At 40.1% G+C, this 115178-nt stretch overlaps 6 protein-coding genes across 10 annotated transcripts; 1 reads left to right on the top strand and 5 right to left on the bottom strand.

Annotated features, from left to right (window-relative positions):
- Positions 1-14849: 14849 nt before the first annotated feature.
- On the bottom strand, positions 14850-44742 carry nck2a (NCK adaptor protein 2a). Of its 2 annotated transcripts, XM_076106771.1 has the most exons (5): positions 44528-44742; positions 37923-38063; positions 22421-22662; positions 16415-17184; positions 14850-15434 (listed from the first exon to the last, which is right to left on the bottom strand). In XM_076106771.1, exons 3-5 carry the CDS (start codon positions 22644-22646, stop codon positions 15240-15242), a joined length of 1191 nt encoding a protein of 396 aa, XP_075962886.1. In that variant the 5' UTR covers positions 22647-22662; positions 37923-38063; positions 44528-44742; the 3' UTR covers positions 14850-15239. The 2 variants fall into 2 exon arrangements, with proteins under 2 accessions (XP_075962886.1, XP_075962878.1); XM_076106763.1 differs by lacking the exon at positions 37923-38063.
- Positions 44743-56776: 12034 nt separating this feature from the next.
- Positions 56777-59096, top strand: fhl2a (four and a half LIM domains 2a). Its single transcript, XM_076103147.1, has 5 exons — positions 56777-56953; positions 57081-57255; positions 58295-58464; positions 58587-58773; positions 58945-59096. The coding sequence occupies exons 1-5, from the start codon at positions 56798-56800 to the stop codon at positions 59094-59096; spliced, it is 840 nt and encodes a 279-aa protein (XP_075959262.1). The 5' UTR covers positions 56777-56797.
- Positions 59097-61082: 1986 nt separating this feature from the next.
- On the bottom strand, positions 61083-64343 carry cunh2orf49 (chromosome unknown C2orf49 homolog). Of its 2 annotated transcripts, none has more exons than XM_076106742.1 (4): positions 64210-64343; positions 63938-64101; positions 62542-62794; positions 61083-62164 (listed from the first exon to the last, which is right to left on the bottom strand). In XM_076106742.1, exons 1-4 carry the CDS (start codon positions 64318-64320, stop codon positions 62108-62110), a joined length of 585 nt encoding a protein of 194 aa, XP_075962857.1. In that variant the 5' UTR covers positions 64321-64343; the 3' UTR covers positions 61083-62107. The 2 variants fall into 2 exon arrangements, with proteins under 2 accessions (XP_075962857.1, XP_075962867.1); XM_076106752.1 differs by having other exon boundaries at positions 63947-64101.
- Positions 64344-67693: 3350 nt separating this feature from the next.
- Positions 67694-68857, bottom strand: gpr45 (G protein-coupled receptor 45). The gene has a single exon (XM_076103137.1). The coding sequence runs from the start codon at positions 68855-68857 to the stop codon at positions 67694-67696; it is 1164 nt and encodes a 387-aa protein (XP_075959252.1).
- An 8043-nt stretch (positions 68858-76900) lies between these two features.
- On the bottom strand, positions 76901-78178 carry pou3f3a (POU class 3 homeobox 3a). Its single transcript, XM_076103125.1, has one exon. It carries the CDS (start codon positions 78176-78178, stop codon positions 76901-76903), a length of 1278 nt encoding a protein of 425 aa, XP_075959240.1.
- A 30976-nt stretch (positions 78179-109154) lies between these two features.
- Positions 109155-113210, bottom strand: tmem182a (transmembrane protein 182a). 3 transcript variants are annotated; one of them, XM_076103095.1, is made up of 5 exons: positions 112944-113210; positions 111429-111552; positions 110315-110413; positions 110083-110220; positions 109155-109381 (listed from the first exon to the last, which is right to left on the bottom strand). In XM_076103095.1, exons 1-5 carry the CDS (start codon positions 113100-113102, stop codon positions 109155-109157), a joined length of 747 nt encoding a protein of 248 aa, XP_075959210.1. In that variant the 5' UTR covers positions 113103-113210. The 3 variants fall into 3 exon arrangements, with proteins under 3 accessions (XP_075959210.1, XP_075959218.1, XP_075959227.1); XM_076103103.1 differs by having other exon boundaries at positions 111429-111531; XM_076103112.1 differs by having other exon boundaries at positions 111429-111545; positions 112958-113210.
- Positions 113211-115178: the final 1968 nt, after the last annotated feature.

Genomic DNA, 115178 nt, shown 5'->3' with positions numbered 1-115178 from the left:
GTGGTTTGTTGTCGTGCACTTTGCTCTGGGAAAAGAGTCAGGATTGCAATTAATCAGTCTCAGGGGGAGTCTAAATACCAGCCAAGAATATTAAACAGGTTTTTTAGTTTTTATCTTCAGGTACCGAGTATAGGGTTAGGGTTTAAAAAGTGACGCTGCAGATGAAGCTGAATGCAGAGCGACTTTAAACATATTTCAGTCTAATTGTTTTCACAATTTAATGCTCCAGCTAATCCTCCCCTTGGGTTATGAATTACTAACCTTTAGCCCAGGCAGATACCACTGTTATCCACTTCCTCCATTTCAGCTGACGAAGTGCACATCGCCATTCGAACTGGGCTGTTGTAACCGTAAGCTACTGGTCATACCACACCAAGAAAGGCTGTAGTTGCAAACTGCTGAGTGCATTCAATTGAGCAAGAGAGTGTTTTTATTTCTTATAAATTCAACTTTTCATTTTAAAAGGGAAGACTGTGTACATTGTTCATCACGTTATGGCCTCACTTTAATGACTGGATCACAACCTTTCTGATACTACACTGATTGATAAACTGTCACTTTATAGAGGTTTCATTCAGAAAGTCTCACTCGACGGGGCTTGAACTTGTAATATGTTTTGAATGTGTCTGTGTGTCACAGAGGGAAAGCGTTTGGTTTGGAACTACAAACAGTCTCTCTGTCTCTCACTGGCCGAGCTGGAATGCAGGAAACCCAGAAGCTGGCAGACGATTGCTCTATACTTTCATGAAGGATTTGGAAAGAAGGTGAAGTGAGCCACATGACAAAAGACAGAAAGAGGTGGAAGGCCTAAGAATGCAGACAAAGGATGATTACGTTTGTCAAACTCTTGCTATTCTCATTTCATCAATGAGGCTCTGACAAAAGTGGCTACATCCTCTTTTCAGAGGCTCTTTACAGCCTCTTTTTTCCTCTCCAGCTCTCACACACCGGGCACTGAAGAGAACAGAGGTCAACTCATTTTGAAGTGGAATGAACTGGATTGATTATTCAAGTGCTCTTGTGGCATGGCTGGTGTGCTGCAAAGCTCAGTAAAAGGCACAAATCGTCGCTTTTGATTGCCAATTGATTGCTGTGAAAAGGAAGGCTCGCTGCCATTCAGATAGCTGTGCTTGGTCACCTAAAAAATCGAATGCATCATCTGGCCTTCAGTTTGTTGTTCCCTGTCCAGATGTACTGTGCCACACACTGCGCCGGAAAGAAGAGACTCTGATTCAGGCACAAAGCTTTTTCTGTTGGCTCTCAAAAACATGAAATTCTCTCCGCGTCAGAGCCTTCTTGGACAAAGATATTTTGTCATTGCAACATGTTTGTTTGTTCCCCAGGGAATGTGTGAATTGAGACACCGTCAGATCAGAGATACACATTTGTTTCTCTAAAACTTAGCTCCAATTTCCTCTTTTTGTTCCTTCACACCAGTCTGTTTGTCTCAGCTTCCATCTTTCTCCTCATACTTGACTTGACTTGACAGTCTGAGTGTTCTGATCAGAGTCTGATTTATTTTAGTGTGTTGCACACAGCTTCCCAGATGCCCCTCAAAGTCCCCACAAACACTCCTCACTCGAAACACAAATCCCAAAGTCAAAATCAGACTAGAACGAAAGCCTTTTATTTCCTTAAAGATGTGCGAATGTAAACATTTTCAATTTAGATTTTCCATTGAACCCTAATGTTCTGTTTGAGACCCCCCACCCTCTTCAACCACTCAATAAAAGACACTTCTATTAAGTCTACAAACTGCTATTGATCGTCTTGACTGTAAACATCTAAACAGGTGTTAAAGGGGACTTCTACTCCGTCTCTCCTCTGCCTCACTCCTCAGCTTGGGAGTCAGACTCTGGACGATCGTAGCCCAGCTCGCTGCCGACGGGAAAGTGAGCCCAGAAGGTACGAGCCAGGTCCTGCATCCCGTCGTGAGCTGCCCGGGCTCGCAGCTCCTCCAGCCACCCGAAGAAAAGTCTGACGCCCACAGGCCCCAGTAGGGCAGGCTTCGTCTCTCCCCCTCGCCTCTTCTGCCGCCTGCATCGCTGTCCTCTGCTCCTGTCAAAGCATGAAAAGGCAGAAAGAGGCGAGAACATTATTTCACACCTTCTCCATCATTTCAGAACAAATGTATATTACAATGTCACGGCCATTCATGTGTAATGGCGTGTATGAGCTGCTGACATACCTGTCGGAGACGAGATGAAAATAGAGTAGCACAGACATGTAGAGAGCACGCATGCTTTCAGGAACTAATAGACAGAACACAAAAGGCTTGACCTGAAAAATGTAATTTGTCCTGCAAGAGATATGTGTATGTGTGTATGTGTGTGAATTCAGGTGCATAAAGAACATCTGAGCATCATCAGAATGTGTAAAACATGATGTACTGTAATGCTGGAATGTAATATTCTCAGGAGGAAAACTGCTCTGTAAAAAAAAAAATAATAATAATAATAATAGAAAGAATAAAATTCATGTGTGAAGAACATCTTTGTTTCATCAAATATCATCTTCTCTCTCGTCTTACCGGATCAGTGGAAGATTAGGCTTGTGGTCCTGTCCCCCCCTGCTGTCTCAGACTGATCTCAGGATGACGACTGCATCTGGATTAGAAGAAGACAGATGTTTGTTTTTCACATATTGCTTCTTTACACCTGCCTCTCTCCAAAGTACTTCAGGGAGCCCTTTTCACTTCTGTCATGTCCATTTGCTTTGTACAGAGGGATATAACATCATATTTTCCAGCCACAACGTGTAAGAAATATCCTTTAAGTGTTAATATGTTGTGTTTTCCGGCAAGGTAATTTGAATTGAAAGGACACATCTGCATACAGACACAGGCCCTCGAGCTCCTTAATTACTTTTGCTACGATATATTTTTAGGCTGTTGTTAGGAGCTCAGTGGGAGCACTTTTGTCCTCGAGCTGCTTAGATTGTTTTTGTTCAAGGTGTTAAAGGAGAGAAAAGCAGACGGGAGAGTGAAAGCGTGGATGAAAGCGGATGAAAAGAAGTTTGTACCAGGCAGGTTTCACATTGTCTATGCAGACAGACTGTGTCAACATCCAGTGACAAGGTGCAAAGTTATCAGGTTCACTATGCTGTGGATGTCTGCTTCTCTCCAAGTACATCGGCAGAGAGGGGAGGGAGTAATGGTTGAATCCATGCTGTTGTGGGTCAGAGGAAGCGTTAAAAACATCACAGACTGTCAGCTTCCTCACAAAGTGCAGATGATCTTTGCCAGTGACAGTGTAATGGACAAAGTTGGTGTTTTTCTCTATTTTTTCTATCGGCAACTTACTGAAGAAATAAATGTTTCAAATTGCAAAAAATACTTATTAATTAAAAGCCTCACTTAAAGATATCTCTTCTTTTTTATTTGTCTTTGCCAAGATGAGCACTATTCACAGAACGTTAGCACACTAACTTGAGGGATTGAGGGAAGATGCAAAAAAAGGATTTCATAAAGGACTTGCAAATATTTCTTATGCAATCAGAATTTTTTTTATTTCATCCTAAAAACAACCTAAATGGCTTCCTGAAAGATCAAAGAGGTGTGTTTAACCCCCCAAAAATAAACACACTCTTGGGAATTACTTCTTCCCCTGTTTCTGATTGTATATTCAGCTGAAGGCAAGTTGTTGGTCAGGGATACACTAGCTATTGGAGTGGTACTGTAGGCGGCCCGGTCACAACTCCGGGCACATCAGTTCTTCAGTGAGCTGACCGACTTCAAGGCCGTGGATTGAGAGCTAGTCGCAGTGGCGTCGTCAGCATCGGGCTTCCTGGGTTTTAAAGATGTTTTTTTGTCTTTCTTAAAGAGGAACAAATCCAATCCTCATAAAATGTCATTCCCGACCACACCAACCATTGCTGCTGCCTGTGAGTGGATGTACACAAGAAGAGAGACTGATGAACTTTCTCTTGAAGACAAACTCAGTCAGTCCATCTGTGCACCGCTGCTTCTGCTTGGCTGTGCAGAAGTCCTGCTTTTTGGAAACCTTTTGTGTCAGAAAGCGCTGACAGCTACAGGTCTCCTCAGGATACATGTCTGTGCTTTTGTGAGGTTTGCTAGTAACAGGAAACATGGCTATTGGCTATTGAGGGAAGAAAAGACAAGATAATAGCCACTTATTTCCATTAGGGTGAAGTGTGCGTGGGAGCTAATCATGTGGACGCGTGATGCTCTGAATGTCAAATGGAGAACGTTTAAGCTTGTAGCAGTCAGCTAGTCTCCCTCTCTCCCTCCTGGCCTCTCTCCCCTTTCAGTTTGGCTGCTTTGTTGAGTTTTCCATTCATTTTCCTTTTAATAACACAAAACAAGCCAGTTAGGTTACGACTCAAGCTACAGTTTTGTCTTACTCAGACCCCATTTAAACTAAATTTGCAAAGGAGAAACAACGGACTTGATTCACTCTTTTATGAAGTAATTAAGTGTTTGTTTCTAAACTGAGCTCATTGGAAATAGTTCTGCTCAAACAGGAAGTCATACAGGCCACTGGATGACAGTGATGTGGATATTGAAAATGTGGACAGCTGTCGGGTGAAAATGCAAGAAGCTCAATACTGCCATCGTGTGGGGTTTTAAGGTACTGCAGCCAACATTTAAGCGATAGGTTTGCAAGGTAAAAATATTCTCTCCTCCGTTGTTAAATACATCGTTTTAATCGCCCAAATGTATAATAGTAAAATAACATATAATGTTATCCTGTGTTATTGTTCCCGTGGCAGATGCAAATGTCGTTCCCAAACACTGAATAGTAATTGAATATCTTCCAAAATATACCTTTTCTCAAATATAGTACATAAACCACAGTAAGGTGTGACATACTATAATATGACTTTTTATTACTTTTTTATGACATGCTATACTATGACTTTTATGACTTGCTATACTATAACGTTTTTATGACATACTATACTTTGACTTTTTCATGACATGCTATACTATGACTTTTTATGACATGCTATACTATGACGTTTTTATGACATATTATACTATGACGTTTTTATGACATGCTATACTATGACTTTTTTATAACATGCTATACTATGACTTTTTTACAACATGCTATACTATGACTTTTTTATGACATGCTATACTATGACTTTTTTATAACATGCTATACTATGACCTTTTTATGACATGCTATACTATGACCTTTTTATAACATGCTATACTATGACCTTTTTATGACATGCTATACTATGACGTTTTTATGACATATTATACTATGACGTTTTTATGACATGCTATACTATGACTTTTTATGACATGCTATACTATGACTTTTTTATAACATGCTATACTATGACTTTTTATGACATGCTATACTATGACTTTTTTATAACATGCTATACTATGACTTTTTTATGACATGCTATACTATGACGTTTTTATGACATATTATACTAGGACGTTTTTATGACATGCTATACTATGACTTTTTTATGACATATTATACTATGACGTTTTTATGACATGCTATACTATGACTTTTTTATGACATGCTATACTATGACTTTTTTATGACATACTATACTATGACGTTTTATGACATATTATACTATGACGTTTTTATGACATGCTATACTATGACTTTTTTATGACATACTATACTATGACGTTTTTATGACATGCTATACTATGACTTTTTTTATAACATGCTATACTATGACTTTTTTATGACATGCTATACTATGACTTTTATGACTTGCTATACTATAACGTTTTTATGACATACTATACTTTGACTTTTTCATGACATGCTATACTATGACTTTTTATGACATGCTATACTATGACGTTTTTATGACATATTATACTATGACGTTTTTATGACATGCTATACTATGACTTTTTTATAACATGCTATACTATGACTTTTTTACAACATGCTATACTATGACTTTTTTATGACATGCTATACTATGACTTTTTTATAACATGCTATACTATGACCTTTTTATGACATGCTATACTATGACGTTTTTATGACATATTATACTATGACGTTTTTATGACATGCTATACTATGACTTTTTATGACATGCTATACTATGACTTTTTTATAACATGCTATACTATGACTTTTTATGACATGCTATACTATGACTTTTTATGACATGCTATACTATGACTTTTTTATAACATGCTATACTATGACCTTTTTATGACATGCTATACTATGACGTTTTTATGACATATTATACTATGACGTTTTTATGACATGCTATACTATGACTTTTTATGACATGCTATACTATGACTTTTTTATAACATGCTATACTATGACTTTTTATGACATGCTATACTATGACTTTTTTATAACATGCTATACTATGACTTTTTTATGACATGCTATACTATGACGTTTTTATGACATATTATACTAGGACGTTTTTATGACATGCTATACTATGACTTTTTTATGACATATTATACTATGACGTTTTTATGACATGCTATACTATGACTTTTTTATGACATGCTATACTATGACTTTTTTATGACATACTATACTATGACGTTTTATGACATATTATACTATGACGTTTTTATGACATGCTATACTATGACTTTTTTATGACATACTATACTATGACGTTTTTATGACATGCTATACTATGACTTTTTTATAACATGCTATACTATGACTTTTTATGACATGCTATACTATGACTTTTTTATGACATGCTATACTATGACTTTTATGACTTGCTATACTATAACGTTTTTATGACATACTATACTTTGACTTTTTCATGACATGCTATACTATGACTTTTTATGACATGCTATACTATGACGTTTTTATGACATATTATACTATGACGTTTTTATGACATGCTATACTATGACTTTTTTATAACATGCTATACTATGACTTTTTTACAACATGCTATACTATGACTTTTTTATGACATGCTATACTATGACTTTTTTATAACATGCTATACTATGACCTTTTTATGACATGCTATACTATGACGTTTTTATGACATATTATACTATGACGTTTTTATGACATGCTATACTATGACTTTTTATGACATGCTATACTATGACTTTTTTATAACATGCTATACTATGACTTTTTATGACATGCTATACTATGACTTTTTATGACATGCTATACTATGACTTTTTTATAACATGCTATACTATGACCTTTTTATGACATGCTATACTATGACGTTTTTATGACATATTATACTATGACGTTTTTATGACATGCTATACTATGACTTTTTATGACATGCTATACTATGACTTTTTTATAACATGCTATACTATGACTTTTTATGACATGCTATACTATGACTTTTTTATAACATGCTATACTATGACTTTTTTATGACATGCTATACTATGACGTTTTTATGACATATTATACTAGGACGTTTTTATGACATGCTATACTATGACTTTTTTATGACATATTATACTATGACGTTTTTATGACATGCTATACTATGACTTTTTTATGACATGCTATACTATGACTTTTTTATGACATACTATACTATGACGTTTTATGACATATTATACTATGACGTTTTTATGACATGCTATACTATGACTTTTTTATGACATACTATACTATGACGTTTTTATGACATGCTATACTATGACTTTTTTTATAACATGCTATACTATGACTTTTTTATGACATGCTATACTATGACTTTTATGACTTGCTATACTATAATGTTTTTATGACATACTATACTATGACTTTTTCATGACATGCTATACTATGACTTTTTATGACATGCTATACTATGACTTTTTTATGACATGCTATACTATGACGTTTTTATGACATATTATACTAGGACGTTTTTATGACATGCTATACTATGACTTTTTTATGACATATTATACTATGACGTTTTTATGACATGCTATACTATGACTTTTTTATGACATGCTATACTATGACTTTTTTATGACATACTATACTATGACGTTTTATGACATATTATACTATGACGTTTTTATGACATGCTATACTATGACTTTTTTATGACATACTATACTATGACGTTTTTATGACATGCTATACTATGACTTTTTTTATAACATGCTATACTATGACTTTTTTATGACATGCTATACTATGACTTTTATGACTTGCTATACTATGTTTTTATGACATACTATACTATGACTTTTTCATGACATGCTATACTATGACTTTTTATGACATGCTATACTATGACTTTTTTATGACATGCTATACTATGACGTTTTCATGACATGCTATACTATGACTTTTTATGACATGCTATAGTATGACTTTTTTATGACATATTATACTATGACGTTTTTATGACATGCTATACTATGACTTTTTATGACATGCTATACTATGACGTTTTTATGACATATTATACTATGACGTTTTTATGACATGCTATACTATGACTTTTTTATAACATGCTATACTATGACTTTTTTACAACATGCTATACTATGACTTTTTTATGACATGCTATACTATGACTTTTTTATAACATGCTATACTATGACCTTTTTATGACATGCTATACTATGACGTTTTTATGACATATTATACTATGACGTTTTTATGACATGCTATACTATGACTTTTTATGACATGCTATACTATGACTTTTTTATAACATGCTATACTATGACTTTTTATGACATGCTATACTATGACTTTTTATGACATGCTATACTATGACTTTTTTATAACATGCTATACTATGACCTTTTTATGACATGCTATACTATGACGTTTTTATGACATATTATACTATGACGTTTTTATGACATGCTATACTATGACTTTTTATGACATGCTATACTATGACTTTTTTATAACATGCTATACTATGACTTTTTATGACATGCTATACTATGACTTTTTTATGACATGCTATACTATGACTTTTATGACTTGCTATACTATAACGTTTTTATGACATACTATACTTTGACTTTTTCATGACATGCTATACTATGACTTTTTATGACATGCTATACTATGACGTTTTTATGACATATTATACTATGACGTTTTTATGACATGCTATACTATGACTTTTTTATAACATGCTATACTATGACTTTTTTACAACATGCTATACTATGACTTTTTTATGACATGCTATACTATGACTTTTTTATAACATGCTATACTATGACCTTTTTATGACATGCTATACTATGACGTTTTTATGACATATTATACTATGACGTTTTTATGACATGCTATACTATGACTTTTTATGACATGCTATACTATGACTTTTTTATAACATGCTATACTATGACTTTTTATGACATGCTATACTATGACTTTTTATGACATGCTATACTATGACTTTTTTATAACATGCTATACTATGACCTTTTTATGACATGCTATACTATGACGTTTTTATGACATATTATACTATGACGTTTTTATGACATGCTATACTATGACTTTTTATGACATGCTATACTATGACTTTTTTATAACATGCTATACTATGACTTTTTATGACATGCTATACTATGACTTTTTTATAACATGCTATACTATGACTTTTTTATGACATGCTATACTATGACGTTTTTATGACATATTATACTAGGACGTTTTTATGACATGCTATACTAGGACTTTTTTATGACATATTATACTATGACGTTTTTATGACATGCTATACTATGACTTTTTTATGACATGCTATACTATGACTTTTTTATGACATACTATACTATGACGTTTTATGACATATTATACTATGACGTTTTTATGACATGCTATACTATGACTTTTTTATGACATACTATACTATGACGTTTTTATGACATGCTATACTATGACTTTTTTTATAACATGCTATACTATGACTTTTTTATGACATGCTATACTATGACTTTTATGACTTGCTATACTATAATGTTTTTATGACATACTATACTATGACTTTTTCATGACATGCTATACTATGACTTTTTATGACATGCTATACTATGACTTTTTTATGACATGCTATACTATGACGTTTTTATGACATATTATACTAGGACGTTTTTATGACATGCTATACTATGACTTTTTTATGACATATTATACTATGACGTTTTTATGACATGCTATACTATGACTTTTTTATGACATGCTATACTATGACTTTTTTATGACATACTATACTATGACGTTTTATGACATATTATACTATGACGTTTTTATGACATGCTATACTATGACTTTTTTATGACATACTATACTATGACGTTTTTATGACATGCTATACTATGACTTTTTTTATAACATGCTATACTATGACTTTTTTATGACATGCTATACTATGACTTTTATGACTTGCTATACTATGTTTTTATGACATACTATACTATGACTTTTTCATGACATGCTATACTATGACTTTTTATGACATGCTATACTATGACTTTTTTATGACATGCTATACTATGACGTTTTCATGACATGCTATACTATGACTTTTTATGACATGCTATAGTATGACTTTTTTATGACATATTATACTATGACGTTTTTATGACATGCTATACTATGACTTTTTATGACATGCTATACTATGACGTTTTTATGACATATTATACTATGACGTTTTTATGACATGCTATACTATGACTTTTTTATAACATGCTATACTATGACTTTTTTACAACATGCTATACTATGACTTTTTTATGATATGCTATACTCTGACTTTTTTATAACATGCTATACTATGACCTTTTTATGACATGCTATACTATGACGTTTTTATGACATATTATACTATGACGTTTTTATGACATGCTATACTATGACTTTTTATGACATGCTATACTATGACTTTTTATGACATGCTATACTATGACTTTTTTATAACATGCTATACTATGACCTTTTTATGACATGCTATACTATGACTTTTTATGACATGCTATACTATGACTTTTTTATAACATGCTATACTATGACCTTTTTATGACATGCTATACTATGACGTTTTTATGACATATTATACTATGACGTTTTTATGACATGCTATACTATGACTTTTTATGACATGCTATACTATGACTTTTTTATAACATGCTATACTATGACTTTTTATGACATGCTATACTATGACTTTTTTATAACATGCTATACTATGACTTTTTTATGACATGCTATACTATGACGTTTTTATGACATATTATACTAGGACGTTTTTATGACATGCTATACTATGACTTTTTTATGACATATTATACTATGACGTTTTTATGACATGCTATACTATGACTTTTTTATGACATGCTATACTATGACTTTTTTATGACATACTATACTATGACGTTTTATGACATATTATACTATGACGTTTTTATGACATGCTATACTATGACTTTTTTATGACATACTATACTATGACGTTTTTATGACATGCTATACTATGACTTTTTTTATAACATGCTATACTATGACTTTTTTATGACATGCTATACTATGACTTTTATGACTTGCTATACTATAATGTTTTTATGACATACTATACTATGACTTTTTCATGACATGCTATACTATGACTTTTTATGACATGCTATACTATGACTTTTTTATGACATGCTATACTATGACGTTTTTATGACATATTATACTAGGACGTTTTTATGACATGCTATACTATGACTTTTTTATGACATATTATACTATGACGTTTTTATGACATGCTATACTATGACTTTTTTATGACATGCTATACTATGACTTTTTTATGACATACTATACTATGACGTTTTATGACATATTATACTATGACGTTTTTATGACATGCTATACTATGACTTTTTCATGACATGCTATACTATGACTTTTTATGACATGCTATACTATGTTTTTATGACATACTATACTATGACTTTTTCATGACATGCTATACTATGACTTTTTATGACATGCTATACTATGACTTTTTTATGACATGCTATACTATGACGTTTTCATGACATGCTATACTATGACTTTTTATGACATGCTATAGTATGACTTTTTTATGACATATTATACTATGACGTTTTTATGACATGCTATACTATGACTTTTTATGACATGCTATACTATGACTTTTTATGACATGCTATACTATGACTTTTTATAACATGCTATACTATGACTTTTTTATAACATGCTATACTATGACTTTTTTATGGCATGCTATACTATGACTTTTTTATGACATATTATACTATGACGTTTTTATGACATGCTATACTATGACGTTTTTATGACATGCTATACTATGACTTTTTATGACATGCTATACTATGACTTTTTATAACATGCTATACTATGACTTTTTTATAACATGCTATACTATGACTTTTTTATGACATGCTATACTATGACGTTTTTATGACATATTATACTATGACGTTTTTATGACATGCTATATTATGACTTTTTTATGACATATTATACTATGACGTTTTTATGACATGCTATACTATGACGTTTTTATGACATATTATACTATGACGTTTTTATGACATGCTATACTATGACGTTTTTATGACATATTATACTATGACGTTTTTATGACATGCTATATTATGACTTTTTTATGACATATTATACTATGACTTTTTCATGGCATGCTATACTATGACTTTTTTATGACACTAGTGCAGTTCTGTTTGTAGCGGGATGATTGCTGGACCCCCAGAAGTGCTGCTCGCAGCATTGTTGAGAACCACTTATCACTTGTTGACTCCAGGGAAGTGAGGAAGAGGTTTTTTTTTGTTACAGCATCCATTGAACTGCAGTCAATGAGCCGCATTCTGTAAATGCCTGCTGACATGCCCGACTCTTTCTCTGATGACATATTTGGCAGATGTAGCTCAGGTCGTGGAGCGTGTCAGCCATTAAATGTAGGGTTGATCATTCAACCTGTGGCTCATTCTGTCCACCTCTGGAGTCCTTGAGTGAGACACTGATATGCTTGTTTATCCGGATAAAATTGTAACATAGGAAAAAGTATCTTCCAAATGAGAGCCAGTGCAGGTAGGAGGGAGGCACAACAACCAGCAGGATCGTAAAGAGGACAACCAATCACACATTTCAACACGTCATTTTAGTATTTTTCAAAAAGATTTATTGAACAAAAGTATTTAAATTCTTATCACGTTGTCAGTGATACAGTACCATAGTTTGATCTCAGCGATTCATATATGCACCTCATCTTATTTTTTTATATATATACATACAGTGGAGACAAGAATTAAATAACAATGCTCAATAACATTCAGATATATCATATAAAAGCCGAGGACCCCATGATCAACAACACTTCCATTGGTAAACAAATGCACAAAAGAAAAGAAAATAGACGAGTAAAATGTTTGGTAGGACTAGAATATTCTTTTCATTATCGACCAGATTTGTATATTTGGTTTCTTGCAGTAAAGGATTACTCCAATTATAAATTGACTGTTTAGCCCAGCTCCCTTAGCTACTGTTGCTCCGCTTGTTCAAAGTCATGCGCAACACATGCATTTTAAAATGCTATCGACAGCAGTTTACCAGTCGAAACTGGTAGTTATTTCTGAAACAGCCTGTCTTTGATTTTAGCCAGAGGCACACATCCTGTCCAACATTCAATATCTTAAATGACAACTGTCGCGGGCAGATTGTATTAGCTAACTATCCAAGCTAATGAATGGTGGGCTCCTTGGCCTTGGAGGAAGAAGGGTCTCTCTGCATTCTTGCAGGCTACACGTCACACCTGACTTGTAGACAGACCTGCCATGTCGAGTTTACAGTTGCTAAGCTATGATTGGACAATTGCTGTGTTCTGGGGAGGGGCTTAGAGGACTGCTTTCACAAATGAGTAGTATCATGAAGTATTTCCAAACTATTTGTTGACCTGTGAATGACAATGTGAGAAGTTTCAGTGTAGAGCTCAGGGCCATCCCTTCTGAGCTCATTAATTATTTAGGTCTCAGTCGATCACTTGATGGTGTAGAAATAATTGTGTATTTGTGTGTAAAATGACATTTCTCAGAATTCTCTGAAATGACAAGATTCACAAAGTTTAATTTCATAACTGCATTCATTTTGCAGGAGCAAATTAAGTGGAGTTACTCAAACTTGTTAACAAAAAGTTTTTGTTTTTTTATTATTCTTCAGTCAGTATCTTCACGCAGCCACAGACACATACTGGAGAACAGAAACGTGTCTAACGTGACAGAATATAAAGCATGTGCACAGAGCTACAAATGAATGACAAGTATGGTGAGTGCAGTGCAGACCTGAAGCCAGTAGTATGGGTACAGGGTGGCACATTTGGTTACATTGATAAACATTCATCTCTACAGAAAATCAGAGGTCTCCCCTATTGCATTGATGCCCCCCCCCCGCCTTTTACACATAGTACAGGAAGTATTGTATGCTCATTTCCAATCACTACTAAAGACTGTGGAGACAGAAACTATTTGTAAAGGTGACAGAAGACACAAATTCAAAATGAGGAGAAAATGATGGAAAGGAATGATGAAAATTAGGAGAAAAAGGCAAGAGAGTGATTCTGGTCACTTTGTGAAGTCATTGTACGAGAGAACAGTGATTCAAACCTCCGGAGAGGAATTTAAATTATCTTAAAAAAAAAAAAGAAAAGAGAAGTGAACTAATGAACAAGGATTTATTTTTCAAATGAATGAACAAAATTAAACAACGGCCAGCAATTTGACAGGTACGGTCCCTCAGAGGTCTTTCTTCCTGTGTGGATTAAGAGCAATGGTGTAACCTACAATGTGCGTGGTAGTAAACGGATAATATGTATGACATCAGAAGGAGAGCTCAACCCCCCCCCCCCCCCCCCCCAACAAGGCCTCAGGCGTTCTGTTAGCAGCAGATGTGGTCACTGCACATGTTTAGCACATCCAGCGGACAGAGAGAGGAATACTATGCACTGTGCCGTACATGAAGGACATGCATGGAGCTGGGTAGTTCCTGACACGGTGCTCGCCATCTTGGTGTTAACTGCTCGGCTGGAGAGCTAGAAAGACTTTCACCTGATCACCACTGGAAGGCGACAGAGAAGAACTGGATGTAGTACGTACGGCCACAGCGAGAGGCTCTAGAGCTAAGGCTTGAGTTAAGACAGTTAAGGGGGTGGCATTAGAATTATATGTGTATAGTGTGTGTGTGTGTGTGTGTGTGTGTGTGAGATCCAGTGTAGATGTGAGGATGTGTGAATCACAACAGCGCTTTGACCAGGTACAGCTTCTCTCCATGTTCGCTGGTGAAGATGGGGGCCTTCTTGTAGTGCTCCACTAGTTCATCGATGGAGCCGAACTTGCGCTGGCCGATACAGTACACTCCCTCCGAGTGCTGCACTTTAAAGTGCTTATTCTTACCGGCCGCCTTCAGAGACACAGAGAAATCATTGGGCTGAAAGTAAAGAGGGAGACAGTTGTTGATGCGGTTAGATATATGACAGAGTGACAGAAAAAACAACAACACACGCAATGACATTTTAAGACAGACTGCTTTACTCCAGCAGGTGGCAGTGTAGCCTCACATTTAAAGATCTGGACCAGCATTTCTCAAACAGCAACATGTGACATGTGACATGGACCGAAAAAGTAATAACAGTCACTACTACACTTTAAAATATCAGCTACTTAAAAAGATAATTTATAAGTTAAAAATAGTATCAGGAATCTCTTCAAGGTTCACTGTTGAGTTTTGGGCCAGAAAGCCATTTCTATGCATCTTCATAAAGCTATTTTCTGAGTAAACATAACTTTTGTTTGTCTCCAAAGGGACTCTTTAAGACAGTACACTGTGGATGGCTGAAGCACATAGTGTCACATGATTTTTGAATGACTTTTCCATTTCATTTAATATGTATACTTCAGAAAAAGGGTAGTCTTGCATATTACTGGAAGCTGCTGCTTTTTTTCTTATAAACCTATAGCTCCGAACGCACATATGATCGGATATTAAACTACTTTTATAATTTTGGATTGATTTTGTTTCAATGCAACCTCGTTGTGTCATTGTGATACAACATGTTAAACCTCTTCTTTCTAAACTTCTCTGATATTCTTCATCTACTGAACCAGCAGCAGATTGTCTTCCCTGGTTTCTTTTTGTCATTTTATCACAATTTTCATCACAAGTGGCCCCTTCATGCCCAAACCAGAACTCAACCTTCATTCTGATCTCAACTACACAAATGTAAAGTTGACTGCATCTAGCAAAGTTGCATTGCTGTCGCGGTAACAAAAACTGTCCAGACCTGACCTACATTTCCCAACACAGCTCTTCCTCCTACTAAACTCTATTAAATGTCCTCTTCTACCTCTTTTGAGCTTCTCCCAGCCTTCGTAATGCAACCCAGCCATGACTTCACCCCACAGACTCACCGATGACTCGCTGTCTCGCACGAGGAAGTCGCCCTCCTCTCCTCTCTCGTTGAGTGTGCACTCCGCCTGGTGTCTGGTGATGTTGCCGTAGTACCAGTCCCTCCCAGCGAACTTCCCCGAGCGCGCTGGAGCCACGGAGCGGTTCTGCGGGAGGCTCGGCGCAGAGGAGGGCGGGCCGGGCCGCTCGTCCAGCACCACCACATAGTTTTTAGGCACCAGGCCCACCATGCCACGCGAGTTCTTACACCTCCACCACTCCGGGTCGTTCTCTGGCTTCTCCACCACCTCCATGACCTCGCCCTTCTCAAAGTTCAGCTCCTCCTCTGTCACAGAGCTGAAGGGGTAGAGTGTTTGCACCAAGTGGAGCACTGCACCGCGGCCACCGGCACGCCCGTTGGCCAACAGAGTCCCTTGAGAGCCTCCCTGGTAGCCCTGCGAGGAATCTCCTTCCTCTCGGTCGTCAGCCCCACCGAGCTCCTCCAGCACATAATTGGAGGGAAACCAGCCCACGCGGCCCGTCTGACTGCCCCGCCACCAGCCGTCACTGCACTTCTCCATCACGATGACCCTGGAGCCCTTGACGAGGGTCAGCTCGTCTTCTCTCTCTCCCGAGTAGGCAAACTTGACTACGGCGGGGATGTTGAGGTCATAGATCCTCTCAGCAGCGCCTCCTCCTCCTCCTCCGCTGCCATTGGAGGGGTACTCCGTGTCCGAGCTGGGCGTTGGGGAAGCATCACGGGCGCTCGTCTTCCTCTTAGTTTTTCCCAAACCTGCAGCATGAACAGAAACAAAAGAGAATGTGACACAAATAGAGAACCAGATCTTCTCCTCTCATTTGCTTCGAATACATGTTGAACCTGCATTTATTGACTCTTCGGCCACACAACATTGACATATTATCACCGTATGAAGTTGATTTGACACACGTGTTAGCAAACAGCTAGTTTACACGTCCAGCAGACGTGATGCAACATGAGCATTCATTTGGAGTCATGTTTGCGGATGCAAGTCTAATATTCGGCTTTGTTTTGCTCTCCTAAATGTTCCACTGTGTTCACCAGCTAGATGCTAACTTTGTCTATCTGTCGTTTGTTGCTGGGCAGAAAGCTTTCAGTAAGTTTTTCACAGCTGCCTGATGAAGACAGTGAGAGTGAACCTCACGGTTCACTCTCACTGTCTGCCGAGTCAGGCGATAGTTCTCTTGGTTTGTCAATGCAGGAAACCCCTTTTGGAAATGCGCATTTAATCCACTGTTAATATAAACTACTCTGGTAACCTGCTTTTAGCTGTGAGGACAAAGCAGGTTTTAGAAAGCAGGAAAAGGCCCGAGCTCCACGGGGAGAAGAGAGTTCAGGTCAGCAGGAAACTCATTGAGGCTGCAAGTTGCACTCACAAAAACTACCGTAGAAATAGAGGATACAGAGAAACTTCAGCGGTGAAGGACAGATCGATACTCTTGACAACAGAATTAACACAGAGGCGCACACATCCACTTGCCCTGAGCACCCCGTGTATTTTTACTCAAAACACAATGAAATGAAAGCATGCCATCTAGTTGGTATTCCGTCGACACTATCTACACACCGTCTACACATCTGTGCTCATCAAAAGGCTGAAAATAGGTGGTGAAGACGGGGGGAATGAAAAGTGGAGCACGCACCATGGGCTTGATAATGACAAGCGCATCCCGGATCAAAGTCTGCTCCTGCCTTACCTGTCTGTCTTTTCCATCCGTGTGCTTTCAAAGACGTCTTTAAACATGCGTTTGCACACTTAAATGAGGCCGTAAGTTTCTAAAGTCTCTCAGCTGAACACAACCAAGGAGGTGCCCTCTTCAAAATGAATGTTGAAAGAAGAATGATACTCTGTGTGGCTGACACTATTAAATCGTTCACAATCGAGGCTCATGTGCCTAATAACAGACTTCTTGACAGCTAATCACCAGCTTTTCCCACAGAGCCTGCTGAAATGCCACAGAAATGTCACTGCAGAGTACAACATTCTACGTTGGTTTGGAAAACGGCTGGGTTCACACAGAGTGGCATGAAAGTTGTTGGCAGGGAAGAGGAGGAGGAGGAAGAGGAGGAGGGCTGTGAAGAAAGACGAGGAGTCCCTTGGCAGCTGTTTCTCACACAAACATTAGACCGAGCACATCAGAGGCCACAGCTGACAAAAAAAACGCAAAGAAAAAAGGGGCGAGACAGGAATACCAAGCAGATCATGTTTATGGATAGCAGAGTGCATCCAACATATCTGATAGCTGTGTGCGGGATTAGTTTTCTCCCGACTGGGAGACAAAGGCCGAGTCTTGAGCCTACTTCAGGTGATCCCTTAGGAAAAATAAAATAGACCCGTCGCTGCCACGAGGCAACGAAGTGACACGAGGCAGCGAACACACACGCACGCACACTCGTTGGCGCAAAAGCGAAAACACTTTAACGCACACACACCTTTTCCTCTTCACTCATTTCCACTTCAAGGCACTGGCCTGCTGGTTAGAGCAGCGGCAGGCTATTCCCTCCTCCCACACATTCACTCACAACCTTCACCTGCCTCTTCATCTTGAGGAAGGAGACTAGATTTTCCAGCCCAGAGGACTTGCAGTGAGAGGGAAGTGAGTTGATAAAAGCCTCGCCTCGGCTGCATGTTGCAGCATATTGCTTCACTATATAGCTTAGAGTTGTGGAAGTTACTGTAATAAAGAGTCCCCCCCACCAGACATATTTAAGAACGCAGTAATGAAAAAAAGCACAGCCTGGCCCTAGATGAAGAATCAGCACCGTGTCAGCGAGTGCTGTGATTTCTAAAGAGTACTTTGAGTGAATCAGAGATGAGCTATTTGGCCCTTTCAAATAGCACTGTTGCTCTCTTCTCACTGTTCCACAAGTGTCACTTGGTCTATACTTAGCGTATTACTCTGTGTGTAAAACCAGTAAAACCTGCCAAAAGGCTCGAGGAGATCAAATGGAATGCCTAAAGCAGCAGCCTCTCAAGCGTGCACGCGCAGAATTTAGGGTGGAAAAATGATGTGTAAGAATTATGAAAATGAATGCTTCAAACATCTTAAACCCCAACTAATCACGTCCTTTTCCGCCTCCTTCCAAAACACACTATATAAAAGACACAACAATTACTATAAGCGTGTGAATAAAACTTCTGATTTGCGCGCCACTGCACTGACCGTCATGCTGAGAGCTTAAGAGTCTACAGCCATGCAGGTTCCGTGATGCTGTAGATAATATATATATATATATATATATATATATATAGACCATGTATAGTCAGAGGATTTTTGGGGCTCTAGCAGAAATCTAAGCTCTGATCAGGAGCTTTCTGAGAATTACTTTAGGCCACATATTCTGCTTTACACAGCTGCACATTTTTGCCTCCTTTCGCAGCTCGTTTGAGCAGGAAATGGGGCTTTTTTTCGGACGACACTTACAACAACTATTTTCATTTGAAAGAACGTAAAATGGACCGTCGGGGATATAATGCTTTTTGACCCGTCGCCTCACATCCACCCACGCACGCCACTTGGTTGTACTGGCCCAGTTTCAGCAAATGAGCAGAACTGTTGCTGAATCATTTCATCCATTCCTGTCTTTATTTCCTGTGAGAGGAAACTGGGACACGAAACAGCGTGGAGCCATTTACAATTCAATTCTGCCTGGATGAATGTCGACGATACAATATGCTGAAGCACAGTTAAATAAGGAGGAACACTGGAGATACCGGGAATCACAAGACTGTCTGCGAGCTCCATAATCACAACGTGGACTTACCGAAGAGCCGGGAAAGGAGAGAAAAGAGACCACAGACGGGATGAAGTCATCACGCTCCCAGCCAATCAGATTCTCTATTCAGCTGTGTGAGTAAGTTCCATCAGCCCCTGACCTCACCTACTGCTCATCACCTCATCAGGAAAATGTTCTTGCCTATTGGATTTGATCGGGCTTTTAACACTAAAGAGCTACTGGCTGGAAGAAAACTACTTAGACTGAAATGGAATTAGGCCGTAATGTTGTAGTCGATACGTAACAAAGTCAGGCACAGAGGGGTGATCCATCACTCCAACACGACCATTGGGCTGCTGATTTCTCCACTAATCAATCTCCTGATCATAAAAAAAGCAGAGAATGGGGTTGATGGGGATGAGTGTGGAAGTGTGTGTGTGTGTAGATGGGGGGGGGGGGCATGTTTTCTCTGCACACTATGAACTCTGGTGAGGGTGACAGTGGCAGGCTGTACCACGCTGGCCCTTATAAAGCTACAGAGTTTCCCCGAGGGCTGGTATCCACGCAGCCCCCCCCCCCCCCTACATCCCCCTTTACTCTCTCCTCCTCCTCAACTCGAAATATGTCTGCCTTTCAGGGCCACAAAGTTACTATTTATTACTAATGAACTTCTTGATCATTCTCTCCCTCTACCGACCGTACAAAAAGTGGTAACTAATGCTGGAAAATGTCAAAAACGGATGAGATTTCTGTGCCATGCTCCAGACTGAAGAAAGTGGAGTAAGCTGCTCATTTTTAACTTGATTCTTTCATTCTTGACTTGACCTATATACCAAAACTCCCCAGTTTAGCAGACATCTACAACTGATGCCATCTCATTGTGTCAGGGCTGCTTTTTGTCCGTCAGCGCCTGTGGCAGGCATCTGTGCTCTAATGGTGATTAAGGGATTCAGTGAGTCACCTCTGACGATGTTGTGCCTCCACCTCCAAATTCAAAATGAAATGATTTTATATGCCTTATGAGATCATTTGTCTCACTATCATTCCTGATGAATTAAACCAATTTCATGATCCCTGAGTGACATAAACAGATGTTTTAAGGCCGCGGCTGACGGCTTAGAGGTGACGGTTTATTCCAGACAGCTGCACCGAAGAGCTCATCGGGAAACACCAAAATAGCAACGCACAAGATAATTGTGTTGGGAAATGGTTAAAGCCACTGCTTGCGGACATGTGGAGGAGCTATGTGCGTCACACACGCGCACGCACACACACACACACACACACACACACACACACACACACACACACACACACACACACACACACACACACACACACACAGGTGTGTATAAACTACGCAATAATACTACATGTCCATATCACTCTTGTACTAAAGAAACATGTGCATTGATTTAAGGATCATATTAGTATTGTTTGAACTACAGAACAACACATTTATGTATTTTCTTTCCCACCAATTTATCATTAAAACAAGAAACCTATTTTTAAACTTACATGAAATGTCCCTCATGTGTTGCTCTGAGATTACACGCTGGTCTTGTTTTACTAGTCGAGAGGAAAAAGAAGCTTTCAAACAAAGACGGGTTTGTTCATGAGGAACGGACCTTTATAAAGGTCACTCGTGGCATTATGAAAGCCATTCTTCTATGTAACTATTTCACTTTCTTAGATACTGATTATGTATTATAGCTGGCTACACAATAAATGAAACCCCTCTTCATTTTTTTTAAGTCGCTTGAGTACCCGTTTAGCTTTTTGTTTGCAGTTTGCTCAATTCCATAACAGTAGAAATAACCCTCGGGCTATACCCACTGATACTGTATGCACAGACAGTCCCTCTCATAGGTTGGCAGCTGAGGCTACATACACAGTAATGTATTCAAGTCATGACTGGGGACTGAGACAATGCGCCGACAGCTGAGAGCACCGGCCGACTCAACGGGATCTCCGGAGTGCACAGTGACAGCTCCCAGCGGAGACACAGTGAGGGAATCATTCGACTTCTGAGACGATTCAGGCTCAACACACACACACACATATATATATCTATATACAGTATATAGATATATAGATATATGCATGCACACAACACTTTTTATGACCACATTGTATCTCCTTTACCTGGGAGCAGAAAGTATTGAAAAGGAAGTGCATAGATGTTCCACTTCTCCTGAAAAGAATCTACTGACATTAAACCTAAACACACAGGCGACCTGTTCATTTCAGAGGGAAACTGAATTCTTCTTACCCAGTGTGTCTTTGATGTTCTTCACCAACGAGCCTTTCTTCAGGCTGTTCTTGCGCTCCACGTAGTTTGATGGCACATACCCCGTTTGGTTGCCGGCGTTGCGGACACGCCACCAGGTCTTTGAGTCGTCCAGGAGGTGGAGACGCTCATTTTTACGGATGTCAAGTTCCTGGTCCTGCTGGGCCGTGTAGTCCCACTTGGCTACAACAATCACCTCCTCTGTCATCTTTCATGGAGTCCTCCTGTAGGAGAAGACGGGCACAGGGGTGAGCCAAGGAGCACCACACTTTACACACACACACCGCCACACACACACACACACACACACCGGCAGCTTTAGAGTGAAAATAAGCATCGCAACAATTTAAAAAACTAAAACAAGTGACACATCCTGGTCCGAATAGCCACTTGTTCAGACAACTACTAGGGGGGCAGAAAGGTTGATCATGGGTACGAGAATTAATTATTAATAAAGAAATATTGCAAGTGAATGAGTTACTGACTAGATTCATTTTAAAAAGGCTTCTTTTGTTTATTATTAGATGATTTTTGATTAACGGTCGGCATCAACATTGAAACAAGACTGCATAAAATACCTTTTATACAATATTCATTTGTCTGTAAAGTATTATTTCTAGTTTAAAGGGTGATTTTAAGGTGTGTGTGTGTGTGTGTGTGTGTGTGTGAGAGAGAGAGAGGCTCAGTTTTGCTTTGACAAGTGACAAGTCATTACAAATGAATTCGTATCCATCCATGCACACCCTTTTTAAACCGCTCATCCCAGCTCATGTGACAGGACACACCCTGGACAGGTTGCCAGTCTATCACAAATTATACCAAATGTGACTTTAAAGTTTGTGGTAATATTTAGTGCCCTAAATGCCACTAAAATTGACAATTCCTTGGATGGAGATGACAGTAAACATCTCATGTTGGCGACTACACGATCATCCCGTTATGTAATCATCACATCCACGACACACCCCTGAAGAAGATGCCAAGTACGACCAACTGCTTAAAAAAACATGACAAAAAAAAACAGGTTTCAGGACAGTTTTCTCTAAAAATGCAACATCCAGCACGAAAAAGCACCTCTGGAAAGGAGTATTTGGTATCGAGCAGCACGAAGACACAAAAATCAATGTATGTGTTCATCACACACACACACACACACACACACACACACACACACACACACACACACACACACACACACACACACACACACACACACACACACACACACACACACACACACACACACACACACACACACACACACACACACACACACACACACACACACACACACACACACACACACACACACACACACACACACGTTTCTGAGCGAGACCGTGAGCGATTACATGCCCTATTTCACCGGGTCGTAGGTGATTTGATCTGACATGGGTTTGCTGGACGACCTTAACATGTTGAGGAATTATGTTCGATAGCCAAATGGGGAAATGATCTATTCAAGAACATGCATGAGGGGATCAGGAAAGGTCGGTGCAATTTCCAATTAAGTGAAAACATATTCTGTGATAAAAAAAAAAAAGCGTCTCACAGTATAAGAACTATCCGAGAAATACGGTTTATATTTAGCCCGTCGCCAAGTTAACAAGAGGCTGGAAACAAGATCACTGCAATACATGAAGGAAGTAAAGATGCAGATGATGCAGATGAAAAGAGGCTCGCTCTGAAGATAACAGCGAATTCAAAGACACAGAATGAATAGGCATGTTGTAAAGCTTTTGTGTCCACAATTGCTCAGCCAGAATAATCAAATAGAGCCGTCTACTTCATATCTAATCTCATGGAAGGCCATCAGTAGCTGTGGTGGGAAGCTGTGATTTATGGCAGTAAGCCGAGGCCGATCATTTACAACACAGTTACATGTTAAGAGACTTTTAAGCCGTTTTATAATGGTGCTAAGGTTAAGACATTTATAATAATGCATTTCTAAATGAAACCCCCTCATGCGTCAAACACAGTTGAATGGGAAAAAAACCCAGTACGTGAGTATAACTATATCTAGTATAAGTGGACAAAAATACATATTTTTCAACAGACTAGACGCAAGGAAAAAAAAAAACAGCAGCACACATTCACGAAGCCGGGGGATTGTATATATTCCCTTACTCGTATTGTCATTTCCATTTTTATTCTTTAATGAGAGGGCAGAGCACAGATAAAGCGTCACCACAAAAGAGAATTATGAGTCATGAGAAGTGTAGCTGCACAAATTAGACCATATAAAAAAAAAAAAAAAATTCCATTACTGCTGGAAAGATTGATATCTTCTTTGCAGGCTACATTTGTATGAAATGCAAATTGAAGCACTGGCTGTTTTTTTCAACACCAGATATTCAATTCCACTTCAATTACGCCACAGCCACAGAGACGGCCACAGCCATCGCCGAATACATTCTTACCGTTACAGTCGCAAACCAAAAGCCGGGTTGTGTTGCATGCAAGTGTCTTAACGACCGCTTTCTATCTCTCTACGACAAGCAGTAAAAATTCAAGTTTGCAAACAGCTTGCATAGCACAAGGCTGCACTTGCGAATGTGCCTCTGCTTGCCGTCAGTAAAGCTGTCAAACTGGATTTCTTCCCCGCCCGGGACAGCGGAGGAGGGAGTTGTGCAACAGGGAGAGTTTCTGTCAAGGTTCACCATAAGTTAAGCTGCTCAACTTTCCATTAAGTGACAACTTTAACTGCAGCAACAAAAGGCAGAAGGGTCAGCTAAACATACAGGACGAGACAAGAAAAGCAGCTGGGATTCTTTGGAGAGCGCAGGAAATCGAAGTGGAAGGGCAGATTTATGACAAGATGACGTCAACCTTTTCTGAAAGACGGGAGGTATGTGAACATGCTGCGGCCTCCATCCGCCTCAGGCTGCAGCTGCCGGATTAGACCAGGCGATTCCTTTCCTTTTATTGCATTTATTCCTCCCGGTGAGGATGGATGGGTGAGCCAACCTGATGATGTCTGTTGGGAGAATGCTCCACGGTATTTACCCGTCACTACTTTTGATATATATATTGAAATAAAAAAGTAGACAAGAAATACAAGCGGTGTACAATTCCTGGCTTTGTTTTGGGTATCTCTGCTTTTTCCTTTTTCCTCCTCTATGCAGCAAAGATTCAAAAGATTCACGCAGACCTGGACCCAGGCAGACCAGCATGCGGTTATTTTCACACCTGCAGTTCAGTTCAGTTCATGGGGTCCTGACGAGTTAAAAAAAAAAAGAAGTTATGACTGGTTCATGATCTCACACACTTTTTAATAATCAAACCACAAGCTATAAACATGATCTCATCTGACAGTTAACTCGGTCATTGGACCGTTTTGGTGAGGTCATCCTGTGTCATCGGTACTACACACATACACCCACATGGGGGACATTCTGGTGACTAACAGCAGGTTGTGTTGCCCTTAACTGAACTTTTTGTTTATTTTTATTCTCTTAAAAAAGAAATAACTATGGTTATTAGAATTATTAACCCTTTTACACACAGGACAATAGATCGGCCACGATAAGCTTGTTGCAGGTCCGTCCTTATCAGTTAATATGGTGGTTGATAAGTAACAAGAAATTATAGTGTGCTTGTTTATGACTGTACAGGTCAAGGACCTCTCGTGGTTGCGGTGATTCCCTTTTTGAAAAACATATTTTATTGACTGTTTTATACCGTCATTGACTGCTGACTCCTCACTAACCGGCTGATAAGGCCAGCGAGTTATTTAGAACACCGTGGTCAAATACAAAAAAAAAAGATCCGTATCAAGATTATTTATGTTAAATGGTTACGAAAAAAAAATAAAAAAAAGTGCTGCCAGCTGAAATATATTTTACAGATGTATATTTTTAAATTCGCAAAAATCAAAAATCTGTTTTGTCTAAAATGGTCCATACGTTACTTACTTTTTAACGAAACACAAATTTAACTTGTGTGTTTTAACTCCTTTACACCTTATTTTTGGCAATTTGTGGCCAGAAGGTAGAGCGGGTCGTCCTTCAATCAGAAGATCGGCTGCACACGTTTACTGGATTATGGGTCAATACATTTGGTCAACACACGTTTCTCACTCCCTCGGATTCTATGCTGTCTGCTGTCACACTCGTTGCTCTGCCGGGTGGCTGAAAGTCCCTGTTGCACTGGAGAGCATTTATGCTTTTGTTTGTTAACAGTTTCTTTGTGAACTTCGGAATAGTTGTGCAGAACAAAATGAGCCTCGAGAAGAAAAGGAAAGTCCTCCGTTTTGTGTATATCGCCCTCCTTAAAGCCGCACACCGTGACTTCAGACGTCCACTTTGTAGGGCTGATAGTGCCGCTGGACGCCGCCGGTCCACACTACGAGGTAACCCCAGAGTTTTCAAACTCACCCGGCTTTCGGTAGCGTTTCCACACTCCTAGACTCTTGTCTTAAAATGGAAAAGTAGTCGTGTGGATGTGGCCTAAGTTTAAACCAAACCAAAACAGCTGAGCAGTGAGAGCAGCCTAAAAAGCTATCTCACTACACAATAAAAGCTTTCAACAATCGCTCTAGCTTAGTGTCAATTCTTTCCACTCTTGTAAACTGGCAGAACAACACATGATATGCTCTCATCCTAGCACGAGTGCTTCCCTCACCCATGGTACCAATTGCTCTGTCTCCTTGGCAACCTTGCTCATTAGAGAGTGTGATGCGAATGCCACTCCAAACCAAGACCACCCTCCGCTGTGGGCAATCATGCATGTCAGAATGGCAGCTATACCATTGCTCATTCCGACGCCGTCACTCGTGACTTGCCAACGAAATCCACAAGCTGCAGCAATAAATCCAAAAGTCTCGTTTTAAACCAAACTGTGGGTGAAAACGGGATCCACCAAACAGAGCGTTTCATGATACGTTTGTCATTTAATCTGAGTTACTAACTCAGTTTCCTTGACATAGTTAACAAACAGACGGGTGGTTGAACAAAAAAAATGCCTTTTCCTGCAAGAAGCACACACAAAAGGAGAAACAGATTTGGGGAAACACTGCGTTTAAAGAGGGGAAAGCCCCCCATTCCTCTGCTGAGTTAAAAGAGGAAAGATGAGCGACAGACTGCTGAGCTGGGCTTCAGCAGCACTTCACAACACCCGTCACTGAGGGGGGGGGGGGACGCTCACGGGCTCTTTCAACACCACACAAAGAGAAAGGGAAAGTTAAAGAGGATTATAAAAAATGGAGGGGATGTTTAAAGAACAAAAAAAAACATCTGGCAGAGCTTTCTGTGTTTGCCATTCAGGTCAAAGACAGACAGAATTCAGCCAATTGGGGGACATGTCCGCCCCCCCCTCCCCGCTGTTTGCAGTAGTTGCTGGACTGCTTTACTCCCTACTGACAATCAGTGTCAAGCATTTGGAGACTGGACAGACTGAAACATGAGGAAGCTGCTGTGGACCTGGCTCTGTGATTTGAAGAGGCCTGATGGTCTTGTTCATAGATTTGATTTGTCAACAAAACCCAAACAGTGGAGAATTAGAAGCCTTTCACTTGCAGTCAGAATTACAGGATGTTTTCCACATGTTCGTCTGCTTCTGATCAAAGTCTCCCTGCTCTAAACAAAGCCACAACAACATCCTGGACAGCTATATTATCAAACGGACCGTAACATGCTCTCAATCCGTCACTCGCACACATACGTCTTCCGTCTCAGTCGTACACTAACGGGCCCTAAACTGTGGGTGTGGCACACATATGTGACATCAGCTGCGGTTAGTGGTTGCTCTTCTTCAGGGGAGAAAATGGGTGCCATTCAATTAGATGCCATGGAAAAAGAAGAAAAAAAGAAAGACATGCAAGGACATCTCAACACCAAGAGGGTTTCTCGCTGTCGGCTCAAAATAGGACCGAGAAGAAGGCAAACTCAGACCACACAGATAGAGCCAGGGCTGCTGTCACCACCGCACCGTATGCCCAGAGAGCAAACTCCACGCAGGACGTAAATAACAGCCCTAAAAAGTCCAGCTCTTAATTATGATGATTAGCAGACATTCACAATAACAAAAGACATTTCAATCTGCAATTACTAAATGTGAAAAGTGATCATGCTGTGCAAATGAAATGGATGCTGTACGCACGTGCTACCGAGCTGCAGTGCTTTCCCATTTAAGGGGCACGCAGTCATCTCAAAACAAGAGAGTTAAGTTCAAGAATTGTTGTAGCTTCAGTTAAATTCTTGTTGCTTTGGCACAAAACCACCTGAATGTTCCCGTGGGTCTCGTGAGCCGAGCTGGATCCCGGCGTTCGGCACACAGATGGCACTGCCTCTCGAAAGCACCACATTGTCTCAGGCGCGTTTACTCTCACTCAAAGTGTATGGGTATTAGTAAAGTGATGATCTCGTCACGTTGAGAAGTATTAGACAGAACGCCTACAAGACGAGCAGAGACTAAACGTTTTGGAAGCTATTTTAGAATAAGAACTGGATACCAAACCTCAGTACAATTAATCGTTTTTAAAGACCGAAATGTGACACCGTTAAACATTTGAGAACTCTGTTTTGTAAAGTACGGCAGAGACTCCACCAGGGTCTTGGCCCAGCAGCCCACCGTGCCTAAACTGACTCCCTACCGGGCCGTTGCATCAGGGATTGTGAGGCTGACTGACCTTTAAGGTGGACCAGCTGTTCTCATTTTAGTGACAAGCCGCTCCTCTGAGCTTTGCTCAGCGCCAGCAGGGTCGAACAACTTTTGAATGGCACAACTCTGTATAGCAGCATCAAAAAGAATCAGTCAATTAAATCGATAAGGAAAAGGTTTGTTAGCTGCAGCCCTATTGTACTTTATCACTGCCTGCGTGAGCAACTTTTTATTTTGACACCCACGCGTTAACAGATCAGAGGCTTCGTCTCAGCTGCGTCTTCGAGGTCTTCTCTATGTTTGTGTTCACAGCAAAAATAGACAGTGAAAATTGTCTTACAGGAAATTGACATCATACTAACATTACCAACAACTGTTTCGATATATTTATCTGTTGAATATGTCACAGACATGAAAAAATGTAATCATTTTATCTCAACACTGTTTACGATCAAAAATAAAAGCCCTCTAGCCCTCTGTGTTTACAGAATCCCTTCACTTGTCAACACGAGGCTTGTATTCTGAAATATTTGCACGGCAGTGTTGTGGAAAATGCAGCGACTTGCAGAGCTCCATGAATTAATAAAGTACCAGCTTTGAATGTTGCATTGTCATCGTTATTAACAAATAAACACAGTCATGTTGTGCTCACACAGGCAGTGTGGCTCGGGTGTCTGTTTCATGTGTATATAATAAAGTGCAGAGAAGGAAGAGGCAGTGTTACTAGTTCACTCACCACTGGAGCAGCAATGTTGCTCTTTCACACACTTCCTGAGACAAATGCCTTAAATGTTGACTTGCCTAAATGGGCGATGACAGAAACCTGGAATTCCCTTCTTTCTTTAACTGGCCCTTCCTTCCCCCCCCCCCCCCCCCCCCCAACCTCTCTTTACAAGTCATTTTTCACATGTCACTTTCATTTTCTGTCATTGCTTCGGCCCTCCTCTCCTGGGCAAAGCCAACATTGTTGAGCGAGTCTCTATGACAACCACCAATGGGTGGTCCCGGTTTCATTCACGGGGGCGTTCCCCGCCGCCCCAAAAAAAGAATCCGACTTGTATCCCTTCACTCTTCGATTTTCGATATTTCTTTACAAAAAGATCAACTTTGATTCTGCACAAAAGGCTCTGCACCCACAGGGTGACGGGTTCAACAAAAGGTTTTGTTTTCCCCCATTAAAGTCAAAGAGAGACCTAAACCTCCAGGAGTGTCCCCAAAAACTCATTGGTATGATGGTGATATAATTTCTAATAAATGTTACCAGCACATTTCATGTTTTAACACCCTATTTTGACAGCAGAGATAGGATTGAGCATCAGCACAGTTATTTAATCCCTGCATCACACATTATCTGTGCACACAGACGGCAGGTATTGATGTTATTCTACTGAAGCATCAACCTCCAGCTCCTAATCTGTGAGAGGTCACATTTTGCGAGTAGCGGGTTTTAATTATTCTCTGCCTCGTTGAGGCACAAAAAAGTAGTGCATCGTGTTAATTTGCTATTATTATTCCATCGTAATGATCGCACCGAAAGATGATAAACAACGTTGAATCCCCTACTGCCGTTCTTAGTCTTGGTTCGTACATTCCTCTCCCGCCATAAATAGCCGACTTCAAACTTGTTGGTTTGTTTTCTCTGCTCCTTGATGGCCACTTTACCTCCTCTCACAACAGCGCGGCCCTTGTTGACTTTGCACACCTCCCTGCACTCTGAACACATGATGAGGCATCTCCTCTGGGCAGCTTGTTCTTTGTAAGGTTTATAACCCAGTCCTCTCTACACCACCTCTCTCTCTCTGCCTGCAAGCCATCAGCTATTAGCATAATTTTCCTCATGTCTTTTTTTTTTTGCTGCTTTGGTCCATAAGTGGAGTAGGAAGGACTGCCTCTATTTTTAACTCTGTGTGTGTGTGTGTGACAGTCTGGTATCCATGTCCCCTGGCACGACAAACAACAAAAAGGCGAGCGCTGTAAAGCACAGCAGGGCAAATGTAGTGAGCACAGCTTTGATGTACAATGCTGCTCGTTATCCCTCGACTGGAGCAGACAAGAGAAAAACCCGAAGGTGATGTCGTGTTTGTGTCTGACAGAAAGAGTCGAGAGAAATAAAGTGTGTGTGAGAAAAAAACAAAACACGGGTCACTTCCAGGTCAAACAACAAAGATGTTGCAGTGGCTATAAGCTACAGTACGCTCTTCAAATTAACTGTACTACACTGCAATGTACTACTACGATTTATTTTTCTAACACTTCATCATCAAGCATGTCTCCAAGGACCATGCCGAGAGATGCTCTTGCTCTGTGCCGTATTGAGCATTTTTGAGACTGGAGGCGAGAAATATTTCCACACTGCAATGTATTTATTGGCTTGGGAGCGGTACTGTGTTGAATATGAGCAGCTGGTGGAACCGAATAGACCCCCCAGCAGAACAAGCCCTGCATTTCAGCTTTTCTTACACTCCCATATAATCAATAATGTCAATTAAGCAAATCCAGAGGCAATATAACAGGAGCACTCAGCAGTAAGAGGATAGACTCGCTATGAATGTACTGATCAGATGGTACAAACATCCGGAGCATAAAGACATTGTATGCTTTTCATGAATGAATAGCCCACTGGAGTCAGGAGTAACGACACTACACTCATTTTACATCTATAAGCAGTATGAAGAAACATACAGCAGTATTGTGACCAGGCAGGTGCCTCTGCACAGCTGTTCAAACCACTTCTTGATGAGTCAGATTCCCAATTACAATATGGAAATGAAGTAATTCATATCAACATAATTGTTGTTTTTCCAGAGGAGACTAAATTATGAAGCAATAAGCAGATAATTAGTCGCAGTATAAATAAACAACGTGCTAATTATGCGTCTCACTACACCCTAGTGATGATGTTAAAGTAGGGCTGGGTGTTGAAGTAGACTGTATTTTACCTCGGCAAAGTTTACGTACGTCTCCTTAAAATGTCCAGACAGAATCAAACGAATGCACATTTTATTAAATAGGAAAGACTTTTTGTTAGTGGTACTCAAACCCATGTATCATATTGGTTTGGTCACCACGGCATGCCATCTTTATCATCTTTAAAGAGGTCCAAAACATGTGTACGCCACACCTGATAAAGACCCGTTTCCTCAGTTTGGGACCTGTAATCCAGGGTGCAGATTCTCTCTTTTCCTTTACAGTCTGTCATCTTGCACCCTATCTGAAGACTTGTACCCCATTCCTGCAGCCAACTGTCGAATGCCACCATGTCCGTCCACAGAGTGTAAAGAGTTTATCTTTGGTAGCAATCATACAAAGGCATGCAACAAACACACACACACATGGCGTAAGAGTAGAGAAATCCTTATCCAATCCATTCACCTGTTGCCTCTTTACAGAAAATAAAAATAAATAATGTAATTTCTTTTACTCAAAACAAACAATCTATGACAGTGCAACAAGTTTGTAGAACTGTTGTTAACTAGAAGAGAGCAAGCAAGACAACTGCCAGGTCGGATTCAAACTGTCACTTTGCTTTTCTTAATATACTCCAACGTGTCAAACTGAGAATATCTGTTTTCCTGTTACCTTCAGCTTCCTCCGCTGCAAACCTTTGGTCTCCAGTCCACTGCAGAGCACAGCACTGTCGAATACGCTGTTAACCCGGCACTGTCCATCAAACCAGAACTAGAGATGGAACATTACAGTAAATCCCATCTAGGGATGCAGAAGTGTTGGTGTGATTTTACTTTTAAATTGTTTTTGGCCTCCCATTTCTCTCTCTCTCTCTCTCTCTCTCTCTCTCTGAATGTCACAGGAACAATATTGCCAATGATAATAGGATTCTACTGTGGAATGTGGTGAAAATATACAATATATTAAGTTAACTGAAGTAGATAAATATATAAAAATCTCATCATCATCATCATCATCATGGACCATTATCATCACCCCCACCACATCACAATGGAGAAAATGGAATCAAATTTTGTTTCTGCCGTTAACCGCAAGAAAAATCAACAACAATGCCCCCCCACAAACGATGCCCCAGATACTTTGGATAATCCTCAGGCCTCAGTTTGGGTCACTATTCTTGAATATTTGCACGGATTAAGATGAGTACTGAAATGGGAAAAACAAAAGCAGCTGTGTTCACTCTGCGAGTGACACAGCAACAGGCTACAAGTCATTTCCAATAGAAGTCGGTGACAAGCAGCTACAAGCTGACACCCAACACTTTTCACGGCATGCTGGGTAACCAATGATCTGTTTTTTTTTTTTAGCAATGCACTTACATTTGAGTACTTGCTGATATTTTAATAATCCACATTGTATTTTCCTGATACCAAGAGCTGTGTATAATTAACATTTTAAAAGGTGCTGTCAGTTATATAGTTTAAAGAAATATTTTTAAAAAAAGCAGCGCAAAACTGAGGAGATGCTTGTCATAAAGGAGAACTGCAGGTCCATCTTAGAGCGCAGCCCAGCTGGAGCTGTTGGGGTAACTTGGGGTCTAATGTCACTTTAATCATCAGCTGGCTGACACAGGAAATTGGCATGGCACTCCTCATGGGTCTCTAGTTTTGGCATTTATTCACCGACAGATAAACTGTACACACACTGCACTGGTGCGGCCACAGCCCAAACGTTACTGCTGACGTCACACTCACCTGTTACCCACACGCCCTCGCTTTCAACTGGACGCTGGCTGACATTGCGCTGGGCTTGCAGAAACCTTGGCAGATTATGCCAGGCAGACACACACACACAGCTGACAACTTCACAGCTAAACTATTTATTGCGTGGGGACTGCGTACAATGCAGCTGGTGAGAAATGATGGATTTAACCCGTTTGGGTTATTGTTGCAGCTGGGCTCAACTGACGAGAGGTTAACGTCTCGTTGGCGCAGTGGTATCGGTTGCGGCTGTGTCGTACTTGTTTTAAGAGTACTAGTACATGAGCACCGTATCGGATCCGATACCCCAATACTGGTATCCAACTCTTCACTCTCATGCAGGTAATCGTATACATAATCGTGCCTCCGTGAGGATCCCTGCAAGCAATTAATGGCAGGAAGAGATTCTTTTTTTCCTCTTAATGAGGCAACATGGGAGGGAAATTAAACACGCTGTGTCTACCGTTTCCAGAATTTGCATCTTCGAGTTAATTCACTGTCTGCTTAATATGTGATGAGTGCGCAGGCAGCATCGCCGCTGATGACCCTATGCTGCATGGGGGAATAAACTTGCTGCCAACTCATTTAAAAAAGTACCTACTCTCGGGATAAGTTGCGGAAGAATACGTTGTAAAATGAGGCTAGCTCATGCAGAATTTTAACACAAAAAAAAGGTCCTCAGAAACTTTCTTACCACCTTTCTTCTTCCCTGTGGATCACAAACCACTGTTGACTCTATCCCAGCTTGAGCTTTACCTTCTCTTTGTACCTTCTGCTCCATCGGTCTTCTCTCCCCTCCCTCGGCTATGGACCTGAATTATTCCCTTTGATCAGGTTGAGGCTCCCGAGGGAGAACCGACTGATGTAGCATGAGCAACGCAGGGAGACTGGTGCAGCGATGTGCAGACCTGTTGAATGCCTTAAACCGCCATCATCCCAAGTACAGATGTGGATCATTTACTGTCGAGTGGGGGGGCAGCCACGGTGAATATTTCAACAGTGTGTGCCACGAACGAGAAAGAGGAGTGGAGTATACAAACTCAATGGTGCTAAATCATTTCCTACTGGAGGTGATGATTATCCAGATATGTCACAAGTCTTTTTCACAACTCTGAGGGTAGACACGCACTTCATTTATTCTGTTTTGAACACACCTTTTGAGGGCTCGTCCAGAAGCGGTCCTGCAAAATGGTCTCCAGACTAACACCAATAAAGAAAGATGCAGTAACTTTCAGACCAACAGTCCAAAACCAAAAATATATCATTTTTTATCAGATCGTGACAAAGAGAGGCATCAAACCTTCACATTCGAGAACCTGGAAATAACTAATGTTTGGCATTTTTGCAATAAAAAACAAACTAAATAGCTGCTGATCAACTGTCTAACTGATTCATGAATCAATCTGCCAATAGTTGAGAAGATTAAGAGGCCTTCCTTCTTCAACATCAGTTTACCAAAATGTAGCAGTTGGTTCAGTATGTTGTCTTTTAGCTTGTTGTTCTTAAAGATACAGAAGTCTAAATGTAGTGAGTTACTCTGTGTTACAAAACAAGCAAATCAGAAGTGATCGGATTTTTACCAACAGTCTTGTTTTCAGCAAATGGAGCTGATGAGAATTATTCAGATATTTGCAGGGAAGAGAAACATTTTCTGGGACATTGTACCAAGCCATTCATTTCCCAAGAGTGACTCTTATTTTCCACGACTGTCTAAATTTATCCAGATTTTCCAAGACACGAGTGAACTCTTTCTGAGGAGCATGAGAGTCGTTACTGATATCCCGCATGTTTGTTTGTCTCCGTTACATAACCTTGTGTTGATGTCAGAGGAGAGACCGCAACAGCACGTTGGAAACAGAAATGGCATTTGTGAAAGCTGCGTCTCTTTTCCACGCGGACCACATGTTACATGTTAGTTCTCATGAGCCATGTTTCAACATCAGCCAAACGAGCCACTGCTGAATATCGCTGTATGCCTCAAACTCTTTCACAGCGTCAGGACTGGCTTTGCACTGAAGAAGACATTCACTGCGGCCAGTAGGGGAAAAGGTATGGGAATGAGTGTAGGAAACAACTGAGAGAGAGAGAGAGAGAGAGAGAGCGAGAGAGAGAGAGAGAGAGCGAGAGCGAGAGAGAGAAATTGTTGCTCTTTTCTTTCTATACCCTTTCCACCTCTTCCTGGATGCATATTTAAAATGTCAGTCTCTTCTAGCTTTGTTTTTGGCCTCTACCAACTGTTATGAGAAAGATATGTCTCTTTAGCTCCTTAATGTTCCTTTATGTTCACTAGTTCACCAAAACAGCTTCCTGTTGCAGGCTAAAACGGCACCATAAGAGCGGTGAGAGTGAACCGAAACAGTGAAGCCGTGGTGCCGGACAGCCGAAATGAGCTCACAGTCAATGTGAAGTTCTGTAAAGACGAGGGCAGCTGTGGATTATGGTGATAATTCTCTGTAGGTTCATCACTAGAAGAGACGCCTTTCAAATGATCACATTGTTGTCACGTTGTCATTTGATGAACTTAGAATTATTATAATTTCCGGTCCCATTTGTAACACGCTTTAGGACCTTTGGTTCTCTTTGATTTCGCCTTTCAAATGTTGCATATCTGTTTATCTAGCCTCTAGCATTAAACGCCAAAAAGAGTCAGAAACTAAGAATGTAACACCTGGCTAAATGCTCCCGACTATCAACAACTTTTCTTGACACCTCTAAATCACACTAACAACTTTATTTGTTGCCTTTTCGCCGAGCGCCAACAGAGGTTGCGCATGATGTTATCTCCATGCCACCGTGTGGTCAGTGCTTCTGCTGATCATTTAAACTGTTGAAATACTTCTTCTCACCCTGTCAGCTCTCCCGTATCCTATTATGGTTTCCGCACAGTAGGGTTTCTTAGCTCGACATTGTACTGTACACTCAAATGCCACTTTGGTCATTTCGGTTTGGCCCGAGCATATAGGAAGACGTTTCTGCTGGTAACATGCAGATGATATCACTCCTTCCACTGAACGCTGCCACACGAAACACTAAAGCACCACATTCAGCGAGCATCTGCTGGCAGCTCTCCACGCACTGCCGAGGTCACACTCAAACAACTGTAGTTCTGCCAAGCTAAAAACAGCAGATAAGGTAAATAGAGGTCCTGCAGCGAGTGTGTGTGATTGTGTGTGTGTGTGTGTGTGTGTGTGTGTGTTAGAGCAAGAAAGAAGAGACTCCACAGGCCAAATACTGTTTGTGTGCAGTCTTGAATTCTCAGGAGAACCCTGTGGCACTCTGAGCTATACATCTTATAAATAAAGCAGGATTTCCTTCGGGTGCAGCCATGTGTGTGTGTGTGTGTGTGTGTGTGCGCGTGTGTGAGAGAGAATAAGAGAGAGTGTGAGAGAGAAAGGGCACAAATGGATTAGAGAAGGCCTATCATATCGCTACATTCAGTGACCGAATCAACTCCCAAGCACGCAGCAGCAGCAGCAGATTTAAGAACAAACAAATAAAGACATAATATTTTTATAGCCTATATGTTCAAAAATACATGAACTGGTGATAATCTGCCTTCAATTATTAAAAAGACAGATCAAATATAAAAATGAAGCATTACTCTCTCCTCATACAGATTTAATGAGCACTGAATTATAGGCCATGATTAGCCAGACTGCTGAGGGGCTTAACATGACTTCTGCTTTTTGTTGAACATTCTCTATATAAGCACAGTTACTGCGGTCCTTTCAGACGCCACACCGAGCTGTGATATGTGCCGAGGTATGGCCTTGAAGAACACAATCAGCAATGGTGTGAAAACATGTTACAAGCCCAATGAGAATGAAAACCCAGCATCAACAAAGCAGGGAATCACAGAAGACATATTAGGGACAATTGAAGAACATTTTGAAGAAGGAAAAAAAAAAAAAAAAACGCTGCTTCATTCTGCGGATCCAGAATGTGGGACACGTCAGGTGAGAGACACTCATCAAAATTTTAAATCGGACAGAAAACAGCACTGAGTTTAAAACACGCCGTGTTGGTGGTGGTACTGAGTAGTAGATGTACGAGTTTTAAGGCTTATCGGGCGTCAAAACACTGTTCGTGGATATATAATGCTGTGAGGCGTTATCACTGTGACAATTATTGTATCTTTTGTTGTAATAATCTTAAGGGCAACAGTAGAAATACAGAGTTCACAGTTACACAGTAATGTACCAGGTATGTGCGCTTACGTGTACGTTGAGCCCGGTTCGACTTTTTAGCTGGATGACCCCGTGTCAACACCTCCACTGTGTCGATGGAGCGACCTCGTTCGAATCAATGAGACGGCTGGGTGTTAGTGCGAGACTGAACGTGGTCTCACGCAGTTAGTCCTGCACACAGAGCAGAAACCGATCAGATATTACCATCTTATTTAATCCCCCCCCCCCGCCACGCTACCTACCGTCGCCGGGTCTCAGATTCACTTACGTAGCTAAAAATCACTTAGTTGTGTCTTCTTGTTCATTGTGTAGTTCGAACAACATTGTTAAGCTCCTGCATTGTAGAAGACGCAGAGCTGGTGGCAGGTTTTCACTAGAGTTGAATTACATCCATATAATCCCTTCCATAGTGCATGTCCCAGCAAACACACACACACACACACGTTTAATGCGACTTCAGAAGCTCTCACTTTCTAATTCTTTGTGCATAGTGTGGGCACTTCCCTTCATCACAGAGATTTCTCAATCATCTTGTGAAAACTTAGTAAGAAAAACATTCCTATTCCTCTCTGCAGGCTGCAGTCACATGAGTCATCAATGATTATCCTTGTGGGGAAAATACTATTGAGTTTAAGATAAGCAACTGGCCATCCGCTGCATATTTATAGCTCCTGTAGCCCAGAGGTTTTGCACACCCTGTGTTTGCATTATTTAAATCCAACAAGCTTATTTCACTGATCCTTGTCTGGTGTAAGGTGTGCTAATCGTGAAGTCGGCTGCTCAAAAAAAAATCTGCAGAGTCGTCACCACCAAGAGTGGTACAGTCACATAGATACAAGCTCATAACTGCTCAAACTAATTGGAAGTCAATGGACCTCTTTAAAATCACTCCCTTCAAAGCTGAAAGTGCTACAAAATGGCTAAACTGTTTTATCCTGCTGCACATTCTGCTGTGTTGACAATATAGCACAATATTATCTGCAACTACACATATGCAGTGCTCTATAAACAATAAAAGGACCCACCTTTTTTGTGTATTTGAGGATTTTACGTTGACGTTTGATAGTATTTTTCAGTGTCTGAAAATCAAATGAGCAGCTGAAGATTAAATATGTCAGACACATTGAAAATAACCCTGAAAGTGATGTGACGCAAATACCAATATTGTTTTGTTTGAGACGGACTCATCACGCGACTAACTTCTGCTCATTACCCAGACAACATTCAAAAAGTTGTCAACAACATGAACTTTAATAAGATAAACAGCCGCTGCTCCGGCAAATCCTACCGTGGGGATCGTTTGAAGCGCATATATGCTACTCCAACTGATTTGAATGATCATAACTGACGTGACAACCTCAGTGAAATCAAGAAAACACCAGCACAGACTCTACGTGTCTGCCCATCCCACGCTGCGAGTAGGGGTTCTTGATGGCTTGGTGTTTACTAGAGCGTTGGTGGTGCCTTTCAAAGCATCCGCAGGAACGGAGAGGGTTTGTTAATAAGGCTGAACCTCAGAGGGATGCGTGTAACGTGGGCAGTGACGCTCTGAGGGGGAAAACTTGGAACGTGGATCGTTCTGTGAAATGCAGATAAGCAAAGCTTGTGCTCTGGGTGAGACAACTCAATGTTTGTCTGCATACTGCCGGTTTGTGCATCGGCACAGCCAAAGGGGAGAAAGTCCACTTAATTAAATCAATTAGAGCATGAAGGGCCTGCCGAAGCCTCCGCTGAAAATAACACGATGGAACAAACACAATCAATAGATGGACTCTTTTCATGAGTCACAGAAACAAGAAGTTGGAAATGTAAAAAAAAAAAAAATCAAAAATCGAAAAGTTGGGATTTGGAGAATGGTGACACTCCTACTTTTCATAATGGTATATGTTTCTCCCACATTCTTATGTTTCCTTCACCATCATGCCATCTCAGGCGTTGACATCTTCATGCACCATCCGCCGATTACAAAGTCCACGGCTCTCTCTGACCAAGAGAGTGTCAGGCTGAGATACTGTACCACTAGTACAAATGCTTTACTCCCTTACTCCCTTCCACCCTCGCTCCCTTCCCTTCATGGTCCCCCTCAGCGGCGCAGAGTATAGGATTAGGCCCGGTGCCCAGTGGTGACACAAGGACACTGGAGCCGACGGGCTGTTGGTTCAGTTGTTGAGTTAGGAACTCAAGCCGGGTGGCAGAGGACATGAGAGAGGTGACGATAGAGATGGAGGACGGAGTACTTAAGGAACAAAAGAAAACACTCAGGAGAGAGAACTGAATCACTAAACTACTGATAAAGCAGAACATAATGTCATGGAAAACAAAGGTGTGAATTACAGACTAAAGAGACAGATACTCTTGTTTGGATACTACTGTGTTTTAAAAACAGTTTATAACAATACTAAGAGTCTACAGCCTCGCTGGCTGCTTTGTACTTTGGACACAATGTTGCTTTAAACTAAATGCTTACATCAGCAAGTCGACATGCTCACAATGTAAAGTGTTAACGCGCCGATTTTAAACAGAAAAGGATTACCAAAGAATACGTCACATGGGAACCACGAATGGCTGAACCAAAATGTTGTGCCGATCCATCCCGTAGATGCCGAGATATTTGACTGTAGAAGTGCAGTCTTTGATCTGCTGTTGGTGTTATTAGAAAAGTAAGGGGGATCCCCAAAAACGTCAGGATCCGTCCTACACCATGAGTATCCGATATCTGATCACCAAAGTCATTGAGATTCATCCACTTGGGACCACGAATGTTTTCGGTAATCAACCCCAAAAGGCAGTTTGGACCTAAATGGTGGACCACCCAACATCCCTGGAGCCACGCTGCTCCCGTGGTTAAAAATCATACCAATTAAGAAATGTATTTTTGCGCAACAGCAACATGGTGTGAAGGAAATGATCAATAATAGCAGGACGATATGTATGAATTCATGAAAACAAAAACACACAAAGAAAGGACACGCCTTCTCATTAATAGAAGCACAAATCCTCTTGCTCTTCCTCGGGCACAGGGTCAGAGAAAGGGGGTCCATTGTCATACATGTGTGTACTGTCAGTTTAATGGCTACCCATTCCCCAGATTGCAGATGATTACAATGACAATAGGGTGAGCTTTAGCGCGCTAGCAACATGATGCTCTTCATGAGTAACGCTCTGTGTCTCCTGACCGCCCATCTGTGCGTTCACTTATTAATTGCTTCTCAGAGAGATTAGGATTCCCTCGGGGCGGTCAACATTACTTGAGCCCAAAACACCAATTTTGATCTCTATTCCCTGCTGCACAATAGCTTCACGAAGGACTGGAGACACTCAAAGGGCAACTCACGAAAGAAAACAACGAAACAGAAAACTATTTGTCATCAACACAGACAGAGAGAGACACATTTATTAAATATAAAAAGTTGTGTGATTTTGTTTGGGATGTTCAGACAGAAATGAAAAGTGGAGCTGAGGGAACATGATGAAGTCATATGTCTCTGCACACTAAATATCAACGTATAAACTTTACTAACCATACCGTAATTATGTGTTTTAATTGAATCTATTTAGAGTTTAATTTTCCATTTAGTATGGATAAGAAAAACCATGCAATGAACTGTAAAACCCTTTTCTCACAGCGTGCACATTAGGAAAAAAAGACAGATATTTCACCTGATCTTCAAATTATGTTCAATTATTTAACTACAGACGACATTATTAAAGTATTAATCTTTAATTGTTTAATTAGCATAGACAAATGCATGTATAATTATTATACTCCGTCATGAGCAATGAGTAATAAGCCCGTTCACATTACACAAAGTTAAACCACAAAAGTAAAAAAGCTAATTATTTTTGTTCCTCTTTCCACCAAAACAAAAGCTGAACAAGAAACTGCGTAGGCGCCGCATGACATCTAATCATTTACAGTGTGTGAGGACGCTTTAGGCCCATTAAGCTCGTGAGAGAGAACGAGAGACGAGCAGAGGAATCAGCCTCAGCTCATAACCGTGCGATCACATATAGAGAAGAAATAGGATGGGGCTTATTATCTCATCTGTTAAGCTGTGATTTAAATGACATATTTGTGTGTTAAGTGTTTGACTGAAGAAGCCAACAAATTGGAGGGGAGAAATTCAATTGCAAAGAATCGACGAAAAGCAAAGCTTGTTTATCTGCCCATATACCTGAGTCACAACTGGTAGAAGATGCGTGTCCACATTCAGAGGCGGCCTCCTTCAAATCTGTATTTTTATGACCAAAGACATCATGACGAGTAGACACGGCTGCCATTCAACAAGACTACAAGCAACCGAGAAATCCTGCGTCCTCGTGATCAACTATGACCACACCGCCACCCTAGCTTTCCAAAATACATCACATGCAGGTCACTTCAACGATGCAGTCAGGTGGACCTTGTGAACTTGGGAGAGTTGGGAGATATAACGAGACTACTTTTTTTTTTTAAATCTACCTGGAATTTGTTTCGCTATTCACGAGCTACACCAATGAAAATGGCGTAAATAGGAAAGTCAAGCAAGAGCACCTGACCTGTTTGTTCTTTTTATCAGCCTGGATATGATGTTAATCATTAACATGTAGGCGGTTACAACCAAGTGCAGCAGCTACAGATTACAGATATATAGATATATTTTTTTAAAAGGTTGATCACAAACTCCTGAGGCAAAATTTAATTTGTCCAAACAACGGTCCGAAAGCGCAGAATATTCACTTTACAAAAGCTGTTAAAAGAGAGAAAAGCAGCTCACAATAAAAATGGGGAACCAGAGAATGTTTGCTTGAAACAACAATGAAAAGAGTTGCCTATAATCTTTCATAATGAATCGTCTCAGCTGCTCTTAATACTAGCATTGTCTTACTTTGTACATGTAGCTCCAGCAACAAGTAACGATTCCTCTTTCTTTTCAACATCACACTGAAGGAATTTCCAATAAGCTGAACCTTCCCGGTGTAGCTGCAGCCTGACAGACGCACAGCAGCAAGTACGTGTGGAAAACAAGTGCTTTTGTGCTATTTAAAGAATGAAAGAAATGAGTCTCGGCGAACGCTGATCTGTTTTAAAAATCTCTTTTCCTGTTTAATCTTATTTCTAGACGCAGGAAATGATTCATGCTCTCACCGGTATTTGACTTCCAGGATTCTCAATATTGACATGCGGTATCTGGTAAATGTTTCACAGCTCAACCCAAGTGAGGCTTGGAGAGTCATGTGCCGAGTCTTTGACCTCTTGAAAAACACGTTAAATAAGGTCGAAACTTTATTGTGAGGCCAAATAAATACAGCAGAACGGGTTAGGGCTGCAAGTGAAAATGATTCTCATTGTTGATTATTATTGTCTATTCTTTATCTTAGTAGTCCAGCTTTGCTGTCCTTGTTCCAGACTGTTATGGCTATATGTGTGCACACTGAGAGCAATGCAAAAAAATAAAAAAAATCATTTGCAAAATAACTAAAGCTTTCAGATAAAAAGGGCAATATGAAGATGTAGTGGAGTAAAAGTATATAATACAACAGTAACACTCAAAATAAGTACTAGTAAGGTGAGCTCTATCCGGTGAGTCACACTGGTAACACTTAAGTGTGGTTTTGAAAAATGTTGAAAATGTGAAATTTGCAAATCATTTACAAAACCACATTTTTTTTGGGGGTCGTTAAATTGTGAAGTTGTGATTCAAGATAGGAAGTGATTGTAATACAGGCACAGCAGTCTATCACTTCCCTTCCACATACCTGTCATTGCTGAACCTTGTGCATATGTCTGCGTAACCATGGCGCTCACAACAGAGGGTGTGTCTGCAGAATAGGTGTGCCATGAAGGTATACCTGCACCCAAGAAACGCCGCCTGCAACGTCCGGAATTCAGGACAACTATTCCCCTCGTCTTTTCGAGAACAATAAACATAATTTCATGGATAATTAATGAGCAGCTACTCCACATAAGCGAGGAAGACAATGCAACCCCATCGCCTATTGGGATTTACGCGAGAGAATACGCGGTGCAGTTACCATTACGAGCCACTGGAAACACTGACAAGCTCGGCATGTGGCACAGTCGCCAATCTATGGTGTTATGGCAAAATGTGGTTCATTGTTACTGCGTTGTAAAACAATAAGCTCCGACAATTCGCCAGGCACTTTACTGATTAACCAAAGAAGTGTGCTTTTAAAAACAAGTCAATAACAGAACATGAATGTAGGAAATAAGTCAAACAGATGTCTGCGATAGTAGCCTGCGCTTACAGGCCTTTTAAGAAGTGGCCTGTGTGAATATTGAATAAAGGTAAGTGGGTGAATGTAAACTAACTGTGTTGGTTGTAAGAATAACACAAAAGAAGCCATTCAGAATGTGCTGTAGAGCCGCACACACGCGAGGCGGACCGCGGCTCCAGCACAACGTGTAGTTAAAGCTTCATCTGGGTGGACAAAGACCCAGCGTCACATCTACTAAGTGAGTGGAGTGGGGATGCCGATTTGTGTCCCAACTTTTACGAATGTTTAGTGATTGGAAGTTTTCCGTGAGAAAAATAAAAACAATAAGAGACGTTTTAACTGGCGCTCGAGTGGACAAAGTAGCCCGTCCGACTGCACCAAGTTCCACAGTTCAGCCGCGGTTGCAGGAGGCTTACCTTAGTGCTCACTCCAGAGAGAACTGGGCAACCGGGGACACACTCCGCCAAAAAGGGAGAAACAAACACGAAGTAAGTGAGCGCGCGTTGGAAACGACACAGTGCAGGTTTAAATCCACAGATCCCGGGGTTCCACTATTTGTTTCTCTTTTAAAACATGGAGAGACTGTGTGCTGCTCGACCTATCCTCGTTTGTTTTTCTGTCGCAGGCTGACTGCCTCCACCTCAGTCACTTGTATCAAGCTCGCCCGGACGTACAATCCACTTCCGCTCGCTCATTTCTAAATAAAGCTGCATTTTTGGGGGTTCGCAGAGCGTCGCTGTCAGTGATGGAAGTACTCAGATCCTTTACTCAAATCCTGGATTCCTGGATTCAAATTGTTACTTGCGTAAAAGTACAGAAGTATTATCAGCAAAATGTAATTGTATCAAAAGTGAAAGTACTCATTAAGCAGAATGCCTCCTTTCCTGTTATATTGCTATATAATGAAATACTTTTGTTTTTTTTGTCACCAGCATATATATGAAAGAGCATATTAATGTCATATTTTATTGCCCAACAAAGCATAAATAAATGTAGTGTCAATTTTAGATTGTTTGTATGCTACTCATATTGTATAAACTTATCCTATATTTTCTTTTATAAAAAGTAACAACTCACTGTATGTGTCAAATAAATGCAGTGAAGTAAAAAGTGCAATATTTACCTAAAGTAGAAGTATAAAGTAGTGGTGTTCCCATACTTTGGGAACAGCCTTCAATTATATTAATGAAAATAAATGGTGTCGCATAACATAAATACGTGATGTGTTACAAGTGAAGGACTTCTGTAAAGGTATTTTATCAGCAAAGATTACAGGTATCAATACAAATCCAGACCACAATTAAATAAAGTCTAGCAAAAAAAATATTGTCAATAAAATTGAATGAAATAACCAAAATGCAATAGAGCAGTGAACAGTATAGCCTATTTAAACAACATTCAATCTTGCACTAAAGCTGGTGACTGTTGAGCATGTTGCTTTAAGGTCTTTTCTTACTTAGCCTCTGTTATTTCGTTTTTTATTGTTCGTCTGTTAACATACATTTCGTTCCATTCAAAACCGTTATTATAGAGGAAAATAAACTTTATTTTTGAAAGTCGCTTTTTTCCGGTGTGATCGTGCTGCTTTTGGTTATCTTGATCGCCGGTTCTGTTGGTGACGTCACCAACGCCGGGACTGGCACAGGACAACGCCGGAGGAATAGGGACACACTCTGGGGGGCGATGGCGCCTCTTGCTGATGACAATGAGAAATGTGCTGTACATTATTTGTTGTATCAATTGTATAAAATGTATTAATTCAGAAACTAAATGGACCTCAGTGTGACTTTACATTTCTGATACATGTGTTATTTCCAAACTTTTGGTTCATCTATATATGACCAATTAGCAATAACACAAAACAGTCTAGACTAGACCCTCAAGACCACATAATAAAAGGACGAGTCCACATTCATATAATATAATTAAAGAAGTGTCACAGCAGCAAACAAGAAGCGAAGTACAGATAAGGGAAGTCAAATTACAATACAATGAGCTCATATTCACCAGGATACAACATGAGCATGATAATAAACAGGTTTTTTAGACCATCGGTAATATCTATGAAAGAGTAGCCTGGTTAAGTAAATGAAGATAAAGAAATTGGACTTACAGTATGTGGGTAAAGTGATGAAAAGGATGCAATATTCTGGACTGTTTAGTATTGTTTTCACTTGAAGGAGGAAAATGAGATATTATACAGTATCTTTAAATATTAGCTTACTGTTAAGCAGATGTGATGTTTAACAATGCTGAGGGTTTATCATCAAAAATCATTCCTGTAATAGTGTGGTGTGATTGATGTGTCATGGAAAGATGATTGTGTTGGATGAGTAAACCTTAAGCTTGTATATATATAGTGACAGTGACAGCTTGATAAAAATGAGTCAGTCCTATTTCGGTAATAAAAGAAGGTTGGCTTTTACTGATAGGATCAAACATCATCATACAGATGAAATGTACTCAATCATAAGGTCGACTGACTTTTGACTCAGGAATTCCAAGGTATTATCCAGGTTTCATTTTTTCCAACTCATTTACTCATGCAGTTTTTTTTCTCCTTTTTTGGCGTCATGAAACATGTTATTATTGCTCGAACCCTTTATACATTTGAATACTAAATACCCAACAGCGAGAGAATGTGAGAAACAACCAAATTAGATAATGCAGCCGGTGTGAGCTTCTGACTGTCTTTTGTGTGTGTTCCTTTCATGATTTCTTTTCTAAGTAAGCTTTTATTGTGATGTTTTATCAATCTAATCAAATACATTAACAAACAAGTCATTAAAGATTAAACACAAGTTTAATACAGGGAAAAGACGCTTCCCAAAAAACGTCTTTGGGTTATTATTGACTCATTTTCCATTGTTTATGACTTCAAAGTTAACATGAAATACAGACATCCAAACTGTAAACTGAAGGCTTACATCATATCCTTGCCACTTGATAAGTTGTACAGTAGTTACAGTGTATGTCAGCCTCTTCTCTACACACCTGTAAATTCAATCTAAATTGACATTTCTCCTAGCCGCCGCAAACCTGATTTTACTTACACATTTTGCAATATTGATCTCTTAAACTCAGTTAGGTCAGGTACACTGATGCAACTTCATTCATTTGTTCCTTGATCCACAGCGCCTCCATGTGTTTAATCTCTATTCCTACACTGGAAGAGGGGAGTTACGGTTTCTTTATACTCATCTGAGGTTCCAGGATGCAAGCTGAAAATGCCAGACCTGAGGGCAAGACAATAGTTTTATCTGTGAGTAAGATGTGAGCAAAAATCAAAATCAAAAATGATAAATTTCTTGCGCAGAGATTTGTCTCTCCCATCACAAGGGGGCAGAGCATCCCTGATGTTTCACCCAACTCCCCTCTCTCATTCAACATCGACAATGACTTCAATGAATTTATCTCATTAGAAAGCAATTAGACGAGGAATTACAAGCACATGCTTGTTACATTGAAGTTAAGATGTTTTGTTTTTTAACGCAGCTGACTCAAGGATTATTGGAAAGAGCTGAGGTGCATGTTTAACCTATTAGAAGTAAAGTCATTAGATGTCATCGTTGAATTTCAACAACCACATCAAATAAACGAGGGAACAGGGGATTCAAAGCTGACGTAAAAGTGCAAAATGATTGGAATGGTTTGTCTTAATACCCTTCCTCTCTGAAGCCCGAGGAGAGCTTGACTTATTAATCAAGGCTGAGTAACACTTGTCAACACTGTATCTGCCACTGCTATAGCCAGGATGTCTTCCATTTTAGATCCACGCCCCTCATATTCTCACCACCACCCACACCAAGTCATCCCACTGAGAGACCCCTGAGAGCTGAGCACAGCTATAGTTACAACGCTGATGAAAATGGATGTTTATTTTGGCGCTCCGTCTTGAAGGCCACCTGATTGGAAGTGATGATGTACGTGATGAGCCGGTGGCTCCCGTGCTATGCATGCCATTCTGTGGGCCTCCGGGCCCAGTGAAATGGGAATCGCATAGAATGTGTATGATGAAACGTGGGGTTATATGCGTTTTCTGTTGTTGTGGCTGCATGCATGCCATCTCCAAACCACCTTACAGTGTGGAAAATGTATTTCAGAGGACACAAGACCGCAATTTGCAAATACAAAGCTACCATCAGGACACGTGACTCAGATTTATGATTGAATTAACTGATTCAATCTTATAATTTGTTTTAACATACTCTCTGATCAGTTTTTGATACACCGAGCTAACGCCAATGGAGTCCAACAAAAAAACATGCAATAACATTTTTTTTAAATATTAGAAACACGTCTCAGTTTCAACAAGGCGTATCTAAAAAACTGGTAAGAGAGTCTACAGTATATGTTAAACTTATGTCGATAAGCTCTAACTGCAGGTGTGTTTTTGGATCTCACTTTCCAAATGCAACGGCTTTCATCAGCGGGCCAAAAGCCCAATCACCAATGTGTTACCTCATTCAGCAATAGAACGTGACGTAACAGACTTTATACAAATGAATATCTTCAAGTTTATTACTTTAATGAAAAGTTGGGATATGCTCATTTATCTTCTTGCCAAGAGTTAGATGAAGCTTAGTTTAACATATAGACAGTAAGCAGGAGAAACAGCCTGGCTTTGTCTGAACATAACAAAATACGCTTACAGCCTCCTCTAAAGCTCACTAACTAAGACCTTTACATTCTATTTGTTTAAACTATTGAAGAACCAAGAGCAAAGTTCTCTGAGGGACTCTGAGGTGGCCAACTCTTTATATGCAGGCCGAAGTAACACTGTTCCTAATTGGAGAGAGGATCTACGTAGAGCTGTTCAGTAAATCTTCAAACAAATCTGCATCACCAAATCCTTAAGCTGAACTTGGTATAATTGTCATTGACCGAATCAGTAGTTTTTGTTAGTTCAGCTGTGATTAAAGATCTGTTACTTCCTGGTTAGAAGTGTGTACTGAACTGACAGTTTGAAACAGCAACAGGCTATTGAACTTAAAACAGTCGAAAACAGCACTGTATGTCACAGACATACGATGCCCTCTATCTTTTCAGGTCTCCCAGCAAGCCATGACAGAGTCCTGAAATTAGTAAAGCTAAATGGAGGGCAACCAAATTAATGTTATTAATTACTCCTCTGGTTTTCTTCGTACGTTATGTCACAATGTCTGCCATATATGAAGGTCTACCAGGACTGAGGCAGTCATTCATTTTATCAATAACATCTCTGCTTTTCCTACTGTGACATGTGGAATTATATGTTGCATCATGATTGGAGATGTCATCGCTTATTGATGCACGTACTGATGTTTGCGTAGAGTAAAGAAAATGTAATAAGTGGCCACTACGAAGTACATATCTTTGAACTGAACTGAATGAAATGATGCTATTTCAATTGACTTTTTGGGACACACTTGGAAACAAAACCTAATCTTGAACCAAACCAATAGGCCTTTGCTGTCAGAGTAGCCAACAATAAAAGCCAGCAGCATTACAAAGTGGGGACCGTTGGGCACAGTTGGCCCCCAGCTGCCAACCCCCCTCCCCCCTCCGACCCCCAGATCTTTTGGATCTGTATTCTGGAAAATTGGGCTTGGTTCTAGCCAGAGTGCCACCATGACAGCTGCCCTTGCTTTGCAACAGACAGAATTAGTAAGATAAATGCAGCCAGAGACTGAGGGGCCCAGTTGCTGTCTAGATAAGTGAGGTCAGATGAGACTGCAGGACCCTCTTAGTGAATGGGAACACGAGAAAAACAACTAGGAGTGACTTATTAACTTATTAAGACTGGGACTTCTTACTGAAAAATGAGCTGGATATTATACTGAGGCATCATCAGAAGAGGAGAGGATGGTAATCAACCTTTAGTAAAGGAACAAATCGCTAAAAATGACCATGTACCAGTCCACAACATAGTTGTGTTTTAGCATAAAAAATGACCCTGATCATTAAATCCCCTTACCTCACTGGTGAGTACAAAAGAGAGTTTTTTTTGAGGAAAGACAATAACATTACAGATTCAAATATTCATTCTAAGGATCATTTCTGCTCTACTTTTTCAGGCTCTCCATATTAGTCTGTGTGCTTTCCAATGTCCCATGTAACAGAGATGATTCCAGAGGGAAGCAGATTGTAGAGATTCTGTATTTGTTGGTGTAAAATCGACTGTTTGTGTGGTTTTGTACATAAAAGGCAAAAGGAACAAAGACAAAAGATAAACATCTGAATAGCATCTAAATAAAGTGTCTGGTGACTGCTGAGGTTGAAACATACCCCTAATCTCTGCCGGGATTTAGTGGTCTGCGAACACAACACCAGGCTTAACGAGTGAAGATTTGCTGTGTCATATATAGACCCACGTCACTACATTGGCATAAAGCAGAGACAGTGAAAACGAGCAGAGGAGGCTTTTAATCATCGTCATAAATTTGAACGTCAGGGAACAAAGCAACCAAACTGACCAGATAAATGTGCACAGGAACAGATGTTTTAGTGTGAAAAAAGAAAGTAAAACTGTAGTTTTAGCTACTAATTTGAACTTTAAACGCATTTTTTAGTGTTTGCAAGACTTCAATTTATTTTATGTTATATTTGAAAGAGTTTTTTTTTCCTGGTTTTGTGTTTGGGATGTCCTATCTGTCCTAATGCATGCTGGGAATTATTAAGGAATTAAGGAATAAACAGGTATGCATGTAAGGATGCGTTTCAAATCATCCTGCTGCTGATATCATGAAAAGTAATCCCACACAGAGACGATGGGGCCTCAGGCCATACCATCCATCTGGGATAACTATATAAATAGCTCTGAATCATTTACAGTCCAAAGATACTCTTTGACTAACACCCTAAGCTTGATTTCTAGCCTTTACTCTTGCTCCCGCACTCATACAGTGGAACCTACAATTACGTTTTTTGAGGGGATTTGTTTCTTTTTTATAATTCTGCATACTTTTCTCATAGCTACCACATGACCATACCACATAATGTAATTTGCATTGCTCAAGAATAAATTCTCTCAACAACTTCCAAAAATGTAAAACAGTTGAGGCTAGTGAGACTAATCATCGAAAAAAAAGACAAATTGGGGCCTTACAGTTTAAACATACAGCAAATCACGTGTTTGAGATGGAAGGATTGTACATTAACAATTAACTGGCAATTAGATAAGAGGAGTCATCTCTATTCCCTCACTCAAATCATAAAAATTACACATATTTAATTAATACAGCTTGTTCGTGACACGAATGTCCTGCATGACAGCATAATTGGTACTCTAGCAATAACAAAAGATAGCAGTAATCCAAAATGTACCCTAGTAAATAAATACATTGTGGTAAAGGGGGCCAGAACTAGTTCTTGGCTGGGACCAAAAACAGAACCCCTCAAAACAGAAAAATGGGATTTTTTGTTTTTGTTTTTGTATTTCCATACAGTATATACTGTAAGGGCGGTAACTATTCTCATCCAATTCTCTGCAAGAAAGCCAATAACAGTATTTACCAATATGTCAAATATTCCTTTCATGCAGGTAATCTATTAGTGAGTCTTCAACATTAAATCCAGTCTATGGTAGACACACTTGCTAAGTTTACCCTCATCCCACAGTGGGAGCCCAAAATGATTATGTTCCTCTTCATCAGCACTAATTGCCCGTTAGAGACCTTCATTACGACGCTGCATGTTCTTTAAAGTCAGTTGCCGGGATCCATTTCAACCAGTTTGTCAGGCAGTGAAGTGGAGTTTTTCCAGAGGATCATATTGGATCTTGGGTGACCCAGAGAAATTCCAGTTCAATTGGTTGCTGTGGCATTAATGATTAACGGTTCACTAGTGATGATGGGGTTGGCCTTGCTTGACCTTTCTGCATGGCTGTATTTGCAGCAGAAGTAAGCACCAGGCTTTAGCATCACGATAGCCTTGCAGTGCCCAAACAGCTGCACCTTTATCCCCTGGCCTTAGCAGCTGAGTTGGAGGCGTCAATCCAAAGCACATAGTGGGGGAGGGACAACTTTGTGCCAGCTAAAGACAAGCAAGAAGCAAAGGCTGAGGGCTGGGGGTCAATGATTGAGGGCATGCTAAATAACTATTTTTCAGTTGGGCATAAAACATATTGGCCCTCGTGGTATCAATTAGACCTCATGCCTGAAATTAAGTGAACTGAAATGCATTCTTTTCCATGCCAGGGACTTAACTGTTATTGTAATGTGTCTAATGTATACATTGGTGCTATCAGATGAATTTATGGAGTGTATGAACATATGTGATTTATATTGGTGAGGAATATCTGTATAGTTTTTTTTTCGCACATTGGATGAATGAGTGAAAAAGTGGCATGTTTGTTGGGCAGAGTAATCAAATCTATTCCTAATCTTTTCCTCTTAACTAGCACAACATCCTCTTTTGTCTCTTGTCATCGGACTTCAATTCCGCCTGCTAGTCCAAATGTCAAAGGCCCCTTATTGTCCCAGCTGCCTGTTTCAAACCAGTTTAGAAAGTCAGACATTGCAAATGTCCCCACGGGAATAAATAAAGTATTTATTCATGACAGCATTGACAAGATATTATCTACATTTAAACATTGAAAAGTTTCTTTTAAACATATTTTAATTTCAGGTGGCATTTGGAACACTTGCATAGGAGTCATAAAAAATAACATTGTTTGATACAAAAACAACAATAACCCATTGTTTTAAACTGTACTCCTTGCCACAGTTACTTCAACAAGACTAAGAGTTTACACCCATGATAACACCTCTGTGAGGCTGCTGTGAGACAGATACTGATCTTTATCAGGTATAATACCATGTTCATCATCTTAGCTGTACTTATTAGCACTAAACACAAGGTACTGCTGAGGCTGATGGGAATACCATTCGTTTTGTAAGTATTTGGTCTTAAATCACAGTATGTGATAAATGAAAGTTATGACCTGATTATGGCACTATGAAAAGTAAAGGGATAAAGTCTCACTATTTATCCCGAGGGGAACAAACAAATTTCATGACAATCCATTCATCCACAAATATGAACCAGTCAGGGGGATCACCAAGCAAGTAGACGCAACACACACACAAACACACACACACACTTTGTGAAGCCCCAAAAATAGAACACTTGAATCTAGTGACGCATTTTCTCACTGGAGAGTGTCCAGGGACCACTGGGTGAGGAAGACCTGCTTAAGACAGGGGGGGGGGGGGAGAGAGAGAGAGACAGAGAGACAGAGAGAGAGACAGAGAGAGAGACAGAGAGAGAAAGGAGACAAAAAGAGTAAGCGAATGAGAGAGTTGGGATGGAGGGTGGTGTACCAGAAAATAGTTCTACAATTTTCTTACAAACCATGCGGGTGTCTGTCGTTACCCGGCCTGGATACTGTACCCGACACGTTGGAGGTTTGGGATTGAATGCGTATTCCCTTGTGAGGGGAAATATAGGGAGGTAAAGACAGATGAGACATATGAGTAAGGACAAATCTCACAGGACAACAATCTTTGACGTTTGACCCTTGGCATCCTTTTCATCCTGTATCAACCGGCCATAGGAAGATTAAAGCATTATGTAACAGCGTGCATGTGTGTGTGTGTGTGTGTGTGTGTGTGTGTGTGTGTGTGTGTGTGTGTTTGTAATATTATGACATTGATCCCCACAGATATCTCTGACGTAAAGAAAACAGCAGTCGATAACTTGCTTTTCTGCAGGAAGTTGGATAGGGAGGGATGGTATGATAAGGCCGTTGTGAGGAGAAACACAAATATTAGACAGATGAAGTGAAATGTATGTGAGTGAGTGAGCAAGTGAATCACTGAGTGAGTACGTGAGAGAGTGAACAACTGAGTGACCTTAAAAGGCCACACGTCCTCGCTGGTGACTGAATGAGCGAGTGAAAGGGGGCCCTGGGGTTATCTCTGTGAAGCACCGCTCTATTTGTAGATCATCTCGAAAAAGATTCCCTGCCCCTCTGCTACCCCCCCCAGTTGCCCCTCCTTTGTTTTCAATTAGCCCTTGATGGGTGGAGTAATGCAATCAGGAGTAACTACGGCTCACCCGGAGTCTCCTCTCTCAGTCTGCCCAGACTCCGCACAGGCAAACACTCCTCAAACAGGAAGGTAAGACCCAACTCTGTTCAACTGCTCCATCCATCCATCCACCCATCCATCTTTGCACCCATTCATCCTTTCATTGGTGTCCATTCACTGTGTCTTCCATTTTCCAGGTTGCTCTGGCATCCTCCTGTCTGCCTCCCCATCCACCTGCTCATGTTCTTCCTCTTTCTACCTGCACAGTACCTTCACTATTTAACCCCCTCTTCTCTCCACCCATCTGTCTGCCCTCATGTCTGTCTCAGAGACTTCATCTTTTATTAAATCATCTATCTCCAAAGAAAACCCCTGTTGACCCCTGTTCATTTCCAACCGTCTTTCCTCTCTTCTCATCAATCTCACACTTCGCTTCAGCAAAACTGTGTCAGTGAAGGTGTCAGCTGCTGACTTGTTTTATTACACAGTAACTTCCATTTTGGCAAACCAGTCGGTTCTTTTGCTTTTATTGTGGCTTTACAGCATTTGTCGCACTTCATAGCATTTTGGTGTGATGCAATTCAGTATAAAATCTTCTAGTCACACTTTTTAAGTATACAAAGTACCTGTTAATGCAACAACTAAGAGATGCGAAATGTTCCTGAAAAGATCTCCACACAGAAGAGGAATATAGTATCTTTACAGTAGCATGGCATTTTAGAGTCGGTGGAAGGATTCAGGTTGAACTGCACATTTTTATTTGAATTGCAATTACTTCAGGATTTAATCGGAACATTTTCAATTTAGAGCTTAATTCGATTATACATTTTATTCTTAAAAGCCTACTATTACTGACTGCTGTTAAATACGTATTCAATCATCGAGGAATTCCACCAGAATTGTTGCTTTGAAAGAGTAGAAAATCGATGTAAGCAGGCGGTTTAGAGGTCTCACTGTCAGAGATAGTGCTGGTTTATGGATTGCACACTATACATGGTTGGATAACATTTTAATGACAAAAATGTGCATCTTTAAAACATTTGGTATTGTGAAGAGCTGTAGATATTAGGGTTACTTGAGCCATAAAAAGCACATTGATTTTTATTTTTCAGCTTGACAAAAAAATTAATTCCTTGCAATAATTTGAAAATGAGTGGATTTAAACAAAAGACATAATGCACTGAGAGTTGATTGAGGGAATAGGCCAGGCTGCACCGATGGGCAGCATCAAAGAGACCCCAGGAGCTGGGAAACAGCTGCATGACGTGTCTAATAAAGCTGGAGGTTTTATTTGTGGCAGTTGAGATTATCCTTTTTTTATTTTTAGGAGTCCGATAAATCCTTATATAAGCTAGGTGAGTCATGGTTGGAGCAATAGACAATGAGGGAATGTGGGAGGGGTGAGAATAACTCAGAGCATAAAGGACGGGCATATTATAGGCCTCAACTTAAGTCAGATAAAAGACACTATACACAACAGATCACGCACAGATCTAATGTTGGAGCACAGAGGTGGGAACACACAATGATCGCAAATAGATCAAGGGCAAGAAGCTCCGACTGTACGCGCACAATAAAAGAGCAAGATAAAGGGAATAACAACAGAGGAGCAAAGCTGAATCAAAAACAGGAATTCAAGCAATTAAGAAAACCAGAAAAGAATGAAAGAGTGGTCAGGAGGGATATGAATTTTGAGTTTTCCATGTTTTTTTTCTAGCCTCCTTATATGGTCAAAGCTTTGCCGAGCACATATAGTCACATCAATAGTAGAGTGTGTGTGTGTGTGTGTGTGAGTGTGAGTGTCAAACTAAAAGCCTGGGGTGGCAATATGTTCAAGCTCATTTCATATCTTCTCATATCACCTTTTCTCATACCTCGTAAAGATGTCCATACTGCACACACACATTTAGATTTATTGCCTCTATACTATCCTTGGTCCAGAGAGAGTAAGAGTATTTAGGCACAGGTGGGATAACCAGAGGGCTTAACAGGCAGACCACAAACAGCTGCAGATTGTGAGTAGCCATTATTACGAGTGCCATTCAAACCCACTTATACAAAGACGCTCACACACCAGCACGTTGACAAGGGATACAGTGATCTGGTGCTGACAGCTGGCCGTGAGGTGATGGATGGGTCAAAGTACCGCGGCATAGTGAACGTTGGTATGCAATGGGGGGGAAGTTGAGTGTCTCTAAGCAGGGCTGATAGGAGTTATTTATATCCTTCTCATCTATCACCTTTGAGTTCTGATACCGAGAACAAAATGAAGGACTGCTGAGAGATGGGAGAGAGAGATGAAAGGGAACGAAATGCAACATGGAAAAAATGTGAAGGATCTTGATACCGAAGGTGTCCTAGAAAACATTTATTGCTTGGAATTAAGGATCTCTGAGAAATTGCTGTCTGCGTCAGTGTCACTACACATATGTATTTGAACTGAGTAGCAAAAAGACAAAACTGTACAAAGCTTTTTGTTATTTAGATGATGGGGGTTGAAAAATTGTCCGGATGAAGCTGTTTCATTTGTGAAATCAACTCGATGCGGGAGTTTACCTCAGTTTACAACTGCTGTGAGCATTAAGTCACGTACTTTAGACAGAATACTTTCTCTCCTCTCACTTCCTGTGTCTCTTTTTGTTTCCCACTCTCTCAGGTAAGAGACTCTTTGTGACAATGACTGAGCGCTACGACTGCCACTACTGCAAAGAGTCCCTTTTTGGGAAGAAGTATGTTCTGAGAGAGGAGAATCCCTACTGTGTGAAATGTTACGAGAGCCTGTACTCCAACACCTGTGAGGAGTGCAAGAAGCCCATTGGCTGTAACACCAGGGTAAGAGATGTCACAAAATCCATTGAGCATATGATCCCTAACACGCTCTTTCTTTGGATTTCTGTCTTGAACACTATTTATCATCAAAGTTGGTACAGCTCTAACCATCCATCTGATGTTCTTGTAGGATCTGTCTTACAAGGACCGTCACTGGCATGAGGAGTGTTTCATGTGTTTCCAGTGCAAGCGTTCGCTTGTGGACAAGCCCTTCTCCACCAAGGATGAAACGCTCCTCTGCACTGAGTGCTACTCCAATGAGTATTCCTCCAAGTGCCATGACTGCAAGAAAACCATCATGCCAGGTATAGGAAGAAAACCACACAGAGCAACATATTTAAGTTGAGTCTAAAGCAACATAGCAAATTCCAATTTTTGATATGAAAAACTTTCTGAAAGTATGTAAGCGTCAGAATAGTGCTTCTGTGAATGGTTTACAAATGATTGTCTTAAATCTAAATGCTGCCAAATGTGTGATTATAAGTACAATACATCAGTGTAATTATGTGAGGGAAAGTGTGCACGGCAGTTAGTCAGTAATTTTTATAGCACCGTTCCAAAACAAAGTGCTTCACAATAAACATGAAAGCAAATAAGAAACACAATCAAACAGGTGAAATAAGATAAAAATAAATAAATAAAATACAATCTGTCAGATGTAAAAAATAAGTGAGTCTTCAGAAGAGGATACTGAATTTGCCTGCCTTAGATTACCAGGAAGGGAGTTCATCTTCAGTGACCAGTCGTGAATTTGGAACTGTTAGTAAGACGACTGGGTATCTAGTATGCTTATGAATTATCAGTTAATGTGTTGAAAAGAGAACATCTGTGCATAGGGAAGCAAATATAGTCACAGCAAGTTTTTACGGAGGATGCAGCATAAATAGAAACTGTAACTGTAATGTGTTTTACATCATGTATCTAACAATGTAATTACGTATTCAGGAACTGGGGCAATTCTAACGCTTTAACTAAGAAATATAAAATCACTCCTGATTATTAAACCATAAAAATGTGTATGGTACCACATGTACGGTGTATCATATTATTATCATTTTATGATCATATTATGGTGACCTCTTAACTGTCATCTCGATTGATACTAATAAAAAAGGACCAATATGAACACTTTGGACATTTTTAATATCAAGTTGATAGTTAAACTCAAGTTTGTTTTTTCCATAAATTGAATTGGTTGTTCTCACAAACAACACCAAAATAAATGTTTAAATGTATATTGTTTCTTGACTCCAAAACGCACATTTTGTTTTTTCTAATTCGTATTGCTGTCTTTGCCTTCCTTCACTAACTCCATCCATCCCTTCATGTTGTGTGTCTCTGAAGGCTCCAGGAAGATGGAGCACAAGGGGAACAGCTGGCACGAGACCTGTTTCACCTGCCAGCGATGCCAGCAGCCCATTGGCACCAAGAGCTTTATCCCGAAGGACAGCCATAACTTCTGTGTGCCCTGCTATGAGAAGCAGTTTGCCATGCAGTGTGTGCACTGCAAGAAGGTATAGGACACCAACCTGGAACTGATTTTCAAAGTAGTACTCAATCATTCTCCATCTTTACGAAAAGAACAATGATTACACCTGAAGTGTGACCATATGACATTCCTGTTTCCTCTTATTAGCCCATCACCACTGGCGGGGTGACCTACCATGACCAGCCCTGGCACAAGGACTGCTTCCTGTGCACTAGCTGCAAGCAGCAGCTGTCTGGCCAGAGGTTTACCTCTAGAGATGACTTTGCCTATTGTCTCAACTGTTTCTGCAACCTTTATGCCAAGAAGTGTGCCTCCTGCACCACCCCCATCAGCGGTAATCACAATGAATCGATGTTTTTGTCATGAAACTTGTTGAAAGTGTGAAAGGTGTGGCATGGGCAAAGGAAGAACCCACACTAATTATTTTTGTGTGATATGCCATTTAGGTCCACGCTTTATAAGATTTCCCCAGTTGTTTTAACTTGGACTTGTTCTTCACTTTCAGGCCTTGGAGGTAGTAAGTACATTTCCTTTGAGGAGCGCCAGTGGCACAATGACTGCTTCAACTGTAAGAAGTGCTCCGTGTCCCTGGTTGGCCGTGGCTTCCTCACTGAACGTGATGACATCCTGTGCCCAGAGTGCGGCAAGGACATCTAATTCAGTCTGAAGGACGGCTAATACATCGGATTGGATGATCATGTTACAATAGAGCAATGACAAAGATACAATAAATACTATCAGAGCACAGAGCATAGCATCCATAGCATCTTTACAACCTTACTATGAATGTATATTGTTGTATGCCATGAAATAAAAACTACTAACAGTATTATTTGAATTTAGAGATATTATTTAAATAAATTGTTCTTTGAGAAAAAGTTGTCACTAATAAAATAACATGAACGTAAAGATATTTCCTTATGCAACAGCATCATGGTTGCAGATAGACACTGTATGAAGCATTTTGAAATAAATCTACAATATTAATGTAGATTATCCACTTTGAAGTGTTATAATTGCTGCTTTGTGCATGGACTAGCTTGATGCCATAAATAGTAGAGGTTTTAAGAATGAGCTCTGGTATTACCAATTAAAAATATTAAAATTGTGTCTTTACTCTTATAATTGCCAACTGAAGCTGTATGATATCACATGCATTTCAGAATTGTTCATATGAAAAACAAAAGGGTGAAAATATTTCTACTGTCTGACTTTTGAACAGAAGAATTTACACAAATTTTATACAAAAGGTACTGCAGGTTGGTGGGTCGGGGATCTCTTAAAGATAGGGAAGAAAAACGACAGCATTGAAAAATATGACAAATAGACGATTCGTTTTTCCATTGAATCTTCGAAGTAGTGCAGAAAATAAGCTTAAGGTAAGGCTATGGTGCCAACCAGTTTTGTTGAGCAAGATAATCTCCACAAATGAACACCACTTTCATTCATTTTGAAGCGTGAATGCAATCAGCAGAAGTGAAAAGCAAATAAACGCCATAAACAAACTACACCAAGGTTGCATGAGTCAGCTGTGTGTCGTTCCGTTATCTGTTAGCTGATAACCAAAGACACCGTCCAAAAACAATAAAAGTGGGGAAATAGTTTTTGTTCCATAGACATACGGTCTATGGTTTTCCCTATGGTTGTAAAGAGAACGGTCTTCCCCCACTGTGTGTCTGGCCGCAGAATAGCGGCTGGGGTTCAGTGATGCACTCAGCGTTATCACTTGCGGCCTTTACCGGTAAAGAGTAGTGTGTGAGGAATCAACAGGCAGTATATACAACAGTCAATAAAAGGTGTTTTGAAAAAGTGTGAGTCAACGCAACCACAATAGCTCCTTGAGCATGCAGCCATGAATGAGCACCCAACATGTAATGCAGTAGAATGCAATATTAGCTGTGGACAGACATAGCGGTGCACACTCGCTCACTCACTCACCCACTGACTAACGCAAACCATTGCATGATTCTCCCGGGGAAATGACAAATTACCAGACGATTTCTTTACGAGAGAGTCCCGTTTCTTTGCAAACTTATGAGCCTGTAAAGCCTTTGAGATGACACACTGCGATTTGAGGCTGTAGCTAGATACAATATCAGCGTTTCAATGATGGAGAGCAAACGCCTTCTGCTTACCATTGAGCTTCCATGAGCTTCTTGCAGCCATGGGTCTTTGGCTACAGTTTGCAGATGGCTGAACCACTTACATTTCTCTCCGTCTTTGCAATTCTTCGCCGATATTGTAAGGCTCTTTTTCTTAAGTCCGTCTTCCTTTTTTTTGGTTGCTTTGCAGCATATAGGCAGTTGTTCTTGTGCTTTCACTATATGAATGGACGTGTGTGTGCATCATCTGTTAATATGACGCCAAAGTCTGCCTATTTTCTAAAGGCTGTAAACAAGTCATAAACAGGTGCAGAAGTCTAGTTTTCTCTCAGAGCACTTGAATAACAATATGCTCGGTTATTGTGGATTTGTGTCCCCCAAATTATGCAAAAAAAGATGGTTATCCGAGCTTTAAGGAGAATTTAGATTTCCTTTATTACTTTTTACAGCGTTAGTTTAAGGTACTTTTCAATTCCGGCATATCAGACATGGACCACAAAGCGGTTTGCTTTTCTGTAATTAAATCAACAGAAGCGATTAATTGTATTGAGACAATTTATTTTAAAAAGCATCGATACAAACATGACACTGGATTTCACAATGGATTTAAAATGCTTTGTAAATCTTTTTGATGAACTCTGTCTACATCCGTTTCAAAGAAAGTAACTGAGTCAATCTATACACAATTCAGAATACATACTTCCAAAATAACAATATTCCTGGTTTAGTCTATTTTAAGATGATATTCAAGTACATGAATAAAGGTTACTTGCTTCCTCTGTGTCAAAATGGCTATTTAACCATGGACTATGATCCAGCTTGAAAAAAAAAAATGCACAATAACAAGATACTCATATTTAAAAACCCTGAACAACTGAGGCCAAACATCAGTGGAATGGAGTTCATTGAGAAGAAAAGAAAAGAAAAGACGCCTACTATCGCTTCAAACACACTATTGTTTTGCACTGCCTTAAAAAGTGTTAAGAATGAATCTTAGATATGTCCATCAGTCACAATCTCAAACTATGAGAGCCTAAATCATTTGTTTCAAAGTTAATCTGTCCATTCAAGTCATGGTACTACCACTTAAAACACTTTAAACAAAACCTAGACAGGAAAAGCACCCTGTCACCTTCGCATCTCAGTACTGGAGGCCCTCTGAACAAAACCAACTTGTGCACAGAAACAGAACATCAACAACCATCATTTCCATAAATGGCATTTCAGAAAACAAAAGTCGTGTAACTTGTTTTGTCCTTCGAGAAGCTCTCCGTGTAGGACACGAGGAGAGTCGCTGATCATCTATGGTAAGGGCACTTGAGGTTGTGGAAAGCTACAAGGAAGCTTGTGACTTTAAAAGCAGGATCCTCGGAGAACCATCCTGTCAGCTCGTGGCAGACAGAGAGCTGTGAGGTGGCGTAGACACACAGGTTTAAGGGGTTTCATCCCTTCTGTGGTACATTTAGTTGGATAACTTGGATGGGGAGAGCACAGATACTGGGAAACAACATTCGGTGGGAGGGGAGCGGTCTGTCCAATCAGGTCCCTGTGTATAGAGGTTAGAGGTCAGGGCCACGTCACATGGTGGATCTTTTTCTTCAAATCTGGAGACTTCATTGCACCCTGAAGAGATGGAAGATGAAACATTCACAAATATTACAAAAAGTGGTCTAATGTAATGTGTTGCTGATCAATTAGCATGCCAATATCAACGGTTTATTACATTTATGGATTAATGATAATTTCCTATCGTGAGTTTTCTGTTTTGCACAGAAAGTATTTGAGTTGCAAAGTTTATTTTGCCATTTTAGAGGTATGTTTTCATCTTCATTTACAGTATTTGTAATTATATTTTCCATATTTTGTATTTCAAAGAATCAACTGTATTGTGAAAGTATTACTGTCAGTAACAATTTTGATAACTATGCACATTTTCCTTGAATCACACAGTAAACTTGCGTGTAATGCATAACTGAGGCGACAGAACAAAAAGTTCCTACCGAGCCGTTTGCTTCCCGTTTGAGGTCTGCTGTGTCGGTGCTGCAATGAATGGATGAGGAAGAGGAAGAGGAAGACGTGTCTCCAGACAGCTTAGGGGCGGGGCTGCACCGGTTTGCAGCAGGAGGAGGTTTTAACCTGTCAGTGATTCCCGTTGACAAGGCGGTTCCTTCTGGTTTCTTTACTTTTAGTGGGCCAGAGTGAGAGGAACTGCTGTCAAACACAATCAGAGGCCTTTTCCTATTGTGGTCGTTACTGGAACAGAAAATGACCAAACAACAATTACAACAACAACCAATCGTTTGAACTAAAATGGATTAAACTCATGTTGATGGTAAGGGCTCTAGTTTTGAGCAGGTGCACAGGGAGAAGCACTGCTCTGTGCTGGCATATTTTCTGAGGCACACCTGTACCGGTTTGGTATCTTGGTGACTCTCCGTGCCTCACAGATGGAGGAGGGAGACAGCAGACGGTGTGCCATTGCCGATCCAGCAGCACACTGCAAACTGTGTGCCAACGACCGTATTTTGTGCTGCATATCACCCAACTGCTCGGAGCAGATTGCTGCACAGGTCACACAGCGCACCTGCGTTATTAACTATTTGTTGCACTTGAATTGGTGGAGACACGTGCACATGAACTTCTCTAAAACACCTTTGGTCATGTTTTGAGTTTCTGTCTCAAAAACTGCACTGTATGCTGATTTTAAATTTGTGAAGAAGAAGAGAGCACTGGTTTAAGATTGGTACTCGGGTATTTGTGAGCACCCTGAGTTGAGGTATTTGAATCTGTATTGGTTTGAATGAAAGTGTATCTTTAGTCTGGCCAGGTAGACGTGTGACTGTGATGACCAACATTATGTGATGGAGAGAATTTAATATTTCATCAGACTGGTCTCACCTGCTGTATGTTAAACTAGGGGTGCAGTTTGTACATTTTATAGTTCCAGGCAGGCAGCAGATTTGTGAGAACGGTGTCTTTGAAGATAACCAGCAGCTCAATAACAGTCTTAAAAAGTTGTTTTAATTTTCCCCATCGGTTATGGGATGCTGAGTAACTATATAACAGAGTAACGTACGTGCTTCAATGTTTAACTTTAACGTTGCAGCTGGTTAAGGTGGAGCTCATTTTAATTTCTTTTTTCCATTTCATCTGAACCTGCAGTAGCTAACTGAAGTTATCAAATACATGTTGTGGATTACAAGCTACAATGTCTCCCTTTAATATGTAGTGGGTCAGATGTATTAATGGTAATACTATAATAAAGAAGTATCCCAAGAGTAACGGTATGGTACTTATGTAAATGTAACGTTTCTTAGTTACTTTCCGTCCCTAATAAGCTGCCCATGAAAACACAGTAAGGTGCATCTTGAAAGCCTCCAGTGTAGCAAGCGTTACCTGTCTGACCTGTGACCGGCCGCTGTGTGCCTCCCTCGGATCTTCTCCATCCTCTTTCCCCAGCGACTGTCGGGTAAAGTCCTCTGCGGCAGCGGTATGACATGCCGAAGGTAAAGCTCTGTGAGCCGGTCCCGGCTTTCACATTCTCTGGTACTGACATGTTTCTGGTTCAGACAGAAAGAAATGTTAGCTCACCTTCTTTCCCGATATTACAAACATGAGGCTACGACTGCTGATGTACGCAGACCGTTTCTCTCGAAACATTAACTCACCTCACGTAAGATTAGCTGCATAAACTCGTGAGACAACAGCTCAGGGTGCAGTAATAGATCCACACCCGAGCTACAGACAGCTTTTCCATCTTTTCCCGTGGAAGTCGCCATATTGGATGCTATTCTCTTCCCGGCATGCACCGCGGCATAACAACACGGCATGTCTTTTTACTCTTTTTTTCACCAACTTTATTGAGACAATTGTAGCTCAAGTTATACAACTTGAGTCTACAAAAAAAAAACAAGTGGAAAAAAGGTTGTATTGAAAAAGATAAAAATAAAGTTGAATATATATTATACGTTTTACCATCTATTTTTGTTTGTAGGCTTCATTCAGAGGAAATGTAGGCCGTCATTTGTCAAGAACAGTCTGTTCTAAAACTTTTGGCTTTTTGATTAAGAATTTGGATTTGTGAATATGAATTGTTGTCAATTAAGTCAATGATAAGATAATTATGCAAGTAGAACTGCGACATGAGATTCCTGTCATATTCCAAACAATACATTTTTCCAAAGTAATAGAAAGTGAGGATGAATATCATCAGAATTAATTTGTGATAATTTACTCCAAAGTTGTTTTGTACGAACACAACATGCCATTTACTAATGATTCGTGCACGTTTGTATGCTTATTGAAAAACATAAAATTATCTATTTTTATGAAAGTGCTAATACTAATCGTGAAAATACTTCAGTACAAGTAAAATCCCTGCACAAGTATTATCATCAAAATCCATTTAAAGTATCAAAAGTAGCCCAAATCATTGTGTGGTACAATTATACGTTTTGTATTCATATTACTGCTGGATTCATGTTCATGTTGCATTTTACTGCTGTAGATTTTTAAGGTTCTGCTAATGTTAATATTAACTTATTCATACTGTTAATAGTTAAATCTACAGCAATGTATCATAGTCTATATGCTCATCATATCTTTGCATCGTTGCTGTCCTGTGAGAACCACGTATCTCGTAGAAATCCATCCCTGTTTTCAGCTTTGTGACGATGTGTTTTCCAGCTGATATTTTTTTAAACTTTTTAAATAATTTATTCAGCTTAAGAAGCAGGAGAATTTCCTCAACACATAAAGGAACACTTCGTCCTTCAGTTTATCTCAAACAATTCAAAATGAACACATTAAAGATCCATGGTTTTCACTGGACAGGAAGGGGTTGAAAGACTGTGATCTGTAGTACAAAGCTGTCAGACAAATGTAGTAGAGGTTAAAGAACAATATTTACCTCTGAGATGTAGTGGAGTAGAAGTATAAAGTAGCAGAAGTTAAATATATGTGAACATGTGTCATCTATTCGCCAATTAGCTTAATGTTAGAATTTACTAACTCCTCACAGTTTGCAAATAACAACTGAAAAAACTTATGACTAAATATGTTCTGTCTGAATGGTTTTAAAACTTCTTATTTCTAATCAGGTTCATCTGTAACAATATAATATGGTGCACAAACTTATTTCACACGCTTCGAAATAAACAACCATCCATCGAGGGAATGCCAAAAAGAATACTTTAAAATATATGTAAACATAACAAAATTGATAATAAAGTATTTCTTTCAGTTCGTGAATGCTATTCATTCCAAAAAATGTGTAGTGTTTTGTTTGCATAGTGTAAATGTGATGTTGTTGAAAGTTGATTACAGGTATATGCTTCATACATTACAACCTTTAATGTGGTTTATTTTCAGGCTAACCTAAAATACCATTCAAGAATTGCCACACAAAATGAACACAAAAAAATATATAAGAAAATGTGACCCAGGGCAGAATTATCTTTTATCATCTGTCAGGTTGATGTTTTAAGTTTCTTTTACAACTTTAAATGAATGTAACTCATTTGTGGGAATGTAGACCAACATACAGAGTTTCCAAATTCATATGCAAGCTTTTTTTCAAACCATGTCCCTGAGCTTATACTGGTTGCACCTGTTATAGGAAACTAGTGCAGCCTCGGACGAGTCTCAGCCTCAGATCAGAGCATAAAAAGTCCCTTCTCCTGACGTCTCTGCAGTTGAATGGTTTGTTGTAACTTAACTGATTAAATTAAGACAGTAATGTGATGTAGAAGCGACCATGTGATCTTAATTAAGAGGGAGGGTATGTTGGTTGTCATGTGTTGGCACATGGTTAAATGTATTTATGTGAGTAAGTATGTACTGTTAATGTGTGTGATGACAATTCCTTCCTTGAGTCATGCGACTTTCAGGTATAAACCATTATTAAACAGCACCAGGTGCCATGGTTTTGATTCACTATTTTTAAATATAGCTGATAAACTGATAATCATATGAGCAGTTTTGTATATCAAAAAAGGAAGACCACATGTCTAAACCAGCCCAGCCTGAGAAAAGGTCTAGAGAAAATGTTTAGTGACCTGGTGCCAGACCTACAGGATCACTGCAAGTGTCTCGAATTTCTTCAGCAATTCATGTAAGTGAATGAAGTGAAACAAAATGGCATTTCAGGCTGAGAATTCAGCAGGAAATGGAGCTATCCATATTTGCAATGAATGAACAGCGCCATCTTCCTGTTTAATGCGGTACTTCATTACAACCGACAACCTGTATTTATATAAAAAATGCCAAACATATTTAACACCACAGTGCATTCACTTCATTTGTTCACAGGTGTTCATTAGCGAAAACAATAGTTCAAATGTCTGTGCTAGCCTCTTTCTTCCAATGGTATTAACTAAGCTGCAACCATATTCATTGTAAAAGCGGATGTCTAGACTGTGTTTTTCATCCAAGCACTCAGCACTCTGTCAATGCGACCTCTTTTACAAACTGAATTTATTAACCTGGTTCCTTTATTTATGAAAAGATAATACATTCAAGTAAACATTCACAGCTCAATAACTGACACACTTCTTTGTTGACACACGCACGGTTTTAAATAACAGTTGCAACTCACACAAGGCCATGTTTCTGCACAAATGTCATTCAAATTATTATTTTCTTTTAAAGACATCAGTTGAAAGCTTATGGACTTCATTGAACACTAATACTGTGCATGATTATTTTTTTGTCTACAGTCTGAAGAAACAGAATGCCATTAATGAATCACATCAGGGACTCATTTTGAAATGGAGAAGTAAATTGAAAATGGATGATATGAAATAATTTGGCAGTAAATCTCAGAAACCATATTGGCCACAAAGTTAAAAACAACTGCTTTATCTTGAGACTGAAAGCAGCAGACACAATAATCTCACCACCAGGTCTATTCAGTAGCTGTAATGGAGGTTTACGATCATATCACATGACCTTCCTCAATGGAGGGAGTTGTCCAGTTGTCTTAGAATCCTTCTCTTCTAATCCTTGCTGGCTTTAAAATTGAGATTGGAAGTTTCTTTTGTCAATATGTGTTTAAGGTGAGTTTTGATTGCTTATCAAGAGGAAAAGTAAGAGTTAAAAACAGTCGACGTCAACACCTGCTGAATGGGCATCGACAAACTGGCCCTCCTTGTTTCACACAGCTGACTGAGTCTCGCTGCACACGTAGATGTTGCTGGGCCTCACTCTCCTGCGGCTCCTGCCCGGCACTCTGGGACACAGTCTGCAGCTCTTGGGAATGAACTCCTGACAGGCCTCCCTGAACTTCCTGATCCTCCAGCAGTAGATGACGGGGTTGAAGACCGTCTTCAGGTAGCTGAGCCACAGGGCTCCTATGCTGATTGGGTAGAAGACCGAGCTGTAGTAGAACTGCCGGCTGAACACGGCCAGCAAGCTGACCACTGTGTGCGGCAACCAGCACACAGAGAAGCCGACAAAGAGGATGAGAATGGTGGTGAAGGCTCGGGTCTTGAAGCTCATGTCCACCTTGATCTGAGGGGGCCGCTGCAGGCCGGTAAGTCTCATCTTGCTGACTTGGTTGAGTGCTGGCAGGCAGGAATGCTCGCTGGTGTGGTTGTGGATGCGCAGGGTGTTGCGGCGCACAGTGTTGAGGATGCACATGTAAGAGTACAGCATGACAGTGAACGGTACAAAGAATACCGCAACTGCCAACAGCACCGTGTACCCACGGTCTGCCAGAGAATCGCTGTAACCCAGCACACACTGCGGCGCCCAGGCACCCCCAATACCTGCTGCACCCGTCCTCCACCCGACTACAGACGGCAGAGACACACACAGGCTCAGCACCCATGAACCCGCAATCAACAGTTTAGCTCTGTGCGGGGTCAACTTGTCCTGCCGCTGCACAATGATGAGGAAACGGTCCACACTGATTATGAGGAGTATGGACACCCCCTCCAGGACGAACAGCCAGTACAGCATGATGGACGCTCGGCAGAAGCCGCTTCCAAAGCTCCAGTCGGCAGTGGCCACGGTGACTGCAGTGAAGGGCATGCAGAGCAGGGAGAGCATAATGTCCGAAAAGGCCAACGTGGCAAGGAGGAGATTGATAGCAGAACGCATGGCAGGTTTCTGGTAAACAATCAGACACACGATGGCGTTGCCGAGGAAACCAATCGTAATCATGAAGATCATTATGGCGGCCAGGGTCACGCGCAGAGTGACTGATATGAGGGGATTAGCAGCTTCTGACGGGAGACTTTCCGCTGCTTCTTCTACCATGTCCGGCCCCATGAAGCCGCACTCCTCCTCCAGCAGGCTTTCGTTACAAAAAGCCATGGCAGCTATTTTTCAGGAGATGTCAGCCCAAAAGACGGTACATGTTTGATTATTGTTGTGGTACGCACGTTAAGTTGTCCTCCGGCAGTTGGTCTTCCATGGCAATATCTGAGAGAGAAAGAATATTGACATATGGCACAAACAGAAAACAAAGAACCTGTAGAGAAACAGTCAAATTGCATAAGAGTGTATGTTCCATGATTTTAATGCTGTCTGTCTCTTTAAATAAGCTGCTGGAAACACAGTGAGTGTCTCATTAGATAATTAGAGGAGTTGCTCTGTCATCTATTACTCAGGGACAATTGTAAATTTGAAACAGTGAGAGGAGGAATGACGTCCCCATTATATAAGCCAGACACACCTCATTGAGCGATATAGTCGCATATACAGGACAGACATGTGCCGCTCCCTGGCTTGAATGAGGTTGATGATTAACAGCTGTACAGACTCACGTGGGCGCGTATACAAACATTCACCACACCGAGCCTCCGAGGCAAACAGTAGGCTACATGTAATTCTTCACACGTGAACAGAAATACACACATTATAGTACAAACCATGGCACAGCGTGCCTTCCTTCGACTGAGCAGAAGGCTTCTTGGATGATGCTTCAGACTCTGATGCAATCTTGATAAAACAGAGAGGCATCCTCAGGACACGTCTGTTGCTCTGGTTTTTCCACCTCCTGCTCCTGACGGCGGGACAGTGTTAACAATGTGTTGAGGTCATTCTGGCGTTCAGGTCTCAGATGTGGTCCTCACAGGTGGACTGGCTCCTAAGTGCTGGGAGACAAGAAGATGAGTTCAGGGTCATTACCTCCCATGTTTAGTTCCTTGTGACCGCGTGTTAGGATCTAGATGTGATAGGCCTTAGTGCAGCAGACATCTCCAGCAGTCATAATAGTAGGTGGGAGTAATCATCGATGGCTTTGTTCTAAATGTCCCAGTGAGACATAACAGTGTGACAGTGAGCCAGCATGCACACTATCAGGATCATTGTTATGATCATCAACAAGCTTTTCATACTCTGACTTGTCAAAATATCTTCTGTGAAAAGGCCTGATTCAGTGATTGTACTGTCGTAATATACACAGAATATCTTTGTCACTGTAATATAGCTTATAGTCAAAAATCTAAGTTTGAGTTACCCTACAATAAGAGGACTAGTGTTACCTCAACATATGATGGTTCCCCCACCCAGGTGAGAGGAAACGGGCCCTCCAGTGACTGTAGCTACATTCTTACACAAAAACATTATCAGCTACTGCATAGTGTTGCTGGTTGTTGCCAAGGCAACAAGGTCACCACTTCCATGGCAACAGGCAGCCTGTACTCTCATCCCCTATGACAAAATATCCTCTGTATCACAGTGTTTGCAATTTAGGACTTTGTCAGGACTTCAAACTCTGTATTTTCTCTTGAAACATATAGACGCCTCACTGTCAGACACTATATGGGTCACTATGCTATTGGTCTTCATCTTTTAGTATAATCAATAAAGCATCTATTGAATCAGATGTAGGAGATAAATCACCTTGTTAGAGAACAAAACAAAAATGAGAACAAAAGGCATGTGGTAGCAAAGAAGAAACCCTGGGATCATGCAGCCTATACGTTACAATACAACTATGGCAACTAGGCAATAGAATACCTTAACATTTTTCATTTTAACACCTTACTGCAAATTATATGAAGCAGACAATGAGCTGGCTTGCCCTGCAGGGGGATCCGAGCTTCTTATTTCAACAGAAAAACAAGTGGATTTACTCAGCTGCTCTGCTCAGCTTTGAATCAATAGGTGGGACTGATGTGGCAATACGAACATGGAGAAATATAATAGCCCATAACATTATGAATAAAAATAAAATAATTGAGTAAAGACTTCATTTTCATATAATTTGATGAGTAGCAGCATCCAGATGTAATGAATCTCAGAGGATTATGGTGGCATCAGCTCCTCGATGCAGATGTACAGTGTTGTATATGTGATGCCATAATCTAGTCCTCCCTGCATTGATAAACCACTGCTTACATCCTGTGACATTAACCGTTTTTACATAGCGCCCCCAATTAGCCTGCACAGTGTGTCCCCTCATATTTACATATGAGCCTGTTTCTCTCCATCACCTGTGTTTCTGTGTCAGTCACGCGCTGCTCAACCTGTCTGCATCACCACGAGCCAGTGCTAATCTCAAAATACATGATATACAGGCATCAAAGACAACATACATGTTTGTTCCTTCTAAGCAATGCGGAGGGGATTAAAGCAAACACAACGATCCATTTCAAGCATTAAGCAGGCATGAATAGGCTTACCTTGACGTTACATTTGGTACCAGGTTGCATGAATGTCTCTCGTCGATCGCATTTCTCTCCCTGTGCCTGCCGAGCCTTTCCAAAAATATCCCACTTTGAACATTTCACTGCCTGTATCGATCGCCATCGCGGCGACTGCGGACGATGCTGACGCCAGACACGCAGGTGGTCACTGATTTAAAGGAGCAGTGCGGAGATTCCATTGATTTGGAAACTGGAATGTTTAAACAGGTGTGGCGTTTCCAGTATTTGTTTCCTATGCGACACGTGGGACATGTAGCAATATCGCTGTTGCTTATTAATGAATGCGTTACAATATCACGTTATACTCTTGATCTGGCAAAAAATATCCGCACAGTAAAAACTTCATCATAGCATCAATTTTGTTTTTACCCAACACAACAACAAAAATAATACAACATATCATACGATTGATATTATTCGAATAAGTTTAAAGATTGCACATTATAATTGTTTATATTGAAGATGCACATTGAAAAAACTGATAAATGTCACCAACAGCAATAGAATGGTAATATTACAGCATGTTTACTAAAACAATTGGGCAAACGAAAACCTCTCATCTCATACGCCTACTATGGAACCTTATAGACATAATAATATTATTTACATGAGGCATTTTTCTCTATTCCTTAACCCATGCAAGTGATACAGTAGTACATACAAAAATGAACATATTTAAAGGAATATATGGATTTACAATATCCAACCTCCATTTACCTCTCAATTTCAAGCTTTTTAATATCTTTTCACCTATTTATATGATAATACATCCTAATGTGGGGTTGTCTGTCAATAATGCCAATCACAGACTCACTCTCACATCCACCAAACATCCAAGGTTAGATTATGGGTTTCTCTTCTTGTTTTACAGATTACTATACTAAATGAATCCAATGATCCTAAATTTAAAAAAGAATCTTGAAGATTATTTAATTGTTTTTGTGTTTTTTTCATTTGCCATTTGATCAGACTCCTCTTACATTCAGAGACGGTAATCGATGTTTCTGTCCAGGAGATGGCAGCATTGGGCTTTACATGTATTTGGCCTTTACTTTTGGAAGCCTATTTCAGACATTTATGTGTTGGTATGTTAAGGTTTGTACAAGTATGTAAAGGTGTTTTTTTTTTAATTCAAACTTATTTAGAGTTGCAGCACCTCCTTTTAGAGCAACACAAGGCCATATACATTTGACAGTGAGAGCTTTAAACACTGGTACAATTCTTGTATTGTAAAGGGAGGTATATCACACGTCATTGATGGAATGCTGTCTGAGTCCAGATGTGCAGAATATCATCTATAGACACATATTTCTAAATGTAGTTCACTTTAAAGAAGACAACTGTATTCTCACACACATACAGATACACACGGTTACATTCACACACTTAGCATGCAGGCGTTGATTATTTTCATGGGCATGCTTGTCTAAATTGGCATCGTGCCCATGTGTTGAACATGCCCATCAAACGAGTTCCACTCCACCGGTCTGGCACATGCATGCTCGTCACGTTCAGTGGCACCCACACAACAAGCTTGCTAGTGAGAGAATTCATTTCCCTGTCCATTATTCCGCAGATGTTTGCTTTAATTTCTTCCTGATGGAGAGACGTTGGTACTCCATCATTCACCAAAAAAGCAAACACGGGAAAAGTGAAAAATATTCACCACTAAATCAGAATATTCGGGGAGGAGAAAACCCCACATGTAAGAATATTGACTTTGAGACGATTGAGTATTGTACACACAATTTGTGTGCTACACTTAGGACACTTCAATACATTCACACACAAAATTACAACCAACTAAAACACAATTTTTGGGTCATCATTATCAATGCTTGCCACAGCAAGTGGCAAGCAGTAGGAGTCATATGTGTCATGAGCTTTGATTCACACTGAGGAAGTCACAGTGTGTTAATCAGTGTTAGACTTACATGGTTAACCAATCCCCACAATGGGAGAATAATTAACACCAAACAGTGGTGACTGATAATGTGCAACCCACTGGGAAATAGTTGTACATTACAATATTCTTTGAATATAGGTCCAGGTTCAAACAACAAGCATGAAAGAAGGGATCATCATGCAATAATTGCTCTGGTGTAAAGTCCTGAACAAGGCTTTAAGAGCAATTATGAGCAATAATATTAGCATTTGTTTTATTGGAGGAGGTGATTACATCCTTTTCTGCAAACATCAAAGCAGATGAGCTACAAGCAGTAGCATGTTTTCCTTAAATTATTTTTATATTTGATGGTGTGGTGCTTGCTAGTAAAATACATATAAAACCTTAAAAAATCCCTGGTGAGATCTTTACTGACGTATTCTGTATCGTAGAACAAATCTCTTAAACTCCTCGTGTTGACCACAGGCCTCATTTCAGGCTTTGAGACGAAGGAACCGGAAGTGCAACAATGCTGACACATTTCTGGGTTTTCAGGACTCATTCCTGTAGCACTCTATATGCATGAGCACTGATTATACTTCTTGCTGTCATCACAAGCACAGATGCATGTGAGCCGAGCCATTTCTGTTTGATTGAGGGGTTTCGGCTTCAGTACCAGGTTACTGTAACATCATCAGCTTGTACCTTCAGATCCCAGCATTAATATTCAGAGAAGACATAGCGTCTTGTGATGACAAAACCCTTTAAAGGGTTTTTTATCCCTCAATTTCATCCTTATCTCTCATCTTTACATCGCTAAGCTTTGAGGGGATCACACTGCAATACTGCGAGCTTAGATTTTGCCTCCATTTTTATCAGGGAACTCTGAGGGAATAGATCATGTTAAGAGGCATCAGTAGATGGTTACAGTCAGCTGTGGAGACACCTTTCATCCTCTGTGTGATATTGCTGTGGAAGCTGAGAGCATGCATACGTTCTTCTTTGCGTTGACATCGAGTCATGAACATGTAGACTGTGATTGTTTTTTTTATGACAGAATGCCATGTGTGTCTTTGAGCTGTGGTTCAAGTCGCTCGATGCTGACAAGCATAACAAGTCAGTAAAAAGTGTTTTTTAACATAATCATTGTCTGATGTGAACATTATTTCTGAAGGTCAACTTGTCTGAAGCTGAGAAAAACAGCTACATTTTTGGTATGCATTTTATATTTCCCCAAATAAATGTGACGGGGTTTTATCGCAGCAGAATAAAAACATTTTATAATAAAACTTTTTGAAAAGTTGGTTCACTTGTGTCTAATGTGTCTGCGTTCTTTCAGCAGCATAAACTGGTGAAGTATCATCAGCATTTCTTCTTTACTACTTGTATCCCTTCAGCCGTTATGGGATTGAAATTTGACCTGGAGTGACGACGGCTGTGTGGGCTAACATGTAAAGACCCATTCAAACCACCCATTCATGCAGGCAGGCTGCTATTTATAACCCACAAGGCCAGAGTTTCCCCTAAATCCTGCCAATGTTCGATGAAGACACACACACACACCTTTTTTGATATATTTGTGTGCTTGTCTGATTCTGTTTTTTAACAGTGTTATATAAGATTTATTGAGCATTGGCATTGTTAGGAGACATGTTGACTCAAAAGAGACAGAAATCCTTAATCAAGAATGACTTGAAGTGAGACAGATTTACCAAAAAAGTGTCAGTCGCACCTATGTTTTCAGCTCAAGCTTCTAGAAGATACACAGTAAAAAATACTCAAAGAACAATTAAAAGTGTGACATTTACAGTAAACCATTAACTTCCAGGTTTGTGTTTATTTCTCAGTGTTCTGTCTGGTTTGTAGCAGACCTTTGACCTCCCTCCAAGTTTCACCACAACCACTTTTTTTCCACGACTCCACCCATCGTTTTCTAAATCATCATTGAGATATTTGATTTCAGACATCAGCTCATGTGTATGTTAATTCCTGTATGTATCATTGTGTGTCATGTTTGTGTGGATCAGCGACAGAGGGACGAAACATTGTTTCTCACAGCCAGCGTCTTGAGTGTCTTGCTGCCTATCTGCCAAACCCATCATCTGTGGCAAAGGATCCGCTGCCTCGTGTCCCTCCATCTCGCTGTCACCTTGGCAACCGCTGCCGAGGTGAATTGCCAGCTGGGATAGCCGACCTCTGTTGGCCGCGTTCCACAAAGCTGCAGTCCATAGCACTGCCACAGGACGTATGTGGCTGGGCTGACGTGCCGTATATCACACGGAAATGTGGAGGCAAACTCCAAGAAGAGACTTCTGTGATGAGCTGGATTTACGTCACCGTTAATGAAGCTGCTGGGACTGCAACTAACGACTGTTTTCATTATTGATGAATCTTAATCTTAATTTCTCGATTAAGCATTTTGTCTGTAAACTGTACGACAAGAAAGAGTGAGAAATGCCTGTTATAATGTCCCACAGCATGAAAAGATGTGTTCCAATAGTTTGTTTTATTCGACTAACAGTTCAAAGACTTTAAGATATTCAATTTATTATTATAAATACAGAAAGAAAGTCATCATATCATCACATCTAAGAGGCTGGAACCAGGGAAGTTGCCATGTTTAAAAAAAAAAACAATTATCGCTTATCAAACTTTTCTGTGAATTGATTATTTCTCCTCTTGATCTTAATCGACTATCATTGCAGCTTGAGAAGCTGCTTTTAACAAAAAAGCCCAGGCAGAATAGCATTAAACTTGAAAAATGCATTTGGTTTATTTGGTGCCTTTATAATTTCTTAACGTATGGAATAATGTCTCTAAATGGGCTTTGTTTCTCATAAAAGATCATTTAAGTTGCCATTTTGACCCTTAGAGCTATATTGGTATATTTGCAGCAGAGAACATCAATATAATAATGTTAATATTTCACTGCAAAGCTAAAAGGACACATGATGGTATGTGTGTGTGTGTGTGTGTGTGTGTGTGTGTGTGTGTGTGTGTGTGTGTGTGTGTGTGTGTGCGCGCACGAGTGTGTGTCAATAGGGACCTTAATAATGATGGTCCTCTCAGATAGCGTAACACAATTCTTTCCTTATGTCAAATTTATTAAATAATTAGTCTATTCCATGAAAATATACACAGTGGGGAAAAAATAAATAGTCCAAAGCATCATACAAGAATACACAGCAGACTAACTTGTACATAAACTTAAGGGAATGTTTGCTAATTTAATAAAATTACTTTTCAATGAAGGAAAACACAACACTGGTAAAATCTTAAACTGTGTCACAACATGAATCCACTGACACACAACACAAAAGTCAGAAACACGTTTCAAGGAATATAAATTATTGCTGTTTAAAAACAATGCTGAATAAAGCGCATTAGACCATGTCTTTCATATAAAAGAAATGATGCAGTCCAGTCTAGCCTGTGGGACACCAAACTCTGCAGCAATACAAGGGAACTTTTATTTCTAACAGAGAGACGGAAATGTCTGGAAACAGATTGATAAAATTCTGCAGACTTTTTGGTGAACAAACTTTGCCTTTGATAGACTTTCAATTGTTTTATACTCAGACTTTAGTTAAGCTTTTCATTTTCTGTGCCAAAAGCTGATTCATAGTGCAGAAAAATACCCGAGGATGCATAAAAGTAGACTTTTGTCCTGCTCTGAAGTGAATACACACTGGACAACATTATTATTGGGGATCAGTAAGAAAAGTTCATCAATTGTCCGAGCATTTAAGGAAACATCAAATATTTTCTCGAAAAAGGTATTCAAACACTTGTTCAGATTTAAAGTCCGGCCACTTATGTTCACGTGTCGCTGTACATCCTCTTGCAGTCTATGGAGGGTGACGGTGTATCAGGACCCATGCTGCCCACCTGTGAATACGCGTCCTCCGGGGTGCGAGGCAGTCCTGGCGGCGTCATGCGCTTCTCTTTCTGCCTGCGGTTGCAGAACCAGACCCTGACAACCTCCTTCTCCAGCTCCAGAGTGTCCGCCAGAGAGGTGATCTCCTGCGCGCATGGTTTGGGACACTTGAGGAAGTGGCTTTCCAACGCGCCTTTTACGCTCACCTCGATGGACGTGCGCTTTTTCCTCTTCCTGCCCTGGGTGGCTATCTTGTCAATGCTGGTCGGGCTCCCGGTGGTGGAGTCGGCCTCCTCCAGCCATTTGTTCAATAGAGGCTTCAGCTTGCACATGTTCTTAAAGCTCAGCTGAAGCGCTTCAAACCTGCAGATGGTGGTCTGTGAGAACACGTTGCCGTACAAGGTGCCCAAAGCTAAGCCCACATCTGCCTGAGTGAAACCCAGCTTGATCCGCCGCTGTTTGAACTGTTTTGCAAAATGCTCCAAGTCATCAGACGTCGGAGTGTCCTCCTCTGAGTGCGCTTCGTGGTTCACCCCGTGATGCTGGTGATGGTGATTGTGGTGATTATGGTGGTGATGGTGATGATGGTGGTTGCCATTATCCAGCTCCGGGGACTCCCCGCGCACCAGCCCCTGGTGCATGAGGCTCTGTCCCACGTGCGAGCTCAGCATCCCGTTGACTGTAAACCCACCGGGCTGAGAGTAAATGAGAGACTGTTGTTGTTGTTGCTGCTGCTGCTGCTGCTGCCCCTCGGTAATACTGATGTGCGCCGTGGAGGTGTCTCCCCAACTTCCCGGGTGCGCCTGATGGGGTCCCAGATGCGGGGATCTGTGGTGCAGAGCGCTGCCTGTGTGGAGGTCCTCCCTCCCTCTCTTCACGTCCTGCGGCTGGGAGCTGGGGGACCACGGAGAGCCGACCTCGGCTGCTGCCATTGCGGCCGCGGCTGCTGCGGCTGCCGCGTGAGGCAACGATGTTACCCACTGGTGGGCATGGCTTAGCATGTGGCCCCCATTGCTTGCCACCATGGCACCCTGCATGAAGTCACTTTGCACCATCTTTACTGCAGGATCCCCTCTGTATCCACTAGACACCGTGGTCACAGCGGTGCTGCCCGGCTGCATTCCACCAACCCTTCGATCAGAGTGAAGTACCGGGCCGGATAAAATCCTGCTGCTGGCTAGGTATGGACTTGATGTTGCTGTTGCCATCCCCCAAAGCATATATCTTCTGCTTGTCTTCTGGTGTTCTGCTAAAGTCCCAGTTCTAATCCATGAATAAATTCAGTCTATATATAAAACGAAAAGATAGTGGGAAATAACTCCATAGAAACTCAAATGATAATTGTACCTCTATAGCAGGTTGTGCGCGTTGAGACTTGTGTAATAAAACACTCTAACATTCCAGTGCAACAAAAAATAGTCTTCAAAACTTTTCTCTGTCCCGGGAGCTCCGCCGTGCGTAATCCACAGATCTGGTGATATGGAACAACACCTTCTCTGATCCGTGCCAAGCTGAGGAGCTGCTCATTTATAACCCGTTAATCTGTTACTGACGTTTTAAAGCCATTTAGTGATGATGACAAAATCAACTTTAATAAAGCCTCTCCGGTCCTCTCGGTAGTTTCTCTCACTCCATCTGCTCTATCCGGCGCGTCCTCTGCGGTGCGAAGAAGACGAGCATGTGTTTGCGTTGTGCCAAGGCTGCGTTTTCCTCACCCATCTCCATCCAATTACAGCAGAAAGGCTCTGCAGAGCTCCCGCTGATTGGACGCACAGTCAGAGAGGAGCTGGTGTGTCTCAGCTGAGCCTCGGGTGCACTCAGTTCTTGTTGCAGGAATAAAGCAACAATATGATAAAATAATATTACAGAAATGAAAAAAGACAGAGACACAGAATAATCTGGATGTGCCTTTAAGGACGCGCAATGAATCATCTAAAGAAACAGAATAAGAAATCCTGCAACGGAACAAAACGTCTTACAAAATGACAACAGTTAATAACGATTATTTTTATTATTAGTAGTAGTAGTAGTAGTATACGTCTTTAACAGATCTTGAATTTATGCAGCCGATGAGGTTAGTGATACCAGACAAATAATACCGTATAGCCTACTATGGTTATCTGTTTTATAATAACGCAGAACGACCGAGGCCTGTGTCAAGGATAAGTCGGCTTTGGGTACATAGGGGGTTTGTACGCTTTTTGCATCTTAATGCGCTCCTTTTCATATGGTAAAGGAGAGGCCACAGTGGCGTGACGCGCCACACTGCTGAGCGCTGAAGGTGGACAAAATCTGCCAACAGTTTGCTTTTTCCACACAACCCGGTTCTGGTTGGATGTTTCCATGCCTGGTCCGTTTATGGATGGCCTGTTAACTAAACATGTCGCGGGGAGTTTTCTACCACGACTTTGCCGTTTAGTTTTAAGGGCCTTGAGAGAGTAAAGCGTCGACTGGACTGGATGACTGGAGTAGAGAGCCAGGTGCAGCCAATAAATGTGCTAATTTATGTTTTCAGCATTTGTCTTGGATCTCATCCAAAAGGTAAAAGATAAATGGTCACAAAAAATGCATTTTCCCAACCTGCAACATAAATCGAGACTTTTATCATAACATTTGAATCCACTCACCATTATGTTCAGTTATCGTGTTCCAAATTACATTTAGATTTATCCTATTTTAGGAAGTTCGAAAAAAGTAAAACAAAGTAAAGTCGTAACATTTTGTTGCAATATAAATATGCTTTATGCTAAAAGAATAATGTGTGTGTGTGTGTGTGTGTGTGTGTGTGTGTGTGTGTGTGTGTGTGTGTGTGTGTGTGTGTGTGTGTGTGTGTGTGTGTGTGTGTCATGTCCCGTAATATTATTACTAATTATATTTGCTCAATACAGAATCACTGAGTAATGCAGATACAGTTGACACATTTTTAAATGAATCATTTGGATTGTTTTGTTAAACTATTTAATTTGGGTGTGGGCAGGATGGCATTTAGGGGTTAATGTGACACACTCATTTACAGGACTCAGCACAACCATCACAGTCTGCATGACACAATAAATTACACAACAAAATATATGTTGCATTTACAGCAAATAATCAGCTATATTTATGTGTTGGACTTTAGCTGCTTTAAATCAATTAATCCTTATGTTAATAACTCGAAGAATACAACCAAAGTAAGTACTACCCTGAGCCTTCCACTTAGCACTTATTGTATTCGTATTAGTTTGTTGCACTTATTGTATTCGTTTGTTTCTGCACTGTGTACTTTTGCTCTGGTTTATGCTCTTAGATGCTTGTTTAAAAAAGGAGATGCACTTATGACTTCTGGTGACTAGTAGTTCTCTTGAATACCTATGTTGAATACACTTATTGTAAGTCGCTTTGGATAAAAGCATCTGCTAAATGACTGTAATAATGTAATGTAGGTACAACTTTCTTATAGATTTATAAAGACATTTATAGAGTTCAAAAGTATATATATATATACACACACACACATTTTATTGTGTTTTTTTTAAGACTTCATCATAAATAATTAAATGAATGGGTATATAGAGATATACATAACAAATTAAAAAAGTGCATCAGCATTAAGTTTGTCCACCAATCTGTATCATATCAGAACACAGATAATATATCACCAGATATGGTCATGTTTGTTACGAAAGTCGTTTGATTTTGCTGTGTTGAGTGAGCCCATTGATCGTAAGTCACAGATAACTTGTGTCATTGTCAATATTTCAAAACATGCAGTTTTAACAATGGCTTCTAACTGGCATGTAAGGAATCAGTAAATCATTTATCAAAAAATATTAAGACCATTAGTTAAAATGTACAACATGCAAAAGGATTTTAACTGATCTATAAAGCATTGGTATGTGATTTATTGACCATTAATAAAGCTGTTCACAACTTATAAACAGAAAAATATAAGTCATTATTTTTTTCCACGATCTCTAAAACCTGTTTATTGTTACTCAGTAAAACGCAGCAAACACAGAGAAGCTGCACAAAAGCACCACGGGGTTTCACATCTTTCCAGCATACCAGCACAATGTAGAGAAAACCAGACTACTCAGGGAATGCACTAATGTTTTTCATGTGTTGTGCTGGCTGGTCACTTCACTGGGTCCTCTATTTGTTATTCATGAAGGAAGCTGGGTGAAGAGGCCTTCTTCTGATGCACATTTTTCTCTCTGCTCTCTCTCTCTCTCTCTCTCTCCCGCTATCCATGAAACTGCTTCAAAACTAAGCAAATAATCTGTTTTGGATGTAGTGAATACTGCAGTTAATCCAGCATAATGAGTATGAGACCATCAGCTAATTCATATTATTGTTTATTTTAGATATTCTTCAAATCTATTACACAGAGGCTTTCTCTCCCTCTCCCTCTCTTTCTCTCCCTCTCCCTCTCTTTCTCTCCCTCTCTCCCGCTCTTCGCCCTCTGTTGAGTCTTCAATATGCAGATCGGCCATTTCTGCCCCTGGGCTATTTTCTTTGGTAGACTTTTGAAATATGCAAATACCTCCAACAAAAATTGCGAAGGAGAAAAAGGAAAATCCTTCATCTGGGCTCCAGGAGTTTTCCATTCAAAGAAACAGATGCTTTTCTCTTGTTCGCGCTCATGTTGCTCCTCTGTTGGCTTTGTTGGTCAAGGGTCTGTCTAATTAAGAAGAGAGAGAGCAACACAAATCAGGCAGACTAATCGGAAAATAAGTTGTGAGGATGACAGTGTTGTTGTTATCTGCACAATTATTACATTTATGACTAGTCTTTGCAAAGACAAGATTTCACTCTGTCTTTAGGTATCTTGCTTTCTTTTCATCGAATCATTGTATAGGTATGTTGTAGAAGTTATAAGACCAGGTGAATCGTCTCTCTCAGCTCCTCCACTGTGAGCTGTGCAACGTGGTGTTTACAGAATACTGAACTGCACTGAAAACACTGCTGAGAGAACAGAACTTATCTCCGTGGCTTTCATCCCTGCTCTCTTTATATTCCACCTCTTCAGTGTCATCCTGTGGTTCTGATCATGAGTGTGTTTGACCTTCAGCTCTCCCTGAGTCAGAGAGATTCTTCACAGTGGGAGTCTCTACCCACAACCCCCTGTTGCGCGGTTAAATCAGAAGCAGCGGCAGCCACGGAGAGGAGACAAGGGGAGGCAAAGCGCGGTAGTCGGGGAACAGGGAGAGTGGGAAACAGAGGATATGAGGGGAGATGATCAAAGTCATTTCCAAAATCCTCATACACAGAGAGAGAAATATGAGACAAACATGACAGAAAATATTCAAATGTGCGTCTGAATGCACTGTGATGTGCTCTCTTCAGTCAATAACTGACCTTTTTTTTTTTTAAACGGTGCTTGATGTGGTGGAACTGCTCTGGGTGGAATTACTCATAGCAGAGGGAGAGTAAAAGGAAAGGAAAATAAGGAGCTGTGTTTACCACACTGGAGCAATCGGCAATTACCAGCCCCTGCTGCGACTTAACTTAAATGACGACACCCAATGGACAGATGCACTGGTTAAACACCGTTGTGGTTTTGCCCATTATGTATGAATAGGGGGAATTAATTTGTGAGAATTACATTAATTAATCCCAATGGATCATTTGAAAGTGACAGCAACAGCACAGAGTGAATACAGTCGGGAAATGGCACAAAGACTCACTCATCTCTCTTTTTCTGTGTTCATTTGTGTGTTTTTGGTGTGTGTGTGTGTGTGTGTGTGTGTGTGTGTGTGTGTGTGTGTGTGTGTACGCAGGTGCTTGCAGGTGTGTGCAGGTCCTGAAATGTACCCCTTTCTAAGTGTCTATAGGCATTAACATAATGGTGTTCTGAACGATGGCTCGTTACAAGCGGACGTCTTTGCTGAATATTTATGCTAAGCTAAAGCAAAATGCACAGAGAGAAGAGAACCATCTGGGCCGTCATAGAAGAAAAACAGAGGAAATTGAGAAAAGATGAGACTCATGGGGTTTAGGGCATTTAGATAAAGTCACGGCCTATTTGAAAAAGATAGCGCTCATATGGCTGCTGCAAAAAGAAGACATGGAAGTTGGGTTAAAGGAAAGGAAGCTATGAGTTTTTAATTTCCTCTTTGCGTTTACCAAAGCTCATGAACTGAAATAGAACTCCAAATGTGCCTATACCTTTGTGGTTGTGTTTGTATCTGCCCACTGTGGCATCTAATGAGTTTGTGACCATGTTCTCTCTCTAAAGTTCCCTGGCCGTCTTTCGAATACGACTGCAAACAGTATGACAGAGAAATTTAGTCAGGAAATACCTTCAGCTCTGCAGCCTGTGGCTACGGACAACTGTAGCCCTGTACCCAGGCCCAGTCTTGAGCCAAGTCAAACAGCGGGTGTCCCCGAAGGGCCGGTCTGGCTGAGTCTGGCTGGCCCTGCGCCTTTCATGAATGGACAGATTTCTCTCTGAAGCTCCCACCGAGCTCCACGTGGTTATAAAGGCTCTCTGTAGTAAAGATGATTTCTCAGGTGGGATTGGGGGGAAAGAAGGAAATATCAGATGGTGAAATATTAAGTGATTTCTGATACAAGTGACAGAATGGTTTGTGGCGTTTTGATTCATGACTGTGCTCCTGTTACACTGTGATCCTGTGGACCATGGATCATAACTCTATAGCAGGAATAATAGTAAAAATGTGTTCGTAATCAATTAGTTAACAGTATAAAATCATGTATGATCACAGGACCTTTTGTGTCTTGTAGTCCCCTACACCCTTAGGGACAGTGCACAAAGTGCTGCACAGTCTCTGTATATGCATTCTACAGCAGGGTTCAAATAAAATAAAAAAAACCTGTGATTACTCAGCAGGAAGAGAACAAGTGGCTGATTTTATAATTACTTTTCTGTTCAATTGTGTTTGAATTCTAAAAGCATAACAAAAGAACACTCTTGAGCATGAACAAGTTATTATGAAAGTATCAGCACTAGGACTGCATGTGTGGATCAGTTGAGACATCAATCAAGACACCTTACAGTGGAATCTAATTAAATAAATACAATGCATACATTTAAACACAGCAGGTTCATGATGTCATGTAGCTTTGGTATTAACACTTATTCACTGCACAGTGAGGGGAGTTTCGCACTAACACACTACCTTCACATATACTTCTTGGGAGAAGAAATGCTATTTCTAGTGTCTCAACAATTTTAACTTTTTGTCAAAGTGACACATTTAATGTTTTACTGAAGGAAACATGCAGACTGAATGATTATGTTCAACTGATGGTTTGGACTATGAAAAATATTGCCACTTTTTTTTATGTATGTATTTATGAAACATTCCATACTTCACTACAAACACACATTTTATTCGTATGGTCAGCAAGCACCAAATGAATGATTCACCCTCTCACACGCTCTCCACTATTTTCTTTGGTGAGGTAAGACTGCTGCCACTTTCTAATGAGGGCCATTTTACAAAGGGTTTATATTTGTCTTTATTAAAGGGTATTACATCATCTATTAATGCAAGTAATAACTATACATTGCAACCTGTGGCACAAGCTTATTGTCAACTGATCCATCTTCAAAAGCCCTCCGCTGATAAAGACCATGTTATGTTGTTGAAAGCTGTGGAAAAAAAGCTATCAAGTGGACCTTGAGTTGGGATTGTTTGGTCAAACTACTATTTCCAAGGTCAAGAATGAACTTTCGTGCTTCACTTTTAAGCCAACAGGGACGAGAAGTTCTCAAAGTGCTTTGAATGAATTAGTTGCCTCGCCCACATGTCAAGAGATCCATCTCCATAACAAATTATTGGCATTTACAACTGCAACAACTCAGATTAGGGTTCCTCCTAATAAAAGATTTAGCTAAAAAGACAAAGCTCTTCCTCTTCTGTCTTTTTTTCACTTTTGATGCTGCACTTTACTGAGAACTTGGAAACTCTAAACTCTAATGTAAGCAGGCCTTCCCTCAGCTCTGGTCTGCACTAAGTCCTGAGGCCTGCTTGCAGCACAGATACAAGTGTTACATTAAACAGAGATTCGGTTCAGAAATGGTGGTTTTGGGAAACCTTTTATTTCCTGACTGCACACATTTCCAGATTCCAAGACACACAAGCACTCTCGCATGTGCACTGACAGAAAGGGGAAATCAATGTCAATCGAGGGCCACAACTTTAACCTATGACAAGCCTTTGTTGGTTGCAGTGCTTGACTTCCCATCCTTGAGAACATGTCCTGAAGACCCGGCAGCTCACCTTGTGCGAGCCGACCGGCCCCGAGCGCTAACACCACACGGGCAGGATCAGAGACGACCTTGGCATGCGAGCCATGAAAACACAGCCTACTTCAGCGTCTCCCTTTGATGTACATTATCAAAGACCTTTCTCCTCCTCTCCTCCCCGGACCAAAGGCTACTATTGTTTTTGTTGTTGTTATTGATATTGTTTTCCACCCTTATAACACAAAGCAGTCTGACCATGACTCTGATGCTAATGCGGAGGTGGAGAGGGTGTTTTAATGAGCTGCAGAGTAGATCAGAGGGGCTCGGGGGGGCTTACAGAGAGGGAATAGGTACACTGAACATCAAAACACAGCTAGTACTCAGCTTCTGCTTTTCACCAGCCGTGACCTTTCAGCGCAGCACCGGCTAGGATGTAACATGGAAATTATGAATTTTTGCTGCCAGGTAAACAAAACAGAACACAAAACCAACTGAAGCCGGGTTAGAAACAAACGAATGAGTAAACGTAAGAGAGGAGATCATTTTGTTCGGCCACCAGTTATGAATGTTTATTCCTGATTGGTGTCTGAGAAAAGTGTAGAGTACCAGTCAGACCAGTACTTCTTTAGCTAAATCAATTAGTAAGATAAGTAAATCTGTGAAATGTTTTCTCACCAAGTTCAACTTTTTTGATTTGCACCACTAGCAAACCTTCTTCTCGGCGCTTATTAGCTGTGCTGCATCGACCACTTTTCTTTAACCTCCTCCGTCTATTAAGTGCTCCACTTAAGAGGATTGGTTTTACAGACAGTTATGACACATGAGTTGATCTAAATATATAAATATCTATTTTGAATAAACTATGATAACTTATGTCCTTGCAACCAAGCTTGTGTTAGTTCGTAAGTTGTCGTGAAATTGGGGCCAGAGTGACGGAAGTTTCTGGGAAATCAGAATTAGCGGTATGTGCATCATGTCCTCAGCAGCACAGGGTTGAGCTGTCCTGCCACTGAATCAAACATGGATTATCAACACATTGAAGTGGGAAATTGCAAGGGGTCCCTCGAATCCAAGGCCCCCAAAAAAGTCCAGGATCTGTGTGCATAATCATTGTTGTGCTAATTTAATTGAAAAGTGTTTAGAAATATGCACGTCAAAATAATAATATCAACTGATACTATAAGGTGACTAATCTTCACACCCTGATTTGAAGTAGGTCCCTGTGACAAAATATAGCTGACAGATCTTTACTGTTTTGGTTCTGAATTTATCTGTTGCATATTCCTAAATTAATTAGTTTATTTAAATTGCCACATAGCAAATCTGGGACCAGGTAGTATTCCTACACTGGAAAAAAAAATGAAACACGGGGTTAAAAGGGGCCCTCATTTTTGCCCAGGGCCCCGCCTAGCAGGTTGATCCGGCAATGCACTGACCAGTCTTATACCTGATCTGGTCTGTGGTGCATATAAATATATTCCAAAATGTCTAGTTAAGTGAAGAAGAAGCACTATTCCCTCTCATAATAACTATTGCCAAAGTGGGACAGGTAAGAAATGCTTTCAGAAGAACAAAAGTATACAGTAGCACATTACCGAAGAAAAGTCTTTATTCATAAAAAAACAACAAATGTCTGCACATATTGTTTTAATTCTGAAGAGCACATCTTTCAGACATCATCTCAACACAGACGGTGACACAAAAGCTTTGCAGGAAATGTCAGTAGGTAAATCAGAAATGATCACGAGAGAATACTGTCTGAACATTCAGAGCTCCTCGTCACATCAGAAGGCTTTGATTATGCGTTACGAAAGTTACTTTCGTAGTTATAAGAACTGTTTGTCTGAAGGGTAAGCTTTATAGCCTTTTGGATGCAAAACCTCCGCCTTTTTTTCTATTCTATCTTATAGTCTTCTGTCCGCATGCTCCAGCACTGTTCCAAACTTTCTGCAGTTTTCCTGAGCTGCTCCATAAATATACACAAAGGTTCCTGGAGGTGAGTTCGTCCTCTCCACTGTCAGACTTGACCCTCGTCCTCCTGTCTGAGCTCCAGCTGAGATGAAAGTTTATGAGCATCTCTTGCTTCTCAACTTGTATAATGAGATACAAAAACAAAAGATCTACCAGTGCAGCACTCTTACAGGAAGCAGGAGTTGGCACAGCTTTCTACAGCCATACAAACTTAATATACTGGGAGCTATGGTGGAAGCTGTCCATAAAGTGGTTCATGCTGAGAAATAGTTGCTTTGCATATTCAAGGCACCACTGAGAGTGCTGCGGACATGTTACAGTTCCCAGACTAGAGTGAAGCACAGTTCCCCAGACCACCTGCCCTCTGCAAAATGTCACAATACAAATGTTCTGTTATTTTGTCATAACAGCAAGAAAAACCCCAGAGACGATACACCCTCTTCCAGTTTTTGTCACAAATCAGATTCTCTGGTTATTCCCTTCATCCGGCAACCAACAGACTTTGTCAGAGGCTGCAGCAGCTCCATCATGTTCTCCAGGATCAGGTCTACTGTGACTCAGTGGTAGAGCAGGGTTGTCCTTCAATCACAGGATTGGCAGTTCGATCAGCAGTTCGATGCCCGGCCTCTGCTTGTCCTTGTCGGTGTGTCCTTGGGCAAGACACTGAACCCCAAATTGCTCCCGCAGGCTGTTCCTGCGGTGTATGAATGAGTAGATAGTCCCGATGGGCAGGTGGCACCTTGCATGGTAGCCCCTGCCATCACGGTATGAATGTGAATGGCATGTAGTGTTAAAGCGCTTTGAGTGGTTGGAAGACTAGAAAAGCTCCATACAAATGAATTAAAAGAATGTCGTAATATGTGAGGAATAACAGTGAGGAATGATATGTTGTTGGTTGCTTTGTTTGTTTTGTTATTTGATTCTGATTTATTATGTTTTTGGTTCTTTATTATATTTGTGTTTGTTTTGTTCCTCTGCTATTTTGAGCAGAGTTAGGGTAATGCTTTGTTAAGGATTAAGGGCCGACACAATAAAAGTGAGTGAGTAGGATTCATCCTCTAAAATGTCTAAAAGTGCTGACCATACACATACTTGGGAACAATTTCTAAAGAAACAATGCAACTGATGAAAATACGCAGTATACACAAGCATAGTGCACCTTAAACATTGACAAACACAAACATTAGCTGTCCGGTTATCGTAGTGGAAAAGTAACAGAAAGCGGTTGATTTGTCAAGAGTCTCCAAACCAGGTTAGAGTTCAATACAGAGAGCAAAGTGTACTTGAACAAGGCAGATGGGAGGAAGGAAAAGAAAGGACTTGTTTACCTTTCCTCTCCCTCTGGGTGGAGGGCGATTCATTAGCTGCTGTGTAAATCAATCTGCTTCTCCTTAAAGGCCTGTCGATTTAGCCCTGATGTCTGGCAGCCTGACATCGCTCACTGGATATTTAACTTGAAAGCCAATTAATCATCATGATTAATTCACTCACAAACCACATGGAAGTGTTCGACTTCACCTTCTGGAAAAAGAGCCGAATTGTCTGGACTTGAAAAGAGAGGGAAATGAGAGGTATTGAAAGTCTCACGGCTCCATTCACTCTTGATCAGCCTCTCAATACACAGTTTCAGCTGTAACTTCACACTCTCCTCTCAGTACCAGTGTTGCAACCACAAGCCTAAAAACTCACACTCACAGCCGTGGTCCGTGATTATAGAGCGATGCTTGTAATTGGCTTTACTCTTCAAATCTTTAATGTTAACACAGGCTTGAGCTGTGAATTTAAATTTGCTTGCGCATATAATGAAGTAACTCCGCTGTGTAGAAAAACATCAATTTTCAACACTGCTTACCGCATGCTGGCTGGCTAATATTTTCTTAGCTTAACTTAATATTTCTTCCTCTTTCTCAATGAAAAAGAGGGATCACACATTAGGAAAGTGGAGTGTGAATACGTATTCCATTCAGCACTTTATCATTATCTTCCAGAGTCTCAGCTGCGGTAATGGAAATGACCTTAACTGTGTGCAAAGTTACTGAGAAAGAAGGTTCTTCAACAAAAAAAAAGGGGGGAAAAAAATGATTGAATGATTTCCCTGCTCTTCAATCATCTACCATTATTTCCTCTGATAATTCACCGAGGCAAGGCAGAATTCAATCTATACATTTAGTGTGATGGCTTTAGTGAACATTGGATGTTCTTATAGCAATACAATTAGAGATCAAACCTTAAAAATATAAAAAATCTCAAAATGTCATTACAAATTCTGCACAAAGCGTCTCGTTTGTCCTCTCCTGAATCTTTCAATGTGATTGGCCGAAGCTGACTCAACAAAGTAATGAAGTCAAAGGTTGAATGATTCATGACACAGATTGGCTGACTGATGACTTCCTGTTCCAGCCGCTGTTACACAGCCTCGCACTCTAAGAGGACACGAGCAGCAGATCAATCAGTCAATCATATCCCCTCTGACAATAGCGATCCATTGTGAGAGCATTCTTTAGTTGCAGTCTAATCTCTTTTGAAGCAGCAAACGATCAGTGTCATTATAGAGTCCAAGTGCACAGGCTGACACCTCTGCTGCCAGACTCAGCACATTCACTCTGTCTATGCACGTTTGCCAAAGGCAAAGGTTTCTTTGTGCGCCAGAGCATCTGTTTAACACATGTCACATCTTTAAATTATGCCTGAGGTACATATACAGGCTGGACTGAACACTTTTCTGCCCATTCCTGAGAAAGAAAAAGACGCTATTACCTTCGTGAGATGTATTGTGGAGACTGTAGATGCAGACTGGACGCTACTGCTGGAATTTAATGCTTTAACCTGGTAATAATTAATATTTTTCTATCAACAATGGATCATATAATTACTTATATGTGAGAAGGATTGCTCGGTTTGCGACAAACCCAGAGAAATATCACCCGTCGGCTCTATAGAGCTTTATAGCATCTTTCAGCTCTTTGTTTTTGGTTGTCCACCCTCAACTTAATTGCTTTGGTCCACTGTCACTGCTCTCATCAGTGTTATTGAGCAGCATGCAGCAATAAAAATCTCTGCCTAAACCACGACGCGCTTCCTGCTCAACACCAAACAACAGAAAGACAACATTAGCAGCTAGCTGGTAAACATAGATCATTTTGCTGAAAAAACCACAATGCCTGGCCGGCTGTTTTAGGAAATTACTGAGCCACTTTATAAATTTGAAAACCGTACATTTGGGATTTTAAAAGTTGTATGTCACCAGTAGGAACATAGCAGATGTCATTGGTTACTGAAGTCCAGAGCTGTCTTCAGTCACTTTAAAAGTGACTACCAAAGAAAAATGCAGTAACTTCCCAGTTCCTCCGAGACATATTGATTGAACCATACTCAACCATATAAATAAAATACATTTAAAACAGGTTTTTGCTACAATCCAAAGTTGAGGTGCGACGTAGAACAACTTGTCTTCACAGTTCTAAAAGAAGTTTATCACATTAGAGCTCTTTCAATGAACTGAACACCTCTCTTGAAAGACAACAACAACAAACACACACACACACACACACACACACACTACCACTCGTTGAGCCAAATTCTGCACCGAACTGTCCGCCAAGCAAGCTCCAGCCTCTATTTGAAGAGCAGGACATGAAAGCAACTGCAGACCTTCCACGTGGGCTTGTATCGGATCTTAATTAAAACGCCTTGCATATTATTTGCTATAACAAAGGGAAATTTGGGGGTTCATTTAAATCCAATTAGGTCTGTTCTGATGCCTCAGGAGATGAGAGAGTAATTGCTGTTTGAACACGAAGGTCTTTGTTCTGGGCTCCAGTAGATTGATAAAGGCAATAAGCACACAATGTGGAGCCACTGGAGATGGGACGCAGATGTGAACTTACTGTATGAAGGCTTAAACACACCGGGACAATATAACAGGACAATTGTTCCTTGTGTTCCGGGAAAAAAAAATGTGATTGAGCCCCCTTTGCTGCCCATCTGAGCCTCAGCATAATCAAAGTCCAGACTGTTAGTGTGTGATTTCAATCATTCCAATAAATGTCTTGTTTTAATGTGATCATCATCTATTTTTTACTCACTGATTCATACTCACGTGATCAATAACGGCCCCACAAACCCCTCCATACACACACAGACACACACACACACACACACACACACACACACACACACACACACACACACACACACACACATCCTGTTATTTAAGAGAAATACGTTTTTGGAAAACAAATATCGGCTGAATGGAGATGCAGAAACTTGCCTTGTCTTTGATGATGATTGATTAAACAGCGTACTGTGAACCATTATACCATCACATAATATACACACACACACACACACACACATAGACAGACTATGGCCATGATCTCTCACCTTTCACCTTTAACCTGATGGTCTATTGATTGTGTCTGGCTGAGTCTGGTATCACCACGCCATAACCAGTGTGAATTCTATGTCTGTACTTTCAATACTGAGACACACAAGCAGACCGCTAGCTTGATTTATCTTGTATGTCTTATCTTATATTTGCCATTTGCCATTCCATGTATATGTCCATATTCTGAGTGTGAAATCCATCCACAATTAAGAGATCCCTGTGTTTCACTTGATTTGGACAGAATGGTTTGACTATCTTAACGAACAGAGGGAGAAAGTAACCAACATGCCTCATCCCTTAAATATGCCAACAATATTCCACAAAACAAGAGACACATTTAGTGGTTCAGTGCTGTTATTTATGCTTCGATTAATTAAAAATAAATTCTAATCATCAACTGTATTTATGAACTTGTCTTGAGGTTAATGATAGCTGAGAATACAGTATAAATCTAGTTAACTTTCTTGCAGGGGTTCAATCAATAGAAAACAACCAATGAGACTTCTGAAATGCATTATGTCAAAGCACATTATTGGAGTTTTGACTGGTCTGAGTACCATCTGATTGTACCTAGACTGACAAATTGGACACACAGAGGGTCCACCATACTTATGTATGTATATCTGTTTCGTACCTGTCTGTCTATTCCCAAATAGCAGAGGAAATTTTACCAAACGACATCCATCTCAGCTGCAGGAATCGGTGCCCTGTAGCTAAGCCTGAGTATTGAATTGAGGGCAATATGAAGTGGTTTTGAAGAATCCTCTCATGTGGTATATTAACACAAAGAAAGCTACCTGATGCTGTGATCCATCACTGTGTCTGTGCTTGTGTATGTGTGTCCAATGCATGCTCATATAATGGAATTACCGGATCAATACCACTGAGCAGCTGGTAACCTCACAACTGCTTCTTCAGAGTGTAGAAAACATTCGTACTTCCTCTCTCTCCCCTTCTTTGTGCTCTCTCTCTCTCAGCTCTCAGACTATGCTCACACCTCTCAGGTGAAGTGGCATTCAAGTGGAACCTTTTGACGAATTTTATCTTCCCCCTTTCCTCTTGAGCTCTCTGGAGATGCTTCTTTGGCTCAGGCAATTTGTGGAGGGTAAAGGGAGCACAGCCAGGACACTAAAACACAGTGCACGGGTCACATCTGGGGCCCCCTGGAGGCCAGAGGTCACGTGATGGAGGGTAAAGGGCAGTTTTCTGGCTTTAGGCCAAGGTCAAGGCAGCAGATGTCAGTGTCCGAGTTGTCAGCCTCATCCTGCCCTTGGCCTTGAGCTGATCAATAGGAGCAGGGTCTCTGCTTGCCTCGGCCAAACGATCAATGAGACATTTACATCCAGCCCAGTCACTCAAACACACATCCCCACGTTTCCCCAGCCATCTCTCCGTTGGCAAAGGTCTTCAGGACGAAGCTCGCTCATAACACCAAAGCAATCTTTTGTGTGCTAGAGATCAACATTTCGGTGCACTGCCTTCCTCAGGACAAAGATTGAACTATGAGTGTGTGGCTTTCCGCTCCTTTCTTTGATGTCTGCCTGCAAGTCAGCAATATCTAATTGGTGCGCCTCTTCCCTCAGTTCTTCAGGTAGAAGCTTACATTCAATGTTTTTCTTTATTGTCTGTCAATATGATTGATGTAGAGTAGATGTCTGATCCGTTCAGGTATTGTTTGGCTGCTGGATGTTTTACTGTCTTCTGCTTTATTAATACAGTATTGCAGTATTATTGGTATTAATTTAATGAACTTTGATACATTTTAAAGCCAAAAGACAGTTGAATTCCTGTGGTTATTACCGCATTTCACATGGATCATTGTTTTTGAGTTGGCTGCTAATCAACAATGGGTCACATACTTGTACGTGAAAGGTGTTGCTCATAGTGATGAAAGACGTATCACCCCACTCTTCAGTTCTCCTCTCCTGAGTCTTTGAGCTCTTCAGTTTTACAACAACTTTACTGTTTTGGTTGACTCTCACCGCTTTTGTTTCCAGACATACTACGTAAACATATTTTCGGTGAATAAGCTCTGATAAATCAATCGTAGGTTACCTCATCAGCACCTCGGAGAAGGTGATTGTAAAATTACAGGAACATCTATAGTGGGTCATTTTTCTACCCCACCTCAATGATAATCGCAGCCGCAGCCTGCTAGTAGCACAGTGAATATTTCATTTCCAACCTGTAATCTCATCCAAATTGGGCCGAAGTCTAACAATGTGCTTCTGAGATTGAAAAATCTGATTTTTCGTCTTGTTTTAACAGCCTGCGTTGATTAGCCGTCCTCTGTCGCTTTTTTATCTCGTTTCTGGTTCTTCCCTGTTAGCTCCCTTCACTCCCACTGATTGTTGCTGCTATCATAAACCTCCTTCCATCCTCTGCAGCTTCTCTGTGACATATGGGACATTTAGACAAACTGGGGCTATGTTGTTTGGACAGTGTTTCCTATTAAATGGCCCTTCCTTTATATTCACACATGGTGCATTTCCAGTCCCAGAGCAATTATACACATGACTACACTTGGAGCTAAAGGAACAGGCTGAATCTTTATCACCAGCCAAAGAGCAGCAGCACTGTGACTCCTACTGAGCAGTCCGCCCTCTGTGCTGGTGTCTGCGCTCCCAGTCAAAGAAGAGGGAATATCATTTTGTTCTAATCAAATGAGCAGTGCTCGGACAAGAAAAGTTAACATAGAGCTTTATTAGCATTATGCATACTTTGCAAAATCACTCCACTGAAAATGCTGCTGAGATGATTATTCACTGCAACTCAAAGTTAGTTTTAACTACTCAGTAACATCCTCTGATAGCTCTGAATAAAGTGACACTATGACACTTGTGTAAACGTATAAAGCCTGTCTATTTTTTACCTTTATTTGTCAAGCTTTGTTGTCCTTGACCCTAGAGGTTATTTCTATTTCTGTGCAAATACATCATAGAGAGATGCAACAGAGCCAAATTCCTTGTATGTGCACATGCTCGGCCAATTGATTCTGATCCTCAGAACAATAGAGAGTCACGTCCTGGCTCCTCCTTCAGGTCAGCAGCTTACCCAGATTCTATTTGAACTTAATGCAATCTACTACAGCACTTGCGATTAGAAGTTGAAATGTTTGGGATTTTAACGAAGCAGGACATTTGTTTGGTAGCATTAAGAAGAAACTACACCTAGCATGAAAATTCACCAGTAAAGCAACTCAGTTTACTCAGTATCCATAATATCCACCAATCTCCCGCTGTCATTGTAAACATGTCTGAACTAGCAGCAGCCCTTCGACTCATGGACTCGCCTCTTCTGTCGAGCTAGTGACGTTTAAAGTACGTTCCAGAGTTTATTATAAGTCTAATCATGTAATTTAGCTAAAACATAAGTGTTAAATAAACACAACTGCTCCACCACTTTGATCCGAGTGAAATATCCCAAGAACTATTGGATGGATAGCCATAAAATTATGATATTGTTCCCAGAAGATGAATCCTCTCATGATTTTGGTGATCACCTGACTTTTCATCTAATGCCACCAGTAGTGCAACTTATTCTGTCAGAATAAGTTGCACTACAGTGATGTATCACTTGTTATACATCACTCCTGGTGGCCTACAATAACCCAAAATGAATGTGCTCAACATTATTGTATAGTTGGGTTAACAATATACTAACTTTGTTGGCCTGTTATATCAAAGTAACTATGAACTCGAAAGTGTAAACATGTACCTGAAATATATCCAAATGTGCATCAACAGGTTGTCCATCTTCCTCTCCCCCTCTCCAGTCTGGATATCACTGAATGGGCTCCAAATCAAAGAGTGACTTTCAGGGCAAGGACAAGCATGCACTGAAATGAGTGGCTTCTCCCCTTTAACAGTCATTCCTTTCTGATATTTCCAGGTCTAAGCCGTGTCAAAAAATCTGGCAGCAGCTAAGATGAAGGCAGCACGTTTGAAGATGAGGAAAGATGTTTGAACCTGCACCGTCTTTTCCGTGTCCCAGTGGGGAGTGTATATGGGAAGGCAAGTCATGTATTATTTAGAGTGAGATCTCCCTTTGTGCTTGATCAGGGCTTGATTGAGAGAGGCTGTGACTGGTGCTTTCTTTCCTTGTGCAAAAAACTAATCTGAATGTCTGTTTAGGAAAGAAGGTGAACTTGTGACCTCAACACAGGTCTCGGTCAATGCGTGCACTGAATGCAAAGTGCAGGAAATGCCTCACACCCCTCTGTGCCGATGTGCACGGACAGGTCATGTGATCAGAAAACACTACTCTAGCGCATTTCATTATTGGACAGCTATGTGATTACCTGTAGTCCTTGTGGAGTTGTATCAAGCACTAATAGACAAGAGCACATGAGTATTGGTATTGTGTCAAGACCACGGAAGCTGTGTTTTAGCCAATCCTTAATTATAGTAGAGACTCCAAGCAGCATGCTCCTCTGCTGTTTAGCAAACGAGCCATAGCTGATATGCTCTTTAAGTCATTAGCAGCTCTCGTTCGTAGCGACAGCAGAACCTTGTTAGCAGAAGAGTGGCTCATAATCCCAAGACAATACGCTCTGGTGCTTGTGGAGCAGTTCAAAGTGGAATATCAGTTTAGTTTGTGTGTAATTGCTGTGTCCGACTGAATTCATTATTGTTTACAGCGCTGTTTATGGTGTCATGTATGCTGATAAAACAAAAGGGAATAAGTAGGGTGACACTCACTACCGGGCATTTTTGCATTAACAGATGAGATTTTGGAGAGACTGGATAGTAATTAATAAATCCAGCCTCTGGTTGCCTCTTATCAGTGAACCCTGAATTTGTTTGCTAGCTTTGAAACACAAATTCATCTTGCAACGAGCCTCCCGGGGCATTAAGAAAAAGATACTCTTCTTCAAGAGATTTGTTGGCAAAGCACTACACAGTGTAGACATCCATTAGGAATATTGAAATTGTGAATGTGGATAATTTAGAACCAACAGCACACACTGAATTAACAGAATATTTGTGGCACATTGAGCTGTAAGCTCTCAACGATTTAAAACTCCTACGTACCTTTTCTGCATGTTTATCTGCCTTGGTTTGAAAATCAATAAGAGAAAATGGCTTTTACCTTGATTCAGATCAACAGCGTACTTCACAAAGGCAGTGCACTTGGACTAAAATTCTACTGATGTTGCATCCTCATCCCCACTTTGTTTGTCTTGTGTCAATACCGTTTTTAAAAATTAAGCTTTTTTTAAGTGTTTATCTTTTAGGTTTGGGGACAGGATCGCCTCAGGCCAAGGCCTCAGCTAAGTCTGTTTGTTCTGCGTGTCTTTCCTGCAGGTGATGCAGGTGAAGTTAATCTGCAACTCTAAATTACCCGCAGTTGTAAATTAAAGTGTAAAAGTCAACGTGTCTGTGAATAAATCTTAGTTTTCCATTTATAAAAAGTATTTTCCTACATTGCAAACACAAGGATTGTTTTGGTACCAGACCTCCTCATCTCTGTTTGAGGCTAGCAGCTTATTAAGAACACATTAGCCGCTACTAGCATAACATTCCTGACTCGCCAACCTAACTGTCAGTGACCGAGTTGCATTGTGGGTAATGTAGGCAGCAGGTTTTGAACAATCAATCTGCCTCCAATCGAAACCAGCCGTTGTCAGCTGATTGGCCATAACCGGTGCTGACCGATCAGTTGCCAGTCAAATGTTACGCTTGTTACAGTATTTTAAGTATGTTGCTTGAAGCCTTGCCTTTCTCAGTTGGTCTGGATTCATATAAAAATTTTAAAAAGAAAAAAATGAGGAAATTTGACAGTTTTCAAATAATGATGTTCATATTTGGACACAAGAAGAGGCTGTCAGTATAGGCACAGCTGCCATTTTGACATGTCATTGTAGGAGAACAGAGTGTAATTAATTGTGGTCCCACTGTATTTAGTATGTCACAGTCAGCCAGCATGCACGATACCAGGGCCCTGGTCAACCTAAATGAAACAGGGTCACCATAATTAATGTTAATAATTACACCTATATGTTTATATACATTTAAAATAGATGCTGTGAAAATGGCCTTTTAAGAAAGATAGAGAGGCTTTAGATGGAAGATGGAGTTCAGAGGTTTGGGGTCATCCTCTGTTGTCTGCCCCAGAGAATCAGCTGAACGTTGGTCTTCAAGACTAATAACTTGTAATAACCAAACAAATCTATGCAGTTTATGGAAACCCCATTTTATTTAAGGTCATATGTTGTTTTAATCCCTTTCTACAGTAACCCACAGACTATCAGTGAACCATGCTGTGAATGGACAAAGGCTGCCATACCAGGCAGGCTGCATTTGAATAACAAATCTGAACAAAGAAGCAGGTTAACCTTCAAGCTACAGTGTACATTGATTCAGTGTTAAATATGCATTCACAAGATTTATTGTCCTGCGTTGATAGGTCTGTGAAGTTGGACATACGCCACCAAAATACGGTTTATCCTGCTTCTCCCCCCCCCCCCCCCCCCCCCCCCCTCTCCCTTGTCAACGCTCAGATCTACAATCAAGATAATCCATCATTGTGGCACATAATGCAAAAAAAGATATTAAACTCACTCTAAGAAAATGTATTCCCAGGGTCTGAAATGAAAATAAAATGCTGCTTAAGCATTTAGTGAAGGTTAGAACAGGAGAACACACCTGACAATAAGAATACATATTCATTCATATTTTGATGAATTGATTTTAACTCAATTCAAATTCATTTCTTTCTACTGAATCTGGTGGTAAAAATGTATAACATGTCCTCAAAGATGACATGTAGCAATGGAGAATGACATGCAAACTGTATTGAAATAATGCTGAAGATGGTTAATCTTAGTACAACAGTGTCAGCCAGTTTATCCACTGGTCACAGATCAATAAAACATGGACCCACTGCTAGTAATTGTTGTAAGGCCCGGTCTCTGTCTTGACATGAGGATTAACCCGAGCAAAATCCACAGTGACTTATCATATTTGATCAAATGTTGTACTTCTTTCAGAAAATAAAGTGAAATAAATATAAAAAGCTGCTTAAACAAGAAGATGTTAAAGCAATATGGACATAATGAGGGAACAGATGGCGAGGCAGGAAAGGAAGTGTGGACCAAGAAGGAATGACAAATGAGAATGGTCAAATGCAGATCGAGCAATTACACAACAAACTGGCCAATAACAATACAGATGTTCTCAGACAGATGTTGACAACTTATTTCTAAATTCAACACATTTTATAGTAGTGTGATCATTTCTAAAAAAATGTCTTCGGTCTGTTTGTGACAAGATTTTCCTCAGCAGTGTAGAAGAAGCAGAATTACAGATCAATTACAGTTCACTAAAACAATTTACAAAAAATGAATTTGTGTGACTGTAATTACAGTAAATACAAGTAAGTACAATTTCATGTTGATTAGCAGAGTGACAAACACCACCACATTACTGCAGAAGCAGAAAATTAATCTTGAAAAGTTTAGAGCATATATACAAAGATGGAATTAACAAGGTAGGTTGATAGGAAGGTAGGGAGGTAGGGATGTACGTAGGTAGGTAGGTAGGTAGGGAGGTAGGGCGGTAGGGATGTATGTAGGTAGGTAGGTAGGGAGGTAGGGAGGTAGGTAGGTAGGTAGGGAGGTAGGGATGTACGTAGGTAGGGAGGGAGGTAGGGAGGTAGGGATGTACATAGGGATGTAGGAATGTACGTAGGTTGGTAGGGAGGTAGGTAGGTAGGTAGGGATGTAGGAATGTACGTAGGTTGGTAGGGAGGTAGGGAGGTAGGGCTGTACGTAGGTAGGTAGGGAGGTAGGGAGGTAGGGATGTACGTAGGTAGGGAGGGAGGTAGGGAGGTAGGGATGTACGTAGGTAGGTAGGGAGGTAGGTAGGTCGGTAGGGAGGTAGGGATGTACGTAGGTAGGTAGGGAGGTAGGTAGGTCGGTAGGGAGGTAGGGATGTACGTAGGTAGGTAGGGAGGTAGGTAGGTGGATAATAGTGTGTTACAACAACAGACTTGTAACAGGGCAAATCATTTCCAAATCTGCCTGTGAAAACCCTCCTCATTTATCCAATGTGTGTGTGCAGATGATACATCCTGCCCAGAAGCCTGCCTGCTGAACAAGTGCCCCTTAAAATAAATAAAATACACTTATTTTTTACAGAAATGCAGTGATATCTGCTGTTTAGGCACCAAAAATACACTGATATTCTGTTGATGAGTTGCAAAAATCCATCATTTGGTTAAGACTATTATCTTTAGCTCTGTCTGAACAATACCTTTGTACAGATCATTCTTTGTGAGAGCATGTAACATTTAAACTCTATATTGTTTTTACATGCATACAAATTCAAATCGTTAGTATGTAAATCTTAAATCGTTAAACATCAGCGCACAAGTCATCGTTAATGTGTGTGTGTGCTCGTGGCTTCAAGAAAAATGGTATCTGTGATTATTCATATCATTCAGAAGAGTGATTAAATATTCCTTATACCCTCGGAGCAGCGGAGCAAATGAACCACGGCTACGTTCTAACTGGAGATGACAGATCTTTTAAATAATGTTTATTTATCACCGGTAACATTTACCAGCCTTCGCATGGTCCCTCTGGCATGTGACTTCAACCGCCTGAAGCTCAACCGCATCTCCTCAGCTGACATTTCCTCTTTCATTTGTAAAACTCTGTATAACTTTTCAGAACTTTGTGGTGTGTTTTTCGGGGCTTTTCCCCTCTTCATAAATGAACGTGGAAGAGAAGGAGAGAGGGTGAAGTGAAGGAAGTTGATACAGTAAAGACGTTGTAAAGGAAAGGACAAAGTGAGGAAAAAACGGATATTCAACAGAGAAGTGGAGTGTAACATGTCTCTAGTTTTATGACACAGATGCTGAAATCCTCCTTGTCTTCCTAAATTTGGAACTATCACACCAAACATATGTATTATGACATTAAAAGAGAGATGTTTTACAGCAAAGTAAATAAATATAAGGGCCATCTAAATTGCAATTCAAACGTATAAATGAATATATGAATATATGAACATATTCATCTGTTATCTACATGGAGATACATTATTCACTGTTTTCTCATTTCCCCAACATCCAAGCTAGGGATATCATTATACTTCAATTAATACAAAGTACTCTTACCATTGCAAAACCAAACACAACACACTCTCCGCACAAGATTTTACTTTCAAGGAATGTCAGCCCTACTTGGGGTCAAAAGGATAATTTTGCAAGTTAAACCAGTATAAAAGCACCGCAGCAGCCGACGAGGACACACATGAAGCCTGTTGGTGAAGACAAGGGACATTGTAACGTTACTCTTGCTAACTTTAGGCTTTAATTTGAAACTTCAAGCGAGAAAAGGATTGATTGTCGTCAAAGCTGCTGCAAAATTTCAAAAGGAAATCAGAAGGTAAAGCCTTCAGTGTGTGTCTGTTTCTGTAGTTCATCGTCTCTTGCCTGCCTTATATTGCCTTGTATTACAGTATACTGCCTTTCTGTGTCTTTTGATTTGACATTTACTGTCTGTTTTTGTATGAATGCCTTAGAACTGTGTACATCAAATGTACAATTACATTCAGCACTGTTTTCAATTATTGCCCTTAAACTACTGCAGCTAGAAAACTGTGAAATTCACCTTTTTATTTTGTAGTTTTTAGTTTCCTTTTTCACTTGTTTCCTGACTTTAATCTTCCTCTAATCAGAGCCATATTACTGCAATGTAGGCTCCATATATTTCCTTAAACAATGAGAAGGATTTTCTTTTCTTGTCAGTGTTGTTAAATCTCAGCACAAGAAGTGTAGTTGAGCTGCAACTTTAGCGAGACATCACCTACGTTAATATACAGCCGACGTGACTCTAACGTCTATACAGATGTAGTTCAAGTGTTAATAATAGGCCCCCGTTTGCTTCGCTGTAATTTCAATACATAATACGTAATTTTCATAAATGTTACTCTAATGAAGTGAGGTTGCATATGAAGCAACTCTTATGAATACACATGAAGAGTGAAACAAAGGGAGTAGTAGTCATTTGAATGGTTACATTAGAATTTTACATTTATTTTCTATTAAATATGGTAAACAGTGTTTGCGCTTGTTTGTTTTGTTGAATTAATTTGCGCATGCTGACATGTTTAAGACTAACAGATATGACAGTGCCCTCTCGTAAAATGGCATTAATAAACATGTGTAACTTACAGAGGGATTGTGGTTCAGTAGAACGGAACAACATTTTGATTGTACCGTTGAGACGAACTGGATGGAGAATCAGAGGTGTAAAGCTGCGTGAAGTGAGACTGTGAGTGAGGATATAAAAAATATATACAGTTTAAACATTTTGTTCCCTAAAGTTTAGTATATATACATGTATATTTATATATGTATAGTCTGTATACTTTTTTTTAAAGTTTATAATGCTTGTTTTCTGTTGACATTGTAAGTAATGTGTAAATGAATTTACATGTTTGCAATTGAGCTCACAGTTAATTAAAGGTGATGGACTACATTAAACTGAGAGGTCTTTCTAATCTTAGAATAAAGTACAACACCATCGCTAATTATGACATCAATGCTAAAACAATTAATTAAATTAATGGTAAAAAAAACAACTTTATAATACAGTTGTATTGTATTTTACTACACCGTACAGGTGTACCTAATAAAGTGGACAGTGAGAGTTAAATAAAATAATAGAAAAGTAGTGTAAATATTTGGGAAAAAAACTAATTATTAAATAGCAAAATAAGAGACAAATAATAAAATGTGAAAAATATTACATTTATAGGTACAATGTGACATTTCAGCATGACATCTTGTCTCACTTTGTCATGTGGGGACTGTCTTACTGTTCAGATGGGGACAGAGAGGCACGGTGCAGAAACACCAACTGGCTTTGAAGCCCTGATGTCTGCCTCTCAAACGCCCTGTGTTGCAACACTGCATAAGAAATGATATGCGAGAGGTAGGTTTGAATATTCATGACCGAATCCATCGGCTGTTTGTACCGTAGCATTAATTAATTGCTGGAGGGGAAGCTATACCCAAATACGGAGCTGAAACAAAGCAATCCGAAAGAAAGAATTTAAAAGTGAGACATTTGCATAGTGGGTGCTAACACAGTATGGATCTTTCAAACAGCATGGGATGTTCGTACTGGAAGATTTTACTAATATACTTAACACCCACAATAATAATTTAAGTGAAAAAGACAAAACTCTCTGAAGTGAAATAGTCTCTAACCCAGTCCTGAATGAAATCTCTTTGTTTAGGATTTGAGGATATATATGTGTGTCATTTAAAATGTATGAATATTTAAGAGGAACGATGGTTGGAGAGTCCCAATCATCTCCTACACAGTTGCTCTGGCAGTTAAAAGAGGGCCGCTGAGAGGAGTTTCACTGTGAAAGACATTAGCATGCCTTTGAAACAAGAGACCTTGAGTATGAACAAGGGCTATCCATACACACTTTGGAATGTAATTTATATGCACAAACTGAGGTGTGAGGCCAGAGGATGTTGGAGGGGCAGAAAGGATCCACTCAGTACAGGTGTAGCTTTCACTGGCCAACTATGTAGTACCTGTTTTTATACCCCCGGTGCCTCTTTGCACATCAGTGAGTTCCTCTGAACGTACAGTCTCCATTGGAACTGAAACTATAGTATATGAGGTATACAGATAATTGGATGCTCTGCTTGTACTTTCTTATATTTCCTCTATGATCTTGAAGAATTAAGTTTTCTCATCAAAGAGATTTTGTTTTGTCTCTCAGGCAGAGGACCAATACGGAGTGTTGATTTTCAACTGTTTGTGTGATGACCTGAGTTACTTTTTGTGCCACTGCCACCGGTGACCTATGCGCTCAACTCTTTGAATTATGCATGGTGATTATACAATGTAGTCCTCTGAATTGTAAATTCTCACAATTATACAGCCCATTGTCTATTCATTATTTCAAAACGAATGGGAAATTATGTAAAACTATCTCTAAAGAGGAAAGCAGCGTGTAATATGACTTGCCATATTGTTCATGCAATTCAAATACTTTGCTTTTTCCGAAAGATGAAAGTAATCAGATTTGTATGAAATCTGACTCGCATGTCATGTGGGATTATGATACATTGGGAAGATAAGCTATGATAACTACACTACGTGCCGTGAGGTAAGCGCACTCAGGCAAAGAGTGGTTTCCAATTAACTTGAACTTCCTTCAAGGTTAAATATACAAGTGTTGACTGAGAGTCAAACTTATGTTCTTATCTCAACCAGACGAGAGAAGGACTTCACCATGTCCCACAGCGTCTCTGTGGACTTTCTTTTCTGATTCCTTCACACAAGCAGCATATACAGTACGCACTCTGTGTATTTACACAGATGCCAAAACTATGATTGTCATATATTATTAATGTTTGTAAAGTTTGAGACCTATGGCCGTTTGTTCCACCGCACATTTGTGAGCTTTTGTGCCCTATAGAGCACATACCCACACGCAACTTCAGATCCTGCAGCAAAACTCTGGCAGCAGTCCTCTCGTCTAGACTCAAAACTAAAGACGCATTCGCTCTCAGGGGCCCCAACTCAGCTGTTCAAAGTCTGGTGCCTTCCTCTAAATCTCTAATATAATCTACTTTCTACGGATTTGTTTTTCTGCATTAGGTGGTCTTTTTTCCCCCACCGTGTCACTTCTAAAGACCCCTCTCAAGAATATGTTTTGCTTATTGATGGATGTTTGACTTTTCGCTGCACAGAATGATGTATGTGCAGTTTGATCATGGGAATCTGTTTTCACATTCGTCTGTTTAACACGTGTGTGTGCGTGCGAGCAAGCACGGTTCTGTGACATCACAACTAGTTTGGAAACCGATCTCGGTTCAATATGCAACTTGTACAAGAGGGATGTGGAGACTTGAACCTCCAGCTCAAATGGACTTTTGTATATAAATGGACTTTTCTGTGAAGTAGTACACATCTTTTGTACAACAGCAACATTTTTTAAATTAACATATTCATAGATTCTGGTTTTTATTTTTGTAATTTTATAATTTTTTTAATCGGGTAATTGAACTTTTTTGTAGAAAACATATTAGGCACAAAGTATTGTTGATTGCAGGGTATTTTTCTGTCTTACATGTCTGGAGGGAATCTTTAACTTTTTCTTTAAATTGTCAAAATACATTATTTTATGTTATTTCATTGTTTAGCATGTTTTTACATAAAGCACTATTTATAGTAATTTTGGTTTGAAAGGTGCAACACAAATAACGGTTATTATTGTATTAAGTTTTTTAATATGACACGTTTTTTATAATCGCGAACGTACTTTTGTCCAATCTGAAGTCGCATTTTCAAAACTCTCAATTAAAACAATTAGGACAACATCAGTCTGTTGTGAATCATACCATTAATGCAATACATGTTGTTATTGATGTAATATGTTCTCAGTTAACACGTTTCTAAAATGCTTTAATTGTCATTACATACAAGCTTACCCAATACCAAAACCTAATGTTAAAAACCTTTCAATTTCTTAACATTTCTAATGCACAATTTTGAAAACATGGCTCTTTTTGTGAAAACACCAGACACAATTCATACAACCACACACACACAATTAGTGGGACATCTTAGATCTTTTGCAAAATTAAACACTTTATTAAAAACTAAACAATAATTTATAAAACCCCAATTTTGTCACCACATGGCACACGCACAGTTCATAACATCTGATTCAGTTTGAACCAGTTACACACTACTGTGCTCAATCTAAAACTTTGTTAACAATGCATTTCCAAAGGTTGCATTTTGCACTGAAAGATTATAGTACATAAACACAGCAAACGCATTCGTGGAGAAAAATAATGTGTTAATTACAATTAAATTAAAATTGCTAATACACGTTTTTTTAAACCGGCCTCTTGCTGTAATGTTGGCTTCCACTGTTGTTGTAAAAAAGGACTCACCTGTGGTATTTTTTTATAGTGCTTTCATTCTGATTGATGAGTCGACATTCAAGCAATTAGGTGTTTGGCCAGGTGCCACATGTATTGGCCAGTTGGTCCATGGCTGTGGCATTTTAAATGGCAAACAAGTGACTTGATGACAGATTCCTGTTTCTTATGTAGAGAACTGTGTGCAGAGTGTTGCAAAAAGTGCCAAGCAGAATAGGAAATTGGGTGCAAAGCAGAAAATGGGTTTAGAGTTGTGGAGACTTGAGCTGAGGTATTGCTCTCTGACTATCTTGAGTTTCCTCCCCTTCTGGGCCTTTTTTGTCATATTTTTATATTTTATATTTTACACATTTGGAACCAACGGAGATGTATGTTGGATTATTTTTTGATCATTGGCAGTAATTTCATGTTGCTAATACAGCTGTTACCACAGCAATTCTGTCACTTCACTATTTTTCTCCTGTACAATATATAAAGTAAAGATGAGTCGTTCACTTTTAGATAGTATGTTTCCAGAAATGCACACATTTGACAGCCAACCAAAAATGTTCAGTGATTTACAGTAAAAGGAAACTGAATTATAAAAAACAATGACTTTCATATTTTCTTTTTAATACAGGTAACTGAAACATGAAATATAAACTATTTGGCTAATTGTATCATGTAGGTGTGTTGCTGTGTTAAGAGTTTGGAAAAAGTATCTTAAGTAAAGATAAACGCTTGTTGTTATGTTGTCCTATGTTATCTTATATTATGTTATTTTCTGTTGTGTTATGTTGTGTTATGCTATGCTATGCTATGCTATGTTGTGTTGTGCTGTGCTATGATATGCTATGTTATGTTATGTTATGTTATGCTATGTTATGCTATGCTATGCTATGCTATTTTATGTTGTGTTGTGTTGTGTTGTGTTGTGTTGTGTTGTGTTGTGCTATGCTATGCTATGCTATGCTATGCTATGCTATGCTATGTCTATCTAAAAGAGATTTTTGCAATTATTTTTCTGAAGTTCAGTGTCTTGCATGGCCTTGCTTTGGTTGCATCGTGGGCAGACTATAAGAACCTGCAGTGAGACTGCTGCTTCCTGTCCCTACTCCTCTGGAAGTGTTACCCTCTCATCCTCTATCTCCCCTCATCCGCTATTCTCCTCCTCACCTCCGGCTGCACTCCATCCCTCTGCTGAGCACAGGTATTTGTTTAGGAATCTCTCAGTGGAAATTATACTCCATCTCGGGCGCTCCCTATCAACACACAATTATCATGGGCAATCATGCAGAACAGTGCTGAATTCAGCTGGGAGTCTGATGACATTACTGACTGCAAGGCCCGGCTTCTTCTGTAGGTAGCCTGTACCACACCTCTCTCTCTCTCTCTCTCTCCCTCTCTCTCCATCACTCTCTCTTTCTCCCTGTCTCCCTCTCTCACACACTCTCACTCGGATATGGATTGAGATTGTTTAAACATTTTGTTATCTTATTAGGATTTCAATTAAACCAGGACGTCCACCAGACAAAATCTTTTTTCTCTGAGAGACTTGGAGGAAAGGACCACTCCAACCGGACACAAGACACATTCTGTGATCTTATCTTATAATTTACTGATATCTGCCAACCTCTCTGGCCCGGTCTTATGACCTGCAGTGGTTTGCCTCGGTGTAGCTTCTCATGTGGCTGAGCTGAAATGTGATGGTGCTTCTCTTACTCAGAGTGCGGACAGCAATTTGAAATTTCAGGAATTTGGATGTGTGAATCTCCTTCCTAAGTGTCTTCTGTGAAGGCAAAGTCAATCTCACAAAGTAATCAATGCCTTACATTGTGTCGCTCCCCCCTGCAAACCACAGATGCATTTCCTTATGTATGATAAGCATATTATAAAGCTAGAAAGGCACAGAGTTGATAAAGACACATGAGAATCGACACAGAGGTCCATTCAGATTCTGATCAAATGCTCCATTCATGAGTGAAATTACCATCCGTCTGTCAGCCAAGGTGTGAATTCTTTCATCTACAGAACCTAACTCTGAAATTGTGATTAAATGCATAACGCCACATACACTCCACATAGACTCGAGATAAGCAAAATAGGATTTCCGCCTTTCGGGGTGTAGGTTGGTGTGTAAATCCAGTGAGACAGTACTGCCCTCTTGTGGTATTTTAGTTGAATGTTTTGTATTTTTCCAGACCTTTGTTACAATGATCCAGTTTCATTGTAGAATTGCCTGCCAGTATCAGTTTATTCCATGTGTAAAAGCTGGCCCTCTGATTGGTCATTGCTGTTAGTCTGACTTATTTATGTCACTAGAATTACATGGTCTAAATAACGATGGTCCTTTGACTGAAATGTTCCCTTTTATTCACATTAGCTCACGTTTATTGTTCCTCTTAAGAGTCTCTTCCACTTTTTTCTCTGAAATGGGACTCTTGATTTTGGCTAGACGTATCTGAAGCCTGGACACCAGAGCACACATTCTTTCACAATTCTTGGGTCTGGTACAGTGACAAAATTATAGTGACAAAAATGATGCATTTTTACGTTAAAGCTTGCCTTCCCCTCAACATTTTTATTAGCAGACAGAAAACAGGAAAAAAAAGCATTTTTGTGGACATATATGGTGTCAGAATCTCACACTTAGAAGAAACAGAAGACAAAAACCCAACAACATGAACATAAAACAGTTACATACTCTCAACATGAAAATAAACAATTATTCAAACCTCAAATTCTAAAAAGAATAAGCTGTGCTGAACAAAGAAACTGGTTAAACAGTAAAAAACTAAAAACAACACAGTTTCGCAGTTTTTTTACCTTGCTTCAGATAAGGAAAAACGTCCCCAAAAAAGCCTTTGACATGTTCCTTTATTACAATGAACATATAGTATAGCTTTCAGTTCATACTGATTGAGTCTGACTCACCAGGTGAAGAGTGTTTATGAGCCTGACCTATGCCAGCCAGCATTCTCCTCCCCTTCTGCTTTCTGCAAGATCTATTTTGCGAGGACACCGTTGCTGCATCTTGGGCGACGCAAAGCCCAGGATGACTTTGATTGGTTTTAAAAAATAATAACAAGCCAGAGGGTTTTTTTTATATTACAACAGAATGACAATGTGCGGTGCCAGGCCTTTCTTTAGCGCTGACACAGCGTGGTGCAGATAATACTGAGTTGATACAAATATGCCTTGCTGCTGGTGTAAATACTCAGCAGAATATGAAATGAGTTGGCTGCAGCTAAAAATAGTCCCCCAACAAATGTGCTATCCTGTTTGAGAAAGAACTATGGTGCCCTTTGAGGAACATATTTAGCACTTTGTTAAGATTATTTTTTAAACGCTACACAAAGCATAAGATATATTAGAATAACTTGTTCTCAAGCAAACAAAAAAATGCTCCAGTTAAACACAATTATTCATCAACATTTCATGAATTTAGAATTTTCTGAACATACACTCATAACCCTCACAACCATAAACACACAAGATTCAAACCACAGTGTTACGCACCACAGGTATTTATACTGTTGGTGCAGGCTTATTGAGAATAGCACAGAACTGTGTGTCCTATGACGTAGCTCAATTGAAAGTAGCTCAGGCTGGAGTGATTATGATGCCATTTCTGAACTGAGCAGTGGTTGCAATGATTTTATCCTGGAACAAACTAAAAACACGCCGACCATCTCAAGCCCCCACCCTTCCTCTAACCTGCCGCTGCTTAAAGTCAGTGGTAATGAATCTGGATGGTTCGGCCAATGAGGAGGAAAAGAAGGCCGGCCAGGAGACAGAAGAAGATGCCGATGGGGGCAAACATGAAGGACAGACCATAGTTGAGGGACAGCTGGAAGTCTCGACACACTGTAGCGCGCTGGTGTTCTACGTAGACATCCACCACATCCAACACCTGCACCCACAGGACGTACATCACCACCACACAGAGCAGGAAAAGACCTGGTGCACAGAAGGGCAGCAGAGGCAGAGATGATGATTTTTATATAAACCAATGGATCCAAAACAGGGCGTAGAAAAATAAATATTTAACCTGTGGCGGGAGAAGTATTCAGATCCTTTATGTAAGTAAGAGTACCAACACCCCAATGTTAAAGTACACCATTACAAGTAAAAGTAGCTCATCAGCTAGATACAATGTTCTGTTGAAAATGGGCCCTGTGAGTTATATTTCATTATATATGACATTATTAGGGGTCGAGAGAGGAAGTTCTTCTGCCACATAAATGTGAATTTTAAAATATTTTCAAATTTTTGCTTTTCTATGAAGTTAAAATGTTTCTTCTTTGGGCCTCAAACTGTAATTTGAAGTAAATCATCTGAGGAGTCTACAGGGGAAATGTCTCTTTTGTGGAACTTCTAACAACTCATAGATATCTGAAATGTGAAGAAGGGTCCCAACCAGACACTGCTGTTTTGAAAAGTCTTAGTCAAAAAGGATTAGGAACCACTGGTTCAATACTTAACAGTGCAATAGATTGTATTTTATAAACTTATAATACATCTAGCATCCTTATTTGAAAATGTACTAGTTCCTAGCTAAAAGTATAAAATGAGAGATAAGTCAAGTACAAGTACCTTTAAAATTGTACTTAAATAAGTTGACTTTCCACCACTAAAATTAAGCAATTTTAAAACCTCACCAGATGCCAGGAAGAGGCCTCCCCCTGCTTTATACAACCGGTGGCTGGCGAACGGAGCAGCACAGATGATGAAGAACCCACCGAGCACTACAGCTGCCACACCGATAAGCATGAAGATGCTCCAGAAGCCTCTGTAGACTGGACAACAGAAATGTTAGTCAATTGTATCACTGAGGAATATCAACTTAATCTGTACAGAGAGGCAAATCTAAATAGATAGACAGACACTTACTTATGGCCGTATCATACTCTGTGGCATTGTGGGTCTGATGAGACACAGGGAATGGGAAGAGGTAGGCGTGCATGCAAACTTTTGAGTGAGGCTGATTTGCTGGAAAGAGATGGAATAAATCAAAACAGAAAATTAATTAAATTGAATGTTAATAGTAAACAAACACAGTTGGCAATTTCCTTTGTTACGTCAAGTCTCTCATGGATTGGGATATGACTAAATTGTGTCAACAGTGTCAAAAAGTTATGATAGTACTCTACTTTTTGTCATTTTTTTTATATTCTTTCTCTTTTCTCCTCCACCATGTGAATATTCCGCAGCCCCTCACGAGGTCCCTTCAGTGCCGGAGGCTTTTTCTGACAATAACCCACCATTCAAAGTCCCCATCAGAAAATAGACGACCCATTATCACCTGACAAACGACCAGGATAACATCACATGAACAGTCACATGGGAGGATTTCTACCGTTATTTTAAGTTTTATACACAGAATAGTAGCAAATCAAAAAACTGATATTTATTCTGCATAGTGATGCCATGTGATCCTGAGGAAGCATCACAGGACAACGCTGGAGGACAATGGTTTCCTGCACTCATCGGCTTCAGAAGACAGAGAAAAGGACCATTTAAGAGGATCTGGAGTTTCTTATACGTTTGTTGACAAGATTTCTAACACGGAATTACACCTCTAATCTGTTAGGTCTATTGGGTCTATTTAACATTTGTAACTTCACAATGTAGCATAACATACTGTACATTTCTTTGTCTTTTTGCCAAAAAAGTAACGTGTATTTGTTCATGCATCATCCCATATAACTCATAGAACATCAAATGTTTCCTAATAATGTAATAATCTTTGGTCATTTTTTTATTCTGTCTTAATCACATGTGCAATCACAATTTGTTGCAAGGGGTTACCACTTCATTACTTTACAAGTATTTTTGAGAAAATAAACAGTGGAAACATTTACAAAAGTAAAGCCAACAGCAAATAAATGTACATGGGTTAACTATTGGAACATGTGTCTCTTGTTTGCACGATCCACTATGCTGCTGTAATCCTGTAAATTTCCCAACTGTGTGACTAATAATGGATTATCTTATTTTATCTTACTGAACCAGAGGTTCCACATCAGGTTGTCATCACCCGCGTTGCCTCCAAACGAACACCTCCAGAAAAAACCTTCATGGTATAGAATGATATCACCAGTGCCCTCCTGCATTACCACATCTCCACGCTGAAAGAAGCAGGAAAAGATAGAATAATGATTTATTACCTAATATATTCTGACTTTAAAAAGGTCTGCAGAGTAGGATTTGTATGTGCAGATTCATGGATGGATCTCCATGTTATCTGTTGATGTGATTAAAGCCTGAGAGCTGTCACCAGATCGTGCGAGGCAGGTGTACAGTGCGTCGCCACAGCGGCAAAGAGCAGCTGCTTAGTCAGGTCAAGGGTCGAGCTGAGCCAGCACCTCTAACCTCATTCAGGTTTGGTACGGTGCCGAGCGAGCGTGCAGGCCAAGGATGTTCCCATTCAGGAAAAACGTATCACTGGTGGTCACTATTTTTGCACGAGAGCAAAAATTCTATCTATCCATACAGCACCTCTCAGAGTAATAAAAGCAGAGGGTGCAGGCTGTGCTGACTTTGGACCTTAAAGTTTCACCAGTCAGGGTCAATCTGATCAGAGTTTGTTTTATTTTGAAATCAACCTTGTTGAAGAAGGACAGGGGCTCCCAACCTGGGGGTCAAGAACCCCTAAAATGGGTGGCAAGATAAACCTGAGGGGTCACAAAACAATTTAAGGGATTAAAGTGAATCACAAATGTATTTATTTTACACAAAATGATGGTTATTTCTTTCTGACATCCTTCCAGTAATTATTTGAATAGTTTTACCCTTTTGGCTATATATGTGAACAAATAAATTTAAGAGGAAATCACTTATTAAATGGTATAATAAACAAACGTTGAGGACCAGTGCTGCATGATGCTAACAATCCCACTAAAGAATAAGAATCCTGCACTTTTTTTATGTTATTGCACTAAAAATAATACTTTAGTCAATTACGATTGACTAAACATGAATAACGGTTACTCACATTTAATTAAACTACGTGCTACCACTCTGGTTTTATTGTGGTGATATCATGTCTCCATTCCAGTTTCAGTTCCCACTATGAAAAGCTAGGTATGTTTTAGTCGGTGATATTTAATACAGCACCATACCACTGGGACTACTGGAATTTGTATCTCTATGACAGGGGCACAAGCTATTTCTCAATCACTGCATAGCTGCACACACATTACATTAAACAGTGTCTGATTACATGAAGAGTTCCTACAGGGATGCCTCTCCACCATGCAGAGCATCTGCTGAAAGAATGATTGGAGCAACTGATCCCAGTTTCTAAAATAGAAAGAAGTGACTTTGATACTAATTTAAATATGCAACTTCACAATGCACCATTTAAAGCTTAAAGACTATACAAACAAATATAATTACTGTCTATGGCCTAACAGTTGACCTAATATCAGTTAGTGGGGTGTTACACATGTGACCATGATAACTGATATTCAAGACATAACAAAGAAGCAACAAATTATAACTAAAGTCCAACACCCACCTCTATGGTCACACCACCCGGGCCAACAGATCCGTCCGGGTTCGGGTGGCAACTCTCTGAGGCCAGCAGCCAGTAATCAGTTCCAAACGAGAGGAGGATGAACACAGTTGCCAACGCCCCAAAGAGCCCTGCAAAAAACAACGCCACGCTAAGCTTCATGGTCCGGGAGTGACCAGCCACTCGGCCGCTGGATGCTCACGCTCAGTCTGACTTTCCCCAACTACAGTGAGCACATGTGACAAGCAGAGGTGGAAACTCCTTGTACAGTTCATCCACTGATCTGCTCGAGCTGGTTTATGTTGATACCGGATCTGGACTCCTCTCCTGTCCCTCTTTCTGTGTTATGGGAGGACAAGGTTGAGCACATGACTCCTCTGGACCCTGCTTGGGTCTGCAGTCAACAACCCCCATCCACACCCTGGGCTATTTTTGGGGTCTGACTGAAGGCGGCTGCTGCATTCCCAACAAGCCCACTGTGGGGCTGAGTGTGTGAAGCAGTTGGAGAGTGTGAAGGTAGGGGATCAACGCAGAAATAACCGGTGGCAACTGGACACCCGTCGTCTGCACGGGAATGTCAGGGCAGGGTGAGACTGAAAGGACAGAAGACGACACACATGTAAACACACACAACAGTATCATTTCCTGTAAAAGGGGGTGATGAAAATTACTGTAAATGTACCCTTAGTGGGTATTTTCAGTTGTATCACACTCTAGGAAAACAGAGATAATTATCAAATGGAACTTTATAAACAGTTCAATTAATAATTAAAGATATAATACTAATGTTTAAAAAAAAATACACATGTTAGAAGTATTTCTCAGAAATAACTTGCATGAATTACACAAAAACAGCAATTTTCCAGATATTATACACACACAAGAACATGTTTAAATTGTAAATTAGCATGTCAGTTTGAAAAGTAATTTAACAGTATTTACATCATTATTCTACTTACTACACACATTACATGAATAATTTCTGTCATATGCATTTAATAGCTCTGTTATGTTGTTCATTCTGTACACATGACATCTATCACACTTCTGTCCACTGGGAGAGGGATCCCTCCTCTGTTGCTCTCCCTAACGTTTCTTCCTTTTTTTTCTCCCTGTTAAAGGGTTTATCCTGATGTGAGGGTCCCGGGACAGAGGATGTCACATGTGTACAGATTGTAAAGCCCTCTGAGGCAAATTTGTGATTTGTGATTTTGGGCTGTACAAAATAAATTAAATTTAATTTAATTAAATTCATACTTCATACAAAAGCCATTTGGACATTTAGCCAATACTGTGAGGCAATTTAGCTAGTGTCATCAATGCATGTTTTAGGTATAAAAACAAACAGTCGTTGAGGGGAATCCCTGATTTATTAGCATCTAAGGGGCACATTTAGCAGTGAAGCTACAAATATACACACTGATGTGACCCAGGCATTCCACCCACATCTACTCCTCTGTAGTGTGTGTGTGTGTGTGTGTGTGTGTGTGTGTGTGTGTGTGTGTGTGTGTGTGTGTGTGTGTGTGTGTGTGTGTGTGTGTGTATGTATCTGTTACTCAGACTGATTGGATTTTTAGCCATAAAGCTACAGATATAATATGTAAAACAACAGATTTAATCCTGTTGAGTTTTGCACTGAGCATGCAGCACAATAGGACCAAAAAGTCAAAAAGTCAAATGTTTGCAGTTGAAGGTGGTAAATAGTGTGTGATATAATTATGAAATGATAGTAATGCATCGTTTCCTAGTTATAACTGCACTGCATTCAAATACTGTATGTTGTAAACACATGAAACTAGAGTAGTTGTGGTAGTGATTGTACTAGTTTAAATGCTTCATAAACTACAGTAAACTACCGCAAGTACTTAAATAGTAATGTTGTTTTACTTTATGCTAAAATATGTACTTTTGCTGTAAAACAGGAATATTGTCCATGGCAGCACTGTAGCCAGTAAATTACTGTATAATCATCCTTAAATCTCTGCAGTGTGCAGAGATTTGTTGGATTCCCCACTTTGTCCAGTAGGTGGTAGAAAAAGATCTAATCTCGGTCAGTCTAAATGTTACAGTTTAAAACAAAATAAGGCTGAGAAAAATCTGTAGTTGAACTACATGAGTTATGAAGGGCTCTTTGTAATTTATAGATATATTTTTATATATGTCAACAATAGTAAAAAAACAAACAGAATAATGTATGAAATTCAAATTTAAGTCACATTGGTATTTCAATATTGCAAA

Source organism: Anarhichas minor, unplaced genomic scaffold, assembly GCF_050575085.1.
Source record: "Anarhichas minor isolate MPS153535 unplaced genomic scaffold, ASM5057508v1 ptg000004l, whole genome shotgun sequence".
In the NCBI taxonomy this organism is placed as follows: domain Eukaryota; kingdom Metazoa; phylum Chordata; class Actinopteri; order Perciformes; family Anarhichadidae; genus Anarhichas; species Anarhichas minor.
This window is presented reverse-complemented; position numbering and strand designations above follow the sequence as displayed.

Bases quoted from the DNA above. Each gene is read 5' to 3' on its own strand.
- nck2a (XM_076106771.1), bottom strand. From the start codon at position 22,646: ATGACAGAGGAGGTGATTGTTGTAGCCAAGTGGGACTACACGGCCCAG. The intron at 17,185-22,420 runs GTAAGAAGAATT...TTCATGCTGCAG, and splicing joins GAACATCAAAGACACACTGG to GTTTGGGAAAAACTAAGAGG. The intron at 15,435-16,414 runs GTGAGTCTGTGG...CTTTACTTTCAG, and splicing joins TGCGAGACAGCGAGTCATCG to CCCAATGATTTCTCTGTGTC.
- fhl2a (XM_076103147.1), top strand. From the start codon at position 56,798: ATGACTGAGCGCTACGACTGCCACTACTGCAAAGAGTCCCTTTTTGGG. The intron at 57,256-58,294 runs GTATAGGAAGAA...GTGTCTCTGAAG, and splicing joins CAAGAAAACCATCATGCCAG to GCTCCAGGAAGATGGAGCAC. The intron at 58,774-58,944 runs GTAATCACAATG...CTTCACTTTCAG, and splicing joins CTGCACCACCCCCATCAGCG to GCCTTGGAGGTAGTAAGTAC.
- cunh2orf49 (XM_076106742.1), bottom strand. From the start codon at position 64,320: ATGGCGACTTCCACGGGAAAAGATGGAAAAGCTGTCTGTAGCTCGGGT. The intron at 64,102-64,209 runs GTGAGTTAATGT...TGTCTGAACCAG, and splicing joins TGCAGCTAATCTTACGTGAG to AAACATGTCAGTACCAGAGA. The intron at 62,165-62,541 runs GTAGGAACTTTT...CCATCTCTTCAG, and splicing joins AACGGGAAGCAAACGGCTCG to GGTGCAATGAAGTCTCCAGA.
- gpr45 (XM_076103137.1), bottom strand. From the start codon at position 68,857: ATGGCTTTTTGTAACGAAAGCCTGCTGGAGGAGGAGTGCGGCTTCATG.
- pou3f3a (XM_076103125.1), bottom strand. From the start codon at position 78,178: ATGCTTTGGGGGATGGCAACAGCAACATCAAGTCCATACCTAGCCAGC.
- tmem182a (XM_076103095.1), bottom strand. From the start codon at position 113,102: ATGAAGCTTAGCGTGGCGTTGTTTTTTGCAGGGCTCTTTGGGGCGTTG. The intron at 110,414-111,428 runs GTAAGATAAAAT...ATCTCTTTCCAG, and splicing joins GATGTGGAACCTCTGGTTCA to CAAATCAGCCTCACTCAAAA. The intron at 109,382-110,082 runs GTGAGGTTTTAA...TCTGTGCACCAG, and splicing joins AGGCCTCTTCCTGGCATCTG to GTCTTTTCCTGCTCTGTGTG.